This window comes from Erpetoichthys calabaricus, chromosome 4 (genome assembly GCF_900747795.2).
Source record: "Erpetoichthys calabaricus chromosome 4, fErpCal1.3, whole genome shotgun sequence".
NCBI classification, from domain to species: Eukaryota; Metazoa; Chordata; class Cladistia; order Polypteriformes; family Polypteridae; genus Erpetoichthys; species Erpetoichthys calabaricus.
The window spans coordinates 48744189-48888367 of NC_041397.2; the positions used below are offsets into that span (position 1 = coordinate 48744189).

General features: G+C 37.9%; 4 protein-coding genes across 5 annotated transcripts; 2 read left to right on the forward strand and 2 right to left on the reverse strand.

Moving 5' to 3' along the window:
• Positions 1–16869: 16869 nt before the first annotated feature.
• klhl15 (kelch-like family member 15) lies at positions 16870–41536 on the forward strand. Its single transcript, XM_028799425.2, has 3 exons — positions 16870–17816; positions 26403–27114; positions 35954–41536. The coding sequence occupies exons 1-3, from the start codon at positions 17695–17697 to the stop codon at positions 37061–37063; spliced, it is 1944 nt and encodes a 647-aa protein (XP_028655258.1). The 5' UTR covers positions 16870–17694; the 3' UTR covers positions 37064–41536.
• A 6165-nt stretch (positions 41537–47701) lies between these two features.
• c4hxorf58 (chromosome 4 CXorf58 homolog) lies at positions 47702–66225 on the reverse strand. Of its 2 annotated transcripts, XM_028799426.2 has the most exons (9): positions 66081–66225; positions 62462–62530; positions 62087–62192; positions 61578–61672; positions 61250–61361; positions 60432–60563; positions 59840–60069; positions 57711–57849; positions 47702–48612 (listed from the first exon to the last, which is right to left on the reverse strand). In XM_028799426.2, exons 3-9 carry the CDS (start codon positions 62189–62191, stop codon positions 48448–48450), a joined length of 978 nt encoding a protein of 325 aa, XP_028655259.1. In that variant the 5' UTR covers position 62192; positions 62462–62530; positions 66081–66225; the 3' UTR covers positions 47702–48447. The 2 variants fall into 2 exon arrangements, with proteins under 2 accessions (XP_028655259.1, XP_028655261.1); XM_028799428.2 differs by lacking the exon at positions 62462–62530 and having other exon boundaries at positions 66081–66215.
• Positions 66226–66279: 54 nt separating this feature from the next.
• On the forward strand, positions 66280–110134 carry apooa (apolipoprotein O, a). The gene is made up of 9 exons (XM_028799429.2): positions 66280–66364; positions 81021–81131; positions 85837–85953; positions 92693–92747; positions 98775–98870; positions 100870–100961; positions 103294–103401; positions 107795–107866; positions 109909–110134. Exons 1-8 carry the CDS (start codon positions 66356–66358, stop codon positions 107855–107857), a joined length of 651 nt encoding a protein of 216 aa, XP_028655262.1. The 5' UTR covers positions 66280–66355; the 3' UTR covers positions 107858–107866; positions 109909–110134.
• Positions 110135–122942: 12808 nt separating this feature from the next.
• Positions 122943–126955, reverse strand: sat1a.2 (spermidine/spermine N1-acetyltransferase 1a, duplicate 2). Its single transcript, XM_028799430.2, has 6 exons — positions 126687–126955; positions 126055–126106; positions 124693–124776; positions 123530–123631; positions 123388–123428; positions 122943–123309 (listed from the first exon to the last, which is right to left on the reverse strand). The coding sequence occupies exons 1-6, from the start codon at positions 126750–126752 to the stop codon at positions 123142–123144; spliced, it is 513 nt and encodes a 170-aa protein (XP_028655263.1). The 5' UTR covers positions 126753–126955; the 3' UTR covers positions 122943–123141.
• Positions 126956–144179: the final 17224 nt, after the last annotated feature.

Below are 144179 nucleotides of genomic sequence, written 5' to 3' on the forward strand. Positions count from 1 at the left end.
CATCACTTTTTCCACATTTTGGTAATGGATTAAATTAATTTTTTCCTCAGAATTCTACACACAATGCCCCATAATGACAACGTGAAAAAAGTTTACTTGAGGTTTTTGCAAATTTATTAAAAATAAAAAAACTGAGAAATCACATGTACATAAATATTCACAGCCTTTGCTCAATACTTTGTCGATGCACCTTTGGCAGCAATTACAGCCTCAAGTCTTTTTGAATATGATCCCACAAGCTTGGCACACCTATCCTTGGCCAATTTCGCCCATTCCTCTTTGCAGCACCTCTCAAACTCCATCAGGTTGGATGGGAAGTGTCGGTGCACAGCCATTTTAAGATCTCTCCAGAGATGTTCAATCGGATTCGAGTCTGGGCTCTGGCTGGGTCACTCAAGGACATTCACAGAGTTGTCCTGAAGCCACTCCTTTGATATCTTGGCTGTGTGCTTAGGGTCGTTGTCCTGCTGAAAGATGAACCGTCGCCCCAGTCTGAGGTCAAGAGCACTCTGGAGCAGGTTTTCATCCAGGATGTCTCTGTACATTGCTACAGTCATCTTTCCCTTTATCCTGACTAGTCTCCCAGTTCCTGCCGCTGAAAAACATCCCCACAGCATGATGCTGCCACCACCATGCTTCACTGTAGGGATGGTATTGGCCTAGTGATGAGTGGTGCCTGGTTTCCTCCAAACGTGACGCCTGGCATTGACACCAAAGAGTTCAATCTTTGTCTCATCAGACCAGGGAATTTTCTTTCTCATGGTCTGAGAGTCCTTCAGGTGCCTTTTGGCAAACTCCAGGCGGGCTGCCATGTGCCTTTTACTAAAGAGTGGCTTCCGTCTGGCCACTCTACCATACAGGCCTGATTGGTGGATTGCTGCAGAGATGGTTGTCCTTCTGGAAGGTTCTCCTCTCTCCACAGAGGACCTCTGGAGCTCTGACAGAGTGACCATCGGGTTCTTGGTCACCTCCCTGACTAAGGCCCTTCTCCCCTGATCGCTCAGTTTAGATGGCCGGCCAGCTCTAGGAAGAGTCCTGGTGGTTTCGAACTTCTTCCACTTACGGATGATGGAGGCCACTGTGCTCATTGGGACCTTCAAAGCAGCAGAAATTTTTCTGTAACCTTCCCCAGATTTGTGCCTCGAGACAATCTTGTCTCCTGCGGTGGGTTGGCACCCTGCCCAGGATTGGTTCCCTGCCTTGTGCCCTGTGTTGGCTGGGATTGGCTCCAGCAGACCCCCGTGACCCTGTGTTCGGATTCAGCGGGTTGGAAAATGGATGGATGGACAATCTTGTCTCGGAGGTCTACAGACAATTCCTTTGACTTCATACTTGGTTTGTGCTCTGACATGAACTGTCAACTGTGGGACCTCATATAGACAGGTGTGTGCCTTCCCAAATCATGTCCAATCAACTGAATTTACCACAGGTGGACTCCAATTAAGCTGCAGAAACATCTCAAGGATGATCAGGGGAAACAGGATGCACCTGAGCTCAATTTTGAGCTTCATGGCAAAGGCTGTGAATACTTATGTACATGTGCTTTCTCAATATTTTTATTTTTAATAAATTTGCAAAAATCTCAAGTAAACTTTTTTCACGTTGTCATTATGGGGTGTTGTGTGTAGAATTCTGTGGAAAAAAATGAATTTAATCCATTTTGGAATAAGGTTGTAACATAACAAAATGTGGAAAAAGTGATGCGCTGTGAATACTTTCCGGATGCACTGTATATGGTTGCACGGCTTTTCTTATGCAATATGCCCCATGTCAGTTGAGATGGGTGGCTTAGTGGCAAGGGTTTTTTTTTTTTTTGACCAGGAAAATGTGGCACTGGACAAGAACAGTGCCCAGCAGGCCTGCATGGAAAAGAGTGGAACCTGCACTGCCAAGGTGGCCTTATAAGTATACTTACTGTAGATGTTCCAGAAGAGCTTTAGTTGTGGACACCATTACAGGAAAAAGAGATGGGAAGAGGGAGAGTTGCAATCCAGGGCAATGCTATTAGGTAGCTGACTTAGCAGTGTCAGGCTTTTTTTTTCTTTAACCTTTATTATGTTTTCCATTTTTTGTGAAACTTCTACTTTTTTCCTCCACTGCCTTGCTTATTCCTTGTTCATGTTTTATGTGTTATTTGTAATTTTCACCTGATCTCTTCCCCAATAATGATACTGGATTCAGAATCATATTTATTGGCAAAGTATGTGCACATACAAGGAACTGGTTCTGTTTTTTGACAACTCTCCAAGTATAGTTACATGATAGATATACAGTACACACAATTGATTGTACACACCTGAGATAAATACAAGACATACAATGAAACATATGCATACAAAGTGCAAGGAAGTGCAGGAGATACAGAAGTACTGTATATACTGTCACACGCATGCGAGTGGGAGGGAGCTGAAAGGTTTATATAATCATAACAACTTATAATCATTATAACTTATAAGAACTCTGTTTCTCAGTTCCCTACAGACCGCTCCCGGGAAATCCTGCCAGGTGCAGAAGCCCAGAACAAGACACTTCTGGTCCCAGCCCCGAGGGCGACATCACGTTCGGTCAACTCTCCATAAAAGCTGCTCCCCTTCCTCTGGTCATCAGTTCTGTCTTGGACTCAGTAGTGTAAACTACCCTGTGCTATTCTGACAAACTACCCTTTTGCATTTTGCAGCCTAGATTACAATATACGGGTGGCTGCCCCAAACCTTCTTGCGATGTCTGGAGTCTCTTTTTGTGACAATACACATTAATTGTAAGAATATATACCTTTTAACATCATATGTAAAACTATTGTGAGATATTGAGGGGGGATGTACATTCTGAGCAATAACAACCTAATTAACCATTTGTAATCTTGATGCCCTGTGAAAAGAAACTGTTCTTATATCTGCTTATTATGGTGTAGTTTAGTCTATAACACCTGGCAAATGGGAGAAGTTCAAAAAGGTTGTGGCCCAGATGTGAGGGATCGGTGATGATTTTGTCTGCCCACTTCATAACTCTGGAATAGTACAGGTCCTATAAGTTGATGGTATTTAGGAACGTCCTGCCCTGCCAGATATATTCTACCTAATTGTATTAGTACTTTGCTGAGCTAATTTTCCTGGGTATTAATTTTTGACTCTCCTTTTGTCCTTCCCCTATTGTGAGTTTTTGTTGGTCTTACTGTATATTTATTTTGACATTGCTGTTTTTAGTTCTTGAGTGTTTGCTGTGTTTTTGGTTTACCCTGTTTGTTTTTTGCAGTCTTCCTTTTGTGTTATTGGATTGCCCTTTTTAATTTTTCTTATTTAGCTCTGTTCTTTTTAAAATCTATTCTTTTTTTTGATGTTTTTTATTATTTTTGAATTGTGCATTTTTATATATTTTTAAATTAGCTAGTTTTGGATTGTTTGAAATTTTCTTTGTCCGATTTAATAATTATTAAATATTGCTTATTTGGCTGGGTTTTTTAATGGTGTTCTGCTCCCTTTTGAGAGTGTAGGTCTGCACCTCCCTTCATTTTCAGGGCCAGGGTTACTTTGTGTTTCTAGGCCTTCCGAGAGTGTTAAGGCTTAGCTTTTGATACTGAAGCAGTAGCCAGGAATGCATAAACCCCACTGTAAAGGGCGAGTTAATGGTTAATGTATGGTTAATGGGAGGACAGAACACCTCCTTACCCATAGGGAGCAACATATAGTCTCAACCCAAGAGAATGGAATGATGTAGCCTTTTCAGAGGTGAAGTCCAGTAAGATTGGCAGAAGGGCAGTAGTTACCCTCCTGGCCCTTACATGGTTGCATAGGGTCTTTGACTGGAAGAATTTAGATAATGTGGTTCTTTTAGGTCAAGTCCACTCCTGTTACACACTTAACAAGAAATACAGTACTGTATGATGCTTTTTGAAATGTGGTCGCTCAGATGAATCTTTGAGAATATAACAGTATATCTCTGAAAAAATACACACAGTTCTGCTTAAACACCATTCACTCCAATGTCTTTATTGCTGAAGGAACACATATTGTGTTTCATTGGACAAATCGTGCCACCGTCAAACAGAACCACAGAAGATTGACTTGCTATAAGTGGAAGTCCACAAGGTTGGGAGGGGCTAACCAGCTGCACAAAAATTACTAGGGTAGGAAGATCAAAAAAGGTCTACTATCTGTGGGCTTCAATGTGCACACAACCTGCCAGAAGGAGAGAGAGAGATAAAGAGAGAAATAACATCAATTCACTAACATGGTGACTCTAGCAAATGGATGCAAAGGCAGCAGTGGGTGTTCAGGGGTGGAATCTGAAATATATTTTATTATTGTTCCAAATGACGGGCAGAATCATTATTTGTGTTTTTTTCTGATTCTCCCCTGAAATTAATTTCTGGATAAAACCTTGCAAGGATTGGTCCTCAAGTTTGTTCCTGGAGGACCACAGTGTTTGCAAATTTTTGGTCTTGTGTTAAGTAGATGGAAAAAACTTGCTGATAACTGATAAATTATTTAATTTTATGGCTTTCATCCTGCCACAACAGGTCATTCTCGTATTTATAGATTTCTGCTTCCTGAGAACAGCATCCAAATGGCTTGTGGCCCAAAGTAGATTGGCAATTTTTTAATCTTTTATTTTGTCTTCCATATTTTTTTCCATTTATTTTATTAAAACAGACACTTCATGTTGAACATACACACAGGTGTAAAAGAGACAAAATTAGATACTGAGCCACTAGTTTCTTTGTCCTTTGCATCTCATTTTTTTTTAATTTAACAGCAGGTTAATTTAAAGTGGGAAACGCAGCTGTTTAAGATTACAAGAAGCAATTAAGCATTAGCCATAAATACTTCATTAGCAATAACTGGATTCTAATTATTAATCTAGGTTGGAACAAAAACCTACAGCCAAAATTTGGCACACATGATGAAAATAACCAGTAGTACAGAAAGGTGAACAAATGCATTCTCTTCAATCTTTGGGAAAAAAAGTTAGAAAATGTACACTTCGTGTAACATTCAGGTATGTTTTGAGGGCTGTGCAAGCACTGTGGCCCTCAATGGACTGTGTTAAGTAGGTAGGTTCTAGAACCTTCTTAATCCATTTTAGGGTGGTGAAGGCAAAAGGCAGAAAATAGAACTGGACAGGAGTTTAGTCAACCACTGGGACTACTTTCACTCATACACACACAAACACACACCATATTTGAACACAATGACAATATGCAACTTTCAATTAACAAATCCTAAATAAAAAAACTTTTGTAATTTATTTTTTTGCTTCAGTATATCTGACTGTAGCAATTTTCATGAAATGGGACTTACAATGCTATTCAATTATGACATACCCTTAATTGCCTATTTTAGTTTTAAACAGCGCTATTAAGGTTTTAATTGGTAGTTACTAATGAGGTGCAAATGAAAAAAGAACCACAAGTTCTCCACTTAATATGGTTTCATTTAAACCTGTATATATCATGAAATATCTGTGTTGTTACAATGTTTTGACATAAATTAGAGAGAAGGAAAGGACCAACAGGATCAAAATATTCCAGATAGATATTCTCAAAAAATGTGAAATCTGCAAAGTGATAAAGATTTGTCTTGGGAGAATTAAAACACTAACAAGCCATTTAAGTAAATACTAAGTTTCATTATATGCTAGGTTTAGCATCTAATTTTGAAACTAGTTGAAATGAAAATCTGCACCCTCTGCGGACCTCCAGGACTCAAGCTGAGTACCTCTGCAGAGGGTTGACATCCTGCGCATGCACAATAAATCAATGACAGCCACTTCCAATCCTGCTCACACAGTCTACTGGTATTTCAATACCTTGTATCAGAGATCTGTTTGCCACCAGTAGTGGCTATTGGAGGTGAAAAAGCGTGAAATATACAAGTTGGTGTAAGCAATGTCAAGGTAATATTAAAAACAGTAAACAAATTTGCACCGGAAGTTGCACAGACATTTTGAAATTTTAAAACCAGAGCAATTTGTTCAAGATATCTCTACGAAAATTAAACTGTCTCAACAAGTCTTCTTGAAGAATAAATCAGTTTTCCTTAACCTTGGCATTTTGTATCAATTTCTGAGTGAAATTGATTTTTCACTCAGAACGTGAAAACATTTTTAAAGCAGACTGGTTCACACTTTAATAGTACTCCTCACTTGCTTTTAAAATGTCTGCTGTAATGAAGCATTTTTGGTTTGTAATAAATGAACCAATAAGCAACATTACTTGTTGTAAGAGTTAAAATGATATGCCAAGGCTGATGTAAAATTCAATAAAGTGTCTTCCTTTCTATTGGCATCATGCACAGTATTAGTGTCATGATGCATTACCAGAGTTTAAACTTCAGTTCACATCTCTTTTAAAAACTGCAAGGTGGACAGTGACCTGTACCCAAACCTATCCAGACACACTCCAGATGAACAGTAACTCTGCAGTTCCTAGTTAATAGAAACGTTTTGTAGTGTAAAATGCATATTGTACATAATTAGTCATGGAATCTCTGCATGATGATTATCAGGCAGTATGTAGGCTAGATGAGAAGTTTTTTAACACCATTTATCAAAATGAGAGTGAAAATCCTAAATCTGGCTAAACCTCCAAAACAGTACAGGAAGAAGCCATTGCTCTACCCTAATTCTATCATTAATCCAGGAAAGAATGAATTTGTTTTATTTTACTATAATTTTATATCAGTTGTACTGGACAGTACAATACTATTGGATTTATTTTAAATGAACTGGAGAATAAGTGAAAAAAATGTAGCTTTGTGAACAATCATAATTGGCACTCTCTTGAAAATATTACGGTAAAGGATATTGTATGCTGGTTGCAGATAGCTATTCTTTCTATTAATTTGACTGTTTGGAAATTCTGCATTGGCAAGGAAATCACTCATAACTAGTATCAACAATTCATGCCCACTCTGAAGCACTTCTGATCTATAGTAAACAGACATTAGAGCAATTTTGACAAAAACAAGATATTCAGCCCAACTATGGGTGAAATTTCTGATTTAAACGAGTGCATAGTTATGGGAACTTAAACTTTCCAAAAAAATTTTGTTGTCTCTATAAATTTTTGAGTATTATGAATTAAGCCATATCCTTTCTTTCATGTACCCATTCATTCTCTGAACCTGAAGGTTGACTGCAAGGCAGGAAGAGTACACCTACCTGTCTATCACAAGATTTCTCACACAGACACTCACACAGTCAATCAATCAGTCTTTATTTTATAGACTGCGATTAACATTCTACACCGTCACAAAGAGCCAAAGTTGAATGAGATAGACGGAGTCTTCTTGAGTTGTACTGGTGATTATATAAAAGCAAAGTTTTCTCTGTGTTGAATTGAATATATTTTGTACACCTCAATGCACAGAGGTTTTTGAGGCAGATTTTCAATAGCAGAAGTCTGCTGTGAGATTATGAGTGAAACAAAAGGGCATGCTAAAACAGAATGCCCAGAATTCAGACTGTAAAAACTAAGCACAAGCAAAGAATATTTAACAAGATATCCACAATCTTGGACATTAAATGTAGTGTGCCACCATCTTATATAGGTACAGGGAAATGTCAAAATACATCATGTCCCTTCCACCCCTAACTAGACACACTTTATTTTGCACATAAAAATCCAAAAATGAATACAAATTGGCCACAAAAATGTCATATAATGACAATAAAAATAATTGACTAAGTTGAATTGCAGAAATAAGTAAAAGATGAGTGGAAAAATTAATTCTACATGTGCCATATCCATCGATTGCAGACTGGGGGTGGGGACACTTTTAACCTAGTGTTAGTTATAAGCCAGTAATTCCAGAGAGATTGAATTTGTTTCTTTCCACAAAAAAATGATGCAACTAGAACATTTAGTGATCACCTAAATCTGTACTATTGGTCAAAGAAGAATGGTGTTTAATATATATAAACACATCCATATTGACACCCCCACATCTAAACTGAGAAATGAATTCCTGTCCTTACTGGACTGTTTTGACTTGACACAACATGTTGATTTTCCAACCCATTCTGGCGGTCATATATTGGACCTGATCTGCACTTCTGGACTATCTGTTGCCAACATTTACAGCACTGATTTGGGACTCTCTGACCATAAAGCAGTATTTTTCACTGTCTCATTACCTATCCCACCTCTTACCTGTAAACGACAAATTTCTTACAGAAACCTTAAAAATATCTGTCCCTCTATCCTTTCTGGATCCATTTCTGATCTTTTACTGTCTGCACCTATTCCACCAACACTAGATAGTTTTGTTGACCACTATAACACAGCCCTTCACTCAGCATTAGATAAAACAGCTCCTTTAAAACATAAGGAGGTTTCCTTTAAACGCTCAGCTCCTTGGTATAACTCAGAATTGCGATCTATGAAAGCAGCTGGCCGACGCCTTGAGAGAATGTCACGTAAGACTGGCCTCACCGTGCACATCCAGGCTTTCTCTGACCACCAGAGAAGCTTACCACCAGCTTACAGAGAAGCACTAACTTCTGCCAAGAACACCCATTATGGCAGAATAATAGAAAGTGGCCATGATAACCCAAGGGTTTTGTTCTCTGTAGTTAATAAACTACTCGAACCCGTATCTGGTCCAACTACCTCTTCTACTGAAGTCTGTGAGGAATTCCTCCACTTTTTCCGTAACAAAATTAAAGATCTAAATAATTCAACTAACATAAATATATCATCTGTTTATATCTCTCCCTGTTTTCCCACTCCATCCAGCTCCTTCTCTAAGTTCTCACCAGTTACTTCTGCGTTTGTTAATAACCTGCTTTGTAAGATGAGGCCGACTACTTGTGTACTGGACCCCATCCCCACCACACTACTTAAATCCTGCCTTCATGCCATAATCCCGACTGTTACAACAATAATAAACTCATCCCTTGACACTAGCTCCGTGCCGCTCACTTTTAAAATTGCTTCTGTAACCCCAATGTTAAAAAAGTCTGGCCTTGATGCTGACAATCTTAACAAATTCCGGCCTATTTCCCACTTACCTTTCCTGTCAAAAGTTCTTGAGCGTGTTGTAGCTTCCCAACTCACCAATTACCTAACCTCTAATAATTTGATGGAACCCTTTCAGTCTGGTTTCAGGGCGCGGCACAGCTGTGAAACTGCTCTGCTACGGGTAACCAATGATTTGCTTATGGCAGCAGACTCTGGACAAACTAGCATATTAATTCTGTTAGACCTCAGTGCAGCATTTGACACAGTCAGACACGACATCTTACTGTCCAGAATGGAGAACATGCTGGGTATCTCTGGCACTGCCCTCCAGTGGTTCAAGTCCTATCTGACTGATAGGCAAGAGTTTGTTAGTCTTGGCAACAGCAGATCCAACTCCGTGCCAGTCACACAAGGAGTCCCTCAGGGCTCTGTCCTTGGTCCTATGCTTTTCTGTATTTATATGCTTCCCCTTGGCCATATTATCCGTAGTTATGGATTGGGTTATCATTTTTATGCAGATGATACCCAGCTCTACTTCAATGTTAAAAGTGGAACTTCATCAGAGCTTTCTCAGCTCACAACCTGCCTTAGTGAAATTAAAACCTGGATGGAGCAGAACTCTTTAAAATTAAATTGCAATAAAACTGAACTCCTGCAAATTGGGACTAAAATGCAACTTAATAAAATGAGCTCCTTCCCAGTCCATCTTGGCAGTGATCTCATCAGACCTGCCTCTACTGTAAAAAATCTTGGTGTCATTTTTGATTCCTCCCTCACTTATTCCGCCCACATAAATCACATTAAGAAACTTTCTTACTTTCACCTCTGTAACATATCCCGTGTTCGCTCCTTCCTCTCCTTCTCTAATGCTGAGAAACTTGTCCATGCTTTTATCACATCCCGCATCGATTATTGTAATTCCCTACTGGCAGGTGCCCCTTCTAATCTTATATCACAGCTCCAGCTTATTCAAAACTCAGCTGCAAGAGTCCTTACTCGAACCAGCAGCAGCGAGCACATCACACCCATCCTGCTCCGTCTTCACTGGCACCCTGTGTCCTACAGAATCGAATATAAAATCCTACTAATAACCTACAAAGCTTTAAATAACCTCGCACCAAACTACATCAGTGACCTCCTCCATCACTATGTGCCTGCCCGCCCACTAAGGTCCTCTGATTCTGGTAATCTTGTTGTGCCCCTCACTAATCTACACTCTATGGGTGACAGGGCCTTCAGCTGTATAGCGCCCAGACTCTGGAATGACCTACCAAAATTAATCAGGTCAGCTAACTCCATGAATTCTTTTAAAAAACAACTCAAAACTCATCTGTTCAGGAAGGCTTTTAGCTCTATTTGACTTTATTACCTTTCTCTCAGTTTACTTCTCTGTCAAGATGCCAATGTAACCTGTATGTGTGTGCTAGACCATCAATTATGTTGTCTGTTTTTTTTTTTCAGAATTTACTGTCTTAATCTTCCTTATTTATTTATCTGGTTTGTACAATGCTATATACTGTATATTCTGCCGTTCTTTATTATATTCTGTAAGTGCCTTGAGCATGGGAAAGGCGCTATATAAATAAAATGCATTATTATTATTATTATTTTTTCCTCCATATATTTTTACCTCATCTGCAACTACAGGAGTGCACAGTAGCCACCCAATCAGCTCAACTGAAGTTACACTTTATTGATTCAATGCACAACTAATTCGTACAACAATTTTGTTTTATTACCGAATTATGCTTTTTTGTCATATCATAGATTATCTTTAGTCATATTGTACTTCCAAAAACACTGTTCCCTTGTTTATTTTCATCTTGAACCCTTCCTGAGAAACTTATGAGTCCAAAAGGGGCGTAAAGCATTGCAAAACCGTAAGGAGCAATGTTTCTTTATTTCCACTCTTGTAAAAGCCTTTATAAACTCCAGAAGTTTTGTGATTGCAGAATTCCATGTGAAATGAATTTTAGCGTCAATTTTGTGAATTGGTATAGGAAAGGTTATTTTCTTCATTATTCCCTATTACATTTTGTGATGTTATATTTTGTATACACCACAACCTTCACCAGGAAAGTCAGTTTCAGAAAATTAGATATTTTACATAACCAAGTTGGTCTTGCGGGCAAATAGGAATGTCATAGTACTGTGAACACTAAACAATAAATTCTAATTGAACTCATGATGTTATATTTTTTTTATCAAAGCACTACCTATATTTTTTGTCAGGGTCATTATATACCTGCATCATAAGTTTGCAATACCAATCAACACTAAGCATATTGGGCTTTCTGTAGCATGTTGTTTGCACACATTTTAGAAAATTACTGAGGAAATAAGGGGGTGAAAAAAATGCAAAATATGCGATCTAGCTGAGCCATAATGAAATAGAATAAAGTACAATTTTTTTCTAAAATGCATGCTGATTTTTTTTTTGTTCAGACGATGGTAGAAGAATGACTGTGGATGCCATGTTTGAGTGAGTAAAAGAAATTTCTAAGTTTCTCTCTTTCTTGTTGGTAGACATTTGTTCCAATCAATTTTATGATGAGGCAGGTCTAATTTTAGAGTTTGATGCCAATACAGCATCTTAATTTATAGTGCTTTTAAATCAACTTTAAATGAACCACATTTGAATCACCTTATTAAACAAAACTGAATACTGCTGCATGTGCTAACCTGCAGCAATCTCTGTGCCCCCTACTCTAGGCCACCCTATTGTACATGCTTTCAGTGGTCCATGGCCATAACATCATGATCATTTAAGGCTTTGTGTGTACCTACTGTAAATATGCATTCCTTATGTGTGATGTATTTAGTGTGAAGGTAGTACCCCTTTTAGAACTGTCACATTTACATTTCTGCATTACATTTATTTATTTGGCTGACCCCTTTATCCAAGGCAACGTACAGCATTTAAGGTAAAATTGATTACCTTTCTATTGTTTTTCCAATTGAAGCAGAGGTAGGTGAAGTGGCTTGCTCATGGTCACACAGTGCCAGTAGCAGAATTTGAGCCCATAACCTCAGGGTTTGAGGTCCAAAGCCTTTACCACCTCATGAAATGAAGTCTCCTTCAGAGAAAAATAGGATAGGCCTTCCTGGCCAGCTCATGAGCTGCCCTGCAGACACTCACCAGACTTCAGCCAGACTTGCAAGATACCTAAAGGCTACAGCTGGAGCTAGCCCCAGAAATGGAAGCTGGCAAAACAACCATAAAGTCCAAATAATATCACAAAAGCCCCACAAGAGGAAGGATGACTGTTAAAGGATAAGCCTGGTATTTTTCAAGTCAAAGTTATTTCTTCACAGACATGGTATATACTGTATGCATTTGACTCACAAAATTCTGTTCTAAAGTTAAGTGTTTTCTATGAAATCTGAAAAATATCTTGCCCCTAACTAAAAGATCACTTGACCACCAGTTTGGAAATTGTGTGCTGAATGATGCTGCCAGTTTCTTCCACACTGGATGCCTTCAGAGAGTTGCGAAGGTATTGTTGCGGATGTCCTCTAGTTGTGAATTGAGACCTTTCACAATATGCATTATACATAGCTTGTGCTCTACTGTGAAGTTTGCACTGGAATGAGACATTCTTTTGCAAATATTGTCCAGCCTCTGACTAGGTATTTTATATGCTTTGGTGACTGTTGGATTAATTTAGTTATTAGGAAAATCCGGACGCATAATGAATGACAAGTATCAACTTTTCTGTATTATCTATGTAATTGGGAATGGAGATCACATTAAGGGTGTCACACACTTATATTTACACTCCATGCATAATAATAATAATAATAATAATACATTTTATTTATATAGCACCTTCCCCATGCTCAAGGCACTTACAGAATATAATAAAGAATAGCAGCGTATACAGTATATAGCATTGTACAAACCAGATAAATAAATAAAGAAGATTAAGACAGTGAATTCTGAAAAAAAAAAAAAACAGACAACATAATTGATGGTCTAGCACATACACACACACAGGTTACATTAGCATCTTGACAGAGAAGTAAACTGAGAGAAGAGTAATAAAGTCAAGTAGAGCTAAAAGCCTTCCTGAACAGATGACTTTTGAGTTGTTTTTTAAAAGAATTCATGGAGTCAGCTGACCTGATTAATTTCGGTAGGTCATTCCAGAGTCTGGGCGCTATACAGCTGAAGGTCCTGTCACCCATGGAGTGTAGATTAATGTGGGGTACAACAAGATTGCCAGAATCAGAGGACCTTAGTGGGTGGGCAGGCACATAGTGATGGAGTAGGTCACTGATGTAGTTTGGCGCAAGGTTATTTAAGGCTTTGTAGGTTATTAGTAGGATTTTATATTCGACTCTGTAAGACACAGGGAGCCAGTGGAGACGGAGCAGGATGGGTGTGATGTGCTCGCTGCTGCTAGTTCGAGTAAGGACTCTTGCAGCTGAGTTTTGAATAAGCTGGAGCTGTGATATAAGATTAGAAGGGGCACCTGCCAGTAGGGAATTACAATAATCGATGCGGGATGTGATAAAAGCGTGGACAAGTTTCTCAGCATTAAAGAAGGAGAGGAAGGAGCGAACACGGGATATGTTACGGAGGTGAAAGTAAGAAAGTTTCTTAATGTGATTTATGTGGGCGGAATAAGAGAGGGAGGAATCAAAAATGACACCAAGATTTTTTACAGTAGAGGCAGGAAATTGTTAAGATTGTCAGCATCAAGACCAGACTTTTTTAACATTGGGGTTACAGAAGCGATTTTAAAAGTGAGCGGCACAGAGCCAGTGTCAAGGGATGAGTTTATTATTATTGTAACAGTCAGGATTATGGCATGAAGGCAGGATTTAGGTAGTGTGGTGGGGATGGGATCCAGTACACAAGTAGTTGGCCTCATCTTACAAAGCAGGTTATTAACAAACGCAGATGTGACAGGTGAGAACTTAGAGAAGGAGCTGGATGGAGTGGGACAACAGGGAGAGATATAAACAGATGATGTATTTATGTTAGTTGAATTATTTAGATCTTTAATTTTGTTACAGAAAAAGTGGAGGAATTCCTCACAGACTTCAGTAGAAGAGGTAGTTGGGCCAGATGCGGGTTCAAGTAGTTTATTAACTACAGAGAACAAAACCCTTGGGTTACCATGGCCACTTTCTATTATTCTGCCGTAATGGGTGTTCTTGGCAGAAGTTAGTGCTTCTCTGTAAGCTGGTGGTAAGCTTCTCTGTTGGTCAGAGAAAGCCTGGATGTGCACGGTGTGGCCAATCTTACGTGACATTCTCTCAAGGTGTCGGCCAGCTGCTTTCATAGATTGCAATTCTGAGTTATACCAAGGAGCTGAACGTTTAAAGGAAACCTCCTTATGTTTTAAAGGAGCTGTTTTATCTAATGCTGAATGAAGGGCTGAGTTATAGTGGTCAACAAGACTATCAACTGTTGGTGGAATAGGTGAAGACAGTAAAAGATCAGAAATGGATCCAGAAAGGATAGAGGGACAGATATTTTTAAGGTTTCTGTAAGAAATTTGTCATTTACAGGTAAGAGGAGGGAAAGGCAGTGAAACAGTGAAAAATACTGCTTTATGGTCAGAGAGTCCCAAATCAGTGCTGTAAATGTTGGCAACAGATAGTCCAGAAGTGCAGATCAGGTCCAGTATATGACCGCCAGAGTGGGTTGGAAAATGAACCTGTTGTGTCAAGTCAAAACAGTCCAATAAGGATAGAAATTAATTTCTCAGTTTAGATGTAGTAATGTCAATATAGATGTTGAAATCACCAAGAAGGATAATTCTCTGAGAGTAAGAGCTTAGGTGGGTCAAAAATTCAATCAGATCGGATAAGAAGGATGTATTGTATTTTGGGGGACGATAAAGAACAATGAGTGAGACAGGACCTGATTTCGTTATTAGTTTAAGAGCCAGGCACTCAAAAGACAATGGACAGTCAATTGGGATTCGTTTAATGTTTAAGTCAGCTCTGACTTAAACTTAAATATAAACATAAAATGTTTGGTCACTCATACATTACTGGGGGGGAGGGGGGAAATATAAACTATGAGTAACCAAGTACGTGAGTTGCATGGAAAAGCACAAGGTAAAAACTTAAATGGCAGTATTACTTTATTTCACATATGCTAAGGCCCCTTGGTAATCAGGGCCCCAGGGCACGCACCACCAAGGTCACTCTGATCCATCCATCTATCCATCCACCATTCTATCCATCCATTTTCAAACCCATTTATCCTGAGTAGGGTCATTGGGGAACTGGAGCTTATCCCAGCAAGCATTGAGCACCATGCAGGAACAACTCCTGGACAGTTTATCACAGGGTGAGCTCACACATAAATACACACTAGGCATGTTCCTTTTTCAGACACATCTAGCTGGACCTGCTTTATTCAAATGTTAACATCTTCAGATGAACATCTGGACAGGTCTAGCCATCTTACTGCCGCCTATAGCCCTGTTATTGATATCAGCAGTTCTCCAGTATCCAAGCCAGAAGTTCTTATGTGTGTTTAGGGGGTTGTTGTGTTTCATTATTAATATATTATTTATATATATTTTTCCCTCTCTTGAGCTTCTGAAAAATGTGTAATTTCCCCTTGGGGACAAATAAAGTACATCCTATATCTATCTATCTATCTATCTATCTATCTATCTATCTATCTATCTATCTATCTATCTATCTATCTATCTATCTATCTATCTATCTATGAGTTACTGAAAGAATATTATGCTTTAGATATGAGTGTACTAACATGCACCTCTGTCATCATTACTGTCCCTGTAGGTATTCCCGGAACTTTTCTTATGATCGAAGTGAATAATGTTTATAGTAACACCCAATCTAATAGCTTAATGATTGCAATTTTTAAATGAGTTTACATGAGGACATACTTATCCCCTCTGCTCTTTCCCTTTAAATTGAGAGGCTGATATGTTAATTGCCAGCGCACCACCATTAACTAGCAATCAGACAGCCAGCTGAGCAAACAGACAAGAAACACAAGGCCAAAGCAAGACTAGCTGCGGATTAATAATAACCTTTACATTTATATAGCGCTTTTCTCACTACTTAAAGTGCATTTCATAATGAGTGGGGAGACACTTCACCTACCACTAATGTGTAGCATCCATTTTTTTTCACAAGGACGCTTGCCACACAATAGCTATTAGGTGGTGAAATGTGAGAGAAATAGCCAATTAGAGACAGGGGATGATTTGGGGACCAGTATGACTAGGCCATGAAGGGCAATTTAGCCTTGACATTAGAATACACCCTTTTCTTTACAAAGGATGCCCAGGGATCTTTTTTGACCAAAGCAAGTCAGGACCTCGTTTTTATTTCTCATCTGAAGAATGGCACCATTTTACAGCACAGTGCTGGGACATTGGAATCAACATTCAGACTACAGGGTAAATGCCCTCTGCTGGCCTCAACAACACCTCTTCCAGCAGCAACCCAAGCTTTTCCTATATGGTCTCCCATCCAAGCACTGGCTGAGCCCGAACATCCTTAGCCTCACAGATGTATGACCTCTTCTGAAATGCATGTAGTATAGCTGCTAGCTTGACATTGATCTTGTTCTGCTGTTCACTGATACAACACTGACACTAAGTATCATCTCCTCTTAGTACCATATTATGCAGTCTGGTCTTGATTTGCTGCAGGTATGGTACTACCTCAGATATACTGCAACTGACCTGAGCTGTCTCCTTCAGGATACATACCTTGAGAGTGGGTTCTGGAGTGGTGACATCAGGGTGGCCACAAAGAACATGGAACATAACTACGTTTAAAGAGATGCACATTATTACAAGATCACATCTGAAATCAACAGAAGTAACATAAAGCCATGAAAAATAATCATTCAAAAACAACAGTAAAACATAACATACACATAACTTCAGCCTGACACATGACAAACCACTCTGTCGTACATCCTGAAAATTGGAAGACAGGCAGGTGAAGTGATGATCTTCCTCATGGTCACAGTGTCAGTATCAGGATTTGAACCCACAACGTCTTGCTTGTAATGGGAAATATCTGGAATTGATTCATCATCCTCATGGTGGTCCTTGGTTCTGGTGGAAAAACCTCAGTAGAGTCTAGCACACTTCTTAATCCTATTGGTTTACAGATGCAGTGCAAGCTGAAGTCTCCTGTTGTCTCCAGCTAAAGAATGAAGTATCCACTTCAGTAAACTGTTCAGTGCAAGTTCATTGCTAAGTTATTCATACGTTGCTGATGATGCCAGAATAGTGACATGTTGCATGTCGCTTGAACATGAAAGTAAGAATTCCACGGTAATGGGTTAATGTGGCAATACTGCTCCTACCGGTACTAATTTCGATAGTAGTAAATCTGACTGTGAGGGACCAATAATAAAAATGGTAATACAGTATGAGAAGGATGAGATGAAACGTGGACATCGCGTTAGGAGAACCACTGTACCTGAATGGTGACGTCAAAAGAACAGTTTTGAGCCAAGTGGCTTTCCGTAGGAGGCCAATTTCTGGCCTTGCAGCATGTAGCGACAGTAAGCTGCGCTCTCACTGCCATTGAGGTGATTCCCCTTTCATTCTAGCGAATAAAAACACCGGATGTGACGTCAGTCCAGTCGAAAACATGGCGTCTGTGGTGACCGTTTTGGGAGAAGGAGATAAACACCTGTGCATTAGGAAGGCATCGTCAGGTTGTTTGTAAATCACTTGGTAGCATTTGGTGTCGGTGAACGGGCGGCTCATCTTATGAAAAAGGCAACCAGCGACGTCGGAAACTTTTGGGTAATCCATGTCAAAGGGAGAACGAACGCTCCGTCTGAAGAGGAGTTGTCGGCTGCAGCCTCAGCAGCAGCAGCAGCAACGAGGAGGTATCTTACCTTATGAAATAAAGTGTATCTAGTTGCTAGTGGCATCGCGGCAGCATTCCATTCATAAAACAAACAGCTCGGAAAAGTAGACTCATTGGTACCGAGTAACGTTGAAATATTCCCCGCGCGTGTTGCAAACTGTAATGCTATAATGATCATTAAACTAAAAAAGAGAACTCGGTACGCTATATAGCGATACATTTACAACTAAATACCTGTTTACTAGCGCATAAGAAACATCAATCATGTAGCTGTGTGGGCGGTAAAAGCAGAAATCGGAGTGACGTTTGCTAATACCAAATGTTGTGAAAAATCAATTTACGTGGTGATACTCCCCCACCGTCCCACCCCCCGTGATTCTTCTCGGGGTATAGCGTAGACGGACAGTTTGATAACTCCTACATTTGTAAGAGGTTGTGTATGAAATCTTTTAAACAAGTTCTGTCAACACCACTGTCACCTTGATGTTCTTCAGGATTGTCGGGGAAAGTCATTATGTATTCATTATGTTTTGTTTTCTTTTGACTTTTTTGTGCATGGCGATTTTACGAGGCGAGAGTAGAATCAGACGGAATAACATGAGACATACATTGTCTTGATGTTTAATTTCAGTTTTTACAAAATCGCAGCTGAACATTGTTTGAGAGGAAGATGCAGACTACTTGGAGATATGTACTCCGAGACCAGCCTCTGTTACGCTTGTTGTTGCAGGTGCAAAAATACATTTTTTGAACCAGTACAGCCTTTATGGTTAATTATCCTAACAGAAGGGGGTTAGGCAGGAAACAACCGTTTATGCAACAATATAAGATGATCACCTTTTCCAGTTTTTTTTTTTTTTTTTTTTGCGATAGTATGGTAATTTTTTACATTCATTTTACAAGGTGATCATAAGCAGGGTAAATGTTTTAGGTTGCGGGAGATGAATACTAAATAAGCAGCTATATATAGTAAGCAGTTTGTAAGTGACTTCATGAATAGCACAGTTACCCACCCTGGGTTGTGTACAACAGGATTAAGGCCTGTAAATAGATGGATAGAACTTTATTTGTCCCTAGAAGGATATATATATATTTTTTTATATAAACTCTCTTTAAATAAATAGGTAATTATTTACACTGAACACACACCAGAATCACTAAAAAAGAAACAAACTATTGCTTCATTAGTCACAGTCACCATGAGGCTTTATACAGGCATATTTATGTTGGTATAAAGGAGCATTTATTGACACAGTTCACCTGAGTAATTTTATTGGCTTAAAGTACTTGGTGTTAGTGTGCTCGAGAGAGGATGAGCAACCTTGCTCATAATGGCCTATAACTGAATTTGCACTAGTAATCAACTTGTTGATTTGGTCGGCGTCTATTGCAGTGCTGTTACCAGCCCAACACACCACATAATAGAAAATTGCACTGGCCATCTCAGAGTTGTAAAAGCTGTGAAGGATGTCACTTCCAACATTAAAATAATGCGGTCTCCTAAGAAACGAGCCTACTCTGCCCTTTCTAATATAGATTCTTTGTGTCCCAAGACTATTCCAACCTTTCATTAATGTGAACCCCTAAGTACTTATAGGAGTGCACTACCTCTACTTCTATTCCTTGAATACTGACCGGACATAGAGGCTGTTTGCTGTGGTGAAAGTCAATAACCAGTTCCTTGGTGCTGATGTTAAGATGCAGACAGTTTTCTTTGAACCAAGAAACCAGGTTCTCCACCTGACTCCTATACTCTGTCTTTTCCTCCCCTTATCGATACACTCCATAAGTGCAGAGTCATCTGAGAGTTTCTGCAAGTGACATGACCAGACATTATATTTATAGTCCAGAAGTGTACAGATTGAGGAGAAAAGGAGACGAGACTGTTCCTTGTTGTGCTGTAGAATTGCTCACATCCTTACCAGAAACACTGTCCTTAGTCCATTATCAAGGAGACCATAGGGTTATCCACCTGCATATCTCTAAGCTTACCCATTGAAAGAGATGGCTGGATAATATTAAAGGCAGTAGAGAAATCAAAAAACATAATCAACAAGACAAATGGTGCGAAAGAGTGAAAAATGCCCATATTACTAAGTGATGGAACTGGGGTTAGGGCAGCTTTAAAGACTTGAGGTTCTAATCTTTTATTTCTTTATTTAAATATGATGAATTGTACCTAGCCAATGATATTTTACTTTGGATTTTCTGTATGTGTAAAGAGTGCACATGAAACAATAAGGGAGAGGCCAAACTTCTGATATCAGCAAATACTAGAAATACCCCTGCTGCTAAGTGCAGGGTTGTTCTGCATAACTGCGTGATTAGACAGGGAACAGTAAGGAAAAAATATATATGTCTCTTTACATGTCCCTTACTTTTGAATGGTGCCACAAATGTAAATTGTCCATTGGCACAGAATAAGCTGTTAGCTCACGGGAGTTAGAGTTTCTCGTGTAAAGCTAGAGATTTTTAAATTAGCTTTATTGGGGTATGCAGTAGTCTGCCAGTGACCTAGCCCCGTATCAAAAGGGTTCCACCCTTTTAAAAAAAGATCTTGAAATATCATCAAAAACCTATACAGTTATCACTGCAAGTCTCCATTACAATTGCCCAGACCATTGAACATCTGTTACATAGTTGTAGTTACATACCCTAATGTTTTTATTACATTTTGAAAGTACAGATACAAGGTAACTATGTAAGTACACTTTTTTTTTGGATCAGTGATAAATTGTTACATTGTAATTATATAAACTGTGGAATAACAATGACAACTGAGTAATTAACTATAGCATTACTTTGTATTACACAGTAAGTATGGAGTAATAACTCGTAGTTACACTGTACTTATATAGGTAATTACATAGTAGTTACAGTGTAATTATGGATACTTAATGTAAAGTGTTACCGGTTTGAGGAGTCTGAGAATTTATACAGCTTTTTAATTTGCATCACATAGGGTTCCCTAAAGATGACTTTGAACAAGCCATAGTCCTAATAAACTAATAAGGTCTTAGATCTTGGTAAAAGTTATACCTCAAATATCTTGGGGTGCCCAAATGTTTGCATGGTGCGCTTTTCCTTTTTATTCTGTTTAATTGTACACAACAAATGCAATACACTAATGTTGCATAGCATGCCGAAAAGAAATGTGTCATGTTTAACTTTATGCCTTTTGGTGATCAGTTCATCTTCTGCTCACAGCAACAGACTTTTTAAGCAAGGTTGCCCAAACATTTGTTTGCCACTTTAGTGAAGACACACAGGGAAGCCACTGTATTAAGTACACCGACTTGAGGAGATGTTGGGCCTTAATTCATCCTCACAGTCTGAATTCATTTGAGCATCAGGTGAGGACTGTGTTGAAAGTCCACAAAGGCATGCTGGCCTTTTTGAACCCAGGGTGTTCGAAATCGTCTTGTGGTGGATTCACAGAGTTGACCCTTCACAAACACTATGTTGTCCTTTTGCTTAGAATCGGTGTCCTGTTGGAAAGTGAACTTTTGGACTAATCTGAGGTCTAGAGTGTTCTGGAGCAGGTTTTCATTGCAAACAACTTTGTATTATGTTCCTTTCAGATTTACGTCAACCCTGGCTCGTCTACCACAGCATGATGCCTCGAACATAGCTATTCAATCATAAAGCCCAAATTAGTGGAATGTTAAAGTGGAGGTTATCCTTCTGGAATGTTTCACAAATCTCCACGCAGGTTCTCTGGAGCTCAGTGACCATCAGGCTCTGGACCCTCTCCCCCAAATGCTCATTTTGGCAAGGCAGGCAGCTTTAAGAAGAGTTGTGGTTGTTCTAGACTTATTTCATTTAAAAATTATCAAAGCCCCTGTGCTGTTGGGGATGTTAAATGCTTCAGATTTTTTTTTTTTTTGTTTTTTATGGCCTTCCCCTGATTTGTACCTCGACACAGCCATGTCTCTAATCTCTGCAGGTAATTCCTTCAACCTTATGGCTTGGTATTTGCTCTGATACACATTGTCAACTGTGGGACCTTATTACTGTAGGTGTTTGCCTTTCCTAGTCATGTGCAATCAGTTGAATGGGCCATAGGAGGACCCCAATCAAGGCACAGAAACATCTCTGTGAAGATCAATTGAATGAGATGTATCTGAGCCAAATTTAAAGTGTCATAACAAAGGTTCTGAATATTGGTGTCAATGTAGTTTTTTTTTTTTAACACTAATGTTAGCTATTTTTTTCCTTCAGTATCCTTGTGTATCTCAACCTCTCTTGGTTAGTGCTTCCTCTCACGATTGTGTTCCCATAAAGCCTGCTTCATAGACTGTCATTTCGAGGTTCCTTGTTTGCTTCCTGTCTGCTTTTGACTACCACCAATGGTAGATGGGACCTCCTTACCTGCTGTGAAAACATTATTTGTATTCTAATGAATACTTCCTGTGTTTTAAGGCAACTCTCGACGTTCCTCCCATGCCTTTCCTAGGTATCTTTGTGTCTCAACCACTCTTGCCCAGTGCTTCCTCTCTCAATCACATTTGACTGAGCAACCAAAGTGAAACTGACCAGTTTGCTTGGAGGACCTCACACACACTAGCATGTTATTTATCTACAGTAGATAAATTTGTTAAATCCTGTTTTTCTTTGCCCTTTTTTGGGTTTTTAGTGCATCCTGATATAGAGGAAAAAAGTAATTTAAATGATTTAAGCATAAGGCTGCAACATAAAATGCTAAAGTGAAGAAATCTGAATACTTCTGGAGGCACAGGAAAGTGATATATATACTACTACTGTAGTTTTAAACACCCCTAATTTTCAAGTTCTCATTGAAATTTAAGTAGTTCAATTCTAGTGAATAATCTGAAATGGTACAAAAGTAAGTGGTTAATTGTCAGAGGTTAAAAGTTTAGTTACCAAATGCTGAAAAATAAAGTAATTTTCAAAGTTCTAGAAATTAAGACAGTGGTGAAAGTTAAGGAAGTGTGACTTTTAACTGTCAAGAGAAGACTTCCAGCTGCAGGTTAAGTGGCAGTAAGAAAGCCATTGCTATAAGTGCAAAACAAGGGGGCTTCGCTCGCCTACCCCCGGCGTTTTGAACCCGTGCCCACTGGGCAGCCGTAGTTTCAGACACGCGTTGTAGGAGCTTGCGTTGTTTTGAACCCGTGCTTGACCTGCTTCTGCGGTTTGAGACGCGCGTTGTAGGTGTATATCCGTCAGTCGAGCTCGTTCGGTTTGAACCCGTGCCTGCTTTGCTTCCGCAGTTTCAGACGGTGGGTCGCGTTCGACGTTTTGTACGATCCCAAGCAGCACATTATGTCTAACTTCACTCCACAGTAGTGTTACGCACAATATGGCGGTGACGCCTGTGCCTTCACTACGCAGTAGTGCCACTCACAATATGGCGGCAACGCCTGCGCCTTCCGTATTATTGTCGGGTTTTACCATGCTGTGTAGGCGCCTTTGCCTTTCGTACTTTCACGCGCCTTCCGACGCGCGATGTAGGCGCCTGCACCTTCCGGGTCTGCCTCCGCTGTGTGGTGTGGACGTTTAACTGTCGTTTTTTCTGCCTTTATATTCTGTATCTCGCTGTGCATGTGTTTCGTGCCTAGGTTTTTTTGAAGCTGTTGCATTCCAGTTTTCATCATCTGTAACCTGCTCTCCATGTGTTTGGCCCCGTTCCTTAACCTCTTTATGACGTTTTACTTTGTTTCCTACTCTGTCTTTTATTTCTGACCTCGCTTTATCCTGCTTGCGGCATGTCAGACGGTTCGTAGTCTCCCGTTTCGGTCTGGGGCGGGGGGCTTTGTATGGCGCCTGCGCACGTTCGTAGTCTCTCCCGTTTCACTTTGGGGAGGGGGGCTTTGTGTGGCGCCTGCGCACTATGTCTCCTGTGTCCATGGGCAGGTCCCTGCGTCCATATCCGGTTTACCATTCTCGGTTAGTAATATGGATAAAAGCAAAAGGCTTGCTTGGGCCAGGAACCGCTGCCAGCCTCAATGTACTCTGAATTTAAAGCATAGAAGAAATGAACAAATGGAAATATTGGCACTACAAATCTGTTAAGCTGCTGTCTTTTATATCACACAAGCTGTTGACTTAAGCTCCTAATTTCCAAAATTTGTCTTCTCATTCTGTTGTGATCATTGGTCTGCTAGACCTGTTCTTAGCTGTTTTCTCCAGTTTCCAAGTTCCTTTTGATGGTGTAGGAAAACTGTACTCGTTGACACCTTGGCTTTTGTTACAATTTCTCTAAAGGAGAGACCCAAACTTGTAAGGGTTACAATGGTCTTCTGTCATACTTTGTTAACAGCCTTTTTTTCTCATCATTATGATAGCAATATACTGTATGAATTTGTAAAAAAATATGCTTCAGTGGTTGTAGCAACACTGTGTGTTCCAACTGTACTTTTATACAGACAGTTTGTTAGTAATTAACAAAAGTTGGGACACCCATAGGTGTTTGCTTCAGCTTTCAATGCCTAGTTAATTTCAATTTCTGCAGAAAAGCTGTAAGTTGTTAACCCATTTCTTGTTCCCTAAAATTCTATTTTTTATTACTCTGAAAATTGCATTCTTTCTTAGTTTGTGGTAGGCTAAACATTTTTTTTTAACCTCTAGTAGTTTACTGCTTCCTTTTGTACCATTTTAGATTACAGTAATCCCTCACTTATCGCGGGAGATAGGTTCCAAGGCCCACCGCGATAACTGAATTTCCGCGAAGTAGGGACACTATATTTATTTAATTATTTAACGTGTATTTGGACGTTTTTAAACCCTCCCTGTATTGTTTACAACCCACCATTTACTCTATTAAAAACAGGGACAACTGCTAAGCAATATGAAATCGGTAGATAAGTTTACACTTACTGTATAGCGAAGTACACGTAGCAGCTTGTAGGCGGTCATGACGTCGTCGACCTTGTTGCAAAGATTCCTAAAGCAGATTCCATCCAGACTACTGTCTTATCACGTCCACTTGCAACTCGTTTTGCACCCTGGTTAAAGGACACTGCGGCCGTAGATCTTATATGCTTTTCCTCCTTTTTAAATAAAAAGAATCGATGTCCTGCAGCGGTGTAGCTGTTCCCTTCCTTCAACATATCCAAAACTTTTACCTTTTCTGCAATCATTTGCATCTTCTGTTGGTGCTTGGACACGGCCCCTGAAGCATTAGCACGTTAATGATGAATGAGTGAGATGAGACTTCCTGGTTAATGCAACACTCCGTCGCTGAGCCAATCAGCAGCACACAGGAACTTAACTGCGTGCTCTGATTGGGTAGCTTCTCAGCCATCCGCCAATAGCATCTCTTGTATGAAATCAACTGGGCAAACCAACTGAGGAAGCAAGTAAAAAGACCCATTGTCCGCAGAAACCCGCGAAGCAGCGAAAAATCCGCGTTATGTATTTAGATATGCTTACATATAAAATTCGTGAAGTCGTGAATCCGCGAAAATTGAACCGCGAAGTAGCGAGGGATTACTGTATTCAATGAACCTATGATATAGTGCGCAGTCATAGTGGCATTCCCGTCATTGAAGTGGACAGCTTTACTGCCAACTACAGGGGAACCTATAAAACATCAAGGCTGGCAAAGTCGCATGAATTCCAACTTTTGTGGTGACAGTGAGCTACCTAATAGAGCAGCACTACAAGATCAATATAAAAATATATATTAAAAATCTGTTGGATGTTAATTGCTAAAATAGCTTAAGTATACGAGGGGGGACCCAAAAATAACCGGAAATATTTTTAAAACATGTTTAATTTAATTTTCTGTACAAACTACAATTAGTCTCCTTCAAAGTACTCTCCATTGGCGGAAATACACTTATCTAACCATTTGTTCCATTGTTCGAAACATTTTTTAAATTCGTCTGAAGTAATGCCCATTAATGCTCTGGTCGTTTCTTGTTTTACCTCTTTGACGTCAGCAAAACGCCTTCCTTTCAAGTCTTTTTCATCCGAGGGAACAAAAAGAAATCACACGGAGCTAAATCCGGTGAGTAGGGTGGGTGGTTCAGGGTTGTCATACCGTTTCTTGCCAAAAATTGGCGAATGCTGAGAGCAGTGTGAGATGGAGCGTTGTCATGATGAAAGAACCAATTGCCCAACTCCCACAAATCAGGGCATTTCCTTCTCACACTGTTGCGCAACCTACTTTTACAAAAAAATTCACTGAACACAAGCACAACCTTCCAGACTGATGGCACTTGGCAGACTGACTTGTGAGGAGTGTAACTAGATCGCCCTAGCGGCCCAACCACGTACTACAAGTACCAACCTAACAACAACAAAATTCCGGTTATTTTTGGGTCCCCCCTCATATATTATGAATTATTTATACATCAATATTGAACTGTATATTTACAATTTTATTTTCTCAAGATACAAACATGATGCATAATTAGAATCTCCTGTATACAAGATGACTTTAATGATTAAATTATTTTTATGCCTGTGACTGTACGTTTAACCAGTATTTAACAAGTGTTTATTTCTGTGGTATTGTATGTATGTGTGTGGTGAGTTCTCCATCTTTATGATGATTGGCATCTACGATATTTTGTGTGCTCCTATTTTTTTGTTCAACAAAAATATCTTTTTTTTTTTTTTTTTCTTTTCCTCTATCCAGGTCATTAATGGCAGGGGACGTGGAAGTGTATAATTCATCACTTCATGATACCAGTGTCTCCTCTGGCTTCAGGGCACTATATGAGGAAAGGCTTCTTTTGGATGTTACACTGGTCATTGAGGACCACCATTTCCAAGCCCATAAAGCCCTTTTGGCCACACAGAGTGACTATTTCCGCATTATGTTCACAGCAGACATGCGGGAACGGGACCAGGACAAAATACACCTCAAAGGACTGACTGCCACTGGCTTTAGCCATGTTTTACAGTTCATGTACTATGGCACGATTGAATTAAGCATGACAACAGTACATGAGATTCTGCAGGCTGCTATGTATGTACAGTTGACTCAGGTTGTAGAGTTCAGCTGCTCTTTCCTGCTTGCAAAGATATGTTTGGATAACTGTGCTGAAATAATGCGTCTGTTGGATGACTTCAGTGTAAACATAGAGGGTGTTCGAGAGCAGCTGGATAGCTTCCTACTGGAGAACTTTGTGCCTCTTATGTCAAGACCAGACTTCCTATCCTACTTGACTTACGAGAAGTTGATGGCATACCTGGATAGTGACCAGCTGAGCCGTTTCCCTGAGATTGAATTGTATGAGGCAGTACAGTCATGGCTGAGACATGATCGTCGCCGTTGGCGCCACACAGACTCTGTTATCCAGAATGTCCGCTTCTGCCTCATGACTCCTTCTCATGTCTTTGAGAAGGTGGGTATTCAGCTTTATGTTAATACTTTTTTTTTTTTTATTTTAGTCACATTTTTACAATCCTTATTGATCATTGTGTTTTTGTCATATGTTGGCTACTATTTGGTTTATTGTTTTAGTGGGATGTATTTGTCTTGTTTCTGTTAATACTTGTGTGACTGAGGACATTCTTTTACAGTGGCAGTTTGTTTCCTGGAGCTTAGACATATTAACTATGATATAGTAGTTCAGAAACTTGGAATAGGATGCTGCCATATATTTAATTTTCCTCACTGCTGAAACCTTCATCTTTAATTTGATTATGCTCTAGTGCATGAATAGAGTGGTGACCTTTAACTGTAGCACATGTGGCCTTAATTTTTATTTTCAAAATGGACTTTCTTGCAGAAATCCAAGCTTTCCAGTGCTTTTCACTGAGGACTGTTGCCTAGCTTGAGAATGAGTGAAACATTCATCAAAATTTAGTTATGGGATTTTTCAAATTTTCAGTACTCTAATGTAGTCAAAATCTGTTTAGCAACTGTGACACTGAATTCATGATCTTATTTATTCAGCAATACTAACATCCTATGGCACCATCCGATTTCTTGCACGGCAAACAGCTTTATAGTACAGTATCAGTGAAACAAAAGCATCATCGCAGTATGAATCAAACTGCACATGCAAATAAAAATTGAATGCATCAGTGGCCTGGAGGCACTAAACCGAGCAGAGGAATATGCTATAAAACTACAGAGAAGAAGGAAGCAAAGTGTTAATGGGAGATATAAATATGGAGTAGAACATAAATGGACAGAGCTTTCAAAAGTGATCAGTTAAAAAAGATTGGTTGTACGTACAATCTGAATTTGAATATTGACAAGACCGGCGCTTCGTAGCCCCTGGGCTGAAATAACAAAGTCTTTTTTTTGTTTGTTTTAATGTTAAGGAAACCTTGGGTGTGTAAGTAATAGGACTAAAACAGTACAGGCATTGGAATGGTAGAGTAAACAACTTTGTAAGTTGGTATCAGAGATGCACTAACTGATTCAGCCAAACCTTACACCCAATGTGATATTTTGGGAGGGAGTTCATTTTGTGTCCCTTATCACAGATCCCCAATAATTCAATATTTCAAAATTTCCAATTTGTCATTGATTTTGTGTTGCTCATTTCTTCTTTAGGGATCTACGTTTAATTTCATGTTTAAAAGAATAATTTACTAAACAAAACTGATATAATGGAGTGTAAAAGAGAAGGAGCAGACTGGTTGTGACTAGGGATGCCACAATACCAGAATTTTAGTATTTGATACCAATACAAGTGAAATTTCACAATACTCAATACCTTTTGATACCATGGCAAAAAGAGAAATATAATTCAACCACTTTTTATTAAAAGTACCTTCATTATTAAAGTGAACAATATTGTGCCCTTTTCTGTAATAGAACTTAAGTAAATGCTTTAGTATTTACAGTATATATATTATTTGGCAGACATCTTTTAGCCAAGGTAATTGCAACAACTGAGATACAACTGGTCCAATTCTTTTGCATTTCCAATTGGAGCACAGACAAGGGAAGTGACCTGCTCATGGGCACCCATGTCAGTAGTGGGATTTAAACCCACAACCTCAGGGTTTTAAAGTCTAAAGCCTTTAACCACTGTGTCACACTGCCACAGTTGTAACAGCTGCTTTAAAATATTGGTGTACCCAAGAAGTTTAAAGAAGTTTACCCAAATATCAATTAAGTAAACTAGTATTGGCATTCATAAATATCAAAATAAAATGCAGGGCTTGAATTTTAATGTGTGATGGACATAGGGATCCCCCCCAGTGTGACAACAAATGCGGCAATTTTATAATCTAGAGGGGGTTTCAGCTTATGGTTTATAAAGGATGAGCTTGTGCACATTACAAATTTATTCTCTGACATATTGTGCTTCCTAAACATAAAAATTCAAACATTATTATATCTGTTAGTGAATCCTAAGATAATTTTCAGGATATTTTAATTCAAGAAAACTTTTTAAATCTGTTTTTGTAACAGCATGCTTTTTAAAACCTTGTTTGTCAGAGCATTAGTCTGTTAGGTTTGTAATATTTGATATTATAAGGTTTATATTTGCATAATTAACTGGTTAAAACAAACTAAAGAGTAACAGATGAGTCAAATTGATTCAATTTGCAAATGTCACAAAATACTGGAACTTTTAATTTTCCAACTCTGTCCCTCCTTTTTTATTTTTTGCATTTGCCCAAACTTTAATTTCCTGTGTGAAATCAATCTTGTCAGTGTTACATTAATCCATTAGTTCAGAACTCCTCTGATACACCCTTTGTTGTGCTGTTTTCAAAGTGTCTTATATGACAGACCATTTGTTTGTACTTAGTCTGTGTATTGTGAAGTAGAGTATTGACTGGACCACTAACTTGTAGAATTCACCACACTCCCTTATGATCCTTTCAAATATATGACGTGCTTTCGATATGTTTGTCACATTTTAGAGGCAAATGAATGAACATCAGTGTGGCTTAAAACCAAATGAATGGCACAAGTTTTAGTGTCTGCATATCTGTATTTAGCAATGTTTTGCCCATCCTGCTAATTGACTTAACCACAGTACTTTGTTCTTTGAAGTAATAAATACATTTTGTTTTGGTATTATCACCAGTATAGGCAAGCCGTCTTGCCACTTTGTTTAGAAACTTGCCTCAGTTTGTACTTCCTACAGCTGTTCACACTGGCAGGACGCAGAGTCCTGTATGCATAGCCGCACTTGGTGCTTGTGACTGTGAACTGTGCAAAACCGGTTACAGAATGGATGGATGCTTAAAAGCAAATCCATGGATGTGTTCAGTGTAATCAGAAAATGAATCCAAAGCCTCCATTCATGTTGGTGTTACTGGTGTTCCCAGAAGGAGGTGTTTCATCTCTCTGGGCACCCTGGATATCATCGAGAGGAGTCGCAGCGCATGGCTCAATGGCAACTCTGGTCTGTACCGGGAACTAAGAAGGACGGCTGTGAGAGCTCTGAGGGCAGATAAAGCGGTGTTTGTTAGAGGAATCTGTGAGCAAGTGACACACCATCTGTGGTCTAGCGACCCATGTCCTACTTACAGAGGAATCGAAGCATTACGCACATCTGAATCTGTTCCTCGGAGAGTCGCAGTCAGGGCAGCTGATGGAACGGTCCTTACGGATGACACTGCAGTTGTGACCCGCTGGGCTGGCTACTTTGAGCAGTTGTTCAAAGCTGATCCTCCGGCTAGGACATTGGATATCGCGGAGTCCACGGTTCTCTAGTCTGATCCTCCAATTAGCTGTGAACCACCCAATCTCGCTGAGATTGCACAGGTGGTGAACCAGCTGAGGTGGGGGGAAGTTCTGCAGGGATCTGTGGTATCCAGGGTGAACTTCTCCAGGCTGGTGGTAAGGCTGTCCTCCTGGCATTTCAAGCAATCTTTGCTTCCATTTGGGAGACTGGCATCATCCCAACTGACTGGAAAACGGGACTTGTCATCCCTATCTGGAAAGGGAAGGGTGATCGCCTGGATTGCAGCAACTACAGGGGGAATAACACTGCTCTCGGTGCTGGGTAAGGTCCTTGCTAGGGTCGTTCTCAATAGGATCCGTGATCACTTGCTCACCCACCAGCGACCGGAACAGTCTAGTTTTATGCTTAAGAAGTCTACCATCGATCGCATCCTGGCACTGAGGGTTCTCATAGAGCGCAATCGCGAATATCGGCAGAGTTTCTTTGCAGCCTTTGTCGATTTTTGCAAAGCATTCGACTCAGTTGATTGAGCTGCCCTGTGGGACATCCTGAGGGTTCGTGGGATCCCCTCGAGGTTGCTGGATATCATGGCTGGCATGTGCACTGGTACTGTTAGTGCTGTGCAGAGTGGAGGCAGGACCTCTGCGTTTTTCCCAGTTGATTCTGGTGTTCGTCAGGGGTGTGTTCTTGCTCCTACTCTGTTCAATGCTTGTATGGACTGGGTGTTGGGCAAGGTCGTGGGGTCCAGCGGCTGTGGGGCATCTGTTGGTGAAGAAAGAGTCATGGATCTTGACTTTGCTGACAATGCTGTGATCTTCACGGAGTCAATGGAGGGGCGCTTGAGAGACAGAGCAAGGAGTCTAAGTGTCTGGGCTTGCGAGTGTCCTGGATAAAAACCAATATCCAGGCCTTTAATGACCTCTTGGGCACAGCCATCAGCAGTGTGTCTGTTTGCAGAGAGAGTGTTGACCTTGTTGAGAGGTTTACTTACCTTGGCAGTGACATTCATGTCTCTGGTGATTCTTCCTGTGAAGTCAGTAGATGGATTGTGAGAGCATGGGGGGTCATGAGGTCGCTGGAAAGGGGTGTGTGGTGCTCCCGATTATCTATGCAAAAGGACGAAGGTCCAAGTCTTTAGAGTCCTGGTGCTTCCTGTCTTACTATATGGTTGTGAGACATGGACGCTGTTCAGTGACCTGAGACAAAGACTGGACTCCTTTGGTACTGTGTCTCTCTGGAAAATCCTTGGGTGCCGTTGGTTTGACTTTGTGTCAAATGAGCGGTTGCTCATGGAGTCCCGAATGAGGCACATTACCTGCATTGTGAGGGAGAGTCAGTTACGGCACTACAGCCATGTGACACGTTTCCCAGAGGGTGATCCGGCTTATAAGATCCTCATTGTTGGGGACCCGAGTGGCTGGACCAGGCCAAGGGGTCACCTACGTAACACCTGGCTGCGGCAGATAGAGGGTCATTTCCAGAGGAAAGGACTGGACCGCGTGTCTGCCTGGGGGGTTGCCAACTGGGATCCCGAGCTGTTTCGACATGTAGTGGGTACGGCAACGCACTGTACCAGTGCATGCTCCCCAACTTGACTTGTGACAAAATTTAACTGAGCAAACATTGGTTTATTAATTTTTTCTTTGTTTCATTTATGTTAACTATATTTTGAAGCTAATTTTGTTTTTGAGACTGAAAAGGCCAATATTAGTTCTGTGGAACTCTTTCTTAGGCTTGTTTTTTCATTTCATTGTATAGACCTCGATTTACTATTTTCAAAGCAAAAGTGACCCTTATGTAAATGCCCTAAACTTTGGGGATACCATGTAATCTTGATTTTAAAAATGAAGAATAAAAAATGTTTTTTCTGCAAAACAAATGGGAACAGCTTTTTTGTTTTTCAGAGAAGGAGGCGGCATTACTTTCCCATTTTTGTTGTTCAGCAGCAAAAATGTTCCTGACAGAGCAAAAGGCTGTTCCTGCATGTGTGTGTGTATCTTTTAAAGTAATAATTCCCTACTACTGTTTTTGTGCTTTATTATATAAAATATGCAGTTTATTACAATAAAAGAATTGTTATACCACTTAGAGAGCTACAGCTAGATAAAGTTCTGTGCTTACTTGCCAAATGCTGTTTTCGTCTAAGAGCATAAAAAGTAGTGTTCTTTGTTTTAGATTTAATCTTTTATAATCATTACATAATTTGAAATAAAACTCAAAAAACTTTCATAATATTCATCTAAGTAACAATGTTAGTAATAATTGTGTGTATGTAAATTTATGTATGTGTTTATACAGTATAATATATTTGTAGGTAGTAATATATAACAAAAGAGAGGCTGGGGTGGGTGTTGGTAATAAAATGGTTTTTTTTTTATTATTATTATTTAGATGTTCTTTTTAAGACTGCATATGCTAGGTTCATGTCCAAATGTCTCTTAATAGCGTTTTCATTTGACAGCCATGATTCAGCCAGTTCTCTGGCACTTTTTGTATTAGCCTTGAAGTTTACTTGTACCGTGTTCCAGTTAAACGTGTGTCTGGTTGAACCTTTATGTGCATATATCAGAGATCATGGGTCCTTCCTTCTGACAGCATTGCAATGTTCTTGTATGCGTGTTGCAAGTGTTTTAGAAGTTTGCCTCACATATACAGCTGGGCGTGCAGTGCATTGTATTCTGTACACTGCATTCTGTGTCTCTGATGCAGATTTCCTGCTTTTAGCATTAAAAAAAGAAGTGTTTGAATACTCTATATGTACTGTATGTGTATATATAATATATATATATAAATATATATAGTGTGTATGTATGTATGTATGTATATAACATATGTTTGTGTTTGTGTATTGAAATCTCTATATATACATACATTGTGAATTTCCCATTGGGATTAATAAAGTATCTATCTATCTATCTATCTATCTATCATATGTGCACACACACACACACACACGTGCAAGCGTGCGCGCGCGCGCACACACACACACACACACATATGTTTTTGTTTGTATAGTATTTCAATACTATATCTCGAATTTTAATCTTCTCACTTAAAGGAAGGACTTCACACCTTCTCTTAGTCTTAGCAGAATTGCCAACATCTCTACTTTTGTGTTTTGGGGCCATTTTAAGTAAAATAACTTATTTATAGCAATACTGTGAACATGAATAATGTTTACACTGCAGATGCTATAGCGTGACTAACAGTGAGAGGGAAGCTGGTTGGATGCCTGATTGACGGGAAAAAAGGTAGACAACGGGATCATCCATGCCAGACATGGTTCAACACTTTCAGCTGGGTGGGTGATTAATTTAGTTTTACAAATTTTTTAATTTTTGGATTTTTTTTTTTTTCTTACATAATTTTCAAGCCGCATGTAACTGAAACTGTGGTTGGAGAATCGGTGGTCGAGGGAGGAACACCGTATGTGTGTGTGTACATCAAAAAATGCATAAAATTTTATATATATATATATATATTATACACAGTGGAACCTCGGGTCACGACCGTAATTAGTTCCAAAACTCTGGTCGTTACCCGAAGTAATTTTCCCCATAGGATTGTATGTAAATACAATTAATCCGTTCCAGACCGCACGAACTGTATGTAAATATATTTTTTTTAAAGATTTTTAAGCATAAATATAGTTAATTACACCATAGAATGCACAGCGTAATAGTAAACTAAATGTAAAAACATTGAATAACACTGAGAAAAAGCTTTGAACAACAGAGAAAACTAACATTACAAAAGTTCATGCTATAGCGCTACGAAGCGCTTGCTAAAAACACTTTTTGTTTAATGAGTTTTAAGCACAGTTTTGTAACAGTGCACGCTACGAACCAATCGCTGTAAACAGAAGTGAAGTGGAGGTTAAAATCCAATAGAAAAAAAACGAGGTTAAAACAATGCTCGAATCAGTCTCTTTAAAAACAAGCCTGGTGCATTCTTTAACTTCTCTCTCTCTGTCTCTGTCTGTCTCTGTGGCTTGTTCGTATACCAAGTGTGGGGTCATGAACAGATGCAAAAGTTTGGCGAACTATTTGGTCATAACCAGATTTGTACGTGTTCAGAGACGTTCGTGAACTGAGGTTCCACTGTGTGTGTGTGTGTGTGTGTATATATGTGTATGTATGTGTGTATATATAATATATATATATATAAAGAGAAGGTCTGTGATATGGTTTGCATATTTGCAGCTGGAGATCCACAAAGGAAGAAAAATGAGTCACGTATCATAAAGTACTTTTTATTTCTGAGCTTTCAACCCCTGCCAGGGGTCTTCATCACAGGATAATGCTTAGACTTGCAAGAATCAAAGGCAATATATAGCAAAAAATTACAGGGGGGGGGGTTATTGGGTGTAAAGTCTTGCTTATTATGAATATGTTCTTCTAAAGTTTGCATATGCTGGATTTGTGTCCAAGTGTCTGTTGATGGCGTTCTCATTTGAAATACCCTATACAATTGTATATGCACATTATAGACTGCAGTTGTGTGTAGTTTAACAGAAAGAAAAGCTGTTTTTCTGTTCTTACTTTACTCATATAAGCTTCCTTTATACTGTGCTTAGATAGTTATTATGAACTTGTTTTCTCCTTTTTGTGTTTTTTTCCAGTTAAATGAGCTTCACTGGATCAGTAAGTATACTAAAAGAAGGAAAAGAAATGAATAGCATACTTTTCCAAAAATATTATTCTGCTTTTCTCTTGCTGTACTTATGAGATTCTTAGACCAGGGATATTAGAGTGGTTCACATCCATCCATCCATTCATCCTTAAACCAGTTTAATCCAGTTGAAGGTCCCTGGCACCAGAGCGTATTCCTTTAACAGTTGACACAAGGCGTAATCATCTCTAGACAAGGATGCCAGTCCATCACGAGACATACCTATTCTCCAATTATATGTAGCCAATTTAAAGTTGCCATTTAAACTAACATGATTGTATTTGTATTGATCTGGAAGGAAACAATACCTGGTGACAATCCCCTCATAAACACATGCAAAATCCACACTGGACTTGGATTTAAAGTTGGTGGCCTGATGCCTTCATCATTGTGCCATCTATAATTCAGGTCCAAAAGATATTTTTTTTCTCAATTATTTTAATCCATGTAATTTAGGTTGGATCTCTAAACTCTAGAATTGGTTCTTGTCTTGTGCATAGTGCTGTCAAGTTAGGTTCAGTTCTCTGTGACCTGAAAATTCAGGTACATGTCATGCTGGGAAATGGATGGATGGGTTCAACAAGTGGCAAAATGTTAACAAGTAAATTACCTGTTAACTGAGTACATTACTTGCAAGATAATTTATAGTATTTTATCTAAGCTTGGTATACTGTATTCTTCAGGATAGGTTGAAAAACTAAAATTATAAGAACATTGGTGAAAGCATTTAACCATGAAATAAATGTTTAATATACCAATTTAGCTTTTTCTTCTAACCTCATAGACTGTGTTTAATATGTTCATATTTTTGTTCCCACTTATTTAGTTATAATTCAAATGAGCTTCCCAGCTATTTTGATTGATTGTAATTTACATCTTTTTTTTCTTCTTTCAAATTCTCTCCTGGTAGGTTAAGACATCTGAATTTTATCGTTATTCCCGGCAGCTTCGACTTGAAGTGGAACAAGCTCTCAATTACTTTCATGGCATTAATCAGCAACCTTTAATGGAGATGAAATCCAATCGCATTCGTTCTGTAAAACCTCAGACTGCTGTTTTTCGGGGGATGATTGGACATAGCATGGTTAACAGCAAGATCTTGTTGCTACACAAACCTAAAGTATGGTGGGAACTGGAGGGTCCCCAGGTGCCCTTGAGGCCAGACTGCTTGGCTATTGTCAATAACTTTGTATTTTTGCTGGGAGGTGAAGAGTTGGGTCCAGATGGGGAATTTCACGCATCTTCGAAAGTGTTTCGATATGATCCAAGGCAGAACTCTTGGCTTAGGATGGCAGACATGTCTGTTCCTCGCTCAGAGTTTGCCGTAGGGGTCATTGGAAAGTTTATCTATGCAGTTGCAGGGAGAACTCGAGATGAGACATTTTACTCAACTGAGCGTTATGATATAACAGAAGATAAATGGGAATTTGTTGATCCTTACCCTGTTAATAAATATGGCCATGAAGGTACTGTACTCAATAGCAAGTTATACATCACTGGAGGTATTACCTCATCATCAACTTCAAAGCAGGTTTGCGTGTTTGACCCCAGCAAGGAAGGTATTCTGGAGCACCGAACCCGGAGGACCCAAGTGGTAACAACTTGCTGGGAGAACAAGTCAAAAATGAATTATGCTCGCTGTTTTCACAAAATGATTTCCTACAATGGGAAGCTTTATGTTTTTGGTGGAGTTTGTGTCATTCTACGAGCATCCTTTGAATCCCAGGGCTGCCCCTCTACAGAAGTTTATGATCCAAATACAGATGAGTGGACCATTTTGGCTTCAATGCCCATTGGTAGAAGTGGACATGGTGTTGCTGTACTTGATAAGCAAATTATGGTTCTTGGGGGTCTTTGTTATAATGGTCATTACAGTGACTCCATACTCACTTTTGACCCAGAGGAAAACAAGTGGAAGGAGGATGAGTACCCTAGAATGCCTTGTAAACTGGACGGTCTGCAGGTCTGCAGCCTGCATTTTCCAGAATATGTACTGGAGAATGTGCGACGGTGTAGCTGAGAACCTGCTCTTAGGTGCCCTGCAGATGCTGAAGTGCAGTTCAAAAGACTCCAAATGACAATTTTAAGGAATACTTGTTTACAATGAGAAAAGATGTAACAGTGAAAGTCAAATTCTTATTAGGTAGAGTGATATCCTACCAACTTGAAATGTTAATTTTGTAATCTGATTTTTTTTTTTTTTTTTTTTTTTTTTTTTCCTGAGTGAACATTTCACTTTTATCTTACTCCGTTTCTTTCTCAAGTAGCCCTCCAACACAAGTTGTAACCCCATTTAGGTAGAGTCGATTCTGGTTGTGATGTGCTTCAACCTGAACAAATGTGGGAGTGTGCGGAGGTCACATGACATACAAAAACTCATTAATTTCACTAACAACCTTTTTTTTTTTTTTTTAAACAATTAACTTAGCTGGTATTGCATTGGGCAAAGACCTATTGAAGTTTTTTTTACTAAAGCTAGCTTATAATGTCATGAACATCTCCAGAAAATTTTGTCTTTGGTTTTGGAGTCATTGCTGAGCTATTCTTAATTATAGGTGGCATATGGTTTCATATCACTAATTGGTCTTTTTTATAACAGCCATATTGACATGAAATTGTATTGCAAGCACCAGTGTACATAATGACATTAAATAAGGTTCAAATTATGCTACACTGAAGTTGAACAGAAGTTTGATACCTGTGCTTGACATACTATTTAATGTCAAAATCTCTGCCGTGAAAAGACCCATTCCAATGTGGCTAATAAATGCCAATACTCCACCCTGCATTAATCAGAGGGGAGTGAGGTGTGCAAATCAGTCGGGCGTAATCAATCAATAGCAGATGCTGTCAATTACCTGGTAGAGATAAAAGCATTGCCTTTGCTGCAGCAGCATACATTTTGACAATGTCTTCGGTAGGGAAGTTATTTAGACTCAATCAGAATCTTGTTGTGACCCTTTCAAATGTCACCTCAAGAAGATAACCCGTGCTTTAGTAGATGTGCCTGAGACAGCAATACAAGATCACACAAGTCTCGATTTCGGTTCAGGTCAGTGCATCTGCAGAAATTGCTGTGTGAGACTATCATAACTCTCATCTGAGAACAAACAGATCTGTCAGTCTGACGTTTCAGTAGTGACTTAGCAAACCCTCCTCGTAGTGTATCTACGGCTGGTCCCTCAACATCTGGAGATGAAGGTACATGGCTAGGATGTGTTGAAGAATCCATGCCCAGCACTGGAGAGTTGAGACTGAACTTTTTACATCCTTATGGACCATCTCCATCCTACTCATTCCCAAACCATCCTGATACACTTTTCACAGATCATCAGGATGTGCTTTTAGTAGATGAACCTGTGATGGCAACAGGATGGACATACAGAGTTTCAAGCAAAGGCACAACTGCTGTGTCAAAGACTCTGATGGAATATAAATTGAGAGTATAGCCATTGTTTGTTTTTTCGATTCCCACCTTACCATTCAAACAGTCCAGCTTGTACATAACTTATTCATGATTCCACTAAAGTTGAATTTCTTTACTCATTCTTAAGAGCCCCTTTAGTTTCAGTTTAGTTTTTGTGTTTGTTTTTCAGGTTTGCGAGGAAAGGCTTGATCTATTTTTTCTGAAAACATACAATGAAAGAATGCATGATCTCAAATATGATTTACTTAATTCAAGGCCCTTTTTTGTAGACTTGTGTCTCAAGAAGTCAAAAATGTGAACTGGAAAGAAAAACTAAAACTATTCTGATTTACCATTCTATTTTGTTTTAGTTACTTTGGCATTATTGTCTTTTTTTTATTCATTTTAAACTGTGGTTTTTATTTTTATTTCAATTAAAATATATTTTCACTGCTAGTTCTGGCTTTAGTCTTACTTTTCAAGAACCCTGATAACCCTATACTATTCACTGATCACTAACTGCTATTCAACAGCATTGTAAGGAATTGTTGTTTTGAGTCGCACTTCAGATGAGAAACAATATCTCAGCAACAACTCAAAAACCAAAGACCACATTTTCTGGAGATGTTCATGACATTATAAGGTAGCTTTAGTAAAAAATTGACCAATTTTAAAATAGAGGTTTTTTCACTATTTAAATTTTAATGTTATAATCACTCATAACATGGTAATTTTTCATTTTGGGGATAGCATAGTATTTACACAAAATATAGAGTGGTAAAACAGCTTTAAAACAATATGGGGCCATTTCTGTGCAACTTATATTTAGGGAGATATAGTCAGTCAAAGTCATAATCATAAATAAGTTCAAACTTTGTTAGCTTAAATCTCCCGTAATATTGATCCAAGATATGTGCAATTTCAGTTCCATGGGTTACTCGTATGACCAAATCAGCATGCTAAGTTTCGTTAAAATCTGTGACGGTGAGGTCCAAAATTGTGATGATTTGACATGGAATTACTTGTATGTATAGAAGGAATCCGTGTCAGAAGAGTGCTAGTTCAATTCAGAGCACACATGTCCACGCTATGACATAAAGGGGAAATGTTGAGTTAATCAGCCTAACCTGCATGTCAATGGGAGTAAATCAGAGTACTTGGTGGCTCTTAAAATTTGTTTATTTCTAAATTGGTGGTGAAAGACTAGCGTAGCTGCTTCACTGCATTAGAGTCATAAGTTTGGATCTTAGGCCCAATCTGTCCTGGGTAAAGTTTGCACTTCACCTGTGTGCCTGCATGGTTTATTCCCTTCTGCATCCCAAAGATGTGTAGGTTAAGACAATTCTTGACTATCCTCTGGCTTGGTATGAGTGAGCCGTGCAATGGTTGGTTCCCCATCCAGGGTAAGTTCTTGCCTTGCACCTATTGCTGCTAGCATAAGCATGGGTCCCTCACATATACAGAACTGAACAAGCTAGCTATCAGGTTAGAATATGTATGGATAGATTTTTTTTTTTTAAATTGATTCAATAACATTGTTCGTGGTTTTTCATTCTTATCACTAATAGAAGTTTTTGCAACGTTTAGTATGAAACCAAACATCTGCTTGATTTGTGCCCGGATTAAACAAGTTTGTTACAACCTGGGTTGGACTACTTGTGTTAAAGGCGCATCAAACCTGTTGAAAATAGTTGTTCTTTGTTACTGTACTTGTAGGTAGGAAAAAAAATGTTTTCTATTATAAATTCTGCCATAGCTAATTTTCAACAATCTTAAGATAAGTTAATCAATACCTTATTTAGCTCCATTGTTCAGTTTGCACTATCATAAAGAGTTCTCAAATGCTTTTGCCAAAAAAAACTTAATTATATTTCAGAGTTAGGTCCCTATTATATACAGCTAGCTGAAATAGTAAGTTTGGACCTTACTTAAATAATTTGCTTTGATCATTTGATTATTTTAGCACGCATCCCACTTAAAAGATTTGGTGAACCTAACTTTTAAGGCATGAAAAAGATGACAAATTATTTGCCATTTATTGAAATAGAGGCAAGTTAATAATGTTGCATCTTGTTATAGTTTTTTCTACCAAGAATTTTGATTAGATGTTCTTAACTCTTGACATCTTTATTTGCAGATTCTACCTTGTTAGCTTAAAACTTTCCAAAACTGTTTTTCCCTTTATGTTTTTTTTATGTGTGGTTAGTGCGGTAAAATGAAGCTATCAGCTTTAGAGGGTCATGAATAACTGAATCCATATTGAACAGGGAACAGAATGTGGACATTGCATCAATTGAATGTCTGTTACAAAGATGTTAGCTTTGTAGTAATGTGCATATAATGTATAACCATTCAGAAAAACAAATCGAATAACTTTGTAAAACCATACAAATTTAACCCAGAGGTTTGGTTTGGATGAAGATAGATTCAAAACTGAGTGGCATTTTAAGTGGTTAGTGTAGTTTTGGAACATAACATTGGTATGCAGTACATCTCTTAAAAAAAACAAAAAAAAAAAAAAAAAAACATAGTTGATCTAATATGTCTATTACAAAGCTACAACAATGTCCAAAGCAGTCTTGTTGTGGCACACATCAGTTGCATTTAATAACTTTGCAGTATATAATCCAGAGGTTGGTTTCATTAACATTAGCGTGGTTCTCAACCTGGGTTGGGGGTTAGGGCAGTAAACTTCTAGAGCAGTGGTTTTTAACCTGAGGCCTGTGAGGTTCAGATAAAAATTAACATTTATATTCACTATACAGCCTGGTACTGTTGATTTTTCTCGCATGAACTTTCTCACGTGATTTTTCCGTGCATTACTTCTCTCGCCGTTATTTTTCTTGCAAGTATTCATCTCATCTAAGGCTAATGCAGAAGTTATATACTCATGAGAAAAATAACGTGCGAGAAAAATCACGTGAGAAACATCACTCGAGATAAATAGCTGTTACCATTGGTTCCCATTGAAAGAAATTATTATTTCTGGGGAAGGGGGGTCCATAGCTTTCATAAGATTCTTAAAGGGGTTGTGACTCAGAAAGGTTAGGAATCACTTTTCTAGAGCAGGGGTAGGCAACGTCGGTCCTGGAGTGCCACAGTATGTGCAGGTTTTTGTTCCAACCCAGTTCCTTAACGAGAACTCAATTATTGCTGATGAAGCACATATTGCTTAAGTGACATTTTAATGCTTCATTTTAGTGGTCTCGCTTGTTAAGGTTCTCTAACCTTAATTGCTTATTTCAATCTTAAACTGCTGCATTCAGTGTTTTAATTGCTCCTTATTAGCAATATGATGTAAAAGACAAAGCTGCCAGCAGTTCTCCAGCTAGCTTTTTTCCAATTACATCTGTGTGTGTTCATCATGCACGGTTTGATTTAATAAAACACTTAATAGAAAAATGTGACAGACTGAAAATGATCTGTTTTAGGCTTCAAATCATTTGGATGATATCCTTGGAAAGGAAAAAAATCTACGATATAAAAGCCTTACATTGCACAGACTAACAAGCCATAAAATTAAATAAGGTCTGAGATTGGCAATGATTGGTTTCTAATTAAGCAATTGGGTTGGAATGAAAACCTGTAGCCACTGCGGCTCACCAGAACCGACATTGCCTACCCCTGTTTTACATCTTATTGCTAATAAGGAGCAATTAAAACACTGAATGCAGCAGTTTAAGATTGAAATAAGCAATTAAGGTTGGAGAACCTTAACAAGCGAGACCACTAAAATGAAGCATTAAAATGTCACTTAAGCAATATGTGCTTCATCAGCAATAATTGAGTTCTCGTTAAGGAACTGGGTTGGAACAAAAACCTGCACATACTGTGGCACTCCAGGACCGACGTTGCCTACCCCTGTTCTAGAGGATCCACAAGATTGTGGAGAATAATTATGAAACAGTAGCAAAGTACTTAAATGGCTAAAAATCAAAAAAATCAAGCTACAGCAGGGGTGTCAAACTTATGAGGCCTGCATGTTCCATAAGGTCCACAATGACTGTTAGTTTTCTCAAAGACCCACTTTAAAGTGTGTTTTACTTATAGATTGTATCCATGTGTAGTTTACCTGGGTTACATTTACAACTAGCATTAAAATGCATCTCCAATGTCCTCATTATGTCTGGATAGAAATCGGATAGACTCTCCATATATGCACAGCAATTCTGGGATTCAGTGGCTGCTCATGCAGCACAACACATCTATCCTGTAGTTATAATGGGAATAGTCTGCTCGTAGTGACCCAACAAGAAAGTGAAAAGAAGCTGAGATGCCACACTGCCATAAAAAAAAAACCTTGCATGATGCTAAAAACTGTGCCGGTATTGTGAAGGAAATGATAGGTTGACTTCAGATATGCCGCTGCTGCAACTGCTCCTACCTTTTTAAAGCTGCACAGGTGTCAGGATTGGCCACCCTTCTGTAGCTTACCTGATTGCTGCCATCCCCTTTTGCCATGCTTTTGCCTTTCCTGCTGGCATTTTGGTTTGGGGAGATTGAACCCATATTTCCACTTGCATTAAATGTGGCTATTGTTGATGGACACTCTCCAGTGCTGAATCCAGAAGATAATGGAATACCTGCTGTGATTAAGTAATGAAAAATGTCTACATAAAATAATTATGCATTTTAAAAATTACTTTTCATTTTTTATTTTCAGAAGTTCTTAAATCATTTTATGGTTAACTTAAAATGTAACACATAAGCTAAGTGAGAAGCGAGGAGCTTTTGTTGCATTCTCATTGTATGTTATAAAGAATTTATAGTAAAACTAACTTATTTAATAAAAGCATACAGGGTGTGTTTGAAATGGCCTTTTAATTTTGCGTTAAAAACACAGGCAGCAAATAGCTTTTTGTTAATAATAAATGTAAGTTCAAAAACAAACTCCTTTGTCAAGACTGTAGGAAAAATAGAAGAGAGTGAATATTACGGCCTGTATATGTTAGTATTCTCACGGTACACTGGAAGACTTGGAAGAATAAAGGTTGAGAACCCTGCGGTGGGTTGGCACCCTGCCCGGGATTGGTTCCTGCCTTGTGCCCTGTGTTGGTTGGGATTGGCTCCAGCAGACCCCCGTGACCCTGTGTTCGGATTCAGCGGGTTGGAAAATGGATGGATGGAAGGTTGAGAACCACTGCATTATATGACAGTAGTGTTGAAAGCGGGGGGTTTTGGCATTTTAGCATAACTTGCAACATGCATTAGACTGGAATTATTATTTTCTCTTTGGTGGATTCCTAACCCTAGTAGATTACAATAGTGTACATATCAGCATGTATATTTTTGAGCACAGGCCAAGTATTTAGTATGACGATATAACATGTTGGGAGCAGGGATTGGAGTAACGGCCTTACCAGGATATATGGTGTAGACTGAGTAGTCAAGAAATTATTAAACAAAATAAATGGTAGAAGGAAAAAATGCAATATCAAACAAAATCAAGGATTTCCAGCATATGTGCCCCTTTAAAGCATGAAACATTATGCAGCATTGCTTCATTGTTTTAAATTAAAAGACCCTCAAGTAATTACATCTGGCATCACTGAATAGGGTTATTGCCACTCTGAGTTCCATGTGTCAAATAAGCAGTTCTAGTATGCTTTGTGGGACACTCGGCTGTACTTGAGAACGAGCAGGTTTGTTTTCTTTATATTTCCAAATATTTAAATGCACAGTTTAAGAAAACAGCAGATTTAACAGTTTGTTACAGTGGATTTTATAGACCTATAGTTTATTATTTAAAAAGTGATTTAGATAATCTGCACAAATTATTCATGCCTAAAAATAATTTTTTTTCTGTATTAACAAAAAGTGAAGCAAAGTAATTTTCCTTGTTTTTTTTTTTTTAAGAAACTGTAAGATAAAGTATTTATGTTGATTCAATGATGCTCACAGAATGTAATTAGCTGCTTCAGGATGTACTGCTTGACAACATTTCTCTGTCCTTTGACTGATTAAATTGTCTGTAATATAGACTTTTTAGGTTGATTTCAATATTCTTAACCATGGGCTATAAACATACTGCTGTACTTTAGGATGCTTTCTGTAGACATTTTCCAAAGAGCTTCTTTTGAAAAGAAAAAAGTGTGTAAGGTTGGTGTTCATATTGTATGACTTTTCACAAAGGGCTATTTGTTTATTTTTTTCTCTTGTTCCAGTTAAAACTGCATTCATCTTTAGTCCTGTAAATTGGATTAGTAAAATAGTACTATGAGGGTTAGGGTTAACCCTAACCCCCCCCCCCCCCCCCCCCCCCCCCCCCCAGAAGATCTACCCACTTAAAGTCCTGCTGCTTTTCAGTCATGCTCTTGTGTATTTTTTCCTTTCTGGCTTTTCCTGCAGATGCAGTCTAGCTGGGCAACCAACATGCATTTTCAAAGAAGGATATATTTGCAGTGAAGCCAACATAGTGAGGAAATTTTGTTTTTCTTTAATTCAATATTGTTTTTCTTTTAAATGTAACATTTAACTGGTCCTTTCAACAGTGGTGGTGAGACATTGGGGGAAACAATCGGCAAAAGCTGTTTAGAAATGATATTGGATATTGGCATGTCAAGTACACGCCATGTTTACATGTGTAGTTTGAAATTGAGCTATGTATTTATATATAAAAAATGAAACTATGTTTTGATACTATGTGTTGAAAAATTTGATGATATAGTTTGAGAATTTTCCCCTGCACTAATATTACTTGAACATTTAGGTTATATGTTTGATATTTATTTTTTATATTTATTTTTTTATTACTGTAGCTGGCTTTGCATTTTCTGTTCTGTTTAATGTGCTTTTGTTTTGTTTTTAGAGTTTTAATTGAAGTGAATAAAATGGCTTGATAATGTCAGAAAAAAACCCTATAGGAAGGCCTTTTAATAAGATTTTGCCAAGGGCAGATTTTACTCCACACATCTTTGCTTTTTAAACATTAGATTATTAAAGGAAGACTCCATTAATATGCAGAATTGATTTGTTTCAGCCTGAAAAGAAGCAAAAAATTCTGTCACTACATAGGTAAGCATTCAGCTGTTATTTAATACTAGTCTGTTGTTGTTTCACCAAAATATTTTGATTCTGTATTTAATGGGCCCATAGGAAAAGAAAATATATTTTAGTCCTTGTCTCAATAATATTTCATTGATAATCATGCAAAACATTACCAAGAATGCAATGTGTGTGTGTTTTGCATTATTTCATTTATCTGAAAAGTTTAAAAACAGGGCAAATGCATTGATTATTGTATTCCTTTCATGAATGTTATTGCTTCAAGATTTTTGAAGCAGAATTGGATTAATATCACACCGTTTGTTAAACTATATAAATAACCCCCCCACACCCCAAACCAAGTAGCAGACATGCTTAGTGGACTCTTGTAGATTGTCAAAAGAGCAACATCGTCTTTCCTTTCTTTATGATGATATACTGTACATGTTTAAGATGCCTTCTTTCCACTTGTACTAACAGTTTAGAGCCACCTTATAAAATACAAGGTTGCCCCAAAGAGTTTATAAAACACTTTCCATAAAGAACCTTTTACTTCCCCTTTGTCACTTATGATGAAATGTCTAGGAAATGCCAAATGAATAAGTTTGTATAGTGATTTTTTTTTTTTCCTTTCTGTGCAGTTCCGGTTATATTTTTATTTAGTGCAGTCTTGTCAAATTAGATTTTTCAGAAATGCTTACATCATGCCTTTGTTTTGAAGTAAAAAGTTACAATTTTAGAGTTATTTGGTAAATGAAATATTACAGAAATAAAAAAAAAAGTAACTAAACACTTTGCATCCTCTGTTAAGTTTGTATATGTTCATACTATTCAAATACATAAACTGATCTTTATATGTTGCACGCAGGATTTCTAGGAATATTTTTATATTAATAACAAGGATTTATATTTTCATCTTTTTCATTTATTTTTACTTTTTTTTGTAAGTAGTGCTAACAATTAAATGGGGTGGTTACAATTTCTTTTAAGAAAATAGGAATAATGCATTTCAGAGAAGTTCAGTATGTAATTTAATAATTTAGTTCAAATGCTTAAGAGTTTTTTTTGTCCCCCCCCCCCCAAATTGGCAGAAACATTTTTTGAAAGTGTGCTGTTCGTTATATGAAGAAATCTATAGCAGTCTCCTTTTATAAAGTGGTGGGTGTTTTGGTTATAGCGGTGGAGAGGAATTGACATTTTTATTTTAACTGTGAACTGTACCTTCGATGGACCACAAAGAGTTCTTTCATGTGGGTGTTACTGACATGCAAACTCATTGTACATTTATATGGTAGATACTTCAGTTCTATGCACTGACTGCACCTCCTTCATCAGAAGATACAATCGGCCTTTGGACAGTGCAGTCTGTGTGAAGAAAAGAATGTACAATTACCTGGCAAAAGTGCTGTCAATTTGGCACATCTGAACAAAAGTTCCACATTAAAAATTGTGGTCATAGGTAACCTGCATTTGCAACTGTTTGGATTTATTTATTTGCTGTTCAGTTATCTGTACCAGATTACATCGCAACATACCTCCACAATAGCTAAACATTTGCTGTATGTGACTAAGAAAAATTTCATGTGGTGAAAACTGCTTTTGTGCAATTTCCACATGCCACCTACTTCCTTCTGTGGTAATGGCTGACATTGTCATGTATCCATTTTATTTTTTTATTAAGAAATGTTTAGCTCAGGAAGTACTATTCATGTGGCACAAAAACCAATTCACATTAAGGTGTTGCTTACGTGAAGTAAAATACAGCAGCGGTAAGCAAGAGTGTCAAGACATTAATACACTGTTTGAAAAACAGTTACTTAAACAAATGTTTTTATGTTTTGGGCAATTTGCAGTGTCATTGACTTTAGTGCAATTAATAATTACATAATTACATACCAGTTATTCTGTATTTAAAAAATGATTACCATGTTGAAGCACTATTTGCATAATTTTACTTTTAACCAACTGAGTCGGCATTTCTGTGTTAGTCAAAATCATAAATAAACCACACTGTAGTAAATTTTCTGGGCAGCAAAGAAATTAAGCTTGTTCACTGCTGCTTGAGTTAGTAGATGGACTAGCTTTAAAATAGCTTTATCTTGCCTCACTGTGTTAGGAGGACTTTTGTTTAAGGGTTTGACTAACTAATATCTTATCCGTTATTTTACTACTAATGAAAATATTGGTTTTCCACTCCTCAAACTAGTGATCTAAAATTGGCAGTAAATTACCTTCCCATTCATATTTACTGTATCATATCTCCCACTTAACTGTGTTTAAGATAAAAAGAGATGCCATTTATTCTTTTGAGCTTTGGATTTAAATTTTCAAATGAAGAATTGCTTCACTGGGTAATGCTTAGAATGAGGGTCAAATGTTTTACTTTGGTTTCGTGATACATCACTGCTGTTGGAAAATATAGGAAGTGTTGCCAAAAAGTTGGTCAACACATGTACTGTATATTGCTAACTATCCCCATAGTTGGAGTGTATTAATACAGTATATAGTATTGTACTGTACACCATGTACACCAGCAAAGGCACCTCATGAGTTTGTTTACCATGCCTGTAACCTTCAGGCTTGTGAACTTAAGCCCCACAGAATGTTAATATCAACTGGCACTGATTTCATTTTCATTTCATCTGAAGTATGGCATTACCTGTCAAGAAAGCAGCTAAATAGCTGAGTAGTTGTGGTGAACTTTGGACAGTTAAACCACCACCACTGTCCAGAACACACTACCTCGTCTGTTTTTCCATAAATTTTAAAAATGTGCAACTCTCTAGACATTTGTGCTATTTTACTATGTATATTTAAAATGCCTTTAGGTGGCACTCACAATGAAAAGCACTACATATGATGTCATTTATTCTGCATGATATCTTAAAACATGATTTGGTCACCATGAATCATTTAGAGGATCTATAGCAACGTTGTCTTCTATCACCTGCAAGGGGGTGTGGGGCATAACACAGGAGTTGTAAATGCATCTCTAGACTCTGACGGATGAAGAACTAAAAACCAATTGCAGTGTCTTCCAAGGAGAGCTGCTGAGTCCATGAGTACAGATTATTAGTTTCCTCATCCAATTCATCATCAAAATTTGTGTCCATTTCAAGTTTCTCAGTGTCCATGTCGGTGGGAATAAATGCTTCTAACTGTAGTGTTGCTTTTTCTTCCTGCAAAATATAGCAGTATTTTACAGCAATGAGCAATATGCTTGTTTATATGATAAACAAATTTAGAAAACAACAGATTGGAATATATAATAGTAAAACTATAAAATGAGTTATAAACTATTGTTTCACTTCCTATCAAAGGAAAAAAAAAATATATAGAGCACATTTAAAACTATATCGGTAATGCTGTAGCCAAAGTGCCTTAAATTAAAACATACAATAAACATAAATAAAATGAATAGAAATACAAGTATAATAAAAACAAAATACAGCCAGCAGTGACTTAAAGAAAAAGAAAGATGACTAAGAGTAGGGAAACATCAGTATCAGTGAAAGTTCCTAAAAGCTAGAGAACAGAAATACGTCTTGAGTCTCGTTTTGATCAGTTCAATTGAAGGTGACTCCTTAATGTGACGAGGTAGAGAGTTCCACAGCAGCTACAAAAGCCTCGTCTCCCTTAGTTTTACACTTCGTGCAAAGGACCATAAGAGACAACTGGCTGGTAGATCTGAGCTGTCTGGATGGGCTGGTATATAATACAGTACATAATTTAATTTAGATAACAAATTTGCTTACATTTTGCAAGCACGTTATACGATATTAAGTTAGTTATTTATTTTACATTTAACAAAATATAACATTCTTAAACCCATTTAATCCAGTTCAGGGTCACAGTGCCTTTCTCTGGAGCATTGGGCGCAAGGCTTTTGCAGTGTTCACATGACCATTCACACAAGAGAGAGAGAGAGAGGAGCATACGCTGATACAGCGCATTGGCGCACCCACCACACGACAAACTCAGGATCCAGAGTAGGACCCGAGTGCAGCTATGCAACGGGTGACACCTCACACAAGGACAGTTTAGAATTGCCAGACAACATGTATTGGTGGACATGGGAGGAAAAACTAATACGGTCATAAGAGAAATTAATGTTGCTTACTTTTTAAATGTTATTTAATGTTAATTTAATGTTATTTTTACTTATTACTGTGTCATCAAGCTGCCCTATTGTGAATAAAAATTAATGTTACCTTTATAAAGTTTATAGAAAAATTTGCTTCCTGGGTCCTCCCTGCATGGAGTTTGCATGTTCTCCCAGTGTCTGAGTGGGTTTCCTCCCACAGTCCAAAGACATGCAGGTTAGGTATATTGGCGATTCTAAATTGTCCCTAGTGTGTGTGTGTGTGTGTGTGCGCCCTGCGGTGGGCTGGCACCCTGCCCGGGGTTTGTTTCCTGCCTTGCGCCCTGTGTTGGCTGGGATTGGCTCCAGCAGACCCCCGTGACCCTGTAGTTAGGATATAGCGGGTTGGATGATGGATGGATATTATGCACAGAACAGTCCAGATTGTTGTTAAAATTAAGTTCCCTGTTTCATTTTTCAGTTATACATCAGTTAAAAGTTTGGACATATCTACTCATAGAAGTGTTTCTCTTTATTCTTTTACTATTTTCTACCATGTGGATTAATAGTGAAGAGATCAAATTATGAAATAATAGATAGGAAATTATGTAATGACCAAACTGTTAAATCAAAATCACGTTGTATCTGATTCTTCAGAGTAGTCACCCTTTTCTTTGATGGCAGCCTTACACACTTTTGGCATTCTCTCAGCTAGGTTAATGAGTTTATCTGGAATGTTTTTCTAACAGTCCTACATACAGTATACTGTCCATTTGGTAGCTGCTTTTTCTTTGCTCTCTGGTCCAACTCATCTCAAACCATCCCCAGTGATTTTAGATTTCAAGCCCTGCAGCACTCCATCCCGCTCCCTTTTTTTGCCATATAGCTCTCAGCCTGCAAGTGTGTTTTAGTCGTTGTCCAGTTGAAAAACAAATGTCAACCCAGCTACATGCAAGCCGGATGTGGTGGCATGTTATTGCAGAAATCTGTTGTAGCGATGCTTGTTAACTGTGTCGCCGATTTTAAATAAATCCCTAATGGTGCAAAGTGCCCCTGCAACAACCTTCCCATACTTCATGGAGGGATCCACACAGACATTATGTTCACCATCTCGAATATCACAAAGACACAGAAGGGAATCTTAAATCTGGACTCACTGGACCAAAGAACAGGTTTCCATTGGTCTGATGGCTGCTGCCTGTGTTTCTTGGGCCAAACAAGTCTCCTCTTATTTGTCTACTTCAGTTGTGGTTTCTTTTCAGCAGCTCTACCAAGAAGGCCTAATTAACACGGTTTCCTGTGAGCAGTGGTGTCAGTTCATTTTATTAGGGCTGTAATCTGAGATGATGTTAATTAGCTATTTCTGAGGCTGGTGATTCTTTATTATTCTCTGCTGTAGAGGTAACTCTTGGATTGCCTTGCCTGTGGTAGTTTCATTATAGTGCTTGATGGTTTTTGTGACTGCACATGAAGAAACTTTAAAAGTTCTTGGAATTTCTGGCATTAACAGACCCCTATTTCTTAATGCTAAAATGAGTTCTTCTTGCTACATTATGGATGACTACAATGTGAAATACTGGCCTTCTACCAAACATGGCTGTTTCTGCTCTCATGCTATCTTGTCACAACATAACCAATTTGCTCAAAATGCAATAACAAGGAGAAGAAATTCCACCAATTAATGCACACATTAAGTAGGATGGTATAATGGCTGTGGTAAAGCATTTTCCTAACTTTTCAATAGACTTCTAAATGAAAACTACTTGCTTGGATGATATTTAAAAAAAACAATTTCAGAATCATTAAAAAAATTGTACATTGGCATCACATTCATTATATATGTCTTAGAAACCAACTTTAACTAAGCGTTATCCTTTAGATCAAAATGTCTTTAAGATTAGTTAAAATTACATTCGATCAGTCATGTCCAGACTTTTAACTGCTGCATAAACCTAACATTCTTATACCTTTTTAATCCAGTTGAATAACGTGGGCTCCCTCAAGTCTGGTACCAGCCCTGGCAGGGCAGCATTCTGCAACAGGACCCCTTATGCACACATGCAGTCACACCAAGCCAATTCAGAGCTGCCTAATAACTTAACTGGCACCTCTTTAGGATGTTTGAGGAAAACCCATACAGACACAGGGAGAATAAGTAAAATAAGCAAATTAATATTTTGGTCATTTGTGAGACACTGCTACTATTGTACATAATATACATTTTATCACTAACACCTCCCCACATAACCCAGATGTTGGAGGAAGATGCTATTATGTCTCTCTCTCTCTGTTGTTCTTCTTTTGGCTGCTTCCATTAGGGGTTGCCACAGCAGATTATCTTTTTCCATATCTTCCTGTCTTCTACATCTTGCTCTGTTACACCCATCACCTGCATGTCCTCTCTCATCACGTCCACAAACTTTCTCTTAGGCCTTCCTATTTTCCTCATGCCTGGCAGTTCTATCCCTAACATCCTTCTCCCAATATACTCAGCATCTCTCTGACTTTGTCTCCCAACCATCCAACCTGAGCCAACCCTTCTATCAATCTATCTAGGCTTATTCCCATCTGGACAAAAGTGGCAATGTGAGAATGATATCTCTTGATTTCTCCAGCACCCTCAATACCATCCAGCCATTCCTGTTAAGGGGAAAACTTAGATGGATGACTCTATGGTGTTCTGGATAATGGGCTATCTGTCTGGCAGACCACAATTTGTGAGGCTTAAGGACAGTGTCTCTGGTGTGGAAGTGAGGAACACTGAAGAACCACAAGTGTCAGTCCTGTCTCATTTTCTGTTCATGCTGTATACCTCACACTATAAATATAAGACCAGGTCATGTCACTTGCAGAAATTCTCAGATTATTCAGTACTAATAGGGTATATTGACAAAGGGGGGTGAAGCAGAGTATAGGAGTCAGGTGGAGAATTTTGTTTCTTGGTGTGAAGGATTGTCTGACACTCAGCATGAACATCCAAGGAAATGGTTACTGACTTGCACCACACCAAACGGTCTCTACTCCTGGTCACCATTCAGGGAGTAGAGGTGGAGATGGTACACTGCTAAAAGTACCTTGGTGGATCCACATTAGGGAGAGGCTGCATTGGCTTAGTAACATAGAGGAACTATATAAAATAGGGCTGAACGGACTGGACTCTCTTCCTTAGGAGACTGTATTCCTATAGTAACATTCTTTACATATCTGGCTGACAGCTAGTGAGATTTCTATGTTGTTGTGTGCTGGACAGATAACTTCAAAAGAAGTCCACTGAACCAAAAAGCTAATTAGGAACTCTGGCGCAATAATGGGATTATGGCCAGTATGTGCAATGCTGCACACTTCTCTATGACACACTATCACTGAGTGCTCCCTGCAAGCAAATCATCAGAGATGTGCCAAGAAGCTCTAATGAGGCTCATTTATACCTATGGCCATGCGCCTTTATAATGTCTCGTTATGACTGCTCTGTTATCTTTAGCCAAATCAGACGTTTTCTTCTTTTTAGTAATTCTGATGTGGATCTGAAGAGGGTTACAGTTCTCCTTCTTATTACAATACTCCTTGAGTTTCTTTAAAAAGTTACATTTCTCCTTTGGACAAATAAAGTACTAGCTATCTATGCATGTATCTATATTTTACAGCTGTTTCATGTATTCTACACAGTTGTAGTACAGACATGTTAAATGACTTGCTGAGGATCACAACTGACAACCGAGTGGTTCAAAGTCCACTATACAATACTGCTGATGCCCCTGCTTAATGTCCTCACAAAGCTCATGACATACATAGAGGGTGTAATGTTCCTAGTGGGTGATGTGCTCCCATCCTGTCATATGCAGGACCGTTACTGCATTGTACGTCTCTTTGTGTCCTGATGCTCTCTGGCAGGATTAACATCTCTGACATCCCCTTGCCAGTCAGGCACTCCCTCACAAATGTCATTTTTTATTTGATTTACTTGTCTCAAGATTAGTACAGACACTTGTTTGAAAAGGAAAAATAATTCAGATTGGATTGAATATGATATATATAGTATTGCACCATATGTCTGAATGACTTGTAATTCATTAATTGCGATGTAATGTTTATATTAAAAAAAAAAAATGAAACCAGATTGGTCAAAACAATTCAATTGTTTGGGATAAAAGGTTGTGAACGAGTAGAACCTTTGCTAGCGATAATGAACACAGTGATACACCAATGGAATCGACATGGCCATAGTGTTGGATTAGTGCTAAAATTTTGACTTTGGAAATGATAGCAAAATGGTTTGAAGGAAATAACAGATAACTCTAAACCCTACCGTGTCTTACTCCAGACTTCCTGATGCACCTCACAATTGTCATCCAGTTTAAGTGAAGTGGAACACAAACTTAAGTGCTTTGGTGTCACCTCCAATGCTAAAATGAAATAATAAAATTGCATAACAAAGGAAGAGAAATCTACCACATTGTGTACAATAAGAGATTATCTGATCACTTGGCTTCTCTGGATGAAGATAACACCAAGGAAGATTCCTTTGAAACGGTAATATCAATAGTTATAGCCTTGAGGTGTGTGTGTTTGGGAAGTAATTACAGTAAATGCTGTAAGACTTTAAAATAGAGATTCCTGGCCATAAGGTGACAGTAGATATCATATGAAATATCAGTATCTCTACCTTCGAACACATTTACAGGTTATACTTACTGTATAAGTAGTGTGTGTAATAGACTGCTCCTAAGTGGTGTTGCTGATTAAAGATGTTGCTATAACACAATGCTTTAAGATTTTGTATTTGGTAAGATATTTTTTAGGTAGCAGAGTAAGCCTGTGCCCGGTTATTTAATGTGTCTATGTCATGTTCACCCCTTGTCTGCATGTACCCTGGACACACTGGAAGCTGTTTTGGAAAACAGGATGGCAGCAAAAATGGATCCATGAAAAATCCCGTCCATTCCCTCCAGGAGGTGCTCTGTTGGAGCATTTTTAGTCACAGGCTCATTCCAGCACAGTGTGCTGAGAAGCACCTCTGTGGGTGTTTTCTGCCCAATTCAATGTTTCCTCCTGAAATACTAATTATGTTTATTTTGAAATATCTGCACAATATACATTTATTTATTGATTGATTTATTGGCTGTATTATCTGTCCTGTGAGTCTGTATTCTTGTTTTTATATTTCTGTTTCTGTAAGCATCTGAATGTCCCCATGGGATTAATAAAGTTTATCTAATCTACATTCTTTCCTCACCTAAAGAGGTTAAAGTTAATTGTCAATAGAAAATTGCTGCTATTTGTAGATGGAAGTTTGCATGAGCCTTGTGTTCAGTAGCGCTGAGATAGGTTCCAATCCTCAGTGATACTTAATTGGATTAAGTGAGTTTGAAAACATTATGTCATGTTAAGGTTTTAGTCTTATGTGAAAAGCCAAATTCTCCTCAGGGATTAATAAAGTATATTGGGGGTGTCCAAACTTTTTATACAGAGAAATATATGAAGGGCTGGGCCACCCACTAGAAGTGGCCTCACCTCCTGTGTATTAAGCTAGCAAAATGAATCAAATATAGGTAAATTATGCTTCATAATTGAATATGCTTAAAGAAAAAACAGCATCACAGCTCTCCATTAATAGGTTTTCATTTGACACTTGATGTTTTAAGTTAGTGGACAAATCTTCAATTCGCCACACAACTGCATTTCTGGAAAAGCAAACATTGTTGAATTCCTGCATTTTCTCCGGGCACATTATTCCTGCGAGTTTAGTGAGGCACTGTTTTATGAAGTCACCATCTGAGAAAGGTTTCCCATGATGGGCAGTGAGTTGCACTACCTCGTAACTGGCTAATGTGGCATTTTCTTGTGTTTTGTTAGCACGGAAAAAATACTGTTGTTGAGCTAGCAGACTAGCTGCCATTTGCTTAACTTTCTGTTCTCACTCTGCACCAGTGTAGGTCGGATGTTTGGTTTCATAGTGTTGACACACATTATACTCTTTCATCACTGCAATAGTTTCATTGCAAATGAAATAGACACACTTGCCCTTGACTTCTAGGAAGAAATATTCATTTTCCCAACGTGTCTGAAATTTTCTGCACTCACTTGCAATTGTGCATTGCTTTGGTTCTGCCATTTTTGGTCACCCATGGCAAAAATGTACTTTGGTTGCACTTGTTTGTGAAGATGCTGCCTTGATCAAAACAGTAGCCTCGCCTTGTGTTAAACCTAAGAAGTACAATACGAGTTAAGAACAAGTTTCTTGTGTGGGCCATATTTCATTATATTTTTAGAATTTGCTGTGGGCTAATTAAAAATGGGCCGCGGGCCGTAGTTTGGACACCCCTGAAGTATATCAAATCAAATTAAAAAGACCAACAATATAATATACATTATATATACTTATTCTGTGATAGTCCTATATCCATCAAGTCCTACTGAAAGAATGAAAAGAAAAGAAATCTGATTTTCTTTACTATAGTAAACTGCAAGTCTTTGAAGGGATTGATGAGAAACCTATTTGTCAACATTTTCAGAGAGGTGTAATACTTTTAATGGGCTGAAAGCTAATTAAACTGTTTGCAGCTTAATGTTTTGTTGTGCTAAAAATACAATAATTTGGACAAAATAAATTAATGTGAATAAATGAAGATGCTAATGGCATGGTTATTAATTAAAATGAATGTCAGTTGAGTGGTTGTAATAAGACAGGGGAGCTATATGTCAGCACCCAATCACTTAAAAGAATGTCTTCAGGGTAAGATGTAATTGGGCTAATTGACAAGTTCTTAAAGCACACAAATAATTGTGGCTGAAAACCACTAAGTGCTGGCAGGCTGTAGTTTAAAGGAGCAGAAGGTGTAAGCCAGAGCAGAAGACTAGTGCTATATAGTTAACATACAATAGGTGACATGGATGCATACACAAGTGAAGTTAAAGTACTTTATGACAATCTTACGTGTAGATCAATGAGGCAAACAGATTCACTGTGAGTTTGTTAATGTCATGTAAATTAGCTTTACTAAAATTAACAGGGATCAAAAATTAAACTGGGTAGATCATCCAGGATGAGGCCTTGGACATGAGGCTCCAGGAATGGGTTTGGCCCACCCACCATTCATGAAGCTGAGTAAATGGATTTGATAATGTTATTCGTATTTTAGTACCCTCATTAACTCGAGCAAAAATCTTTGGCTTCAAAATTATTCCATCCATCCGTCCATTATCTTAGCTTACTTATCAAGGGCAGGTTCAGGGTGTAGCTTCAGCCTATCCCAACAAACACTGGGCACAAGGAAGAGCTAATTCCTTGGCAGACTGCCAGTCCTTCTCAGGGTGAAAACACACACGTCATATTGCAAAATTATTTCTTATTATTCAGGGTAATTTTCTATCCATCTCTCTCTCTATCTATCACAGTTGACTGACAACAATGATAATATATGCTTAAATTTCACATTATTCCTATTCATTACCCATTTCAATTCATTGTGCCATATGCTGCCTTAGAAAGGTGAATGGTATTGTTAAGATGACAGCCATTCCACAAGGTCACATTTCTCCCTCTTCTTTTCTGATAAATGGGTATATTAAAGCACTGTTTTTATTCCCAGGTGATAAAGTAGCCAATCATACAATTTAATGTATGGCATTGCATTTGTCTGTTGTTGCTACTGTACTTCTGTCACCAGTTTATGGAAAACATCAAGCAAGTCACTGTTTGCACTGTTGGGTAAGCCAAAGAAGTAGGCAGCCAGCCAGTCAAGGTCTGTCATACTTTTAAGTTCATGCAAAAATCAATTCAAACTAATTTTGTACTCTATTTCTCATATGGTAATTTTCCTTTAATTTAATTTACTTACTGCTGATAGTTTTTTTTTTCTTTGATATTCTTTGAAGCACTTTAGTGCAGTACCCTTCACTTAGAACTCGTGTATTAGATTTACATCAGACTTGCTATGACATCTTTTATTATTTACTCTTAATTGCTCACAATGGATAAATCATGTAGCTGACCAAAGTCTAATATGAAAAGTTAACCTAACACACTTGATATGGACATGGATGGAACATGCTAACTCCACATAGACAGTGATTGGGCTGGAATTAAACCTAGTCCCCTAGTGCTGTGAAGCGGCAGCACTTTTGCAGTATCATACCACCCTATCTTCTGTTTTGACTTTGTTAAAATACATAAAAAGATTAAAACCTTAAATTTACCATTCTTGAACAACTGGAACTGTAGAGTTTTCTCATTTTGGCAACTTTCTGTCGTGCTTTGCTAGACCTGCGAGATGAGTGTTTTGAGGTTGCAGACTTTAGTGTGGACACTACTGAAGATGGAGGAACAGGAGGAGACCTATGATTACAACAGAAAGCAGTAGAGAGAGATTTCATTTAATAATCTTATTATTTCTGCTCCACAATCAAGCTGCTTAACATTACTATAGGCAAATAAAAAGCAATCATTAGTTTGATCCAAATACAGTATATATGGCATGACGTACTTGAAGTTATTTTTGCCAAGCATAATGGAGACTATTGCATTTGTTTATATTAAGATGTTGCTGACAAAATGCCTGACCTATAGGAATGGTGTCACTCAGAGTTTGAAGATAATAGGTAACAGCACACATTAACACAAACTCTGTAATATATGATTTGGCAGTAGCAATTAAGCATGGCAACGCAACAAGATTAGAGTGCTGACCTTTTATTTATTTTCTTGGTTGATTCTCATTAAAACAGCAGTATATAATTCATTGTGCAAGATTTGGCCATGAGATGATATGGTGTTCTTTATATATCACTAGCCAACCCGCGGCGTAACATACGCTGCATAATTATGTATTGATGGGTGAACACTTCCTGAAAGACACAGTTGTCCAAATGTGGTGGGTTTGAGGAAACGACTGTAGGTGAATGAAAAGATGGAACTCTGGAGAGGGCAACATACAATTGTCCATGACTGACAATTGGAGGACCGCTGTCGCACGCTCATTCAGCGATTCACATCCGTGACAAACAATCTGTTTTACACTCTGCATACAGCGATTCACATCGAAGCATACACACTGCCTGGTCATGTGCCTGGTCGCAAGAGCAACTCACAGAGACCCGCCCACCAACTCTAAGACCATGGGATACCCCTCGCAAACTGTTTTACAAGCTGCATGCAGCGATTCACATCCGCGACAAACATGCCTCTTCTTAGATGGTCCTGCCGCGTCCACCCTCGTTCTCGAAGCATACACACTGCCTGGTCATGTACTCACTCGCAAGAGCAACTCACGGAGACCCGCCCACCAACTCTAAGACCATGGCGTGTAAAACAGTTTGCAATGGTGGACGCGGTCGTGTGTCGTAACCGAAAAGAATAATGAAAAGTCAACGTGGCTCAGAGGTGCATGTTGAGTGTAGCAGACGAACGCGAATGATGCCATGTTTTGTGAGTTGCTGCATCCGAGTTGGTGGGTGTGGCTCTGCGAGTTGTCGTTGTATCCAATGGTCTTAGAGTTGGTGGGCGTGGCACTGTTCTGCGTGCTCCATGGGTGTCTTGTTTGCTGGCGGCTTAGTGAATTATATATATAGATTTTAAAGTTAAAATGTACTTTGTAAGCTGCTGCAAAACATGCTAGACAAAGTATGATTTCAGAAAATAAAAATTAAGGAACATAATTTTTTAAACATTTGTCATTGACTTCTAAACTTAATTTCCTGGATAAAACATCTTATTTCAGATATAAGTCCAACACAAAATATTTACTATGATTGGTTCAATGTTAATTCTTCCCAATCAACATTACTTACATTTTTTTAATCATATAACATGGGTATGTCAAAGTGATTGATTCTGTGGTTACAGCTGCTGCCTCATAGCTACAAGAGACTTGATTCCAACATCGGACCTAGTCACTGTGAGTACCCTGTTTTCTTCTCAGTTCTTAAGGTGTGTGTGGTAGGTTAACTGGTAGCTGCAAACTGGCATGGTGTAAGTGAGAGTAGGTTTCTGCATGAGTGTACTCGGTGATAGAATGGCGTCCTATTTTGGCTTGGCTCCTGTATAGCATCCAATGGTTCTGGAATAGGCATCAGCCCCTGCAACCCTAAAATGGATAAAGTGGGTACAGGAATGGATGGTGGAAGTAGAACTTTGGCAGTAATTTAAAAAAATCAAATAAATTGCATGCAGCTATATTTAATTGTTCTTCCAAAAGAAGGTTAGCTGAGTATATTGAATTACTGTTTTCTGAATTTTTTGTTTACTTATTTGTGTGAATTTTACACAGTCTTTTCTGTTTTTTGTTTTAAATCTAACACATGCATAGAAAAATATGTTCTTGTAATACCTTGGCTGTGAAATTGTCCTCAGCTGCTGAAGCTGCATTTCCTCTGAAGTGGGCCTCATAAGCAGCAGGGGCAGCTTCTCCCTTAGTGACTCTGATAAGCACCCACTCTTCGCATAATCCACAATGTCATACATGACAGTGCTTCTTGGCATCTCTTCTAGAGACAGTTTTCTCCAGGTGTTTCCCTTGCCTCCCAAGTATGCTGGAGTTTCATCGAGGTTACTTGTATACTATAGCCAGGAAAAACGCAAATGAGGCAGCCATCGACGATAAATTTCACAAGGCATTTTAGTTTACTGATTATGTATTGTCTGGAAAATCACATTTTTATGTGGTAAATGAAGATAAAAATAAAATTATTTTCTTAGTCCAAATTAGGAAAAATATAAAATGGTCCAGCACCAATGTATCACACATAATCTGTGTCATTTAATAGATTTATTGAGGTATAATTAAAGTTTATTTTGCATTTTTAAACCTTTTACTAATTAATACAAATAAAAGAAGCAATGAATGTAAATATAATAAAATATACAATGAATATGTTCAATGCATTTTTACTTTTGTTCATAACATAAACAAAAATTTATACCTGCATATAATCCTTCATGCTAACAACATCGACTTCATCCACAATTTTTTGCTTTTGCCTCTGGATTTCATCACAAATTATTTGATCATAAAAGCGTCTGTGTCCCATTATTTTGCAAGCATCTACAGCTGCCTGTAATTTGAATTAAAAGCAGATTTTTTTTTACTCATTTCAGTGTATACCTATACTGTACAAAATGTTCCTTTCCATAAACACTTCATACTATCAATTTTTTTCTGTATCTTTATATGTCTTCAACATCGGATGACTTTTTTATTCATAAAGTATTGTGTTTATGCAATTATTTAATTATTTGATTAACCTGTCCATTTGTTTAAGTACAAACGGATTACCTAAAGAAAAAAATATGGGTGAAGAACTACATTTTATTTCAATGGACAGAATTATCACATAAACATAATGTTTAATATAACACTGTTGTTGAAATCTACTGACAAATGATCATAGTATCATTTTAAAATAGAAAATAAGGAATTACCAACAAAAATTCTAAGTACATAGTAGTAGGTTGATGTTCCGTGTTCGCCATTATGGATATAATGAGAAGTGAAGCAAAATGACACTTTTTATTAGCTTACGGAACAGATTATGTCATGCAAGCTTTTGAGGCAGCTCAGACGCCTTCTTTAATCTGTTCAGTTAACCAATGAAAGGCATCATTTTGCTTCACTTCTCATTGCAGTAGATACACTAAATTTAAAAAAATCAAATAATTATACTTATTTACTTAGTTTAGATGCCTTACATTCTGAATAATTAATTTGCTTGCCATTGCTTTTGCATTGCCCATGAATTACCTCACTTGCAGGTGAGATGGCTCTTTTCCCATTTATATATTTGTTTCCACATCCTCCATTTTGGTAAAATATTTTAAACACAATAGTTGGGGGGAATTCTGCACCAGCAAACCTAATGCACAACAGTTGTTTAAAAGAATAGTATTTAAAACAAATATTTTTAGGAGAAAAACTTTAATAAACAAAGTAATGAACACATTTTTGAGGAATGACTCAAAAAGATAAAAAAAAGCCTGCCTACATGGAGAAAAGTGGAGAGCAATTAACTTGGGGTGATATTTAGATCTGAGTATTAGTATGTGAAAAATTATATGTGCATGCTTTTTACCTGAATCTCACTTTACACTTTGTGCTTGGATCCTTTAAAAGCTCTGCTTCTGTGGGACTAACCTTCCGGAGTATTTCATATGTTAGACAGTGTTCCTGAAAAAATAAAAAGTAAAAAAAGAGTTTCTAAACAGCGTGACTGATGAAAAAAAATCTTACTTTAACATTATCCTCCTCTCTATTTGTTTAGAGAGTAGCTGCATAAAATCCACATGGACATTAACTAGTCTGGGATTTTAGCTTGGGGTACTAGAGGCATGATGTAGCAGTAACACTAACTACTGTTTCACAAAACTGCCTAACAATAGATATATGTCAATGAGAATATTCAAAGCAACTGGTAGTTATGAACACTGTTAACTATTCACAAAAGTGCATACAACAGATATGAACTAGAAATCTACTTTCTGCCCATACGTAGCTCTTAGCTTGCATTGACCCAAAAATGATCAGCTATGTGCATTTCTTAAATAGTTTTATTTTAGCATTTTCACAAAAGATGCTATTTACCGCAGCACAAACGGTGTGCTTCAGAAGGAGGAACAGTCTTCTATCTCTATATGATCTCCAGCACTTCTGAATTTTTGTAGCAGCATTATTTGGTTTGAAAGTCATTCTAAGGAGAAAAAAAGAGCATCTCACATTAAAAGAACATAAAGGGAATGAAGAAGTAGCAAGCAACTTAGCAATATGTTGTCACACAATATAACTTAACCAAAGCAGCAGGTAAAGCTGATGAATAGTTATGCTGAATGCATACACCATTAAGTAGGACAAAGGTTTAGGTCAATGTTTTATAAAAATAAAATATTTTTTTTTAAATATTAGAAACAGTATCTACACCTTTTTAATAAAAGACGAAAATACGCTTGGGTTTTTGCTCACCTGTCTTCCACCAGCTGAAGACTCTTGATTTTTATTTGGCTGTATACTTTAGCACATTGCAATCAGGCTCTGAAATAACATAGCATAAAGTGACATTACTTTATTGGGATACTGTTGTGAACCACTAGGGGGTGTTGCAGCAGCCCAACCCCCAGACACAACAGCACAGACACAAGTTCAGATTCCAATAAAGAGATTTATTGCCACAAATACTTTAATGTATTCCACAGTTCCTGCAATATGCCTCTCCCCTTCTCCACTCTACCCAAGTGAGCTTCGTCCCACTACTCTCCCGACTCTGACTCCCCTGGTGAAGCACAGCAGCTTCCTTTACACTGGACCTGGGAGTACTTCAACACTATCACGGTGCATCCAGGAAGCACTTCTGGGTCAGACGAAACCTAGTGGCACCCAAAGTACTCAACAGGGCTGCTCACCAAAACTACAACTCCCATGCATCCTCGCATGTGCCCAAATGGGATGCACGCCAGAGGGATATCGCTACCCAGCGTACTAAGGAAGCACATGGCCATGGGAAGCAGTCTCCCCTGACAATCCATTATTAATGGCCTCCCATCCAGGAAAGGTACCAACTAACCAACCTGGTCGGGATGCTCATCCACCGACATCCTTCCATTAAAAGAGCCTCCAGGACAATTAAGGAATTATCCATCCTGGCCGGAATGCCGGCCAAACCATGTTGCCTATTAAAATGTCTCTTACAACATGCTTTCCACATTTCATATGCAATATATCCATCCATCATCCAACCTGCTATATCCTAACTACAGGGTCACGGGGGGTCTGCTGGAGCCAATTCCAGTCAACACAGGGCGCAAGGCAGGAAACAAACCCCGGGCAGGGCACCGGCCCACCGCAGGACACACACACCCACACACACACTAGGGACAATTTAGAATCGCCAATGCACCTAACCTACATGTCTTTGGACTGTGGGAGGAAACCAGAGCACCCGGAGGAAACCCAAGCAGACACGGGGAGAACATGGGAAGCGAACCCAGGTCTCCTAAATGCGAGGCAGCAGCGCTACCCACTGCGCCACTGTGCCGCCCTATCCAATATATTTTAAGTTCCATTCATCTGCTTTCTTAAACCACACATTCCATTACACAGTCTATCCCAACTTTAGTACCTGTAAAGTGGGAACCAAGTTAGAGTGTGGAATTAGTCCAGAATAAGAATTCATCAACAGTACTGACATTTTTTGGGAAAGCTTTTCTTTGTATGTATTTACACATTAAACAGATAATTAAAAACAATCTTTAAATACAAGCGAAATACTGTATGCATGTCTGAAAAACAGATGAAAGGATTTAGAGAAATAATGATGAACTAACTAGAAATATGTAAGTAACTTCAGAGAGCATGCAGACTGATGAAATGCAAAGAATTAATCTATACATGTATAAGAAAAATTTTGCTTTGAGCCTGAACCTGAAAGGTGCATCTGATTTTTTTAAGTTGCCAAAGATTAGCTCCTCTGTACCAAAAATATGGGAATTACAAGTTTCTAGTATTTGTGGTTGAATGCCAGAAACTGCAAAATCAAACATCATTCAACTAATACAATCCTAATGCTACTGGACAATATGCATTTTGATATTAACCCTTGCCTATTGAACCAGGACCAGCCCCCTTCATATGTCACAATCAAGAAATGGTTGTGGCAGGATCCCTTTCAAAGATGACCCCAAGTCTAACTAGCATTTAACATCAAAGACAGAAAGAAAATATTACTACTGTGTAAATATCATAATAAAGAATCAAAGACTGATAGTGCGTGAGATAGCAGACACTGTAGGGGTTAGTTATAGGTCAGCTCTGTTCATTCTTCATAGACAATTAAACAGAGCTCTGTACACGTTCAGTGCCCCTTGACGTAAAGCATGTCTAGCACAAAGTTTCAGGGAGAATCTCAAGTGCAATTCAAATGCAAATGCATTGAGTAGTGTTGCCACGTCATGGATCTAGCATGTGGAGTGTGAATCCCGTAACTGGATATTGTCTGTATAGTGACTGCATGGGTTTTCCTCCCACTTCTTCAAAGACAAGCAAATTAGATTAATTTGTGATTCCTTAAAGACCTCAGCATGGTGTTTGCATGAGTGAACCCTACAGGAGACTGGTGCCTTGTCCAGAGCTGCTTCTTGATTTATGGCAAGTGTGGAAGGGATAGGCTCCAGGTCGCTTGTACCTGATTGTGTATGTTTTTAGAATGTTATGTTCAATGTCTGTCTACTGTTAGTGATATCCATGGATGAAATATAAGGGTGCAACATTGGTTTGGTGAGTGTCCAGTTTGAAAACGTAGGGGTATGGATGGTATAGGATTGTATTTGAATGTATACATTATTGCCAGTGTCTGATGAGTAATACACACCTGATGTAGGCTGTAAGGCTGATATGTTTGGTTTTACTCTCACATGCAATGTGCATGAGAACTAGCACTTAGAAATATGAGGTGAAGGTTCTCTCCCAGAACACTTTTTTCTTTTTTTTAATTCAGGTTATATTGGAGCAGCTTCCTCTTATTAGTAAAACTAGAAAAAATACAACTTTATGAGATCTTATGATACCAGAAATTATTCTATGGGGACAGAATAATACATCACAAATTCAGAAAGAAACTGTCATGATGACAGAAAGAATTTAGATCTTATTTTGGATTTAATTCACAAAGGACTGAGCCCCCATGACAAACCTATACACATAAAGGGTATTGCTTCTTACGTTTATTATTCATTAAAAAATGTTTGAATGGTGTATTGAATGTATTAAATTCCAATTGAACACCAAGCTGCCATAATATCTACAAACATAAATTAATAATGCTTACCCAGTACCCTTGCAAGGTCCAACAATTATAGGGATCTCCTAATTATACAAGATTGAAAGTGGGCTGACATACCAAACAACATACCCTTCAAGACTGTTTTCTTAGTGTAGTAAAAGAGCAGGGAGTAAGGTGCACTGGCTAAGACACTGGATTTTAACCCTCAGTTTCCAGTTCAATCATTATCGATCTCACTGCGAGTACCTCGACTAAATCAGTTAACCTGACTGTGATCCAACTTATAAACACCTGTAACGACTTTCTGATCTTGTAAGTCGCCATGGATAAAGGCGTCAGCCAAATATATGGTAAAAACAAAAAAACAAAACCGTCAAAATCGATTTACCATTCTCCAAATCTAAATTTTAAGACTCTCCAAACGTAATCCTAATCAGCCTTGAATTGAATATTGGTATAAAACGGATCTAACAAGATTCGTATACAATAAAAGGTAAAATTTATAAACAATCGTATATAGGACTTGCAGTATTTTTTCCGAAAATGTCATTATTTCTTCTGACTAAAGTTAACTAAAGAAATGAAATCGATTGAAACGAAAGGACAAACTAAAGAAGGCAATAACAAACAGTTATTCTCCTGTGTTTCAAAATATACAAAAAACATTTCGACATTTAATGTTAAATTTTCAAATGTGTGGATGATTGTACTATTTCCTATTTACTTTGTACAGTGTTTTAGCTAGAGTCGTGGTAAAAACGCGTACTGTACGACAAGCACCAACTTATCTGCAAACGAACACGATACCTGTGGATGAAGAGCAGATTCTAAGATGCTGTGGTTCATTTTAACATTATCGACTGCCCTTCAATTATTTATACATTAACCTAGACAAACAGCTGCAACACCAACTTTGTTTCGGCTCCACGAAAGAAAGCGTGATTTGGTTGCTAGGAGACATCAAAACTGTATACTTGGGACGCAGTTTCCAGTTCCGGTGTGCACTTTTTCTCTCATACAGGTCAGTAAATGTGTTCTCGCGAGAAACGCGTGCCACTCTGCTGGGCAGGTCGCTGAAGATCATGCACAAGGTGAGGAATTTAGCCTTGCAAGTAGTGTGCTGTAACGGCAAATGTGCAAATTGTGCAGCCCAAGAAGGCGACTAATGGATAATAGAAATACTACATCTTTATAGTTTATTTTTTGAAAATTTATTTTAAGTCCAGCCGCCACGACGTTCTTTTTGAAACTATAAGGCTTACACATTGCATGTTTGCATGAATGAGAGAAAACTTGATTGCAACTCGTGAACTTACTGTAAACCCTACTGTAGTCTTACTGGACAATGTGTAGTACGTAAAAAACGTTGTAAAGTGAATGTAACTACTGTGTGTGTAAATATGTATATAGTCTGTTATATCCAGTTTTTGTTTGTTCTTGAGGTTTAGTTTTGTTTTTCAAGCTGCTTATTTGAAATTTGGCACACAGGTGCTTATCACAAGTCAAGCTTCTGGCAGCTCGGGATCATAGCAAGTGGCAAAGCGTATTGCATTGTGATCTATTGATACAGAAAGACCACCACGCACGTAGCCTGCGTAATGTACTGCTAGGCATGATTGGCATTGAACCAAGAAATCTGGATTTTATTATGTCTCCTGTCTAATTTATTCCAATGTGGGATTCTTTGGATAAAACAAACTAAAACAACTGTATGCAAAAAAACATTCCAGTGCTAACAATGTGTATGTACTAAATGCCAACAAGTGTAATATTAAAAAGTTTGGTAATATATAATTTGTAATTAGTTTTTAACTTTACAATTTCTCACCATGTAACACTAGGCAACTCAGCTATTGTATGTATTTTATGACCACCTGATCTTTGTCATTGCTCTTTTACTATGTATTTACCTTCATGAAGTCTGTGCGAGTTTTCTTTTGGTGCTTGTCTCCCATATCCCAGACAGGTGTATGTTAAATTAATTCTTCTTCTCCTTAAGTTTTCCCCACTTTCATGTGGGGTTGCTTTGTGACACCAGCCTCCTCCATTCTCATCTGTTGTACACTTCCTTGCCTGATACATCATTCTCCTTTAGTTCCTCCTCCACAAAGTCCATCCACTTTCTCATTGTTCTTCCTCTTCTCCTCCTCCATCCCAATACGTCCACATCCATGATTCTTCTCCACATACTGTTTACTTCTCTTCTCATGATATGACCATGCCACTTTAACCTTTATTCCTTTATTTTCTTAGACTTTTCCAAAACTCTTTAACTGTTCCTCTGATTCTGTTATTGCTGATCTTATCGAGGTTTGGTATTTCACACATCCATCTCAACATTCAAGTTTTGTAGCATGTTAAATTAAGCTAACCTTAAATAAATTAGTAACCCTAAATTATGATTATGGATAGGTGCATGACCATGAACTGGATAAGCACATTAGTAAGTACATGCATGGGCAGTAAGTCTTAAAAGAAATCAGAGTGAAACAACCTGCTCTTACATGCAGTCCAACCTAGCCACCCAATACACATTTGTTAAGATACAGCATCTTGGAAAAATACCAGACTTTTTTTTTTTTTTTTTTTTCTTAGTGTAGTAACATGTAATAGACATTTTGAATTATTGTAACCAGAATTAATATCTGCTTTTGCGTTTGTGAACATAATTACATTTAATTTAACTGAAGCAAGGACCTTAAGTAATCAGAGTTGATGCACTATTTACAGATAATGAAATAATGTGCTATATTAGGGTCTTAGAGGGCCTAATCTATACTTAGCATATGCAGATGGCACAATGGGTAGTTATCCATACCTGGTATTGATTACGAATAGCTCATTGAATATGGCAAACATGTGGGTATCTAAGGCCTCTGAAGACGCCTTAAGCCAGAAGCCTTTCAGTACAGATGGGACTTTGACCCTGTGCCAAAAACTATGCCTCCACTCCTAACCGGATGGACTGCAATTGTCTGAACGATGATGGCACTGTTCCATTGGCTTCACTTCGGCTGTTATTTGTATGTATAAATGATTATACTACAATGTATATTACTAGTGAAAGCTGTATTTTAAAGCAAGTTAAATATATTCATTCTTTTGTATCATATTCTTCTTGTCTTAATATTTCTGTGATGGTTACTTATATATATATGAATGGAAGAGAAGGTCTGTGATACGGTTTGCATATTTGCAGTTGGAGATCCACAAAGGGAGAAAAAACGAATCACGTATCATAAAATAGTTTTATTCCTAGTTTTATTCCTGAGCTTTCAACCCCTGTCAGGGGTCTTCATCAGAGGATAATGAATGTGTTGCTATATATTGCCTTTGATTCTTGTAAGTCTAAGCATTATCCTCTGATGAAGACCCCTGACAGGGGTTGAAAGCTCAGGAATAAAACTAGGAATAAAACTATTTTATGATATGTGATTCGTTTTTTCTCCCTTTGTGGATCTCCAACTGCAAATATATATATATATATATATATATATAGGTTCAAACTATAAGCTGCCTGTGTGGAAAGAACACATTCCTAGGCAGCTTGCGCCCCCTGCTGGATACAATTATCTAATGTTTCCAATGAATGTTTATTTCTAAACAGAGTAACAACTTATTAAAGCTTAAAATAGTTATTGCCACACTTTCATTCACCATACATACATCAAATGTAAATTACTTATTAGGCTGAATTCTTTAGATTTTTATATCCTCTGTGTTTTGAGTATAAGCATCCATCCATCCATTATCCAACCTGCTATATCCTAACTACAGGGTCACGGGGTCTGCTGGAGCCAATGAGTATAAATATGACTAAATATAATTTACTGTATATTATTAGTTATGGCAATAATATATGGATAATAGTAATTTTCTTTAAAAACTGTTTTGTTGTTATTTTGTTATTTCCAGGGCTTCAGTTTACCAGTGAAGTGAAAGGTCTGTTGTATAATTAATGTAGATTCCTGTGAATATCCTTAAAAGAGCATTGCCAACTGCTACAAATAGATATTACAATTTTCAGTGAGCCAAATTAACTGAAATGGGCAGAAATGGTCAATAGAAACCTACATTATTAAAACAATGTTATAAGGGTTCATGGAAGCTCTTGGGTTAGTTTAAGTGGCAGTATTTTCTTGGTGAGGATTAGGAATTGATTTGCCTCTTTGTATCTGTGATAAAAATTTTAATTATGGGGCAGAAATGTTTTTCTTTGCAAGAGTCATTGGTCGTAAGTCTGAACAGATAACCCTCAGAGGAAGACCAAGGACTTTTAACAATAATTCAGGCATTAAAGTTTTTAAAGTGCCAAAGTTAAGGGAAGAATACACACAATTGTAAAGAAAAAGTTTAGATATCAAAGAAGAACTGTTGAACAATAATGGAGAAGTAGCAACTGCTACATACCTCACGTGCTACATACCTCACGGACCTTGCCTAGAAATGATCATGCTCCAAAATAAAAACTCTGTTTGAACTGTCTGATTAGGTAAAATTTGCAGAAAACAGTAGCACTGGTTATCACTATAAGTTGTTTCTATACATAGGGTTTATTAAAAAAAGTATGAAAGACTGTTACAAACAAAACTCTGTGAGAATCTTTTAATTCTGTACACCCAAAGCCAATGAACCTGCCTTTAAATCCCTTACAAACACTTCCTGCAGTGTAGCCACTAATGGCATGAGACACTGAATGTGTTTCGTAGTTTAGGTTTAGCAGTTGGCGAAAATGCCTATAGTCAGTCTGATTATGGCAGAGCTGAGCAAATAAAGTAAAATCTCTTCTCTCCATCCCATGAATTGCACAGTTGTGGTTAAAGGGTTTTACATGAATTAATTATATGCACCATCTGTATATACTCTTCTATGGTTCCTAGAGGTTAATGTAGTAAGTTACATACAGGTGAGTTTCACATAAGTGTGTGTTGTTTTTTTTTTTTTATTTGAATCTCTGCATGTTAAAATTTATTAACACACATGGATTTTTATATTTTGCCATGTTTCTTTCTATACCCTTTCGAAACCCAAACAAAATATACTGTGTCATCACTATAAAGCTAATTTTGACACTTATTAGAACATTAGAAACCGGACTTAGATCAGCCTATACAGAATTTAAATTTATACATATAAAAGGTAAAGCCCTAAATGACTCATCACTAATTCTCCCACTTTCCATATAGGTGGGAAGCTGAAATTTTGCTTGCTCATTCCTTGCAGTGTACTTACAAAAGTTAGGTATGTTTCATGTTAGTGCTGGGCGTTATACCGGTTCATACCGAAAACCGTTTTTTATTTTTGATATGATATGGTTTTTTCTTATACCTCAACACCGGTTTAAATTGCCTAAACAACGTTTGGAACGTGGCGCAGCGGGAAATTGTTTAAGGAGGACCTTTTTTCACTGCTACACCGCTAAACACATGCAACTGAGTACATGCGGTAGTGGAGGTATTTCGGGGTGAAAATGGACAGAGAACATTCCGAAACTGAAGCTGTAGCAGACGATAAAGTTGAACATGATGACACAGAAGAACTTTTGCTGGAAAAAGGAGCCGTGTCTGGAAATACTTTGGTTTTAAAAGGTCAGATGTGGACCATTATGTTCAAATGTGTGAATACGGTTTCTATACTACTGGATAATACTGCATGCCAAGTTGTACTTGTTTTATTTTTTTCAATACTGTGTAATGTACCTGGGTACCGTGTAATAGTGTGACGACATGTTGACTTTATTCTCAACATTTCTACTTTAATCTCGACACATATGACGAGAATAAAGTCGACATGTTAACTTTATTCTCGACATTTCTACTTTATTCTCACCGTTTGTCTAGATTTTTATTCTCGTAATGTGTTCTACATTTTCAGAGAGCAGGAATTTCATGAAGTGAATGTATTCTGTGTGGCGATCGCTGCCGGCGCCTCCTCTTAGTGCAGAGGAAGTCAGTTTAAGAAGTACGTAGCGATTAACAACTGGGTCGGGGAACGCTTAACACAAAGCATTTAATGTGTTACATTAACTTATGACGGAGTTTGAGAAAATCTAGTACATTAAACATTGATTTTAGGATGAAGTTTATTTACGACATTCTACTTTAATTACAAAATAAACTATGAGAATAAAGTGGAAATGTCGAGAATAAAGTCAACATGTCGATTTTATTCTGGACATATACTTTTTTTTTTCTTCCCTTTGTCCGTATTTTTTTTCTGCACCATGGCCCTAAAACGCTTCCATAGGGCTATAAATGCAAGTTTCAGTTTTATTATTTATGCATATAGCTTAGCTTGAAGCAAGGTCCATATTAATGCAGTTTGCCTTAATGATGGTTCAGTTGGTAAAGATGTCATCACCAAGTTCCACTTGTTTTATTTTATTTTATTTTTATTTGGTGAATACTGTACTGTGTAATGCACCTGGGCTTGAAGTCTTGGAAGTAATAGTATTATTACTGGAAGTTGCACTATTATTTATTTTATTGTTGTTATTAGTTTATTTATTATGCATTTTAAAGTTGTTTGAAAAGTCACTTTAACGTGTCAGTGGACAGAGATTGTTAACTTTAACAGAAAGTGTAGTTGGTTTACAAAAAATATTTACTCTTTATTCCTTTTCTAAGACATGTTCAGTGCAGTACAACTTTTGACAAGCACCTGTGGATATTTTACTAAGTCTAAATGCCTCTTTGGATGTTTGAAAATATGTTGTCAAAATTTTAGTTTAAGTTGTTTGCAAAATTTGTTCAATAAAAAGGTTCTATATTTTGACTGCAACTGTCATGCAGTGTTATTTCTTCTCTTCATTAGTGCCAACCCCTTGAAAACTATCACGTTATGGGGCCATGCAAACCTGTATTGATACTTGTGTGCACATTAAAATGTTTTTTTGTACAATGTACAATTCTCATGACAGTGGAATAGGTTATTCATAGCCAGTAATTGCAGTGGAAAATGTGGTTAACATCCACTCATGCATGGGGAAAAAAATACCGTCCAATACCATGAAACCAGTATAATTTTGAAAAATACCGTGATATAGAATTTTGGTCATACCGCCCAGCATTATTTCATGTCCTATTGCAACACCCAAGGGGGGGAAATGGGTGTATCCCCTAAATTGTATATATAGATAGGGGAAACCCCTCCTCACCCCTCAATCCTACATACGTAGGAAGCCTAGATTTCCCATGCTCATCCTTTACACTGTACTTACAAACGTTAAGTATGTTTCATTTCGCGCCATGCCCTGTAACAAACTTTTGAAAATAACTGACCTCTCCTTTTGGCGGTTTCATTCCCTATTTCCGTTAACAGAGGATTTATTTCACGGCAGAGATGCACAAGGGCCGCCCCTGGTCCCCCTTCCTTTTTCCGCATGGCTGCTGTCCGCACACCTACAATGTGGTTGGCTCCCTGCCTATATACATTAATGACATCCAATGCTCATGTGCCTCCTCACTCGCTTCCTTACTTTCCTCAGCTGTTCTTCATGCTCACTGCTCCCTTCTTCTTTACTCCACCGCATCAAGGGTGGAAGGACTGCTCATTCTTCTTTCAGGATACCTCTTAACTTCATCCATACTGATTCCAATTCAAATGCCTCCAATTTCCAGTAACAGTTTGCTTCACTATGACAATAAATAAGTCACAGGGCCAGACTCTAAAAAAGGTCGCCATTGACTTGACACAAGATTGCTTCTCACATGGCCAACTGTATGTTGCATGCTCAAGACTAAGCTCAGCAGACAGCTTGTTCATTTTACAACCGGAGGGCAGAACTGCAAATGTCATTTACAAAAAGATCCTTGCATCCTAAAAATGTGCATTTCTCATACACAACATTTACAATCATAGATTAAACTCTTTACAATCATCAAATTCACTCTCAATACTAAAATAAGCCTACAACAATTACATTGACAATCATGTTACATTATTTTTAAAACGTTTCCTTTTCTTTTTCATAACTTCTTTAACATACTACTTCTCCGCTGCGAATCGCGGGTATTTTGCTAGTATAAACAAGACCAGAATACTTTAATCAGTAGATCTCTACAAGATATCAAGTATTGCATGTTTCTCCCACCTGGTACAGTATATAATGTTTTCAGAAAGAAGCATACCCTTAGTGACTTCCATATTCCATACAGGGCATTTGAGACTTGCAGTTTTCATAAACCTCTATTGATTTGTACCAAAAGGGATAGGCAGTTTGTGGTCTTTCCACACGCTTGATTAAGAATATTTCTTTGCAAAAGCTAAAGTAATCCATTTAATATTTCAAAGCTTTCACTTGTACAGCATCAAGAAACCCACTTTCACTGCTAATATTGTGTACCAAATAGTAGTAGCAAAATTGTATACCAAATACCGAATTGTAGTTTTTTGGGAATAAAAAGAGCAGACACCTAATAATGTACACAGTCAAAAAAATATTGTACCTTTTACTTTTGGGGCTGAAGATTTTTTTTGTACTCCAATAGGGGGAGTTGTTTTCTTACAAACTGAACAGTATTGGTGAATTGGTGCATTTTGTTTGTATATCGATGTACTCTGTTAAATAACAGAATACACAAATATGGTCGGAAACTGAAAATAATCAAACATTTAGTAAGCAAAAAGCTGAACTGTCAGTGATGGTGAGTCTACATCTTATACTTATGTTTTTTCACTAACTTTGGACAGAATGTTACACAGGTTGTTTACTGGCTTTGGTAACTAGCATGAGGTTGCTCCACTGGTTAGCAGAGTTAGAAGTTTGGATATTTGTGAGTCTGTCATAAAGATCATAAATAATGGGCTTCAAACTTGATTCATAAACTTGGCATATAGCAGCTGTTCATTTGTTGTTAGTCACACTTAGCTTATTTTATGTTAATTTATTCTTATTGGTAGTCTAATGAAAGAAATAACTGTTTAAGTTATTTATTACTATTTGCGTGATCCTGGGTGTTTTGTTTTTTTTTTTACTTTTAAACTTGCACATAATGGACTTATCAACAATTTATGGCTTTTTTTTGCTGGGGCAAAAAAAGAAAAACTTGAGATCCACCACGTGGATGGTGCTGTATAGAACTGCTTTGTTGTTCAACGAAAATGAACACAATGTTAAATGCAGTAGTAATTAGCACAAAATAAGTTGCAGGGTCAATCATATAAGTCTCCTTATTCTTTTGTTCTGTACGTTTTCTGAGATTTTTCAGGTAAGGATGATAGAAATTTTGAGGTAAGTTAACTTAGGTAAGGTACTTAAATGCTCTAATCATGGTGGTAGAGAGTGGCAACGTATTGCATATTGGTCAACACATAAAAGTAAGAATTCAGAATACTCTTTACCTGTGACATTAATGACCCTGTAAACTGTATATACCTAGAATATATGAACTAAGTCTCTAAATGAGATAGTTTGCAATGTCTATGTATGTGAACGGTGTTAGCTTGTTGGGACTTTGTCCATTGCTTGGCCGGCAAGTAATGTGGATGGTGTTGATTTACATGACCCATTATGCTTCTCTCTTTGTCCATTTATCTTTGCTTTTTTAAAAGCCTTGTGGTGTCTCACCATTTGTCTGTTGTTCCTTATTGGTAATAACCAGTACAAACCTCTAAAGATGGCGTCCGTGCTGTCAATGCAATGCTGGGTGATGTATTGCTTATTTCCTACTCAATCAATAGAAGTTGTTTCAAAGCATCTTCCATAACTGGAACAGGAAGGCAGCAGAGACAGTGTTACATACTTGGCCAAAATGTCTGCATTTTTTCTTCATTTGGATGAATACCTAATATACATTCTTTTACAATACTTGGCAAACATTTTTGGTGTCCTAAAATTCAGTCCATTCCTAGTGGTAATCATTCATTTGCCCTGGAAACTTGTGTGCTAAGTGAAGTGTTAGTAATAAATTGGCTCCAGTGATTCCAGTTTGAGGAAATGTGCCTTCTGTGTTTCTAAGATATATTAATCACAAAAAGTGAAGTGATTTATTTTTATCATGGGAACTTGCCACTATTTTTACTGAAGGCTGGACGGTTTAACTTCATGTTCACAGAGGCTGTCCTGTGTAGAGTTGTCATTTGACCAACAGCCAGTAAGAATTGTAATTTACGGCAGTAATGTGCTAATGATGCATATTTGCTTAAAAGCATAGCTTTTTGCAGTGTAAATGTCTGATAATCATGATGAATGACTCCAACTCATCCATCCATTATTGAACCTCTGGAGTACCAGAGTCTATACCCAGCAGCATCAGACACAAGGTGGAAACCAGCCTTGATCAGAACTCTGCTCTAATGCATTAAATACATTATAGTATTTATATGACTGCTAAATCAAAACTGTTACTTGATACTCTTTTAAAGACCGGATTAACATATTTTAGTACCAGCCTAATGATATGTGCACCTGTTGCAAGATTTGGATACAGAGTGATTATAGCATTTTTTTTGATAGGATATAGTAGTAGGCACTGAGTCGTTTGCATGTTCAATATATCTGAAATACCCAGGAATTAGTCTATAATCTGAACACTTTTATTAACTTATTGGACTTGATGCAGAGATTAACTTGTAACTAGCAAAAGTAACAGTTTAAAATGTGACTGACGAAGATATGTGATCCTTAAACAGATGATGCTGGATCCTGGGATCTGATAGTAGTGCTTGCTATATGTTTTGTTGAACAGAGTGTTTTTAATCTCAGAGGTTGCAGTCAAGCACCATAATGAATGTTTATCACTGCACTGGGGAATTAAGAGTCAAACTGGTGTTTGTTGCTGACCTACTTTTCTTGGTTGTACTAATTAACCAAGGTCTGCAACAAAAATGACTTCATTAAACTGGAGGGCTATCATAGAGGCCCCAGTGCTTTTGAGTAACGGAAGTATTCTGATTGAAAAGCAAATGTGCATAATAGAATGGAGGAAGTTGAAAAAAACTCGGAAAGAGAAAGAAGTGGGGGAGATGGATTTAAGAAATAAAGGAATACTTCATTGTGTAAGTGGAAAGAGATTCTACTGAACAGCATTCTGTTGGTAGTTGGCTGCAAGCCCAAAATGTTGTATGCGGGTGTGATTTAGCATGCACCCTTCTGCTTCTTGTTGTTTCGGAAAGCTTGAAATGAGTTGTGGGAGTGCATTTGGATAACAACTGTATATTCCTGTGGCTTTGACAGTTTTACTGTTGATTTGATCTTCTGTAAAATCTGGATTTTAATGAATTGAAACATTAAATTAGATTACATTTTTCATCCTGCTTACTTCTGCCAGACATTTTGGCATGTATTGGTGTCTGTTTAACTGTATATGGCATTTTGGTGTTATATTTGTGTCCATTTATGGCTTGATTTTACTTTGTAGAATGTATTACATTAGTCATGAATTTTGATAGTATTTTTGGTACAAGTGTTTTAAAATTGGGCCACACACTGAAAAAGTAGTATTTGCTGCTGTTCATCCATTCAGACAGGTTGAATTTGAGATTTGAGACACTTAAATGTTTAAATACATAAAATCAATATGGCAGTCAGTCTTTATTGCATATTGGACAAAATCTAGTAATGAACATTTCAGATTGCACAAAAGACCAGCACAAAGCAGAAAGTAATAATGCAATTGATTTAACAATAAAGCATAGGTATTAGAATTACTAAAGATAGCCTACAAAATAATCAATTTCATAATAGGTAAGACTTAACTCAATAGAAGAATTTTTAAACAACTTGGTAAGGTTAATTAGATAGCAAATTAATTATAAAATAATGATTAAAATAAAATCAGGCATAGCAGATCTTTCAGTCTTAACACTAATGAATCCTCACAAACAGTGCTTGGGCAGAATTCCAGATAGCAGGAGCCTCAAAGCTTAAAGACCCTTGAATTCAGTGTATTCATATGCAATACACTAGTAACAATCCCCCATTACAAATAGTAGTATGAATGAAAGCGGAATACTTCAGAGCCATCAAATGCAATGCTGAACATACAAACCTCATGCAGGATTTATATGGAAATATATAGATATGTATCTGGTAAAACTACTAAAATAAACTCAATGTTTTGAAATACAAACTAAAAAATATGAATGTTAACCTAAGACCAGCTGAAAGAGAAAAAGCAAAAACAAAATTTCACTCTGCACAAAACCTGTTTACCATTGGCAAGCTGATCTTCAAGCCCCATCACATGCCAGCAATAGTTTATGGCATATATAAACATCAATAATTCTAGCAATGTACAACAGATTTCTAATGCCACGCTCATCATGTACTGGGAGTAGTGCTAGGCAATATGACCAAAATTCTATATCACGGTATTTTTCAAAATTATACCGGTTTCACAGTATTGGATGGTATTTTTTTTCCCATACATGAGTGGATGTTAACCACATTTTCCACTGCTATTACTGGCTATGAATAACCTATTCCACTGTCATGAAAATTGTACATTGTACAAAAAAACATTTTAATGTGCACATAAGTATTAATACACGCCGTTAATAAAGTCAACATGTCGACTTTATTCTCGTCATAAGCGTCAAGATTAAAGTGGAAATGTTGAGAATAAATTCAACATGTCGTCACACTATTACACAGTACCCAGGTACATTACACAGTATTGGAAAAAAAAATAAAATAAGTACAACTTGGCTTGCAGTATTATCCAGTAGTATAGAAACAGTATTCACACATTTGAACATAATGGTCCACATCCGACCTTTTAAAACCAAAGTATCTGCAGACAACAGACATGGCTCCTTTTTTTGGCAAAAGTTCTTCTGTGTCATCTTGTTCAACTTTATCGTCTGCTAGAGCTTCAGTTTCAGAATGTTCTCTGTCCATTTTCACCGTTCAATACCTCCACTAACGCATGTACTCCGTTGTACTCCATTTGTGTTTAGCGGTGCACCAGTGAAAAAGGCCCCCCCTTAAACAGTTTCCCGCTGTGCCATGTTCCAAACGTTGTTTAGGCTATTTAAACTGGTGTTGCGGTATAAGAAAAATCCATAGCATAACAAAAATAAAAACGGTTTTTGGTATGAACCGGTATACTGCCCAGCACTAACTGGGAGTTGCAAAATCAGGCTTTGGAATAGCAAAAAGGCTAGTGTCTGGAGATTTCTAGATAGACTAAAACAGCAATGATCCTTATGTAGTAATACAAAGATTAACTGGCCAAACTACTACCTAAACACTGCATAGATCAGAACTTCAGCTACAGGAAGCATTTGGTTGAGGCTCTTGTGGCTAATGGTGGCTCAACCACTTATTTAATGTAAGGGTTGACATTGTTTTTTTATCTCATTTTGACTTGGGCTATTTTAACAATATGTTAGATATGATGGTGATCAATTTTGTGAAAGATATTTGTTTAATTTATTGCTATTATGTAGACCAGAGGTGTCAAGCTTTATTTTACTGAGGGCCAAAAATAACCCTTTGTATACCCACCTCCGGGCTAGACTATAAAGTATATACAAGCAACTACTGTTATGTTTTCTTTACAAACTAGACACACGGGTACTTTTCTGCACATCAGAATTGTATCTTCTAAAACTGGATGTAAACACGCTGGTGAATAATCACAAAGACCACATTCAAAGTTGGCCGAAAATGGATAGCAGGCACATTAGTACTGAGAATAGCGCTATATAAATGTAATGAATTATTATTATTATTATTATTTAACATGATTGAAAATACAAATGTGATATCCTTCTGGCTCATCTTTGTACTTCTTTGCGAATTCCAGTTTGGCTCTTTTTCTTGGTGCTGATAGGAGATTTGCATCTTGTAATGTAGCTTTTCTATTTCCTTTCTTTAATTCTTCTGCAAATGGCAAATACTGACAGTATTACCCTGGCATCCTGTAGACTTGTCTTTTTTTTTTTTTTCTTTGGATCTTATGTTTGGGTTTCTCTTAACAACTATAACACTACTGTCATTGGCTGCTGTGGTCTTCTTGGGATGCCATGCTCGTTGCAAATTGCTTAGACCTCCAGTGATTTCTTTCTTTTTCAATATATTCTATACTTTTGATTCCGGAATAGCCAGTTGTTTACCAATAGCTTTGATCATTTTTTGCTTTCATCACATTTTCAGAATTGCTTGCTTTTCTGTCTTGACCTGTTCTAGTTTTAATTTTGTTTTTCACTTTGGATATTAGCACCAGACCCCAAAAGCAAACTCCAGTGACTACAACCAATCCTACAGATTCAGAGGTTTTTTTATGCATTAATATAATTAAGACAACATGGAACACCTCAGCAAATAGAATCACTTGTCATTTATTTGTACCAATACTTCTGCTTAGCTCTGGATCAAAGCCTGGAAACAATGAGAAGCAGCTTTAGAAAATGTGTGTTCGGTAGAATATCCAGTGGAGACTGGGTGATCTTTTGGCATTGAAACCCTTGCAGATTTTGTTTTTTTTCTCCAGATAATCTGGAGTTTTTTGGGGTTTTTTTATGTCCTCCTGGCCGTCTGACCTTATCAAGCTCATCTTTAGAGACTTAAAATATAATTTTATATATAAGTACTCTATTTTTCTAATTATATGTTGTAAGACACTATGTGGCATTGTTGTCCCTTTAAACCCAACAGACAAGCACACAGGACACCAGGTAAAAGCACCAAGAAGATTTTTAATTAATTTCTTCTTCTCCAATAGTGCTCCCCAAGCACCACAGCCACAATAAACAATTAAATCATTCACAATATTCTTCTCTCTTCTCCTCCACACCTCCTCAGCAAACGTTGTCCACCTCGTCCCGACTCAGGCTCGCCTGCTGGGTCTTCAGCAGTCCCTTATAAAGTCATTGACCAGGAAGTGCTTCTCCTCATCCATTCACGTGACTTGCCAGCACTTCCGGGTCAGACGGAGAATTCAAGTTCTTTGATCAGCCCAGAAGTACTTCAGGATTGCCGTCTTCGTGATCCCCTAGTACTTCCAGGCTAGGTGAGAACTTGGTCTCCCACCATCTTCCCACAGCGTCCCCTGGCGGCACCCACGGTACCCAGCAGGGCTGTGTTGCCGAACTCCATGTCCCATAGTGCCCTGTTGGAATCTGGGGCACCCCACAGTCCAGGGAACCTGCTGTCTAGCATCTTGGGGGAGGCAGTGTCCTGGAAAAGCTGCCTTCCCCCATCCATCCATTTGAGGGGCATCCTGGCCGGGTTGAGCTGCCGGCCATCTCCTACAGTGTATACGTTAGTTAAGCTCATATTGATTTATTTTTTTACTTTTCCATTATCATTATTACCTAATTTAATTTGTTTTTCTTTTCTTCTGTATCTTTGACATCTTGTAAAACACTTTGAGCTACATTCTGTGAATGAAAATGTGCTTTAGAAATAAATGTTGTTTTTGTAGCTGGAATTGGGGGACTAAACACTACAAATGGATTTTTCCAATATTGGTTTTGTTGTACAAGTATGCAAAACATTGCCTAAAAATAAAAGCTAAAATTCTGTACCTTAGTCTCATTCACTTTTTCACCAATAATATACAGTTTATGAAAATACATAAAAAGCAATATTGCCTCATTGTCATAGTATTTTTGCTTATCAATGTAGTTTAACACAACTCAACAACTCCAAATACACTTTAATCTCAGTTTGTCAAGGCCCTATTCTAGAGTTAAACACAATGCTATGGCAGTTATTTTTGAATATCTTTGATTGTGACTTTCTCATTATACAGTATCTGTTTCTCTCATATTATAATTGTATTTAACTGCTCATTTTAGACATTGAAGCTAGCAGCAATCCCAACAGGCATAGGCCTGAGCCTTCTCCCTTTCCGAGTTCACGCTGGAAGTGAAGATAAGCAGGGTGGCATCTCACTTAAAGTTGAAGAGGTATGATTTACTGGAATGTTTTTTTCTTCTTTCTTCACTTGATAAATTGATTTTAAACACAGTATTAACATTGCATTGTAACTCTGCATTTTTTTCTTGGCCTTTAAATATGGAGTCTGTGTTGAAGGAAAAAAAAAATTAAATCTGAAACTGTTTAAATGAAATTAATCTTTTCTAGGTCTTCCTGATCAGAAAAAAAACTAGTTACTGAGGTTGTTTGAATAGTTATTTATTTACTTATTTATTTATTTTTACTCATGTCCATATATTGGTACAAACACACTGATTAAATGGTCTGTTTTGATAAAATTTTACTAGCCACTAAGACAGGTAGTAGAATAAATAGAAAAATATTTGATATCTGTTACTTTATGTAACAACGCCGTTCTTCTATATCCTCATGTGTCTTAAACTCTTTTGTCCAGCAGTTCCTCTCTTGAGCATGTTCCCATAACGCCTGCTTGTCAGACTCTGCCCCTTTGTCCGCTTTTATACTTCTTGTCTCTAAAGGTGACCATTAGTGGGACTTCTTCGCCTTTACTTCTCCTTGTGTGTCACACTTCTTCTTTTGATCGTGTAACCAAAGCCAAAGTGGTCGATCAGATTGCTCAGTTGAACCGGACACACACTACATTTAACATTTTAGATAGATAGATAGATACTTTATTTACTACGTAGTAGAGTAGATGGGCACATTGTAAATCCTACCTTAGGTAGGATTTTGGGCAATTTCCCGAAGTAATGGCAGTTGCTTCCAATTCTTATAGGTAAAGTCCTGGAAACGGCCTGTCCTTTTTCAAGATTTAATGCCTCTCTGTATTAGTCTGAAATTACACTGTTTATTTCTAGTGTTGTATCGTGTAAGCTGAAGAATTACCTTCTGAAGGCCATGACACTTGTGTGTCATTCAGTATAATGGAAAAAACATCTAGGAAAAAGAAAAATATGCTATTGAAGTGTTGGTTTGAGAAACTGAGAATATTTCATTTAACCATGTATACACCACGTATGTGAAAGGTGCCTAATGTACTTTCAAGGTATGCTCATTTGCCCCTCTTTCTTATTTGCCTTTGGAGGTCTCAAGATCTTCTGAGTTTTAATGATTGGAAGCTTTGTCCCTTAGAAGGGATTGCTCAATATGGTGTTTATCATTATTATGTAAAAGGTATGCCAAAATACAATTTGGAAAGAAGAAGAAAAAATGTTAGTCAATATAAAATGAAATTTGAAGATTTTTTGTTTTCTTGTTGGTGCCGCCATTTGTTGCAGTGGTTGCCTTTATGTATTTGTCTGGAGATGCGCTACAAGTGATGTCACCAGTGTAACATTAGAATGGTCAGCATTGCACACTTCCAGGTTATCCAAGATGCAGATTCTCAAAAAGATTTAGCGTGTATTTTCCTACTGCAGATTTTGGTGAAAGACTTCTTGCTTTTTTTTTAGTTACCGTTTAAATTTTGTCTATTAGTTCTATTATAGTCTCTCTGATTATGAATGTTGCATGTTATTTTTCCCATTTCTCTTGCTTCTGGTCCCTTCCAAATCATATCCTCTTTTCTGCCACCCAGAGTAGAATATCTGTTTATTTTTTGTCTAGAATAGTAATAGAATTATTACCCTTTTCAAACTAATTTTTGTGAAATAATTTATGGTAACCTGTAGATAAAACTAAATGTTCTAACACAAAACAAAATGAAAGTGAAACTGAATTCAGCATGGTTTGTATTATACTGTTGAGATGAAATAAACATTTAAAGTTAGCTTTATAAAATTTATTTTTGATTAGCCTTCCTGCTTTTGCCTTTATCAGGATGAAGAGTGACAATACATTCTAAAGATACTAAAACACAACCTCTCAGCTGGGAAAGGGTCCCCACTGGGATGTCAGTCTGACAATTCTGGCATGTCATGTCAGCCTCCTAGCTGAGACAGGGAATGGGCTTTATCCTGCCCAGAATACCAGTCCATCCATGTCATCCTTCACAACTTTTTAAAATAACTTAAGTACGCATTTTTCATAGTATTGATTCTGCAGCCTGCATTACAAACACATTTCTGATTTGTCATGGCTAGAGTTGTAGCCCCATTTCAACCCTCTCACTAGGGTTAATATGGCAACTTCAGGGACTTTGGAGCCCCAGAGTATAGTGTGTGCAGTCGATACCAAGAGATATCGAGGAATGGGAAGATGGTTTCCTTTGGTGTATAGGGCACATAGCCCTTAACTTACCTAAACAGTGTTTGAATCATGTTAATTTTTTTCTACAGTTCAAAGAGTTTTTTGTAATCAATTGTTTAATGCATTAAGACAGGGTCTGTGATTAGTTTTACCAGTGGGACAGTTATATAGGTGCTGTTCATTCAAGGCAACAGTCTTTAGCACTGGAGCTATTTTACTTCCTCATGTTTTAAACTGTCACAGCGAAGTGTGCTGTCATGGCACATTACTTTCTTTTATTTTATAACATTCAACTTACAATTATATTTTGCCCCCTTTACTATATAAAATACAATGCTATAACTTTTTAGTGCTCAATTGCAAAACAATGGCATGTATTCTTGGTGTGCTCATAAACTTCCAGATGTGTTTCCGAGCATGTATTTAGTATGTGTATTTTGCTATACAAAAGCATGCAGCAGCCTCATGGAAGAGCATGTTGACATGCTAGCCTTTCTTGCAAAAAATTTGGAAGTTACAAGAACATTGTTACTTATTTACAGAAAAACACAATGTGCATTGTTTGCATTTATGGAAAGCCTTTAAATGTATTAGTGGTCTGTTTCTGTGTTACTTTTTTTAACAAAAGACCACATTAATATTCATCTTACTTAGATGTTTATTTATTGTTTATTTTAAAAATGTTATATACACTGCTCAAAAAAATAAAGGGAATAATTAAATCACACTTGAATCTCGAAGAATGAAGTATTAAAGTGGAAAATCTTTACTGAATAATACTGTGTAATTCATTGACAACAAAATGATGTAAAAATGGTCAATGGAAATCAAATCACCAACCCACTGAGGGCTGGATTCAACATCACACCGAAAATCAAAGTTAAAAATTCAAGTCATAGGCTGATCCAACTTGTGCAAAGTTCATCACGGCAACTCATTATGTGACTTAGTAGTGTGTATGGCCCTCATGTACCTGTATGCACTCCTGACAACATCTGGGCATGCCCCTGATGCGATGGTGGATGGTGTCCTGGGGTATCTCCTCCCAGAACTGGATCAGAGCATCAGTGAACTCCTGGACAGTCTGTGGTGCTACTTGGTGGCATTGGATACACTGATACATAATATCCCAGAGGTTCTCAGTTGGATTCAAGTCTACAGGCAAGACAATGGCTTCAATGTCATCATCATCCAGGACTTCCTACACACCTGAGGTCGAGCATTGTACTGCACCAGTACCTAACAGCAGTCAGGGTACCATTGCCTAGCACATGGAGGTCCATGTGACCCTCCAAGGATATGCCTCCCCAGACCATCACTTACCCACTACTAAACCAATCATGCTGGATGATGTTGAAGGCTGAATAACGTTCACCACGGTGTGTCCAGACTCTCTTTATGGCAGTCACATGTGCTCAGTATGAACCTGCTCTCATCTGTGAAGAGAATGAGGTGTCAGTGGCGGAGCTGGCAATTGTGGTATTCTCTGGTGAATCCCAATCGAGCTGCACAGTGACGGGCTGTGAGTCCAGGTCTCACTAGAGTATGTTGGGCCCTCATGCCGCCCTCATGGAGTACATGCATACCAGTAATTAGCTAGAGGTCATTGTGTAGGGCTCTGGCAGTTGCTCCTCCTGTTCCTACTCATACAAAGGAGTAGATACCAGCCGTGCTGCTGGGTTGATACCCTTCTATGTTCCTGTCCAGCTCTCCTTGTGTAACTGTCCATCTCCTGGTATTTCCTCCAGGCTCTTGAGACTGTCCTGGGAAAAACAGAACACTTTCTTGTGACAGCATGTATGGATGTACAATCCTAGAGGAGATGGACTACCTGTGCAACCTCAATCAGCTGTAGGTACTGCCTCATGCTACCAGTAGTGACAAGGACACTAGCAAAATGCAAAACTAAAGAAGAATTAATCAGCAAGCATAAGGAGAGAACAATTTTCTGTGGCCACCACCTGCAAAAGCATGACCTTGGTGTTAGACTGTGATGATTTAGTGTTCACTTAATTTTTTTTAGCAGTGTATATTGTTTGCAAAAGATTACAATACTTAACATTTAATTACATTTGTAACATTTCATTGTATTACCTCAGTAACAGTATTTGTTTTTATCAATGCAAAAAATGGTGAGTATATTTAATGTTCTTTACATTTTATTGTATATAGAACTTTACTCTTAACCCTTATAGAAGATTGCACTACTTGAATTATTTGCATTTAGTGATTACAGTTTCTATTATTTGTTTTCATCCATGTAAAGAATTTAATGCATACAGAATATTAATTTATTTAGTTTTTTTATTGAGTTACATAATATGCTCCATTGGTTACTGAAAATGGTATCTAGTTTCAATACTTTTCGTAGTTTGAGGTTTTGGTATCATGACAGCCCTAGAATTTACTATAGTATGTGGTATTTAACACATAACATAGTATCTTTGTAAAGGAACTGTTTTTATCATTTAGCATAACAGTTACTGTCATAATCTGTTTGTGATAAGCTTTCGTTATGTTTTGAAGCTTTCCCTTTATACAAAACCAGAGGATGATTATAAATATGTTGTGGAGACCACAGAGCTGGAGGAAAGTATTTCAACAGTCAGGAAATCTGTGGAGCCATATACGACTTGGGTTCAGGTAAAGTTTGCATTAAAAAAAAAAATACAGTCTACCTTTAGTAATGACTTGCATGTATTTGAAGTATAACTGTTTTATTATTTAACTTTTGCATATGGTTGATAAGTATTTTGTATGCAATTTAAAATGAGGTTTGGTAGTTTTTAAGTGTCTTTATTATTATGTTAAAAATATGTATGTATAGTTAAACACCTTAGTAATCATGGATTTTTTTTTCTGCACAGTAGGGCAGCTTTTTATCTTACTTGTAGAATTTTGCTGATTATTTATTTTAGTTTTGTATTTCTGATACTGAACAGGCTCATTATAGAAACAACTTACTAAGTATGATTGTGTCGCGCTTGCCCAATAACAGACCAACTTTTTCTCCCTTTAGACTTATTTGGTTGCCCATGGTTTTTACTTTTGTCCTATATGTTATTGTGATGGGTTTGTTGGGTAATAAAATCTGTATATTTTTGTGTTTTTTTTCCCACTTACTTTGCCCTTTAGGAGTAATGATTCAGTTTTTTTGTTCTTTTCCTTGAGTTATACTATGCTGGGGCATTTCCCATGTTTGCTCTTCAGATCACAGGCTATGTTAATAGTTACTTGAATGTATGCAAATTGAGTCACTTGTGCCTTAAATTAAATAGCATAGGACACTATAACACACAGAGGTCATCAGAGGCATATGAAGACTATCTTTGAATCAGCATGTAGTGGATGCACTATGCCCACCAGATTGCATTTATCAAAATGATCTCATAACTGCAAACTAAAATGGTCAGCTTCTATGATGTGTTTCAGTGCAGCAAATATCCCTGCTTGTGAGGAAAGCTGCTGAGCCTATGTGCTAAAAAAAGAGATTCAAGATATGTCCTCAACTTGATTTACCATTTCTGAACTTTAAAAGCAGCGCACAGAGGGCTTGGTGATAACGAAAATATTATGTACATATTTATTATTTACCAGACTATACTTTCTTAGACAAAGTGTTTCTATGGTCTTTTTAACCATTTGAGACCTAAGCCCCAAAAATCCACCTAAACCTACGTTTTTTTTTTTTTGTCTGTAAAATGCAACCAAAATTTACTGAGAAAATGTAACTGAATTAAAAAATAAACCACTCCCTTCTATGGCCTCTGTGGTGTTTCTGAGCACTCCTTTGCCAGCTTTTTGTAACAGTGAAATTAAAAAAAAAAAAAGCTTTTCATTGTTCCTAAAGAGCACAGCCGATGAGCATCAGCAGGTAAAGACAAAAGAAGAAGCAAACATTTCTTGATAGATAGATAGCATCGTCGAGTAAAATCAAAAATGAAAATTTAGTAAAATGAAAGAGCATGTCCTTATATTCAATTAAACATTGAGTATCAGCTCTAAAGACATATAAAATAGTAAAATAAAAAATAAAATGGAATTTAATTTTAAATAAAAAGCATTGCTGATGTGTTTCAGCTCTTAAAGTAAAAATTTGGGAGCCAGTTCATAATAATAATATTTGAATTAAGATACAGTACCTCCCCAACATCTAAACCACTCAATGACAAAACATGGTCCATCTCAGATCAGCACAACTCAGGCTCCTCATCACTGTGCCACTGCAATCTGCACCACCATCACCTGATCAAAGCACCATGATGTCCCTACATTGATGAATTAAAGGCCAGAAGCCCACATGACCGTCATCTTCAAGTTCTTCCATGTGAACCGTGAATACAGTGAGGACTGATTGTGAGGTCATTTATGTTAGGTAGAATGCCTAGAGGGGGTAGAATGCCTAGAGGGGGTAGAGCGGTCTCTTGGCCTCGGAACCCTCGCAGATGTTTTTTTTTTTTTTTTTCTCCAGCCGTCTGGAGTTTTTTTTTTTTTTGCTTTTTCTGTCCTTTCCTGGCCATCGGACATTACTTTTATTCTATGTTAATTAGTGTTCCCTAATTCTATTTTCTTATTTATTTGGTCTTTTTTCTCTTTCTTCATCATGTAAAGCACTTTGAGCTACATCATGTGTATGAAAATGTGCTATATAAATTAATGTTGTTGTTGTTGTTGCGTGTACCATCTCTAGTGCTTCCACTGCTGGAAAATCTCTTGCAGTCATATTCTTAAATAAATTGCAATATTGCAAAAAGTTATGCACATGTTCTATATTCCTCCAACATTAAATTGCTCTCAGTTAACAGTAAACACCACTAATTGTTTATATAGACTGAAACTGATTCAGATTAATGTCCAGTGTTGAAGTTTTTCGATTGCAGATGAGACTCAGGTTGTTTGTGGAGGTTTGGTATCTTAGCCTCTGATTGACTGGAAACTATTGCAGTATGTTGTCTGATTAGGAAAGATTAGCATCAATTTACACACAGACATGGATGCAGTCTATTGATCAGGAATTAGGATTGATGATCTAAAAATACATGTTTCATGTGGAAGCAGCACACAGATTTTTTTTTTTTGGATTATGATACAAATTTATATAGTGTCTTGATATCTGTAAGTACTCTTGAATGAGTAATTCTTAAAGTCTGTTGTGAGTGTTTTAGCATCATATGTTTAGATTCATACAGTTTATTTATGTATGAGCAATGGTGGAAAAGATTATATAGTAAAAATCCTTTTCTGTAGGTGGACCTAAAGTGAGAAATGTTTGAATTCATTTTATGAGGTGGGATATTATTATTTTTAGTGTGCTGATTGCTTCTGTTTATTTAGCTAATTTCTTTGTTTAGTGTGTTTTTATTACAGCTTCATAAGGTTTGATATCTCCCAGTTTTATACCAAGTTCTTCGGTATGCAAACTGCTTTCCTCATCATAATACTCTTGTACCTTGAGTGAGTTTAGTATTGATTCTTGTTTATTTGTGAGCCCTTCTGGTTGTGCTACTTCATATAACTTTTTGAATTAAGGTCTCTAAATGTTGGCATTTTTCTATCAGCTACTTATTCTCAGGTTGAATATTCACTCTAGGTGAATACAGTTTATAGTTTTACTAATCTTATTCCTCTGGATGTTTTTGTAAAGTTTTAGGGACCTGGTGGTGATTGTAGAATACTTTGTTGTTTCTTGTTGGACTGTGAGCCCAGAGTCATATTCCTTTGCCTTCATTTTAATGCTCTTCTTTTTGCTGCTCACTGTATTAGTGTACTCTATTTGTATGTTAGTCAGTAGGATTTGGCTTTGAATCCACATAATAGGTGATTCATCTCCAGTTGTCCGAATTCTGTCCATCTGTCTGTAGCCATATGCATTTATTGGTTTATAGGGTCATTATTGTCATGTGTAAAGAGTACGGTGAATTTCTTAATTGCTTAGATGAAAGAATAGTTTACTGTTTGGAATCATATACAGTGAATAAAGTAGTATCATAATGGCAATATTTTAATCTAATTATGAAGGTAATTTCTCAGATGATATAGCTGGAGGCTGAATATTCAGCCAGTGAATATTCAAGTTGGTAATTAGAAGGACTTCCTGACTTCAAGTGTACTTGAATAATGTGATGTCATTTTAGCTTCCTTGTGTTGTTGTGCTTTTTTGTGATACTGTATATCAGTTGCAGCTTGTTTTAGTAATTTTCCTGATTTTGCTCGGTTTTGTGTTGGATTTCTGCAACCCCATTGTGGAGTTTTTTTGACCTGATAGTGAGGGCATGGTGTAACTTGGATGTGGTATTTGATGTGGTTCTGTCATGGTGTGCTGTCAATGGTGATAGAACAATTATGATTATGGGTCTCAGGAACGCTTTCACTCTGAATCTCCCATCTTTGTGGGGCCTAGCTGGGTGAATACTTGCCTCTGTCTTTGTATGGCTGAGGGGGTGGTCTCCTTTAATAATATTCATCATATTCATATTAAAAGAAGTAGTATAGTAGTATTTTCAAGTGTTAGTATGAAGGAAATGTAATAATATTTACACATTACAGTATTTGTTGAGGTGTGGAAGGTCTCTACTTAACATTTTATCATCAAAGAATGTATTCCTTTATAGTACTTTCAAATAAAGCAGGATATTACTTTGTGTCAGTTATGCATTTTATGTCATGAAAATCACAACCTATCAAAGGTGATGTTTCCACCATGCAGAAGTTTAGAAAACAGTTATTGCAAGGGTTATAAACCACCCTTCTAGCAAACCATTTAGAAATCTTCACTTTTGACTGTAAAAATGATTTCTGTGGAGTGAAATCAGAGGAGCAACGTGTATTCAGTTTCAGTTTTCCTCTTTGTGGTGCCTAATATTTCACATGAAACAGTATTATAATAGCATAAAATGAATATTTTCCTCCCTTTTCTTCTGGGTAGCATGTCTGACCTTTATGCCCCACTTCTGTGGCTCTACTTGTTTTCTAAGGTGGGTGATATTAGACTGATGTTTATGATGGCACCACAGATTGCAGATTCTGTCATAGTTTGTGGCTATTAACAGGTAAAAATGTTCAGTTCTAAAGCTATTTAAATATTGTGGCCAGAGGAGCACTGATCTTTGAACAGTCCAATAATATACTTGGAATAGTGCCTTAAGATAATTTTTTTTCTTCTCAAAGCTTTGGAACTGAATAAATGCAGATATGTAAAAGAAATAAGAGGCAGTAAACTTCATCACATAAAAACAGAGGTTACAAACACAGTTCATCTGCTGAGCTTTTAACTGTTATGTATCTTTTAGTTTAGCTTTCCTCTTGCTATTATCTGTGTGCTTCAAGGCTTGTAAGACTTCTGTTTTGTTAGCAATTGGTAAATAGATATTTTTCTGTTTTTTAGACTTTATCTCTTTTAAGAGTTTATCTAATCTGACATAAGTATATATTATGGGCAAGTTTATTCAAGCTGTTTTTGGCAAGAAACGTCCCTGAATGTTACTGCTATAACCTTTCCACCAAGACTTTTATTTCCTTTTGTGGAGTTGGTACAGTTGTGCTTGAAAGTTTGTGAACCCTTTAGAATTTTCTATATTTCTGCATAAATATGACCTAAAACATCATCAGATTTTCACTCAAGTCCTAAAAGTAGATAAAGAGAAACCAGTTAAACAAATGAGACAAAAATATTATACTTGGTCATTCATTTATTTATTAAGGAAAATGATTGAATATTACATATTTGTGAGTGGCAAAAGTATGTGAACCTTTGCTTTCAGTATCTGGTGTGACCCCCCCTTTGCAGCAATAACGGCAACTAAACATTTCCGGTAACTTTTGATCATTGTGAATTTCCCCCTGGGATTAATAAAGTATCTATCTATCCATCCATCCATCCATCCATCCATCCATCCATCCTGCACACCGGCTTGGAGGAATTTTAGCCCATTCCTCCGTACAGAACAGCTTCAACTCTGGGATGTTGGTGGGTTTCCTCACATTAACTGCCCGCTGCAGGTCCTTCCACAACATTTCGATTGGATTAAGGTCAGGACTTTGACTTGGCCATTCCAAAACATTAACTTTATTCTTCTTTAACCATTCTTTGGTAGAATGACTTGTGTGCTTAGGGTCGTTGTCTTGCTGCATGATCCACCTTCTCTTGAAATTCAGTTCATGGACAGATGTCCTGACATTTTCCTTTAGAATTCTCTGATATAATTCAGAATTCATTGTTCCGTCAATGAAGGCAAGCCATCCTGGCCCAGATGCAGCAATACAGGCCCAAACCATGATACTACCACCACCATGTTTCACAGATGGGAAAAGGTTCTTATGTAGGAATGCAATGTTTTCCTTTCTCCAAACATAACGCTTTTCATTTAAACCAGAAAGTTCTATTTTGGTCTCTTCCATCCACAAAACATTCTTCCAATAGCCTTCTGGTTTGTCCACGTGATCTTTAGCAAACTGCAGACTAGCAGCAATGTTTTTTTTGGAGAGCAGTGGCTTTCTCTTTGCAACCCTGCCATGCACACTATTGTTGTTCAGTGTTCTGCTGATGGTGGACTCATGAAGATGAACATTAGCCAATGTGAGAGAGGCCTTCAGTTGCTTAGAAGTTACCCTGGGGTCCTTTGTGACCTCGCCAACTATTACACGCCTTGCTCTTGGAGTGAACTTTGTTGGTCGACCACTCCTGGGGAGGGTAACAATGGTCTTGAATTTCCTCCATTTGTGCACAATCTGTCTGACTGTGGATTGGTGGTGTCCAAACTCTTTAGACATGGTTATGTAACCTTTTCCAGCCTGATGAGCATCAACAACTCTTTTTTTGAGGTCCTCCGAAATCTCCTTTGTTCGTGCCATGATACACTTCCACAAACATGTGTTGTGAAGAGCAGACTTTGATAGATCCCTGTTCTTTAAATAACACAGGGTGCCCACTCACACCTGATTGTCATCCCATTGATTGAAAACACCGGACTCGAATTTCACCTTCAAACTAACTGCTAATCCTAGAGGTTCACATACTTTTGCCACTCACAAATATGTAATATTCTATCATTTTCCTCAATAAATAAATAACCAAGTATAATATTTTTGTCTCATTTGTTTAACTGGTTTCTATTTATCTACTTTTAGGACTTGAGTGAAAATCTGATGATGTTTTAGGTCATATTTATGCAGAAATATAGAAAATCCTAAAGGGTTCACAAACTTTTAAGCACAACTGTATCTTGACGCTGTCATCTGTTCTCCACTAAAAATGTAGAGATTCAATCTGTTCTTATGGGTACTGGCTAATATGATGACTCTTTAAGTAAATACTTATTCTTAGACACAGATACTGTACATTTATATATGCCTGATTTTAATTCATGTTTTATTTTTATTTCAGGATTTTCTTACAGTATTAAAGCCAAAAATTGAACATTCTGTCCACTTAGGAAAAGGTAGGCCACTTTCCTAACTTTTTATGTTTTTTAAATGTTTGTTTCTTTATGTACATAAAGTTTCAGTTCAGGAAAGAAATGATTTGCGCATACAAGGAGAAGTACAACTGCACTGCTTATGCAACAGTCAGTCAGTCATCGTCCAACCCGCTATATCCTAACACAGGCTCACGTATAAGTTGGTGTCAGTATTTTCTTATCCCCTTATGGCCCATTTAATTAGACGATAACAAGGGTAAAGAAAGTTTACTTCAGATTTACCTCTGCTGACATTTGCTTAGACTTTTGCTTCCTTATTTTTTTCCATTGGTTGATTTGCTGTCATTTTTCTGTAATTTTTACCAAAATATCATGATTTTCATTAGCTATTTTTCTTCTGACTTATAAAAATAACAATATTATTAATAATATAAAAAATAATAATTTTATTTGTATAGTACCTTTCCCATGCTCAAGGCACTTCACCAAGCCCAGAAAGAACAGCAGGGTATATGTAATATTGGATAGAAATATCTTCTGCATGGAACACCAAAACAGATAAATACAGGATATACAAAGCATAAATTGAACAAAGATAATAAATCAGAGTAAAATACTAAATTCAACACTAAAAAAAAAAGCCTGAACAAATAACATACTATGTTATACTGTATAACACACACTTAATTTATCTTCAGCATCTGGAAAGAGAGTTAAGGTGTAAGAAGAGCCAAAATCATTATGTTAAATTAAACACCTTCCTGAACAAGTGAGTTTTAAGTTGTTTTTTAAAAGGATGAATGGAGGCAGCTGATCTAATTAATTTCGGGAGGTCATTCCAAAGTCTATACAGCTGAAGGATTTGTCACTCAAAGAGTGCAGGTTAGTGTGGGGCACAACAAGACTGCTAGAATCAGAGGACCTTAGTGGGCGAACAGGAGCACAGTGATGGAGAATGTCATTGATTTTGTCTGGTGCACGGCCATTTACAGCTTTGTAGGTCATTAATAGAATTTTATATTCAATTCTTTAAGACATAGGGAGCCGGTTGAGGTGAAGCAGGATGGGTGTTATGTGCTCACTTTTGCTGGTTCATTTAAGGTCTTTTGCAGCTGGGCTTTTAATCAATTGGAAATGTAATATAAGATTTGAAGGGTCACCTACCAGTAGGGACTTACAATAATCGATGTAGGATATTATAAAAGCATGGACAAGTTTCTCAGCATTAGAAAAGGAGAGGAATGAGAGAACATGGGATATGTTATGGAAGTGGAAGTAAAAAAGTTTCTTAATGTGGTTTATGTGGATGGAATAAGAAAGGTGGGAATCAAAAATGACACTAAGATTCTTTGTATTAGAAGGTGTGAGGAAATTGTCATCAAGAGTGATTGAAAAGGAGCTCATTTTCTTAAGTTTCCCTTTAATACCAATTTGCTGGAGTTCAGTTTTGTTGCAATTTAATTTTAAAGAGCGCTGCTTCCTCCAGATTTTCATTTCACTTAGGGAAGTTGTGAGATGAGAAATCCCTGACGAAAGTTTCAGTTTTAACATTGAAATAGAGTTGAGTATCATCTGCATAAAAATGATAACCTAGTCAAAAGCTACAAATAATATGGCCAAGAGCAAGCATATAGATACAGAAGAGCATTAAAAAAGATAGACTTTTTTAATAAAGATGGGGAGCAGGGTGGGGTGGGGGAACTTAATTCCAGCTTGAGTGTCTATCAATTAAAGAATTGCTGGCCTTTAAATAAAATGCATAGTTTATGTTAAAAATGGGGTAAACCTGGATTTCTTCCTTTACAGTGTCAAAGATGCTATTATTAGATTTTGAAGATCCTAATTGTAATACTTTCAGCTGCAATATTTGGTCGGTTTGCTCCTTTTACCTGCAGTTGTCAGTGTAAAGAGAGATTGTCTGATATTTTTGCAAAAATTCCCTTAATCTGCTTCCCTGTGTTTCTCAGTTTATTGGTTGATATAATTTGAAAGATCTAAAAGTACATACTCTTTTCATTGTTTCTATTGTGTCATTGTATTTTACAGTTGCACACACACACTTAGGTTATTTTATTTCACAGCCTACACTAATTATTTATTCACCTTTCAGCAAAACAGACCCATTTCAAAATGGGCAATGGAAGTATGAAAGGACAAAGTACTTGAACATCGCAAAAAGTTATACTTGGGTGGACTTTTAAATTTGGCTCAATATTGTGAACCAAAAGACTGATAGGGCACACAGCAGATCAGCACATCATCAAGCAAAGAGTCTGTGGTTTAGCAGGAAACAGAATAATGGGCAAGTTTGCTGTTCCTGAGTTCTTCTGCTCCGTCCAGGTGGCTTGACTCAGTGTTCTATTAGCTGCTTTTTAATCAACTTATTCAAATATTGTTTGCAAAATGTTATGAAATAGATGACTCAGTTGTCCTAATCACGCTGTACCTTATCTGTATCTCATTTTGTAACTAGAGCAGTATGTGATGTTCTTGGTTATGTAAAAGAATCTTATGCCTGACCCTCAGCACTATCTAGGAACTTTTCATTTTATAAAAGAATTATACCTTAATGTTACAGCATACAGATCATTCTTATAATGTGAATTGCTTGTCTTAGTACAAGCTGAACACTTGTATGTGTGTTAAATGCAAGTAGATACAGATCATATATGTCTGTAAAGTCATTGAATTGGCTTACCTGTTATTACAAAATACAACAAGACTTTTCAGGGACTATTTGTCATTCAGGGAGATGTCAACAAGTCTTTTTGTTGAAAAAATTCACTGTTCTGCCCTCAACATGTCTATTGACCAATAAGACTGCAGCACCCAATAATATTAAAGTAGTACTGTGCAGTAATACTGTAAACAAGAACAAAATATGTACCTAGGGATATTTCAGGGAGCTGAGCTTAAATCTGCATTCCACTTAAATAATTGTATTCCAATTGCAAAGTAGACTCCACCTGCAAGCAAAACCGATAAAAACTAATACACTTTTAGGAAGAGGTGATATAGGAGGTTTTAGAGGCTGTGTGTTCAAACCAGGGGTCCATTCTCCTTGAAATTTTATTGATTAGTTGGAATGGCTCAAATTAATGTAGAAATTGTTCAAAGCTTTTGTTATAAAGATTTATGAGAATTAATTTTAAAATGACTTCACAGGTGTGCCAGTAAAAGAGATTGCTCTGTTTTAAATATAGTTTCAATCAAACATTAAATATTCAATATACATATCACAAAATTTATGTTACAAATGCACTTTTGATTGTTATTTCCAGAGTAATTTGTAAGGTACATTTATTAGAAATACTCTTTTCTTAAGAGTTGGCTCTAACCTTTCTTTGTTTCATTAGAAAAATGTGAAAGTGCCACCAAAACTGAGACCAGTGGAGCAGTGATGGATACTGAGTAGTGATTGAGTTGGCTTCAAAATGAGTATACAAAACAAGTATTCACGAGCAGCCAAGATGCCAAACACAAGACTGAAGTGAAGATCAGTGTACAAGACAAGCAGACTTGAAAGCCACACTTTATCTGTTTAGTTTTGAAATACTTCAGCTAGCAACTTTAACAACTATTAGCAATTTAATATTGTAGAAATTAATGATGCTTACTCATACTTTGGAGTCAGGTGACCAGAACTTGGGACTTTTTTTAGAACCACTGGAATAATTTGAATTGGGGACAGTAGGTAAATCCAGGCATTTTAGGAAAAATGACATAAGTGAAGCAGCTGTATAACACATGCATAACATAACTGCAGTGTTAACGAATTTATTGTATCATGGGTTAATTAATGGCAGATAATCAACTGAATTAATTAATGTAAGAAATTAGGTCTTCTGGGGATGCATGTTGGGACTGCTACTTTTTAAAATAAATATGAATTATTTTGATAAAAACTTTTGCAGCAGCATTTTGAATTAAAATTTCAATTAGTGTATCTTTATCAGCCTGTAAATAGCACACTGAAACAGACAAGTTTTCTAGAAGTAAATGCGTGAATTAACTTCTCTGTATGTTGAATAATTAGACAATTTTACAATTTTTTTATTTTGTTCTAGGAAAGCAAGTTTTGATTGATGTGGTAATGTGTGTGTCAAAGATAACACTTAAACTTAATGCTGAGTTAGAAAATCCAATATGTAAGACTCCTGAGTTAAAAGGTGCCTGTATCATTCCAAAATAATAAAAGACATTTATGTTTTCTGTGTATTTAAAAACAACTGGTTATTACTCATCAATTCTCAGTCGTTAATACAATTAATCAAGACCACAATTGGGAAAAAATGTCTGAAGAAAAGATGGGGTTGAGTATCATCTGCATATGAGCGAAAGTAGCTTGTAAATGGAAGATAGTTAAAGTTCCACTATCAAACCCATCTATACAAATTCAGAATGTAATGACCGACTACAGCCATCACATTTCTGTATATTACAATATCTGTTTGATAAGTATGAAATATGACATGTTAGGGCCCAACAATATTTTCAAGTCTGTGTAATATAATAATGTTGTCAATTATGTTAAAATCTTTACTTAAATCTGACATCATAATAATTGTAGTGTTCACTCCATAAAAAGACATTATAGTGTAATTGACAACACACATTAATTAATTAATACTGCAGCAGTGCAGGAAAACACATGGAAACTAAACTAAAATCATTAGAGTGAATTGTAATAAGTAATGAATCCCTTATGCTACTTTTATCAAGTATTTTAGAATGAATTTTTTTTTATTTAAAAATTTCCACTTTTAATACATTATGAACCGAAAAAGTTGATAAAGATCTTTTGTTAATGTTAGGAATGTGTGCTGCAGGAGAAGCGTTTAAGTCTTTCACTAAGTTTGTTGGGTCTGATTCTAAGTGATAGGTAGTAGGTTTCATTTTAGAAATTTAGAGAGGTGATTTCCTGTTCAGTATTAATTTGAAATTACTAAGTGTACTGAAGAAAAGAAAGAGTTCGACACAGCAATGCTCAGTTTCCTACATTACATGACTGTGAAACCTTGAAATATACATTATCTGTTTCATCCTGTTAATCAAAATATGTGTTATACCTGCATTGGTAAGAAGTAGGAGTTTTTTATTTAAGTTTAGATATTTAAAATATTTTAAATGTATTTCTGCTAACCAGTACACTTAATAGCTGAGTTAATGATGTTTTTAAAGAAATTTAAGGTTAGTTACAAAATTTGCTTTTTAGATGAAAAACTCAAGCAATCATTATGAAAAATAAAGTTTGATATATTAACACATATCTTGGTAAACATCACAGTGAACAGACACATTAAAGTGAACAACTATGCCATTGGGGGCACGGTGGCGCAGTGGTAGTGCTACTGCCTCACAGTAAGGAGACCTGGGTTCGCTTCCCGGGTTCTCCCTGCGTGGAGTTTGCATGTTCTTCCCGTGTCTGCGTGGGTTTCCTCCGAGTGCTCGGGTTTCCTCCCACAGTCCAAAGAGAGGCAGGTTAGGTGCACTGGCGATCCTAAATTGTCCCTAGTGTGTGCTTGGTGTGTGTGTGTGTGCCCTGCGTTGGGCTGGCGCCCTGCACGGGGATTTGTTCCTGCCTTGCACCTTGTGTTGGCTAGGATTGGCTCCAGCAGACCCCTGTGACCCTGTGTTAGGATATAGCAGGTTGGAAAATGACTGACTATTTCGTTGTCATACTGCAGTCAATGCACTATTGTTTTTAAGAATTTAAAACATATAAATAATTGCCTTCCACATTATTAGCAGTCGAAGTTCTACTTTATAATTGCTTGTACCTTCTTTAGTAAGCATTGTTGCTGTTTTTCTTTTACAGTTCTTTCTGGATGTCTTGGGAAGGACTGTACCAGAAAAGACTTCAAAAGATTTGATATTTGACGGGGTAGAAATTTCTTTAGCCAACTTTATAGTCCATTTAACAGCACTGCACAGCATTCCCTCTGTTGTTGTCATTATTGCAAATGTGCCATCAGTGCCTTACGTGTTTTTTTTTTTTTTTTGTCTTTGGTGCAATTTTGTTTTTTTTTTTTTTTCTCCTTTCTACAGAAAGTTACGAGTTTCTGAAAAATCCACCACCAGGATTTTACCCTCGTTTTGGTGTCATAGGCTTTACTGGCATCATTGGACTCTTTCTAGCAAGAGGTATGTAGGTTAAACAGGCCATAATAATAAACCCTTTATCTTTCTTTATAAAACTACTAGCAGGAGTACACGGCGTTGCCCGGGAATCTATAACTGGTGAATTTCCCAAATGAAAAAAACAGAACATAGAAATCGAACAAACAGTTTTATGATTGACATTTTATTGTAATAGGTAATATAAGTGGTAATTTTAGAGGCTTTGGATACACTATATTTTTTGTGTTGTCCTGGGGTTCCGAAAATAAACGAATTGTGAGGATTGCCCACTGTAGAACATGTAACGTAGAGTTGTCCATGTGAAAAGCATGGATTTTCCAAATTGATGTCTTTAACTTGGAGTGATTGCCCTTCAGCCTTAGTAATTCACATAACAAAATTCAAACAAATATGAAATTCTAGCCTTTTGAAATCAAAGGGTAAATCGTTCGGAATCAGTGGAATTCTTTATATGAAAACATGTTGACGTCTAACACAAGGTTTGAGATGGCCTTGAAATAGACTTTTTTGTGGCATTGGAAGTGGACTTTCTAATGCCATGTCTTTTTTTTGCTGGCATGGGTATATTAGCGAAAAGCAGGACAATTATAATGTGTCACATGGTACTACGTACGGAATAAGCACCAGAGTGAGATGAATATACGTTATTTACAATACGTCGGAAAGCGAACAAATAGAACCAGTCAGTCGGAAAGACCAAGACTGAAATCTTACTTTGAGTTGGAAAGCGAGCAAATAGCACCACAAATATAGAAAGCCAGTCACACGCACTGGGTCGTTCACGTTTTATATCCATACAGCAGTTACCCTTCACGCGATGAAAGCAGTCGGCTTTCTCACACTTCCGCAATGTCTTGGCAATTTAAAGAAACATTGGTAAAGAGGGATGCACACAGACCAAACGTGCCGCTAGATGGCGCCGCCGTTAACGTCTGTTGTAACGTGCAGCCATCTTGTCGATGAGAAGTACGGGCACTTTTTGCGAACGTTGTGTTGGTCAAAAGGTGTCCTGCGCTTGACCAAGGACATTTTTCCCAACCAAATATACCCCATGACCTCCTCCTGGTCACAAAGCAGCCCCATGCCCAGTTTGGTGGCGATCGGACTCCTGGTGCAGATTTGTATGGCGGACAGACAAACATAGACTCTGCTTTATATATTAGATATGGTACCAGTGCACCAGAACATAGAGTAGTTTGCTAATCACACAAAAGCTACATCTGGAAATTGTCCTTTAAAAGACAGATCAAAACTATACTTTCCATCTATACTTTCAGTAAATGATGGAGGTAGTAGCATTATGCTGGGGCAACAGCTTTCATCAACAAGAACTATCCATATATTTAATATAGAAAGAATGATGGATGGTGGAAAATACAATCAAGTACTGTAAGAGAACCAGTTTCACTCTACTAAATTCTGAAGCTTTGGCAAATGTTCATCTTTCACCAAAACAATGGTCCCAAACACAAGGCTAAAGTATACCTGGAGTGGCTCAAGGGCAAAAAGATTAATATCCGCTAGTGTTCAAGTCAAAGCCCTGACCTTCGCCCTGATGAGAATCTATGCCACTATTACAAAACCGTGTCACACAGGCATCATCATGTGGATAAATGGGTCAAAGTCAGTCCCAAAACAATATGCATAGCTGGTGCATCCTCACCCCCCAAAACACCTAAAGCTGTTACTGCTGCAGAATGTGACTCTACAAAAAAATTTAAATGTGGGGATCGAACACTTGGGAACTGCATATTTCAGTTTTTACTCTCTAACGATTATTTTCTAATATAAAACGATGTCATGTAAAAATAATGTCAAGATTTCATGCCTTGAAATAAAAATATAAGCAAAGTCCAACATTTCAGTGTATTTGTTACTTAATAAAATTAGAAAGTTGGTGTAGTGTGGTGTAGTAATTTCTCAAGGCACTGTATACCTGTGCTTTTTATATACATTGTGTATTAAATAACTAAATATGTATAACCTATTTCTTCCCAAACAGGTTCTAGAATCAAGAAACTAATTTACCCATCAGGGCTAATGGCCTTGAGCACTTCTTTGTATTACCCACAACAGGCTGTTACTGTGGCTAAAGTAAGTATTAATACTGTAAATTCTAAGTGAAAGGAAAAAAAATAATCCAGGCTAAACTCTGCTTGTCACTCCATGCTTATTTGAACCTGCTGTTCATGTATAGTAGAAGTTATTCGCTTAGAGAAATGGTTATTTTACTGTTGTTAATTTTGCTTTATATTTTGTATAGTTTTAATTTCACCTTCCTACTGAAAACTTGGTTTATTGGATATAGCTGATCCCTGGTGCAAGTCACAATATCAATGGATTTTTTCTTCTAGCTTCTGTTAGTCAGTCAGTCAGTCAGTCATTATCCAACCCGCTATATCACCCTATATATAAAGGGTCATGGGGGTCTGCTGGAGCCAATCCCAGGGCGCAAGGCAGGAACAAACCCCGGGCAGGGTGCCAGCCCACCTCAGGGGACACACACCAAGCACAAACTCTAGGGACAATTTAGGATTGCCAATGCACCTAATCTGCATGTGTTTGGACTGTGGGAGGAAACCAGAGCACCCAGAGGAAACCCACAACACAGGGAGACCACGCAAACTCCACGCAGGTAGAACCCAGGTAGGCAAACCCAGGTGGTCTTACTGCGAGGCAGCAGTGCTAGCCACTGCGCCACCATGCCGCCCGCTTCTTAGTGTTCATGCAAAATTACTTGACAGACATTGAGTTAAACAGTGTTTTAAGGCCTTCATCTAGATATTATATTTGGATGTGTGTCATTTCTCAACTTAGTACATGCAGACATCTCTGGAAAATTTGTACACTGGAGTGGTATTTATTGTTGAATGTATTCTCTGTGTTTAGAATTAGACTTGTGACAGTAGTACATGGTAGATAAGAAAGTAAGAACTTTACTGTATAATTTACATACGATAAAAAGTTTGAAACTTAACTTGTGAGGGAAACATTAGTCTTTTAAATCATCACATTTTTCTGAACTGTGATTTTGAAAATGTAAAGTGTGATAAACAACTATCATGATTTTGAAACAGTGAAAGAGATCTTTATGCTTGAAAATGTGCACTTAGATACTCAGAGACCTCTCATTATCATTTCATTACTGCCATACATTCAGCAACTGCAGGAGCTAAAAACACTGGAAGAGTACTGTATATGAAGTTGTAATGTGGATTTCAAAATAATTTGAACTAACTAGAAATCCTTAACATGCCTCTCCTATGTGCTACTCTGTCTTGATTTAGGCTGTCCTGTGTATTAATTCTGTGAATTCGAGGACATACCTTATTTTGAGTTGTATGAGAAGAACTCAGAGCAGTAAAATTTAGCTTGCAAATGAAACAATGGTTATTAAGCTAAAGGAAATCAAAACAACACCAGCATCTTAACAAAACTGTTCATACCTTGTTCATAATACTGGAAAGTAAGGACAAAGACAAAAATCTCTTAAAATAAAATTTTAACACCTTTTTTGTGTGTTTCACCATACATTTAACTTGTTACTTGCCTTATTTAGGTTAATTTATTATATTCATTCATAAGTTAAGTTTTTCAACAATATGTCTAATCTCAACCGTTTTGTTCTTGACTGAGTAATTCTTTATGTAACAGACATATAGTAGATTTATTAAGCAGCAACAATATATGAGTAACATGCAAACAACAGAGTTAACACACAATATGCAGAGCGGTTTCTAGGTTAATTCAGTTTGTTTCATAACTTAAAGAAACAAAACTGGCTAGGAATTACAGTAAACTATTCAAAGGGTGGTTACCAAAAAATTATTTTGACATTGCACACACTACATTGTTGATGAGATTTTTGCGTTGTTACATGTTTCTTTTGGAAGGTGGTCTCTTGGTGTTACCAGTAAATAAATGTTCATATTTTTACATTAAATAGAAAATGTTCATTTTTTGATGGAACAAGCCAAAAGTCTGAGATTTTAAACATTTTGTATTGCTGTAGTCTGCTTTCTTATTTGGGCTTTTACTCTCCTCTCCAGCTCACTTGCAGCTGCTGAATTTAGTTGTTCTTGTCTGTTGTGGCTTTTACCTAATATTTTTAACACATAGTGTTTAAAGCTTTTTTAAAGCAGAGAGGTTTTCTTACTGGTGTACGAAGATTTTCAAAGTTCCATATTGCCAGGCAAAGATTTGGGTTCAAAGTGTAGTTGTGCAGTTTTGAATGTAAGGTTTATTTATGACACGTTCTTTGGCTGTTCTGGTGACCTCTTTGACTTGTTTTGATTTCACTGAATTCCTGAAGAGGCCTCATTGATACAGAATTTCAAGGTTATAGTCTAATATTTGATAATGACAGTAGGATGAAACACACTTTCTAGTTAACGCAATGCTGTTTCCATTTTATTAAACTTTCCAGACTACAGGAGAGTCACTTTATGAATGGAGTTTGCAGAGCTATGTTACCTTAGAGTCACTTTGGAAAGAATATACCTCAGAAGACAGTAATAAAAAGAAAAACAAAAAGGTAAGATAAATTAGGAAAAACAAAGGATATGTAACAAAATTTATGAAATTGATTCTGTAATTGGGAGCTATAGGAAAGTCAAAAAAAAGTCCAGTTTTGCAGAACTTGCTCTTTTCCAGAGCAATTTGATAATATAGTTAAAAAAATTGTTTAATGACAATAATTGTTTTTTGACTAAAGCTGCATAAATTTAAACCCAGTAGTCATGCCAGTGTTTTTATTGAATGAACTTGATTGGCAGGGCTGTCTTTCCTAACTTTATTTAATGTTTTTATGTAGTATCTCTGAACTTGGTAGATTAACAAACTAATGAATAATGAATGAATAAAATTGCACTTGTAATGAAATTGAGCATTCATATCTTAAAGGCTATTACTGTATCACTCTTTCACTTTCATTGGAAATGTTTACATTTCAAAATGCTTTTAAATTGTCCCTATCAGACTGCCATTTATTACAAAAAAATTAAACTAAAGAACATTTTAAAAATAAACAATCGAGTTGTTGTAATAAAAATATATTCAATTAATTCTTTTAATAAAAAATTTGAACTGTATGTCCACAATCAGTTTGAGCATGTAAAAAGCATTCTGATAACTTCATTATTTATTACATTACAGTTGCGGGATGGTGGAGCCTAACCCTATAGCTCTGTGCACTCTTCATGGCACATGCTATTTTATCCCTGAGCACTCTTACTCATTTTAAACTACATAGCATAATGGATGAGCCAGTTGGGTTCAGGTCTGGAGCTCTCAAGACAATTGGACAACCAACTAGGCATTTGAAGGCACACTCTAGTGGCCATAAAAAGTGAACTGACTAATAACATTGACAATATTGTTAATCACTCAGCGAAGAGAAAAGCATAACAGAAAGTTGCACAACTAATATTCTGTATTTCTTCTCTAGTTTTGTCTTCTGCTGTACATATACGTGGTGCCATGTGATTGTCTATAATTGTTGGCTTGAGTTGACAGCTATAATTTTATTGTTTGTAGCTCTGTAGAATCAGTCATAAACATCAAAGTGCTGGTTGCAGTGTTAGATGTTTAAAGCATAGATTGTGTGCGACAGCAGCTGCACCACTGTATGTTTCACATCAGTATAATCCAGCACTGTACTACTCATTCAGCTTTAGATTTATAGAGTCATTATTGCTGCATGTACAGAGTACAGTGAAATTCTTACTTGCATGTGCTTATCAATCTGCAACATGTCAGCAGTGCTATGATTAGTAAGTATGCAGTTAAGTATACTCACAAAATATTTTTCCAGTAGGAAAAAATGTGGAATAAGTCTGAGCCAATTACAATTAATATTAATCAAGGGTTATTTTAACAATATTTTTAAATATCCTTAACATGCATAAGTAGTTAAATGTGTGCAAACTGGTGACTGTGATTTTTGTGAAGAAGGAAGGGAGTCACAATAATTGTGTTATTTCCCAATTCATATTTTTGCAGAACATTTTGTTGTGATTTTTTACTGTGTTTGTGTTTTAGTATTGAATACAAAGCATGTGTATAGTAGGTAAGTGTGTTTTTCTTAAATTTCCTGCTCTTCAATTAAAGCACACTAATCCAAAAGCACGTTATTGCTTTGTCAATGATGTAGTATGTGCTATCTACTCAGCATAATAAAGTTATTAGATTGTGTTTGAGGTCCTATACAATACAAATTAACATTGCCATTTGACTAAATAATGCCCTTTCATTCATCTGTAGATGGTTTCAGGCTGGCAGTAGTGGTTAGGGGAGGGGGGCCCAAAGTCTTGTCAGGACCAGTGGCCTTTAGACTTGGGATCCATCCTTATGTCTGCCTTTGGAATATGTAAGGAAAGCAAGATATTCAGAGGAAAAACTCACAGGAAGAACATGCTAATTGAACACATGCAACGACAGAACTGGGATTCAAACACTGTCTCATGTAACTCTATGACAGCAGTGCCTCCCTATCACACTTTAGGAAATCCATAAAAGCAAAACAGTAGCAAGCTGATTAGAGACTGAATCTACACCTGAAGTACAGAGTCACAGTAAGGTAAAGTTTTGCTGGGTGATACGCTGCAGATAAAATCTAAATTAACAAAGTGAGTGCAGAAGCAAGAAAATTGGTAATTGATTTATACAAGGTGTTCAGATACGAGTTTCTGATAAAGAGGTTGGCTTTGTCACAGTGAACCTTAAGGAACAAGATAAGTAGGAGTAGTATCTGAGTAAAGCTAGGACAGACTGAAGAGCTTGTCAGACCAATGACAACAACAACAACAACATTTATTTATATAGCACATTTTCATACAAATGATGTAGCTCAAAGTGCTTTACAAGATGAAGAAAGAGAAAAAAGACAATATATTAAAAAAATAAAATTAGGCAATATTAATTACTGTAACATAGAATAAAAGTAAAGTCCAATGGCCAGGGAGGACATTAAAAACAAAAAAAAAAACTTCAGACGGCTGGAGAAAAAAAAATCTACAGGGGTTCCAGGCCACGAGACCACCCAGCCCCCTCTAGGCATTCTACCTTACAGAAATGACCTCAATCAGTCCTCATTGTATTCAGGGTTCACATGGAAGAACTTGATGATGATGGTCATGTGGACTTCTGGCCTCTAATCCATCAGTGTAGGAACATCACAGTGATTTGATCAGGTGGTGGTGGTGCAGATCGCCACCACAGAAAACCAGAAAAAGAACAGCAGAGAAAGTAGAGGTTAGTACGGATTTCGGAGCCACCATGAATGATAATGTTAATTAAATGCATATACAGAGTATCAGGATTAAACTAAAATGAAGCTATGAGAAAGCCATGTAAGACAAGACCATGCAGAAACTTAATACAGGTATTCAAGAAATACAGATTGACACTGATGATACTAAAAACTAAATCCTGCCCTTATACCAGATATGTCAAAGGCTCCTGGCCCAGATCTAGCAGTAGGACCTTTTTAAAGCACCCCACTTCAGCAATATTCAAAGCATGTTACATATGATCCATGCTGACTGTTAGTCTTCTCAAAGACTGTGTTTTATATATAGATTATGTCCATATTTAATTTTGCCTAATTACATTAACAGCTGGCATTGAAATGCATGTTCAGTGTCTGCTCACGCTTATCTGAGCAGCACATTGCACTGCATCTGGTAACCATTAGAATGGGAACTGTCCCAAAATAAAAAAGTGAAAAGAAGGTAACCTGCCACGCTACCACAAAAAAACTCAGGTGTGATAACAAAGGTGTGACAGTGTCATGAAAGAGATGGTAGCTTGACTTCAAACATGCAACTGCTACTACTGTGCTCAATTTTTAGAGCTGCACAGGTTTCAGGGAAGACTCCTGTTCCACGGCTTATTTGACTGTTGCCACTGGCCTACATAATTCTTTTGTCTTTTGCACTGACGTGATCATTGTTTGTAGATAAACATGTTTGCATTTTGCAATTGCTGTGTTTCTGACCAACTCTGAATGTAGCCTGTATGGTATATCACCAGTGCCCCTAGTTTATTCAACCAAGTGCCATTCATTCATGACCTGTTAATGCAGGCGTCAATGGATGTACTTTGCATTAGCTAGAAATGCTCATGTGTCTGGACTCTCTTTCACTCAGCTATGCACATACTGAATGTACTTTTTTCACTCAATGTTGATGTTGGTCCTGTGGTTGCCTAAGTCTTTCCTAACCTGCCGCAGTGGCCAAGAATGAAAAAGCTAATGAAGTGGGAAGAAAGTTTCAAGAGAGACACAAGGCAAAATATAGAACTGTGATGAGTAGATAGATGTGGGTATATTTTTTTTATAATGAAAATGTATTGTTAGTGGTTTGTGAAATATTCCATCCTGTATTGAGATATATAAAATGTTATTTTTGGCCACCAGTAAAGCTGTGTTTGATATCCCTGCACTGATGTTTGTCATATTTTAATCAGTGCACCACGTTCTTTTTTTGGAGATATGCAAGACCACAGTCAATGTTTTCAGATTCTATGAATGGAAGAATGTCAAGCATACATGAAGACTAACATCATTAGCAATTGTGAAACAAGTTTCCCACAGTCTCATTTGGTATATTATTTTCACAGTAGGGATTTTTTTGTCAAAATCTGATGCTAATTTTCAGGACAGGTTCCAACTGATCATGATCAAGTTCTCAGAAAGAGAGAATCTGTGTTTAAAAAAAAAAAAAAAAAAAACCTCACTCTTCAGGGTCAAGCAAAAGAACACACTGTGCTAGAGTAAAAGGCGTAACAAAATTAAAACCATCCAGGTAAAATCAGATAATAGCGTAAAAACTCTAAATGCGTTTTTTTCAGACAGATATGTACAATGCAATAAGTTACTCAGTCATCTAACAGTGTAGTACAATCATTGTTTTACTTTCTTTTTTCAGAATGAAGGATCACATTGTGAAGAAGACAGTCAGAAAAATCCTGTGAGTGAGACAAAGAGCTGAATATGTGAGGTAAAGTTTGACTTTTAGACTCATATAACATTTTGATTAGAATACATAAATGGAGAAAACATGGTTGGAGGTAATGTTGGGTGACATGAGAAAATGGGTCTCACCTCAAAGGACTGTGGGAAATGGAAGAAAAAGATTTGGGAGACAATGAACTAACCTGCGTAAAACTTGGGAATTGCTGTTAATCTAATGGTGATGATGATAATGAGGGAGAATGTGCTCTGTGATGCTTTACCATCCATCCAAGGATCTTGGCTGTCTCTAGAACTTAAAGAAACAACATGTAGCATAGGAAATAGATGGAAGAACAACAGGTTGGCATTGTTATTGTATGGTGCTCACATTTGTTTAAAAGTTCATTTGACTTCCTTCTGGTAGCTACAGTTTATTTCACAGTTAAGACATCCTTTTAGGATGATTCATAACTCTACTTTGACATATGTGAATTTTTGAAGATCCTTCTTATGTTCCATCTCCCTGCAACATTTAATTGAGGAAGTGAGTTAAAAATAAATCTGAGAAAGTCTGAATGCACAATACAAAACTGCCAACACTACTGCTTACCTGAATTGACTCACACTTCCATCCTGCTTTCTGTGAAGAAATGCACATTGGCTTATGTCTTCAAAGCACTTCTATTTAAATTAAAACTGGGTTCCGCAACACATGATTCAAAAGTTAACCTGAAATAATTCTGCCAAATCAAGTTTATTGATGCCATTACTGCTCATGACTTACAAAAGGTTTAATTCCTTTGGTCTGTCCAAGTAGGATTTGCCCTTTAGTCTAAGGAGGAGCTTTGTAGTTGTTCTTTGTGCAGCTTCTAGAACTGCTATGTCGTATTCCAGATGCAGTGTTGCAAGTGCATTAAAGAATCTGAGAGTAATTTCCCTTGATTTATTTTCAATGGGTTTTTGAAAATTTCCATTTCCTTTTAATTTCTTCTCCACATTGCCTTATTGAGAATAATGTTACATCAACTTAAATGTCTAAATTCTTTACTGATGATGCTGCCGATATGAGAGCCTAACCCATCTTGTATTTGTGGCTAATGTGCCCTTTGCATTCATGTAGCATTTTGGAACTTCTCAGCATTCGACTGCATTTTCCATTTCTTTGTCAGGTTTTGCCTCCTCCTCAGTGTTTTTTGTGCCTTCGATGGTTCATTTGCAGACACTAGAACTATATCAGAACCAGTGATATAAATCAGAGTGATGGGACAGCCCAAGCACAGATGCCTGGAGGTCTCCACTAATGACTAATATTCCCCCAAATTTTTAGCAGGCCCAAACCTGGTTCAAACCTGGTTTAGATGAACAGTTCTTTGATATGCTTATACATTGTGCACATGAATATTTTGCTGGTTATATGTTAAAGAAAAGTTTATTAATTGAAATTCTGTATTAAGCATTTAAAACCGTAACCATTTGTTACTTTTTGTTTGTATAACTGGAAAGAATATTTATTTTGTGTGGTAGACTGCATTAAAAATGGCAATTTCGGCCCATATTTACTGATATACAGTCTTAAACCAATTGTGTTGTTATTTTAACAATGCCTGTTTTATCCTACATTTATTCATCCATTTCGAGTTGAGTGTTGTGGGGTACCAAAGCCTTTGAGGAAGAACTGGGCAAGAGTCATCCTTGGATAGAGCACCATTATGTCACAGGACACAAATATGCAGGCCACCACCTTATTAATTCACATTTAGAATCACCAGTTGACATAACATGCATGTCTTTGGGATATTGGAGGAAAAGTTAATTGACTAGATTCAAATGCACACGGTGTCTGAACAGTGATTCAATCCCAGTACTGGAGTAATAAGGAAGCAGCACTAACCACTGTGCTATCTTAAGTTAGTTTGCTGTCACCAAAAATTTTAAATACATAGTAATGATTAACCATTTATAGCGGAAGAATCTGTTCATTTTAATTTTATACTAATTAATACAGCAGGTAAAGAAAAAATGAAGAAATGTGTTTGCAGTATTTTCTGCAGTAGTGAAGCCATAAATAAAATTCATTTTCTTTTGTAGACCTTGAATTGGAATGGCTGAAGCAGCTTTCAGGATCAACCAGCAGTCTTTGCATTAGTACACTCCTTGATGAATTTGGCTGGATGACTGACACTCAGGGAGTTGACAACTTTTACAGGTTCATAATCTGCACTGTGTTATAGGCTATTTAAAATACTGTGCAGTTACAAAGTTGGTTTTAAACTTACAATGTAATTATTATAAATAAAATGTGTACAGTATCAAATTTTTGTTTATTTTCATTGGCATATATATCTGTTCTTCATTTTTAATTTGCTGTACAGTACATCCTAATTGTAATATTCTGTTGAAAAATATTTTAATGCCAGTTCTGTGAATTTTTGTGAAACTTCTCAATCAGGAGGCTTTTGTGCAACATTTGTCAGCAGTTTAAGTGACTTGCTAGCGGCTGCAAAGTAAGTCAGGGGCAAAGATTAATCTGACACCTTGAAGTTTAAAGTCCATAGTTTTAGCCACTAGAACTATGCTCTCTGTCTCTATTGCTCAGATTACTAGTCTTCTTATTATAAAAGTTTCACTTGTGCATTGGCAGTCAACTCCTCAACAGCAGATATTATGCGTTGGGGGGGGGGGGGGGGGGGGGGGGGGGGAGGAGAAAAAAAAAACCCAGTAGCTCATATACATGAAGTAATATATGTATACTATGTACACTAATGTACAGTATATATAATGTATACTATGTACACTATGTACAGTATATTGTAACAAAGTGCAGTCACAATTAGAACTGATGGAAGTTTGTTCCTCTCAAAATCACATGGCTTAAGTTACTGCATACAGTCTTGTAAAAGGGTAAGTACACCTCATGAAAAGTTATATCAAGATTTGATCTTCATTTAAACAGTATCTTTAGATAATATACAAGCAGAGTGGTGGCTCTGAGGCTGGGGATCTGTGCTAGCAATCAGAAGGTTGCCGTTTTGAATCTCATAAACACCAGAAGTGACTCGGCTCAGTTGGGCCCTTGAGCAAGACCCTTAACCTGCAATTGCTTCCTCCTGAGTTTAACAATCTGTCATCCAGCCCTGCAAGCAGGTCCTCCAACTTGCAGGGAAATGTGGGTATTGGTGGCAGGATTAGCATTCCAACCAGCATAAAAATCCTCACACTGTTCCAGTGTGGTGCTGAGGTGTCGCCCACTGCACTTGTGTCCCAATCCAGGTGGTTTGTCGTGTGGTGGGTGTCGCAACATGCTATCATTGCATGCTCCCAATTTCTCTCCCTCTTATTAGATAATATAATTGAAAAAAAGATTATTTGACTTTGCATTGATATATTCAATGAAAAATTTGATATGATATGCGAAATGGTAAATACACCCTTGGCTCTAATAGCTGGCATTGTCCCCTTTTGCAGAAACAGTCTCAAGCAGGCATTCTGTATAACTGTTTACCAGTCTCTGACATCAGCTTCCTTTTTCTCCATGAAGAATTCTCTCAACTGTGAGATATTTGAGGGGTGTCGTGCATGCACAGCACATTTCAAATCCCCCCCAAGCACCTCAATGGGTCATTCCAGAACCCTCCTTTTACTTCATTTCCATCCATTCTTTGGTAAATTTACTGGTATGTTTAGGGACACTGTCATGTTGCATGGTCCAATTTCATTTGAGCTTCTATCTTCTGACAGACAGTCTCAAATTGTCCATGAGCAACCCCTAGTAAAATGAAGAGTTCATAGAGAATTCTGTGGTGGTGCCCAGGGCCCAGACTTAGAATATTAGCTCCAAACCATAATACTTCCGCTACCATACTTTACAGTTGGTGTTGGGTTCTTATACTGTCTTTGGTTTCACCAATCTTGTCTACCGGTACTGTAGCCAAATAACTCTATCTTTGCTTCATCTGTTCAGAGCTCATTGTTCCTAGAAGTCCTGGGGCCTCATGTATAAACGGTGCGTACGCACAGAAATGTTGCGTACGAACCTTTCCACGCTCAAATCACGATGTATAAAACCTAAACTTGGCGTAAAGCCACGCACATATCCACGGTAACTCATACCTTGGTGTACGCAATTTCTCCGCTCGGATTTGCAGACTAGCGGCACCCAGCGTCAAAGCAGTGCTACTGTTCCTGTGTGATCACCCTTTGTTTCTTAGATCCACATTCCTGACGCGGCTTTATAAATACACTGAAACTAACTGCATATTGTTTATTAGTGTAATGCATCTGATTGTAATTAACCTACAGCAATATAATGGTCCAGGAAATAGCCATAGTATTCCAAATACCATAACTGCTTTAGCGTTGTAACTCTCACTGCATCTTCTTCTTCTTTCAGCTGCTCCCGTTAGGTGTTGCCACAGCAGATCATCTTTTTCCATATTACTTTCACTGCACCACTCGGAGTATTTATATCACTGTATCTGAGTGGGGACTCACAGCAGCAGCTGATCGGAAAGAGAATTATCGGTACACAGCATGAAGCAGACGCTGCTTGAGCCATGGCAAAACGCTTCAGAGACTTCCCTGTACGGACTTCGCAGTTTAGAAAAAGTTTCATCCCAAGAACTGTAAACGCACTCAATCAGTCCATCAAGTGCTCCTTGTAGAACTGTTTGAACTTATAAGTACAATTACCTCACTGTAAACTTGCACTACAGTTATAATATTGCACAACCTGCGCCACTTTATGAAGCGTGTATTTACATATGATGATATCATTTTTAAGATGAAATGCAGCAAAATATGTTGATTATATTATACAGCTAAAACTTTAACTTCATTTAAATAATCTGTATTGTTAATAATTAAACATGTGAGGACACGGTGCCGCAGCGCTAGCTAGTTCAGGGATTGTTCCTGCATTGCGTTGTATTCTTGCGCTGACGCGACACCGGAAAGATAGACGGATAGAATAATTAAACATGTACTACGAAGATATTTCAATGTTCCTTAAAAGTTTTGAAGAATCGGCGTTCTAAGCTTACAGATGGCTTAACGTCTATTACAGAGCTGATCGTATGGCGATTGGGCATTTGGAGAAAGAAAAGTTAGGACAGGAATTGGAGGTTAGTACGTTTGAAAGAGACAGTACTTCTGTAATAAATTATTTAATCGAAGGTCGCACATGGCGCAGCAAGACTCTTGCGTGAGATATGAACAATCACTGCGCCACCGTGTTCCCATGTTTAATAACATGCTTTCATTCCTATCATCATGAAAATGATATCACGTATACATCTCAGTATTTTAATTATTCAGAGAGCTGTAATATCACGAATGTAATGGATTTTGTGTTCTGTCGGAGAAAGAGAAAGAACGGAAGCACGTAGTGATTCACAGACATAGAGCACATAGAAGATCAAATACAGAACAAAGCATTTAACGTGCTACTTGAGAAACTAGTAAAATAAACGATTTTAAGATGAAGTTTATGATGTTCTATTTTAATGGCAAAATAAACTACGTGATTAAAGTGGAAATTTCGAGATTAAAGTTGACATTTCGTGCTTTTTTTCCCACTGTGTGCCTATTTTTTTTGTCTGTACCCTAATAAGCTTTCATATGACACTCAGACGGTGGGCTACGACTCGCCTTTTCACGGTGACTTTGATATGTGATTTCTTTTTTATTTCGGGCACTGTGCAACTTTGTGAACTTGGATCTTTCGAGTTTCTCCGACACTCTGTCACTCGATCAACTTTCTTTTGTTGATTATACCACTGTTTAAATCAACAAATAGTACGTTTTTCCTTTGCCTCCACTTGGTATTCGCTGAAATTCTTATATTTTCCCCTGTGCTTCTCCCATTGTCTTTTCACAGAAGGCTATTTATATTGATTTGCATATTCAAAGAGGCGTAATTCTGGGAGGAGTTGGGGCGGGACAGAAGGCGCGTGCACGTACGTTACTTTTCACGCTGATCATGATTTATGTAGTGGAAGAACGTGAAAGTTTGCGTGCGTACAGATTCCTGCATCTGGATTTTTCTGTGCGTACGCACATTCCCGCTTTTGTGCTTACGCCATGTTATAGTGTGAGTTCTATGCACGGCTTTATACATGAGGCCCCTGGTCTTTTCCTAGGTGTTCATGGGCAAACATTAATCTTGTCCTGATGTTCTTTTTGGACAGAAAAGGATTACCTCCTGGCACACCTACTACAGTATGTAGATCTAATTTGTGCATCATCTCTTTAATGGTAGACTTGTGCACTTTGACATGAACAGTGGCAAGAGCTACCTGTAGGTCCCGTGATGAAATTCTGGGGTTCTTGGAGACTTCTCTCAGCATGTTGAGTTCTACTCATGGGTTGAATTGGCTGGAGATGCCTGGCCTGGACAAGCTGGCTTTTGTTTGAAATCTCCTCCAGTTGTAGGTAATGTTCAGCACGGTGGAATGGTTGATTTCCAGTTGTTTGGAGATCTTATTAAATCCCTTCCCAAACTCATAGGCATCTGTAATCTACATTAGAAAGCTACAGAGACTTATTTTGATTTAGGCATGATGATAATAAACACTTAAGCAGCAAAGAGCAAACCAAACCAAATTAAAAGTTAGAAGGTTCAGACAAGGTCCTTTCTACTCAAGTTCTAATCATTTGAACCTTATTCTTAATTTAGATATATGAGATAGTAATTCATGTAGGGCTTTACTTAATGTTTCCACATGGGAAATTTGAATTTATATTTATTTAAATTATACAGTCAACTACAAAATATAAATGTGTGTGTGTTTGTTATATCACCTTTACTTATAGATATTGTTTAAATGAAGAACAAATCTTGATATGTACACATTTGTTAAAGAATAATACACATTTCATGGAGTGGACTTACTTTTTTGCATGACTGTATACAGTGACTTCAGCCATGTGACTTTGGAAGGAACAATGACAAACTTCCATCAGTTTCATGTTCCATTTGTGGACAAAACTCACTCAAAGTTAAAGATGCCTTTAAATATACAGTAAACCTGTGGTGCCATTGAGGAGATCTGACCACCATCTAATCCATCTTAATTTCATCTACAAGCCTTTCACACTGAAACATATTCACACCAAAATAGAAGTAGTGGACTTCAAAGGCTGAAATGGCTCTGAGTGTCTGTTTCCAGAGGACAGACTGGGAAATGATATGCGAGTCACAAGGGGATGATATCAAGGGACTTAGTCACAGCATCACAGACTATATTAAGTTCTCTGTCAACACTGTTGTACCTTCGAAAACAGTGCACAGCTTTCCAAACAACAAGACCTGGATTACTAAGGAGATAAAGTCTCCTGAATGATAAGAAGAGAACATTCAAATCTGGTGACTAAGAGGCTCTGAAGAGAGTGCCAAAGAAAAAGCTGAGTGAATGGAAGGTAGCGCACAGAACTAAAATAGACAACAAACTGACTAAAATTAACATGAAAGATGTCTGGAATTGACTGGGCATAATTACTGGACTTAAACAATCAGGGGTTCAGGTGCAAGAGGGGAACTTGGACAAAGCTAATGCCTTGAACCAATTTTGAATAGATTTTTTTCCTCTCATTGCCACTTACCTTCAATGGTCGGGGCTCCCACACTGTCACTGTAGATAGATAGATAGATAGATAGATACTGTAACCATTCCTTGTACATTTTTTACTCCTACGTCTTCAACTGGTATGACCAGTGATGAGCCCAACTCTGACTGTCAGGATGGACAAAAGGACTCTCGCTGCATACAATAGCGCAGGCTAAATCCAGGTTTTCTTAATTTGTTTGTTTGTGTGCTCCTTGGTGGCCTATCAAACATTAAAGCTTTCAGTTTTTTCTACATATGAAAGTTTATTAAAGCACATAGTGTAGGCAAACACTTTTAATGTGCCACTGTGATCTGTAAAAGTTATTCATACACATAATTTTATTTATAATGAGAATCTAAATGATGGGGTTGAATCTGACAGGGAAATGAGATGAGCCAAGTGTGACACAATGCTGATGTGCCCTGTTTGGTCAGGGTCGTCAGGGTCAACAGCTATTTTAAAGGTTTCCAAGCAAGTAGCCTCTGCAGTCAGCAAACCAATTCTACCCATGTCTCAAGATTGCATGTTTAAAGAGAAGGTGTAAAAATCAAACAACTGCATGGAACTCCAAAGCTCACCTACAGATGGATGGAAGACGTCGCTCCTGCCCGTGCCTAGGACAGCACTTTCCCACACTGTCAAAGACTGGACAAACGCCGATCACAGGAAACCCCAACTGAATCATGGTCAAGTACAGCTCTCCTTTGACTATTATATTATTGTGAGTGTTAAACAATTAAACAGAAGCAAGTATAATCTTTCATTAGTGTTACTGATTGTTTGATTCTTTTGATCATCACCGTACCACTATTGAATGATTATATATATATATATCCATCCATCCATCCATTTTCCAACCCGCTGAATCCGAACACAGGGTCACGGGGGTCTGCTGGAGCCAATCCCAGCCAACACAGGGCACAAGGCAGGAAACAATCCTGGGCAGGGTGCCAACCCACCGCAGGACACACACAAACACACCAAGCACACACTAGGGACAATTTAGAATCGCCAATCCACCTAACCTGCATGTCTTTGGACTGTGGGAGGAAACCGGAGCGCCCGGAGGAAACCCACGCAGACACGGGGAGAACATGCAAACTCCACGCAGGGAGGACCCGGGAAGCGAACCCAGGTCCCCAGATCACCCAACTGCGAGGCAGCAGCGCTACTCACTGCGCCACCGTGCCGCCCTATATATATATATATATATATATATATATATATATATATATATATATATATATATATATATATATATATATATATATATATATATATATATATATCTGGGTTTAGTAAAGACTGCAATCTCTAATGAACCTCTTCCCAGGGAGCATGCACACCCTGCTGGATACACAAAGAACCAAATTTATGTGCAAAGTACCCTTCCCAGAATGAAATGGTGCTTTGTCAAATAATGGTGCTACCATAAAGAAGCATAAAATACTATTAAAAAGCCGTTACAGTAGAACCTTCGATTGCAAGCATAACTCGTTCCAGATTTGTTCTTGTAATCCAAAGCACTCGTATATCAAAGCGAATTTCCCCATAAGAAATAAAGGAAACTCAGATGATTCATTCCACAACCCAAAACTATTCATATAAAATAATGATTAATACAAAATATGAAGTAAAAATACATAAAACAAATTAACCTGCACTTTACCTTTGAAATGAATCGTGGCTGGTGTGAGGGAGACGAGAGAGAGGAGGAGGAGGGTTATTGTGTATAACGACTTTCACTTTAACAAACGGAATCCCTGCTGTCTGTTGGCTCAGTGGAATCTTCTTTTTTTTTTGTGACTTTAACAAGGAACCTCTCCAATGACAGTTGCTTTTGCCTGAAGAGTCACTATACACGGACACAAAGTTATAAAAAAAAAATGCTTTACGCACTGTAAGATTTCTAAACTCTTTTGGGATTCCAGCCAACGGGACGACACGCAGAAGAGCGTCCCGAAGCAACCACAGGCTCACAGCCAATCTGAAAAGATCGCGGACATGTTATAAGCACCTGCCATTGATGGGTGATACAATGAACATTATAAATGCAAGACACAGTATTACTTGATCACTGACCTGGCCATGATCCTGCCTGACTGCTGTGTCTGTGTATAGGAGAGTGGCAGATCCCGCTACAATAAATAACCGTGCTGTTCCTGTTTCAAGTTGAATAAAGCTGATTTTGCTAAAGTACTGAGACTCAGCCTCGTGTTTTGGGGTGCAAGACAGGGACTCACATGTTACAACACACACACGTGGTCACAATTCTATAGTAAGTAGTATTCGCTCATATGGATGTTGACTATATGAGTGAGGTACGCCGACTGAGACCGAGAATGAGAGACGATTACCCACAATCCCGCAGCAAGAGAGAGAGAGAAGAACCGTCAGCACAGTTGTGATCACGTGACGCTCGGCAGACTACTCGTATTGCAAGACCTCGCTCGTTTATCAAGCTAAAATTTATTACAAATTTTAGCTCATCTTGCAAAACACTCGCAGATCAAGTTACTTGCAATCCAACGTTTTACTGTATTTTTAAGAGTGTAGTATGTATTCTCACAGGTGTCTAAAATAACATTATACAGTAATCCCTCCTCCATCGCGGGGGTTGCGTTCCAGAGCCACCCGCGAAATAAGAAAATCCGCAAAGTAGAAACCATATGTTTATATGGTTATTTTTATATTGTCATGCTTGGGTCACAGATTTGCGCAGAAACACAGGAGGTTGTAGAGAGACAGGAACGTTATTCAAACACTGCAAACAAACATTTGTCTCTTTTTCAAAAGTTTAAACTGTGCTCCATGACAAGACAGAGATGACAGTTCTGTCTCACAATTAAAAGAATGCAAACATATCTTCCTCTTCAAAGGAGTGCGCGTCAGGAGCACAGCATGTCAGAGAGAGAGAGAAAACCAAACAAATCAATAGGGCTGTTTGGCTTTTAAGTATGCGAAGCACCGCGGCACAAAGCTGTTGAAGGCGGCAGCTCACACCCCCTCCGTCAGGAGCAGAGAGAGAGAGAGAGAGACAGAGAAAAACAAAGTCAAAAATCAATACGTGCCCTTCAAGCTTTTAAGTATGCGAAGCACCGTGCAGCATGTCGTTTCAGGAAGCAGCTGCACAAAAGATAGCAACGTGAAGATAATCATTCAGCATTTTTAGACGAGCGTCCGTATCGTCTGGGTGTGCGAACAGCCCCCCTGCTCAATCCCCATACGTCAGGATCACAGATAGTCAGCGCAAGAGAGAGAGAAAAGTAAGCAATCTAGCTTCTCAGCCATCTGCCAATAGTGTCCCTTGTATGAAATCAACTGGGCAAACCAACTGAGGAAGCATGTACCAGAAATTAAAAGACCCATTGTCCGCAGAAATCCGCGTACCAGCAAAAAATCCGCGATTTATATTTAAATATGCTTACATATAAAATCCGCGATGGAGTGAAGCCGCGAAAGGCGAAGCGCGATATAGCGAGGGATCACTGTATTGGCTGTAGTCTTTTTTTATGTTTTATTTCATTATTCTGTTATTTCTGTTATTCTACCCAATATTCTGTACACAGTTGTGTTCAAGAATGTTAATAAAAAGAAATATTTTTAATAGTATTTATTTCCATATTTCAAATGGCATTGGCGAAGGTGGATGACTTTAAATACTTGGGATCAACAGTACAGAGTAATGGGGATTGTGGAAGAGAGGTGAAAAAGAGAGTGCAGGCAGGGTGAAATGGGTGGAGAAGAGTGTCAGGAGTGATTTGTGACAGACGGATATCAGCAAGAGTGAAAGGGAAGGTCTACAGGATGGCAGTGAGACCAGCTATGTTATATGGGTTGGAGATGGTGGCACTGACCAGAAAGCAGGAGACAGAGCTGGAGGTGGCAAAGTTAAAGATGCTACGATTTGCACCGAGTGTGATGAGGATGGACAAGATTAGAAACGAGTACATTAGAGGGTCTGCTCAAGTTGGACGGTTGGGAGACAAAGTCAGAGAGGCGAGATTGTGTTGGTTTGGACATGTGCAGAGGAGAAATGCTGGGTATATTGGGAGAAGGATGCAAAGGTAGAGCTGCCAGGCAAGAGGCACCTGTATATATGGAGACCCTTGTGAGATGCTGCACTCCTTCTTCACCACTCAGGTTGGCTGTTAGATGGCGTCTGTTGATGCCATCTCTGCGTGGTATCAAATCTCAGTCCAGACTCTCTTCATGTGTAGCTCCTGGCTGGTGGAACAAGCTGCCCACCTCCATTTGAAACTCTGACTCCCTCCATGTGTTTAAGAAGCGTCTGAAGCCTTGTGTTTGGTGCATTTCTGTCAGGTTTTGTACATCTAGGAATTATAATTTGTTGTGTTTTCTTTTAGTTATTTTTTGAGCTTTTCACTTGTGATCAATTTTGTAGTCATGTCCTGTAACACTTGGACGCTCTCCATGCTGATGTTACTCGATTATGTCAACTTCTTTTGTAAGTTGCCTTGGATAAAAGCATCTGCTAAGCAAATAGATGTGAATGTACAATCTTACAAACAGTCCCCCATGTTTTGCTTATTACTTAATTATTGTTACAGTAGTAATATGAATTTATCAGTTTGTGTAAATATTACTTGATTTATAATGATGTGGTATTGCACAGCTCTCTTAAGAAAATATTGTTGCTGTGTTAGCAGCATATTAAAAAATCCACTGCGGCTTTTAATCAGTTCATTCAAATGCCCAGGCTAGAGTACAAAGTCTACGACACGCACCATGTTGCTCCTGGCAGAAAGTAACATCAGCTATTAAAATAAAATCAGTCAGGCATATTTTCATAGTTGTGCAATAAGCAGCATGCAAGTTTTAGTGGATATATGGATATCAAACAAATGCATATACCCCTAAGTCAGAAGCCATTCAGAAGGCTGATAGAATGTTAGGTTATATAGCGCCTTGATGTGTGGAGTACAAGTCCAAGGAGGTTCTGCTCAAGCTCTATGACACACTGGTGAGGCCTCATCTTGAGTACTGCATGCAGTTTTGGCTACAAAAAGGACATAGCAGCACTAGAAAAGGTCCAGAGAAGAGCAACTAGGCTCAGTCCAGGGCTACAGGGGTTGAATTATGAGGAAGTTTTAAAAGAGCTGAAACTTTTCAGTTTAAGAAGATTAAGAGGTGACATGACTGAAGTGTTTAAATTATGAAGGGACTTAGTACAGTGGATCAAGAGTGTTATTTTAAAATAAGTTTAGCAAGAACACGGAGACAAAGTTGGGAAGTCAAGGGTAAATTTCTCACAAACATTAGGAAGTTTTTCTTCACACAGAGAACCATAGACACTTGGAATAAGCTACCAAGTAGTGTGGTAGACAGTAAGACTTTAGGGGACTTTCATATCTTGACATTATGTTGAAAGAATTAAGTGGATCAAGTGGACCTTTGTTTGGCAGAATGGACGGCTCTCGTCTAGACTGTTCTAATGTATTTTGTTTTTATGGATGTAAATGGTAAAATCATGAAAGCTTCCACCAGGTCTTTTTTCTCGTTTCATAAAACCTTCTAAACAACAACACTTATTAAGAAGTCATTCTATCTGCAGGGCACAGCCAACTTTTGCTACCCATCAGAATGTATCACTCTCCATTTCCCATCACCACAACTCGTATGTGACGGTAAACAGACATCCTATTCAATGACCCAGATGCCAATTTATGTAATGCTACTTAATTCTGTTCAAATGTATTTATTTAGGGCGGCACGGTGGCGCAGTGGGTAGCGCTGCTGCCTCGCAGTTAGGAGACTCGGGTTCGCTTCCCAGGTCCTCCCTGCGTGGAGTTTGCATGTTCTCCCCGTGTCTGCGTGGGTTTCCTCCGGGCGCTCCGGTTTCCTCCCACAGTCCAAAGACATGCAGGTTAGCTGGATTGGTGATTCTAAATTGGCCCTAGTGTGTGCTTGGTGTGTGTCCTGCGGTGGGTTGGCACCCTGCCCAGGATTGGTTCCTGCCTTGTGCCCTGTGTTGGCTGGGATTGGCTCCAGCAGAACCCCATGACCCTGTTTTTAGATTCAGCGGGTTGGACAATGGATGGATGGATGTATTTATTTATTCCAGCTTGAACAGAAGAGAGAAATGCATGGACGAGTCCTGAACAGGTAAGCTGTCTGAGTCTGGAGGTGAAAAATGTGTATAAAAAAGAAAGGAGTACATTTTCATGGACAGTGTTAAAAGTGTGGTCAGTTGATTTAGGTTTATCCAGCAAAACAAGTACCAGATGGGCAACCACTTGAAAGTAGCCAGCAGGTGCGAAGGCTGCCGATGTGCACCTCAAGGACAAAACTCCAGCGACTGAACGGTGCCCACCGTTACTGTGGTCAACCTCTAGTTGTGCTGGGTGAGGATTCACAAGATCAGATGGGTGTGCTCAGAATGCCACATACACTAATGACAAAAGGGGATTTATATTGACAGGCTTTTGCTTTATTTCATGAGTTTTATTCAAACTTCATACAGTGTTCCAACTCATCTCTCTAACTTTCAAACATACAAGGACACCACTGAGAGGGGCGATTTTTGGAGTGGTGGGGGTTGTTATTGCGTACCATCAATACTACTTTTATCGTTTTTTTTTTTTCTTTTAACTCGAAATAATTCACAAGGTAAAGAATTTAAGAACCACACAGTCTGTATTAATGTATGTGTTTAGGTTTGTCTCGTTCCTTCGATTAACAGCTACAACAGCAATACAATCATCAAAAATAAAACAAAATAACTTATTAACCTAACCCTAAACCAGCTCTAAATCCTTGACAAAACCGCACACTCAAAACAGAAACTTTCACACATGTTTTTTAAGGCATAAAATTCCTGGAGTGCTCAACAATGCAAACCCATGAAGGCCCAACGATGTCCCGACAAGTGTGAATGCAGCAGGAGGTGTGATCGGGCTTGAAAGAGAATAAATCTCAGCCGTGGGTTATTGAAGTTTGCTTGAACTATTGGCATTTATTTCATACTTCTTAATTTTCATCACTATTTTGTAACTTTAATTAGGTGTGTGAGATTCTTATTTTATATAATGCAGTATGCTGTGAGTTGAATTAAACTGATTAACTAATGAGTGTATCTCTGGGGCAAAAAGCAAACCAGAATGTTAGTGGAGTGAAGACCTGAAAGTAGTTTTGGGGCAGTTCATGGAGACAACGGCGGGTGGAATGGAAATGCATGAGTCATTCAGATGGTGCTAAGACTGGCCACTCTGTCACATTAACTTACAAACAATAAGATGTTTACTGAGTGAAAACTTAAAAAGCATCAGTGGATTGGCTCTGGAGCAGGACAGGGAGACAAAGACAATAAAAGTGCCAGTAAGAAGCACTAGACCCTAACGTACAAAAGAATGAACAACTAAACTGAAGTGCTAGCTAATGAAGTCTTTCGAGCTTTTGAATTTTGATTATTACCAAGATGGGAATTAACCTTTGGGGCCAATCATGTGCATCTTTTAGACTTCACATTAAGGAATATTTAAAAAAAATGCCTGAAATTTAACTTTCAAGGTTTAATATAAATAAAAATATTACACATTTACATGAAATTACAAAATACATAATTGAGCAGAAACGTTTAAGAAGATCTAATTTAAAGCACCACTTTTACAGTATACTAAGCAAGAATAATCTTTGAACACGTGTTCATTATGAGGATAATATATTTCAAAATCTGCATTCACATGATATGCACTTTTACTCTTTTGACATTTTCACTAAGAATTCCTTGTCAATCTCAAAAAGGCGCCATCCTTCCTGCGATGACAAGTCCGAAGCACCGCGCCGCTTGTAGAACTCGATGGATGGAGTGTTCCATTCTGCAACTATGAAGTGCATACCACTGCATCGAGTTTTTACTGCAGTCTGTTAAAAATAAACAAATAAATAAGTACAGACATTCTCTGTGCATTTATCTTAAAAGTCTGTATGAGCTTTACTTACATGGCTCAACTTCTTGAAGATTTCTGAACCTATTCCATAACCTGCAATATAAGACGTGCAAAACGTTAAACCCATGTTTAAAAAAAAATGTAAGATTTACAAGGATATGAAATTTCATTCAAAAATTCAAGGACGAATATACCTCTGTATTCCTTCATGACATAGAAGTCTTCCAGATACAGGAGTTTTCCAATCCAAGGATCATAGGTGAAGTAGTACATTGCAAAGCCAACGACAGTGTACCCTACAAGGAAAAAAAGCAAATAATTAAATTATCAGCGTATTGAAGTGTTATCACGTTCAATCTGTAATTAGCATGAAAAAAAAAAAACATACAACTACTAAGGGGAAGAACCTTTACAAACCAGTGAAGTCAAGGACAGGTTTCCGTCAGAAAAATACATTACTATAAACCAAAGACTGTGCACAGAGACACCAACAACTTGCTTTTCAAGGTCAGAATCTTTACCCTTCTCAGCATTTACAAACCCTGGACCCTGCTTTGAAATTAACAGTAGACAGGAATAACAAAAGCCACACAATTTACACGGTAGGTCAAAACCTTCTACAAAGTTATCTCACATACATCAATATGACAGACAGCACTCAGCGCTCCTTTCAAAGACGAGCACTGAATTGACTGCAACCAGACTAGAGCAGTAATCCCATCTGGCCAAGGGCAGGATTCAAGTTAGAACAGGTGAGGGTAGTAAAACAAACACCCTTTGCAAGAAGTAATCTTCAAACCATTACACTGGAATCACTGAGAAAAGCCAATGTCACTTGTTTGTCAGTTTACACAAACAAAATTTGTTTTTGCAGAAAAGAATACTTCTTTATCACCTTGTTAAGGTGCACGGAGAGTCTGTTGCTAACCAGTAAAGTTCTGATCTACCGTGTACAGTTTCAGGCAATGGGTCATGGCACATCGGACCTTACCTCTTAGGAATGTTACTGAGTAATGGATCTTTCAGTTACCTCCCCGCCCACCCATGTACATGCCAAGGGCCTTGTACATGGCAAAGCTAGAGACTGTAACCTGAAGATTGGGGATAAATTGAGAGAATACATTTCAACATCAATACAGAATGCAACAAAAGTAGGGTAAATATAGTAGCATGCTCTCATCCTATACTTTACACTTCACATCCACAGTAGACAAGATACATCTTAAGTACTTTGTTGTAATGTATAAACTTTTAACTTTCACTTTTTAATGCAGAATTTTTTTTTTTTTTACAATTAATTGGTATATGCCCTATACTTTTATATATTGATAGCCTAGTAATGAAAAAATAGGATTACCCTCAATGGACTGAAGCTCCTTTGGCACTTCAGCAACAAGGCAGTGGTAGAAAGGGTGGTCACCAAATCCATCTTCTAGTAGTTCTGCAACAAACAAGAAAGCAGGTATTTATACTTCTGAAATGAAAATTAAAACAATGCTTTCAAACCCTGCTTGATCCTTAGGATGAGATATACAACTGAGGTCTTGATTTGTGTGGTCACAACAGATCGCTGAGCATCATTCAAAAGGAGTAGGGTGTTTCCCAATGTTCGGACTAAATTGCCCATGACGGCCTACTACATTTATCCCCAGCCCCTAAATGGCTAATGTATCTCTCTCATTTGTTTATCACCTAATAGCTCAAATGTGGTGAACAGACTGACACAAGAATGGCTGCCGTCAAGTCAAAGTGAACTTTATTGTCATCTCAACCATATATAAGTATACAGACAGACGAAATTGCGGAGGTCAGGGTCCAGTGTAACAACATGACGTGCAAATAATAAATTAAAAATAGAATTAAAATTTAAATTTAAAATTAAAACACAAATAAGACAAAGAAGTAGCAGCAATATTGACGTGTAGTTAGCAATATGAACATTGATGCAATGTATGGTATTTGCAGTCTAGATACATAAATATAGTCAATAGCTATGTAATATAATAAATAATATATAGAGATAATACAGAAATGATCAGTGTATGATAATAGTTGTTTAAGACATGTGTAAACAATGACAGGTCAGAATGTTTCACAGCAGAAGGATATCAAGAGTGTCAAAATACTTCAAGGTCACATCATCCATCTGGATGCTACACATTGGGAGAGGCTGAGATGGTTCTCCCACTGTCTATGTAAAGTGCTTTGAGTAGGTCAGAAAGGTGCTCAGTAAACGGATTTAATTGTTATTTAATCCAGTTCAGGGTCATAGAGGATCTAAACTGGGCCATTTCATTTACATTAATTAAAACAGCTGCTTTTAGAAACACTTCAAAGTATGTTTACCATGTCAAAGTACAGTAGCAGTTAACCACACTGTAGTTAAGGTAGGTTTCAAATAGAGGCTTTAAAATGTTTGAGTGGGGCTGTTAAATCACAATTCATTTTCACATTTGTTAAGATTTATGTTTAAAATCCAAACTAGTAGTATATTAAGACTGTAATCTACTGAAATGTTACTTCTTCTAAATTTGAGACAGCACACACCTGGCTAAGCCTACTGATTAACCACGAAGACAAATGGGCAAAAAATGTCAGTTTTCAAGACAGGACTCTTTTAATACACGCACATAAATGCTAAATACATTGAAAAATAAAGTTATAATTGGACTGGGTCCAAAAACTAAAATTTACATCAATAGAATATTGAAAAATGTACCTTTTTCAGTCAAGATCACTTGATCTTCCATTTCTTCATATTTAGCAAGTTCCTAAAAAAAAACAAATAGGTTAAGCCAAATCATGACACTGAAAAATACACACAAACATACTGACTGAGGCAGTTTTTTTGCAACGTGGTAAACAAGCTAAACATGTCGGTGATCAACACTTGAGTTAACTGAAATCATTTGCATTTCGAGGCCATCGCGTCCTGTTGCGCAATAAACCTTCGTCATTCTGCCTCTGACTCATTTATGACGGAAATTGCGCGGGGGGGGGGGGGGGGGGGGGTCAGCTCGGGATTTACTAAACCTCTCGATTCTCCTTACATAAGCAGAACGACACCGTTCATTCCGTATTCGCTTTCAGTTTTTTTGGATAAGGCACTTCCTCTAATACAGTACAGACAATTGGCATCGCGAATTCACAATAAAAAAGTTTTAAACTCTTCCCTCTAACTTTTAATCTGTAATATCTAACTGGAGACTTTCGCACATGTATTCTGATCTTTCAGTTATATATCTTTAAATATTCCTTACTCGTAAAGACATCACTGACTGGATTTAATCATTCGTCAGTTACACCACAGAACATTAAAGGGATCTCAATGTAAAGACGGACAGCGCTTACCTTTATGAGTCGCAGTATGTCAGAGACGTCCTTGGGTTCAGCCTTCCGTAATATATACTTGGCCATTTTCGTCTTTTACTCTTTTTCCCTTTTCTGACTAATCCCCTGTACTTGAAAAGTAGTAGGAGGTGTTTCTTCATCAGTTTCCCAGCAGCAGCTTACCCTCCAAAGTCAGTCCGGGACGCTGACCCGTTAACTCAGGCCTTACATGCAGCTTTCGCCAGTGAGCACCTCGCCGCTAATGAGGCCGTACCTGTCGCCTGCTTTTATAAAGCTCTGATGTCGCAATCCTATACTGTACATCTAATCGAAAGTGGCCAATCAAATGAGGCATAGACAGTGACGTCACCGTTACTAACTGCGTGAGATACTCGTGATGTTTAGTTTCGGATCCCGCTGAGGAAAAAAATGAGAAAAACCAAAAGATATATTTCAATGCATAGTGTTTACTAATTACTTTATATTGTTTCTTTTTTGATTAAAAATATAGCTTCTTTATACCATCGCCAATATAATGCCTTAGTGTGACTGTAATTACCAAGCCAGAGGTTTTCTTGCTTTTTAGTTTTTCTGGTGTGTTCAGACCATAGTGTGCGTCTATCTATCTCTCTATCTTTATTTATATATTTATTTAGCTTCTGTAAAAAGCCAAATCTCCCCCGGCGACAAATAAAGTTCTATCCTTTTTGGTACTTACTTTTTACTATTAATAATAATACATTTTATTTATATAGCGCCTTTCCGAAGCCCTAGGCACTTAAAAGTATTTCAGCATAGTAGCAGAGGTGGACCGCAGCGCAGCGCAGAAGGTGAGAGGGGCTGGGCGGGGTGGAGTGGCGCTGATGAGCGATGATAGCAAAGCAGTAAAAAAATCCATAAGATGCAGTTGAACTACCAGAACTCGGAGGTTCCGACGTAGAACCACATACAGTACATATAACGCTGGGTATTACAAGCGCGATCGCCCCAAAACCCCAAGACAGATAGGTCATTGTTACTCGAAGCACGTACAGAAGGAATCGACAGCAGCCCTGCATATCCGTTATGATCAAGGAGACAGAACATCCGCAGCTCCTACATCTCCACGACGCAAATCAGGCATTAGGCAGGTGCGGGCAATCGAAAGAAAAAGGCTCGTCCGGTGACATACAGAAAGATTCAGGTGTCCCCAAGGCTGCAATCCAGCGTCAAGGCAAAGTCCATAACAATAAATCCAAAATCAATGCAATTCGAGTCGATTGCATCCATTAACTACGCATACAATGAAAGAAAATGAAAGAATGCAAAAAGTTTAACGTGAATTTTAAGGAAAAGTGTTGTTAACAGGGTGGAGCGGCAGCAGCATGTTCGCCCCAGCGTCCCCTCCGTTTGAATGGGGTTGTGTACAGTACATGTGTTTAAGAATTGTTATGGAAGTTTTTTTTTTTTTTTTTAAGATTCATAAATGTGTGTCTTGTTTGCTGTATTATTTAATTCAATTCTGGGGTAGTTGACATTGTTATGGTGAACAGAAACTGCACTGCTTTAATACAGTATGTGTATTTATCTGTTGCTGGGGGATTTCTGTTTTATCTTAAGTATTAATAGTGGAATAAATGGAATAAGAAAAAATAAGCAAGTAAGGCTGAATGGATGGGTGCTTATAACTTACCTGTATGTGCAGCACTCTCAGAAAGGAGCTAATTTTGAGGCAAAGGAGAGAAAGTACATAAATCATAACTTTGTGTGTGATCAAACAGTCGGTGAGGTTCGATCCCAAACTCCTTGCCGGCCGGCACATCTGTGCTCATAGGCTAAATCCACACTACTGTTTTTGTTGAAAAACGCAGTCATTAGTGTCCATTTTTCTTTTTGTTCACACTACTCTGTCACTTCTAACCCCAGAAAACGGAGACTTTTGAAAATGCTCTCCAGAGCCATATACAGTACTTCTATAAATGCTGGCTTGGTGTTGCAGTGTGGACAGGTGAGAATGTACACTTTTGAAAACTGAGACTCTAATCACACTCTTACTGGTTTGTGCTTATCATGTGGCCTTTTGCTCATTCCCAAGTCTCATTCCCTGACTGCTCAACCTTCATGGAAATATAGGTGTGTGGACATAGAATTTCTAAAAGAAAGTGTGCTGTTATAACCCTTTTTATTGAATCAAGAATTAAACCATGCACAGTAAATACAGTATTATTCAGTTTACAACATCCATCCATTTATTTTCCAAATCCTGATTCTCCATTATAAAGTAGTAATAGAGCAGCGTCAGGCCCAAGGCAGAAACCATCCTTGGGGGGAGTGCCCACCTCCCTCACACACCTAAATACACTCCCTCCTGTTTCTCTTCCCTCCGGTATGGTAAGCAGTCTAAGGAGGCCATCAGCACACGTACCGCTGGATTAAGGGACAGTTTTTTATGGAAGGTTATTGGTGCCCAAAATAAATGCATTCCAACGTGTTAACTGCATTGCAAAGAAATGCATACACTTGTGGGACATTTCATTTTAGTACGGTTTTATCGTGTCATAATTAAAAACATATCAACCAAATGATTGATTGCTTTTCACTTCAGCGCACAGTTTTTGTGTCTGTTTAAAATGCAATAAAAAAAGCGTCATTCCATTTTAATTCATGTCAATCGATCAAGTCTCATAAATAAAGGCAAAGCAAATGTATTGAAATTCGCTTAGCGGCTACTTGGAGTGTCTTGCAGTTTGATTCAAGGTGTAGATTAATCATACCAAAGCTGAATGTAATCAGCGTGAAAAGGTGGGGCCAGGGGCAGCAACAGTTGGGCAAGGAGGCATGCCAATCACCCAGACCTAAATATGGCGAATTGGGCAGGGGTTTTGCTGTCTCATTGCTGCAGCAGATCGGCTCCTTCCGATGGTGTCCAGTGTCACTCCTTTCAATGAGTGTGTTACGAGACTCAGATTAAGGCACTTCCTGGGTGCTTGTCTGTTGTCTCAGTGTATGCTTCAGCCACGGTGAGTGATGTCTCGGTAAGGGAGACATTTTATATGCAACTTTGCTTGGTGGTTGATGAGTGTCTGTGAGGTGACACCCCTCTGGTCGTGGGTGACTTCAAAATGACTACTGGCACTGACAAGGCTGGCTTTAAGGGTTGCATTGGTCTCCATGGGCCTGGCAACTGTGGTGAAAGTGGCTCCATGTTCCTTGACTTTGCAAAACGTCAGGGGCTGTGGATCGCTGGATCCTGGTTCCAGTGCACTAAGCCACATCGTTGGACTTTCTATTCCAGTACTGGTGGTGTGGTGAAGGAGATCAATCACATCCTCATGGGCAGATGCTGGCAGCTCTTACAAAACCATAGGGTCTACAGAAGTGCCCAGTTTGTGAATTCCGACCACAGGCTTATTGTTGCTACTCTGAATCCAGCTGATGACCAGTAACTGTACTTATGGATGATGCTGTAATTGTGACCCACTGAGGTAGCTACTTTGAGCAGTTATTTAAAGGTGATCCTCAAGCTAGGATGGAATGAGGTGTTTCTCTGGGTCCACAATTCTTGAGGATGATCCCCCAATTAGCTGTGAACCACACAGTCTCACTGAGATTGCACAGATGGTGAACCAGCTGAGGGTAGGGAAAGCTGCAGGAAAGGGAAGGGTGATTGCCTGGATTGTGGCAACTACAGGGGGATAACACTGGTGTCTGTGCCAGGTAGGGTCCTTGGTAGGGTTATCCTCAATAGGATCCGTGATCACCTGCTCACTACCAGTGACTGGAGCAGTCTAGTTTTATACCTAAAAATTTTACCATTGACCGCATCCTGGCGCTGATAGTTCTCATCGAGTAAAACGTGAATATCTGCAGAATTTCTTTGCAGCCTTTGTTGATTTTCATAAAGCATTTGACTCGGTTGTTCAAGCTGTGCTGTAGAACATCTTGAGAACCCCTCAGGGGTTCCCAAAATGCTTGAATGCAGTGACAAGGGACACCCACTCACAAACAAGAAAAGTTTACTCAAAACTATGTTTGTTGTTAATATTTTTATTCCAGCTGTGACTTCTATCCATCATTATGGTATTGGTGTTTAAAGTAAAAAGTCCAGTGGCAGTGATGCAAGCACAGCATTTAATGGCAGCTGCACTATTGTCTGCTTTTGTTCATATCTAACAGGAAATTAGTAACGTATTAATCAGAGACTAGCCAAAGAAACAGATTATACTGCAGCTGGAAAAAAGAGGAGACAACTCCACTTGGTTGCTAAGCCAGAGGGAGAAGTGAATGCTTTCATTCATCTGATAAACAGAAATCCATCTGTCCATTCTCTTTTTTAATTTTATTTTATCCAAGGCAGATGATGTTGAGTAGTGGCTAATGCACTGGACATGGTAAGTCACTAACTCCACTTGTAAAAATATACATAAACAATTGTGATATGCTCAGTGATGGAGGATATGAATGGACTGTCATTCTGACCAGGATGACTGATATTCCCTTTCCCAGTCAGGACGGCAATATAATAAATGGCAGACAGGAACCTGCCCCTTAAGGCCCGGGGTTACCAAGGTACACAGGATGGTGGCATCCTTTTGGTGAGGATTCCATGTGGACACCTGAAGGGCTGTGTGGGACTTCTAATTATGAAAGGCAGCTCTGCGGAGGTCCTTGAAGGGAACTGCTGAGACGAGACTGCCCTGCTTCCGATATACTATTTGATAGCATACTTGACATAATTAACTTGGTATTAGGTGTGGGGGTCTTCCCAGCTTGTCTAAAGACTGCAGTAGTTAAACCCTTGCACAAGAAAATTAATCTCAACTCCTCTGTTTTTGACAACTTTAGAACTATTTTTAACCCACCTTTTTTGAGCAAACTTCTAGAAAAAGCAGTTTGACTATTTGAATAATCATTCTATTCTTGACGAGTTTCGGGCAGGTTTTAGAATAAATCACAGCACAGAAACTGCACTGGTTAAAGTAGTAGATGATTTGTGAACGAATGCAGACAAAGGCCTCATATCTGTCTGTTCTTGTTCTCCTATACCTGAGCACAGCATCTGACACCATAGATCACAGAATCCTTATAAATTCCCTAGACAAAGGGTGGGCCTCTCCAGCAGTGTTTTAAATTGGATTCAGTCTTATTTAACAGGTATACATTTTTTTATTATTTGTGGAGATTGTAATCCAGGGATCCATGATATCATATATGGTGTACCACAAGGAGCTGTTCCGGGCCTGCTGCTATTTTCAATCTACATGCTTCCATTAGGCCAGATTATAGAGAAACACATAGTGAGCTATCACAGCTATGCAGATGACAAGCAATTTTACTTCGCCATAGCACCAGATGACCACGACACTCTGGGCTCACTGACCAATGTCTAAGTAGTAATTTCTTGATCCCTTAGCTTTAAAAGTCAAGGCAGAAGTAAAGAATTTAGTTGTAACCAGGGACTCTGACCTAGATTTTAAATTTCATTAACCATATTATTAGGAGTGCATTTTTTTATTCATTCAAGGAACAATGCAAAAGTTAAACCTCTTATAACATTGTAAGATGCTGAGAAATGAATTCTTGCTTTTGTTTTTAGTTGACTAGGTGACTGTAGTGCACTCATAACTGGACTACCTAAGAAAGACATCAATTGGTTTAGTTCAGAATGCAGTCGCAGAAATCCTAACCAGAAAAAGAAAATCTGAGCCCACCTCACCAGTGTTAGCATCATTATACAGTATAGGTTACTGCGTCCTGTAGTACTGATTTTAAAATACTATTAATAGTATATAAAACTTTAATAATCTTGTACCTTCCTATGGTATGTTTTGGAATGCCTGTCCCCCTATTCTCCAAGTCATGACTGAAGATTTTCTAAATGTGGTCTGCTAAGCAATAACAAACTGGTGAGGCAACATTTTGCTGTTATGCACCAAAAATCTGGAATACTTTACCAAAAGAGATACGCCAGGCTAAAAGCATGAATCATTTAAAGAAAACTATTAAAACCCACTTTTGAAATTTGTCTTTTTCATAGCTACATTTTAGTTCTGTTTCTAACAGACTATATAGGCACAGAATGATGATATTCTTCATGGATTTGTGATCTTTATTAATCTCTACATTTATCTACTTTCTTTTCTGTTTTTCTACAAGCCTGTGCTTCACCTGTTGATCAAAGAACTGTGATATTTGAATGAAAGCAGATGCCCCAAACTGTCTATGAGACCCATGGCATCAGATCTCCTGGAATGACTCTTAAAAAGCAATGAGGAACGACTGAAGGTCACTGATGCTTGAGTGGTTCTCCAAGTTATCTATCCTTATCTTCTGACTCATCTTTCGTGGTCTAAAAACTGATACTACAGGTGCTGGTCATAAAATTAGAATATCATGACAAAGTTGATTTATTTCAGTAATTCCATTCAAAAAGTGAAACTTGTATATTAGATTCATTCATTACACACAGACTGATGTTTAATCAAATGTTTATTTCTTTTAATGTTGATGATTATAACTGACAACTAATGAAAGTCCCAAATTCAGTATCTCAGAAAATTAGAATATCAATTAAGACCAATGCAAAAAAAGGATTTTTAGAAATGTTGGCCAACTGAAAGGTATGAACATGAAAAGTATGACCATGTACAGCACTCAATATTTAGTTGGGGCTCCTTTGGCCTGGATTACTGCAGCAATGCGGCGTGGCATGGAGTCGATCAGTCTGTGGCACTGCTCAGGTGTTATGAGAGCCCATGTTGCTCTGATAGTGGCCTTCAGCTCTTCTGAATTGTTGGGTCTGGCGTATTGCATCTTCCTCTTCACAATACCCCATAGATTTTCTATGGGGTTAATGTCAGGCGAGTTTGCTGGCCAATCAAGAACAGGGAAACCATGGTCCTTAAACCATCTACTGGTAGCTTTGGCACTGTGTGCAGGTGCCAGGTCCTGTTGGAAAATGAAATCTGCATCTCCATAAAGTTCGTCAGCAGCAGGAAGCATTAAGTGCTCTAAAACTTCCTGGTAGACGGCTGCGTTGACCTTGGACCTCAGAAAACACAATGGACCAACACCAGCAGATGACATGGCACCCCAAACCATCACTGACTGTGGAAACTTTACACTGGACCTCACACAACGTGGATTCTGTGCCTCTTCTCTCTTCCTCCAGACTCTGGGACCTTGATTTCCAAAGGAAATGCAAAATTTACTTTCATCAGAGAACATAACTTTGGACCACTCAGCAGCAGTCCAGTCCTTTTTGTCTTTAGCCCAGGCGAGACGCTTCTGACGCTGTCTCTTGTTCAAGACTGGCTTGACACAAGGTATGCGACAGCTGAAACCCATGTCTTGCATACGTCTGTGCGTGGTGGTTCTTGAAGCACGGACTCCAGCTGCAGTCCACTCTTTGTGAATCTCCCCCATATTTTTGAATGGGTTTTGTTTCACAATCCTCTCCAGGGTGCGGTTATCCCTATTGCTTGTACACTTTTTTCTACCACATCTTGTCCTTCCCTTCGCCTCTCTATTAATGTGCTTGGACACAGAGCTCTGTGAACAGCCAGCCTCTTTAGCAATGACCTTTTGTGTCTTGCCCTCCTTGTGCAAGGTGTCAATGGTCGTCTTTTGGACAACTGTCAAGTCAGCAGTCTTCCCCATGATTGTGTAGCCTACAGAACTCGACTGAGAGACCATTTAAAGGCTTTTGCAGGTGTTTTGAGTTAATTAGCTGATTAGAGTGTGGCACCAGGTGTCTTCAATATTGAACCTTTTCACAATATTCTAATTTTCCGAGATACTGAATTTGGGACTTTCATTAGTTGTCAATTATAATCATCAAAATTAAAAGAAATAAACATTTGAAATACATCAGTCTGTGTGTAATGAATGAATCTAATATACAAGTTTCACTTTTTGAATGGAATTACTGAAATAAATCAACTTTGTCACGATATTCTAATTTTATGACCAGCACCTGTGTGTATAAGGTCTCTACTTATATATTATGTAAGTGCATAATGCTTAATTGTTGTATATTATTTATTCATTACTAGCAAAATACCCGCGCTTCGCAGCGGAGAAGTAATGTGTTAAAGAGGTTATGAAAAAAAAAGGAAACATTTTAAAAATAACGTAACATGATTGTCAATGTAATTGTGTTGTCATTGTTATGAGTGTTGCTGTCTTTTATATATATAATATGCACACACACACACATAAACATATATATACATAAACATATATATATACATATCTACATATACATACGTATATACACATCCACATAAACATATATATACATATACAAATTTACATATCTACATATATATATATATATATATAGACATAGATATATACATACATACATTCACATATATATATATATATATATATATATATATATATATATATATATATATACTATATATATATATACATATCTACTTATTGGCTCCTGTATTTAGGATATGGCAGGTTGGATAATGGATGGATGGACATTTGTATGCATAGCCCTATTTGCCCATTTTCGTTTTTTTTCTTTCTTCAGTAATATTTCAGCAAACCCGGAGCTTGTCAGTTCAAATCCTGGTACTGACACCACTGTGTGACCCTGAGGAAGTCACTTCACCTGCCTGTGCTGCAAAAAACAAAAGTAATGTAACAAATTGTATTTCAGATGTTGTAAGTTGGTGGAATAAAGGCATAAGTCAAATAGATAAATATGTATTATACACATAGGAACTATTCATTTATTTTCAGTTAAGTCATCTGCAGCAAACTTTTATAAATGAGGGTTTCTCCTTTTTAGATAGTGCAAACTGTTTCTTCTTCATTGACGTTTTCTCTTGGAGAGCTTTTTTCATTTCATTGAAAATGAAAGCAGCAGCTGCCAAAATATGTAGCTTTCTTATTAATTTTTCAACATTGTGTAAAATAAATGTATAAAGTAACATAAAAGGTTTAAATACTGGTTATTCTTTTACACTAAAATATTACTACACAGATACAAAAAAAGTAAAATGGATATGTTGTTTTTCTTTAAGGAGATTAAATATTACTGAAGAAAGAAAAAAAAAATTAAACAGCCAAATGGGGCTATGCATATGAACTTAAAAGGTTTAAATAAAACAGAAATATATATTTTATTTTTACTTGGTTAACTTGTGGAGGGTGTATCCTGTAGCAAAGCCCTAACTGTTTTCGTGAAAGCCCGTTTCAGTCAATAAGTCTTATGTGTGTGTTTATGTATGTGTGTATATATATGTAGATATGTGTATATGTAGATATGTATATATATGTATATGTATATAAATGTTTATGTGTGTGTGTATATTATATATATAATATATATATATATATATATAAAAGACAGCAACACTTATAACAATGACAACACAATTAAATTGACAATCATGTTACGTTATTTTTAAAATGTTTCCTTTTTTTTTCATAACCTCTTTAACACAGTACTTCTCTGCTGCGAAGCGCGGGTATTTTGCTAGTATATATATATATATATATATATATATATATATATATATATACACATACATATACACACATACATGCAGTTTCAATAACATAGAAATCAATATAAACATTAACATCATTATCATATGAGAATATGAAGTAATATATAAGAAGCACATTTCATATAAATATAAATTATTAAACAGTAAAATCTTCTTCTGTAATTTGCTACCGTGGCAGTTTGTGTGTCTGTCCAGGATTTTAAATCACCTGTAGCTCGCAAACCGTTTCACCTATTGACTTGAAATCTGGTACACATATAGTACGTCACGTCTACTATCCGCTTTATGGGTGATGATTGTATTACTCTTTTTATGTTTATTTTATTTTATTGTACAATCAACCCCTATCTGCGCACACCAGGGCGGCCGTGGGTGGATGCGTATGGTGTATTCACTCCATGTTATCGTGCATTGCGCTGTCACTGGTACTTTGATAAAAGAATTTGAACAACATATAAGAAGCGTATAAATTATTAAACAGTAAAACATTAACATTTAAGAAGTAAAGTTAGATTAAGTACTACTGCAGTGCCCTCGGGTATACCTCATTTTTTGTTTGTCCATTACATGCTTAAATGTATACTTTTTTTGGTGTACCTACCCGAGAACACGCGACATATAACCGAGCGTGGGAGAAGCATGGATTTTAAACACGCGTTGAGTTCATCTGCTGGTCTCCCTCGTGGAATAACTGGTAATGTTTGAATAAAATCTACAGCGAGTAAAACGACATTACCTCCTATTTTTTTTTTTTACGATCTCTGAGATGTTGCTTTTTTCGGTTCAAGGCTTCATAAGCTCTTTTATGTTGTATGGTGTACTTATCCCAAACCATCATCTTTGAATGTTGCAAGACTTTCGGCTTGTATGTAGATCGGGGTAATTACATTCATTCCATTCCTAGTCTGAATCACAATCTGATTGTATGGGTGGTTACCTGGCACTGTAGGGTTGCCACCCGTCCTTTAAAATACGGAATCGTGCCGCATTTCAGAATGAAATTGCGCGTCCCGTTTTGAATCAATACTGGACGGGATTTCTCCCGTATTTTTTTTATCATTTTTTTTAAAGCAGCGTCTCATGCAAATCATCCCACACGCATTTTATGAAGATGCCTCCTTTCCTACTTTTGATTGGGTAATACTTGATGTCATCGTTAGTTTGATTGGTCTTTTTAACTGTCCAGAGAGGAGGGCGTGTGTTTTAAGTAGAGTCTGGAAAGTGTTGGCACTGAGATGTGGCGTCAGCGCCAGAGTTGAAGCCCCTAATGTTGCGGTCAGCAAGTCGGCTAACATCCGCCATTTGCCGTCTTTCAGTTGCGAGAAGCAGATCATAGAATGGTTGAAACTGTTGCCCCTAACGTTGCGCCACGGCGTGTGGTTCGTTTATACCTCGCGTCTTCTCATTAAACTTTTATCTCGCGAATATGTTATTGCAATCCGCAGCGGGAGCGTTTCTATAAACTTAATTTAAACTTACGTTTTACACCGTGCTTTGTTTCCCTTATGAACATGCTTGAATGCTTCACTCGCTCCCTTCTCAATTGTTTAATTAATTTTTTGCTCTTCACTGTTTGCGGCTCTTCCGTCATTTCCCCCTACTTCGTTCTTTTATCTCGCGAATATGTTATTGCAATCCTTAACGGGAGCGTTTCATTAAACTGATTGAAAATAGTTTTGCATTTACCTTTTTAGTAAAAGGCGAGCTTTTAAGCATGAGAAATCACCCCGTAAATGCACACGTTTAATTGCACATGTGTTAATATGTATGGTTACACAGTATTAAAAGACAGTGAACAACGTCAGTTACCTTTGTTCCCGCGTTTGATAAAAGGCGAGCTGTTAAGCCTGAGAAATCACCCCGTAAATGCACACGTTTAATTGCACATGTGTTAATATGTATGCTTACACAGTATTAAAAGACAGTCAAAAATTAACGTCATTTACCTTCGTTCCTGCGTTTGACTCGTGCTGTAAATCTCTTCCTTGTTTTTAGTTCACGTGATTACGTAGGAGGCGTGATGACGCAATACGTGACTCCGCCTCCTCCATTACAGTGTATGGACAAAAAATATGTTCCAGTTATGACCATTACGCGTAGAAATTTCGAAATGAAACCTGCCTTAACTTTTGTAAGTAAGCTGTAAGGAATGAGCCTGCCAAATTTCAGCCTTCCACCTACATGGGAAGTTGGAGAATTAGTGATGAGTAAGTCAGTCAGTCAGTGAGTGAGTGAGTCAGTCAGTCAGTCAGTGAGGGCTTTGCCTTTTATTATTATAGATCTAATTTTAATTTGTTTCTCATTTCTTGTAAATTAAAGCACTTAGGACTACATTCAATGAATGAAAATGTGCTATAGAAATGGGAGTTTAGCCTGACCCAGAAATACTTCTTGGCTATAATGTGCTGGAAGTAATCCGGGGTCAGGCTTGAGAAGGAGCCTCTCCATGTAAGCTGGAGTTGGGAGTGGAGTAGGACAACACTTGCCTGAACCTGTGTCTTGGTCAGTTGTATCTTGGGTTTGAGGTGCAGTCGACCAATATGGGCCCAGGAAATGAGCTGAGGTAAAGGCAGAGTCGTGGAAAAAATATTCCTCCATCTTCAAAGAAGGCAGTCATGGAGCCCAGATGAGAATGCAGAACATTATTGTATTTGCACAGAGTTATACACAAATATCCCAGTTCACAGAGTGGGCAATCAATTAAACAACTCATCAGATTTTATGCTTTTCTAATTGCCATTACCTCATCTAAAACATTACGTCACCTGATTCTTAGTATGCAGAACTTTATTATCTGCTCCAATCGCCTAATGCCACCAATAATTACTGGCTCATGTCTATTATCCCATTACTCTTAACACCATTTTGTGAAGAGAGTTGTTTTGCAGATTGTCCTATTGATCTTAGCACTGCTTCACATGAAGGGTGTATGGGATTTCCCATGAGTTTATCTCAACTTTCTGGAGGGGTGTTCATTACTCATTTACCTCATTCTAACCTTGGAAAATTACACTGGTAGCTTCTCTAAGATGAGGCAGAGACCTCTTGTGCTTTCAGCCCTAAGTTACATTTAGTTAACCTTTAAGTTACATTCAATCCTTTTCTTTAAATTTAATAATTCATTCTGTTATGGCTTAATATATATACAAACACTTGTAATAAATTGTAAAAGATTATAATATACTAACCAAAAATTCCATGGCAACTTCCAAATACATAACTTGATGGCTGGGTTAGAATCGTTATTAAATCATGTGGCATGCGGTTGGGGGTGGCACCCAGCCGGGACGCCCGGGAAGACAGGAGGAGGGCTCATGCCTCCTCCAGACCACGAGGGGGCGACCGCCCTGGTTCCTTTGGGGGCCACGGGTGCAGGGCTTGGAAGCCCAACCAAGAAGGGGCCTGTGGTCTCCGCCAGGGGGCGCCCCCATGCCTGAAGGACTCGGGCCCCCAGCACTTCCGCTACACCAGGAAGTGCTGGGAGGAAGAAGACTGGGGACACCAGGAGGGCTTCCGGGAGCACAGTCGGCACTTCCGCCACACAGGGGAGTGTCCGGGGAAGTGTCGGGAATCACCTGGAGCCCATCCGGGCATGTATAAAAGGGGCCGCCTCCCTGCAAATGATGACAGGAGTCAGGTGAGGAGTGGACGAGAGTCAAGTTGGAGAGGAGTGGAGGTGGTCTGAAGTAAGCAGGCACTGGAAGAAGAGGTCTGGACTGTGGGAGATTGGTGCTGGAGGCACTGGGGTTGTGCATTTGAGGACTTTGTATATAGTGTAAATAAACGTGTGGTGGACTTTAAAATGGTGTCTGTCTGTCTGTGTCCGGGCTGCTTCTCACAATCATTTTAAAAAACTATAAGACAGTATAAAGGGCGTATTATGGCATCAGGGAAAGGCGTTCTCAAAAGTCCTCATTTTTCAACCCAAATGTCCTCATTTCCAGAGAAAGAGAGTTGGGAGCCTTATCTAAGGATTCTAAATGTGCAGAGAGCTGGAATATCATACATTTAATGTGTTCTGTGTGGCAATTGCTGCTTGCCACTGCTGTCAGCCCCAGAAACACAACATGATTAACAACTGGGTCAGTTTTAAGATGACGTTTATGACGGTCTGCTTTGATGACAAAATAAACTCCAAGATTAAAGTAGAAATTTCGAGATTAAACCTGGAATTTCCACTTTATTCACAAAATAGACCTTTTCACTGTGTCCCTAATTTTGTTCTCTGTGGCTCAAATACAACAACAACATTTATTTGTATAGCACATTTTCATACAGATGATGTAGCTCAAAGTGCTTTACAAGATGAAGAAAGAGAAAAAGAAAAATATGATAAAAATTAGGCAATACTACAGTAATAAACAAAGAATAAAGTAAGGTCTGATGACCAGGGAGGACAAAAAAACAAAAGCAAAATCTGTAGGGGTTCCAAGGCCATGAGACCGCCCAGCCCTGACTAGGCATACTACCTGACATAAATGATCTCAATCAGTCAAATACGCTGCCATACATTATGTTGCTGTTGTGGAGATGGTGTGTGAGACCTTTAAAATGAATCACGTCATTATGATAGGGAATATGCGATGCTTGAATATAAAAGCACCACGAATGCATTTGAACGTCAGCATTTTGCTTCACGACATCGAACCATTCATCAAACATTGAAGCATGTGCATTGATCCTGTAGGATCTGCAAAGCAGCTTGCTGTCACATGTTGATAGTAAATAGAAACTCTGACGACACATTCCAACTTGAACACACTGCACCCCCTGGTTTTTTGCTGGTACTGTAACTCATGCACGCGTCCTGTTAATTTCTGAGGACGTGTTCAGAGGATGCGTCAAACGAATGCTGAGAACGCATGGCAGCCATGGGTTAATACGCAGCCTTGAGGTGGTGATTGATAACCAGCTGTCCTTCAGGGACTATATTGGTCACTCAGTCTTGGAGATTTACTCTGTACATTACCTACAATATCAGACCAAATGTGACAGAATATGCAGTACACCCCTTGTCTAGGCTTTGGTCTTGTCACTTCTGGACTACTGTAACTCTCTGTTGGCAGGACTACTATCATGTGTCACCAAGCCACCGCAGAGAATTCAAAATGGTGTTCAACAAGCTGAGGCAGGCACATGTCACTCCTGCCCTGTCAGATCACTACGCTATCTTCCTGTAGCGGCGAGTATTAAGCTCAAATCGTTGATGTTTGCCTACAAAGTAGTTGGTGGTTCTGCACATGTGTAAGTATACAGAGACACTTCTGATGTCCTATGTTCCTTCTTGAGGTCTGGCGGTACATGGTGTCTGGTGATGCAACTGCTGTGTGGTATCAAATCTCAGTCCAGACTCTTTTCATGTGTACCTCCTGGCTGGTGGAATGAGCTGCTCACCTCCATTCGAAATGTTGACTCCGTCATTGTTTTTAAGAAGTGTTTGAAGACTCTTATTTGGTGAATTTCTGTCTAACTGATATTAGCTGTTAGGTTTTGTAATCTAAGAATTGTAACAAACTTGTATTTTGTTCCAAGCTTTTCACTTGTGATAATGAATTTTGTACCCTTGTCTTGTAACACGTTTCCCAAACAGTCCCCAGACTGATGTTTATTTGATTTTGTTGACCTCCTTTGTATGTCACTTTGGATAAAAGCTTCTGCTAAGCAAAACAATGTAAATGCAAAATATAAACTAATTATGTGACTTCTAAAACCAATTGGCTGCACCAGTAATGATTTAGTTGTGCCAGATTAAAGAGGGTGAATACTTATGAAATCAATTATTTTGTGTTTTTTATTTGTAATTGATTTAGACCACTTTGCAGAGATCTGGTTTCACTTTGACACTGTATATAAGTGTCGAAAAAGCCACAAAACCCCACTGTGATTCAATGTTGTATAACAATTAAATGTGAACACTTTTGTAGGCACTGTACCTTCCTTACCGGCATGCACCATCAGAAGGCATTTTACTTTAAAAAAGATTACAAATTATTTATTAGTGCAAACCTCTAGAATAAAATAAACTGAGTCACAATATCTTTCTCTTCTCTGCCTATAGTGTGAATAGAAACAAAAGCAGAAAAATAATCTGAAATTATTGAAAAAGATCTGGTTGTCTCCTTATTATGTGACATTCTGCATTTATCACTCTGTAAAACGTTTCAGTGATCGGCTATGCATGTTTCAAAAAGGATACATTTTTCAGTGCCGCACCTAACCTTATATTATAAATAACTCACAAAACATTACAATATTTTATCTTAGATGATTATGGACATCCTGTCCACTCGTCCAGGTTACCTTTCCTTGATGTCATCATTGGCTGCCTTTTAAAGACTGCCGCTCCATAGGTGAATGGAAAATATAAGGGTCTTTGCCAGAATGGCTTTCAAAATGACTGTTGACCTCTGGCTTATCAGCATGCAACGCCAAGCTTTGTTAAAAAAATAATGTCATAAAAAATAGGAAATTATGTTGAGGTAAAAATATTAGTGAGAATTAGAAAGGTACAAATGACATACACTGCACACACCTTCCCTTTATTGCTAGGTAATCACTAGCCTTTTTCCATTTGGAAATTCTTGTTGTAGGCAGCCCTTTTTTGCCAGTCTAAGCCTATGAACACTAATGCCCCTGAAACACATGCTTAACGGTGAGCCTTCAGCACTTCTTTGTAGTGAACGAAAAATGAGGGAGACTGAAGCTGAATTTTGGCTTAATTACACAAAATGATTATGTCTAGAATGTGGGCTGAAATGCCACCATTAGCTTTGAGCAAGTCGCTTCACTTCTCTGTACTTCTTTTGCAAGTGTATGTGTATCTTTTAGTTTTAGAATATTCCAAAATATCCATTCCAATTCCAATACAAGGTTGCAAGAGGTTGGAACCTGTCCTAGTCGCATGGGCTCATGGCAGGAACCAACCCCTGGATGGCATGCTGGTACATCACAGGGCATACTTCGACTGTAGAGGACCTCTCAGGGCATCTCTGTGTTTTTGTGCTTGTTTAGCTTTTAAAACATTTCTTTCGAACACCTGCGAGTCAGTGTTTCTTGTGTAATATGCATAACAATTGTGAAACACCTCTTATTTTTATTGTGGTCTCTTGTAGAATACGCCAGAATGCACACACACTACCTGCATTACAAATCACAAGTGTATGAGCAGCCCAATGCACATATCTCCTTTAGTTATTTTCAAACCCGCTTAACAGAATTCAGGGCTGTGAGTTATTGGAGCCTGTCCTGGCAGTACTGGGCACAAGGCAGGAAATTGCTCCAGACAGGCCATCGTGGGGGCCTCTCACATGGGACAGTTTAGAGTTGTCAGCTAATACAATCTGCAAGTCTTTGTGGATATTGAAGGAGAACACATGCAGATGTGGGAAGGACAAGCAACCTACACAGACAACAAGTGGAGCTGAATTTCAACCATGAAGCTGCAGTTTTATCCCTCATGTTACGATGCCACTTGAACATGTCCCCCATGTGTTTTCATGTTTTTTTGTGTTCATAAGCATTTCTTGTGTATGCTTTGAAATCACTTCAGTTTTTTTTCCTTTTGTTGTCCAGCACCTCCTGACTTACCAGAACTAGAAAATACCCACATATGATATACCTGTACAGTCCGACTCATCTTTATGTCTAATTGTTCAAGAAGTCACACTTTTTAGGGGTTCTCTCTATTTATGGCTCTTAAGACCTGAAAAAAACACTCACTTGTAGGCCATTTGTGGACTCTTGTTTTGTACAGAAAATGACATCCTCATGACAAAGAGTAAACCAATAGATGTCTTCAGCAAAAATAATCGGAAAGACTTGAAGTCAACTCCCTAATGGATTATGAAGGGTCAAAGTTACTCCTTTCACAAAACTTTGGAAAAATTGGGTTTTGTAATATAATAATAATAATAATAATTCATTACATTTATATAGCGCTTTTCTCAGTACTCAAAGTGCTATCCACACAGGGAGGAACCGGGAAGCGAACCCACAATCTCCT

Excerpts from the sequence above, each read along its gene's own strand:
- klhl15 (XM_028799425.2), top strand. The coding sequence starts at position 17,695 with ATGAAAAAGGCAACCAGCGACGTCGGAAACTTTTGGGTAATCCATGTC. Across the intron at positions 17,817-26,402 it reads GCAGCAGCAGCAACGAGGAG|GTCATTAATGGCAGGGGACG; the intron begins GTATCTTACCTT and ends TCCTCTATCCAG. Across the intron at positions 27,115-35,953 it reads CTTCTCATGTCTTTGAGAAG|GTTAAGACATCTGAATTTTA; the intron begins GTGGGTATTCAG and ends CTCTCCTGGTAG.
- c4hxorf58 (XM_028799426.2), bottom strand. The coding sequence starts at position 62,191 with ATGACTTTCAAACCAAATAATGCTGCTACAAAAATTCAGAAGTGCTGG. Across the intron at positions 61,673-62,086 it reads AGCACACCGTTTGTGCTGCG|GAACACTGTCTAACATATGA; the intron begins GTAAATAGCATC and ends TTATTTTTTCAG. Across the intron at positions 57,850-59,839 it reads AGGACAATTTCACAGCCAAG|GTCTCCTCCTGTTCCTCCAT; the intron begins GTATTACAAGAA and ends TTGTAATCATAG.
- apooa (XM_028799429.2), top strand. Across the intron at positions 100,962-103,293 it reads AGGCTGTTACTGTGGCTAAA|ACTACAGGAGAGTCACTTTA; the intron begins GTAAGTATTAAT and ends TAAACTTTCCAG. Across the intron at positions 103,402-107,794 it reads ATAAAAAGAAAAACAAAAAG|AATGAAGGATCACATTGTGA; the intron begins GTAAGATAAATT and ends TTCTTTTTTCAG.
- sat1a.2 (XM_028799430.2), bottom strand. The coding sequence starts at position 126,752 with ATGGCCAAGTATATATTACGGAAGGCTGAACCCAAGGACGTCTCTGAC. Across the intron at positions 124,777-126,054 it reads AGTGATCTTGACTGAAAAAG|AACTACTAGAAGATGGATTT; the intron begins GTACATTTTTCA and ends TGTTTGTTGCAG. Across the intron at positions 123,429-123,529 it reads TGTCATGAAGGAATACAGAG|GTTATGGAATAGGTTCAGAA; the intron begins GTATATTCGTCC and ends CTTATATTGCAG.